This window comes from Talpa occidentalis, unplaced genomic scaffold (assembly GCF_014898055.3).
Source record: "Talpa occidentalis isolate TD23 unplaced genomic scaffold, MPIMG_talOcc4v2.1 talOcc4.8, whole genome shotgun sequence".
In the NCBI taxonomy this organism is placed as follows: domain Eukaryota; kingdom Metazoa; phylum Chordata; class Mammalia; order Eulipotyphla; family Talpidae; genus Talpa; species Talpa occidentalis.
This window is the reverse complement of record NW_023605194.1, coordinates 77,720,079-77,864,257: the sequence shown is the minus strand read 5'-3', so window position 1 is coordinate 77,864,257 and position 144,179 is coordinate 77,720,079. Positions and strand designations below refer to the sequence as shown.

The window sequence follows — 144,179 nt, the reverse complement described above, 5'->3', positions numbered from 1 at the left end:
ACATCTCTGAAGTGTAGTCATAACCTTTCCTTGGTCTGGTTTTGAATTAGTAGGCCCCAGAAATCTGGATTTTTACCGCTCGCTCCCAGTTAGTTCTTCTGTTGCATACTAAAGTATAAGAATTAGTTCCAACTCCACAGCTTACTCACTATGAGCTTGGGCTAACTACTCAATCTCACTGTGCTCCAGTTTCCTTATTTTAAATAGAGATTATAATAGTACCCACCTCACAGATTCTTTGGGAGGATCAAATAAGCTAAATTTTAGCACAACACCTGGCTCAAACTAAATATTCTCTCAGTATGTTAAGGGAAATAAACACATCAGTAAGGAAAAGAATCAGTAACTTTAGGGAAGTTGGGGTTTGCCTTGACAGAAGAGGAAATAAATTCAATCTTGAATCAATTTTCAGGTGTTGTAACCAAAAGACAGCATGGCGTAAATGAATTAGGAAGAATCATAGGACAAAAATGTAAAGAGTTTTGGCAATGAAAGTTTTCTTATATGGCTCTTTTGAAGTTAAGATGACTGACCAGCTATGCCGTGAGGCATACCACATGTAGGGATTTCTATTTTACAGGTCTGTGCTACAGGGTTTCAAAACATGTAAAGTATTATACAAATCGTAAGCCTTTTGGTTGCAAATGACATAAACCCAACCCAAGCCAGATGAAACAAATAAAAGGGAGGGAGGTAGATTTTATTGAAAGGATACTGGGGCAGCTATCAGAATTGAATAAATAGTTGGCAAATTAAATCTCAGAATGGCAAGAAGAGGAATGAACAAAGAATTCTTTGCTTCTCAGCTGTTCTCCCAGATCATTTTTCACTGGTGGGACAGTAGTGCCCAGCAGGTTCTGGCTTTCCTTACAGTTCCTATATATAATGGAAAATATAGGGCCTCCCTGGTGGCCCAAGGGGTTAAGCACAGCACTATGAAGCATTCCACAGCCTCTGCAGCACGAGTTCAATCCCTGACTGGCCGGGGAGCTATCCACATGGTGCAAAAGACCTCTCCCATCTCTCTCGCTGCTCCCCTCACCAGTGTATTTCAGTCAGTCTGCCTCTTCTGTTCCCCACTCTGTCTCTGGTGAATCCTCTCACCCTCCCAACTGTGGCCCGTACCCCAGCTCTTGTATGCATAAATAAATCAATCTTTAAAAAAAAAAAACTTTCTGTCAACTCTTGAGATAGGATCTGGCCCCATTAGGGTCACATGCCCCCAGTGGACCAATCACTGTAATCTAGGAGTGGCCTATTGTGATTGGTCCAGTCTGGTTTACAAGCTTACTCCTTAACCAATCCTGCAATCAGAAAAACAGTACCATCAAAAAAGTGACCGTTCCATTCAGATCATTAACTAGAGCCAGAGGATGGTGGGAGATGGACAGAAAGAGTCATAGATGAATGACAGCCAACCCAGTTAGTGTTCATTTACCACAGGCATGGTCACTATCCTCAGGACTCACAATTTATCGAGTGGGAGAGCAAAACAAATGAATTTTTATATAAGAAATGAGAAAACGTACATGTGTGGGCTATGGTATTAAGAAAATGTAAATTTAAAAATTAAAAGTTGGGGCCTCCCTGGTGGCTCAAGGGCTTAGGACGCAACCTATGAAGCTGTCCGCAGCCTCTGCAGCACGAGTTCAATCCCCCGGCCAGCCAGGGAACAATCCAGATGGCGCAGCAGACTTTTCCTGACTCATCCGCTGTTCCCCTCAACAGTGTACTTCGGTCAACCTGCCTGTTCTGTTCCCCACTCTGTCTCTGGTGAATCATCTCACCCCCCACACCTATGACCTGTACCCCAGCTCTTGTATACATATATATTAAAAAAAAAAACAAATATTAAAAGTTCCTGGGAAAACTGGGATTCTGAGTTTTAAAAAAGAGAGAACGGCCTCTCTGGTCGCGCAAGGGGTTAAGCACAGCAGTGTGAAGCTGTCCACAGTCTCTGCAGCACAAGATCTATCGCTGGCCAGGGAGCTGACCCACATGGCGCGGCAAACCTCTCCTTTCTCACCCGCTGCTCCCCTCATCAGTGTGTTTCAGTCAGTCTGCCTGTTCTGTTCCCCACTCTGTCTCTGGTGAATCCTCTCACCCTCGCACCTGTGGCCTGTACTGGGGTTCTTGTATGCATAAATAAATAAATCTTTTTTTTTTTTAAAGGAAAAAATCACAGTGACCAAAGAGAGGGCTCAGGTCTGAAAGACAAAGGTGATGTGAAAAGAGAGAGTATGTGAAATAAAACCTGCTTGAATGGAACATTCTGACTTTTTTTTTGACTTTTTTTTTTTAAAAAAGATTGATTTATTTATGCATACAAGAACTGGGGTACAGGCCAGAGGTGTTGAGGGTGAGAAGATTCACCAGAGACAGAGTGGGGAACAGAACAGGTAGATTGACCAAAGTACGCTGCTGAGGGGAGCAGCGGGCGAGTCAAGAGAGGTCTGCTGTGCCATGTGGGTAGCTCCCTGGCTGGCTGGGGGATTGAACTGTGCTGCAGTGGCTGCAGTCAGCTTCATAGGTTGCATCTTAACCCCTTGTGCTGCCAGGGAGGTCCTGAATGGAACATTCTGATAAAGGTCTTTGTAATTTTCTGTTAAGACCAAATTAGTTATTTTCTCTGGAAAACGACAAACATACTAAAGGAATCCTAGGAATCCAATCATCCTAGAAGTTAATAATGTAAAGATGGAAGAGAATAACTAGAAGTTGGTGTGGGAAAGAAAAAGCAGAGGACCACATGGGGAAGACACTGAAGGACCCCAAGAGAGAGTTATCAGAATCGGGGTAGGAGATTGTCCACAGAACACGGCAAATGAAAAATCTGAGCATGTTATTCAGAAAAAAAAAATTGTAGAGCTTGATTGATTGAAGAAAAATAAATTCCAAAGAAATATGAATATTTCAAATGTGGAGGCGAAACAGCAAAGAAGATATGCAATAATAACAGGGAAGAGGGAGCGCTCGATAGAGATTCTGGAAGGGGTGCATTTTTCAGAAGAACACCAGTAGATGTAGGGAAAGGATGAAATAGAGAGAGCTGACTTTCCAACAATACATACAATTGAGAAAGACAACTCTGATGGAACAAATTTTGCAAAATAGCCAACACTATAATTACAAAAGTAAGAATATGACAGTGCATGCTCAGTTTTCTGTATAATAGAATCACCATCCCCAGCAACGGTTATTTTACCAATACTTTAGTCAGTTCAGTCCTGTTAAAATTTTAACATTTGGAGATAGTTGGATTTTGACAGAAATAGTGGAATTTTATAGAAGGCACTGTTTAGTGTGTGGATTAACTTAAAAGTCACAGATGTCAGATGGGTCTAACTCATTTGCATCCCTTCCATCTCTCTCTTACAGCTTTCCTGCCATGTACTCAAATGGCAGCTTATAGCTTCTCTCCCATTTCCTCCCTCCGAGGACCTGTGATCCTTGAGGACACAAACTTCTTATTTGCCTTTGTAATCTTAGTGGCACATAAATGACAGAAATAAAGCTTGTAAGAGTGATTAGATGACTTGCCGGGTTTGCGCTGCTGGTTAAAGGCAAAACGAACACTGGAATCTGACCTTCTGACTCTTAGGCTTCTGCATAACCCACAGCACCATCCCCTCATCACCCTTTTATAAAGATTTCTCTTAGGTTTCAACACCAGGTAACTATAATTTTGAGCTGAACTTGGTTTTCTTTATAAGGAAACTGAATCTTACTAGTTTGCTTTGACTCTTGGAACTTCACAATCAAATTTGTGGCCTGTCTTTAGCACCTTTTTTTAATTTTGCCCTTACTTCTGAGCGTCAATAAACCATCTCAAATCCTCTTTTTTAAAAAAAAAATATTGATTTATTTATACATACAAGAACTAGGGTGTAGGCCAGAGGTGCAGGGGTGGAAGCGAGAGGATTCACCAGAGACAGAGTGGGGAACAGAACAGGCGGATCTACTGAAATACACTGCTGAGGGGAGCAGAGGGAGAGACAGGAGAGGTCTGCTGTGCCATGTGGGTCAGCTCCCTGGCCAACCTGGGATCAAAGGATGAAACTCTTGCTGCAGTGGCTGCCAATAGCTTGATAGTGCTGAGACGTTAACCCCTGCACCACCATGGAGGCCCCTCAAATCCTCTTTGAAATACACATGTAGCATAAGTTTAGAGGCTGGCCCAGTACCTGCATCATGGGTACCTACATCTCGATTTCTTATCTATAATGACTCATTCTTTTCTTTCATAGCTTATTGTTATGAATTTCTCAAACTATTCTATTATTTCTTGAAGATACTATAACATTCGAAATTCTGGACCATTAAAGGAAACAAACCTTTAAGAGAACTGAGTAGAGGAATTTAAGTAAATTATGGAATGTTGATGTGATATAACACTATACAGACATTGAAAAATAATTTTTTGGAAAATGTTTAATCATGTGGGAAAGCAGTTAAGTACATGAGTGCAGAAAAACATGATACAAGGACCTCCCTGGTGGCGCAAAGGGTTAAGATGCAGCACTATGAAGCTATCCACAGCCACTGCAGCAGGAGTTCAATCCCTGGCAGGAGAGCTGACCCACATGGCGCAGCAGACCTCTCCTGTCTCACCTGCTATTCCCCTCAGCAGTGTATTTCAGTAGACCTGCCTGTTGGGTTCCTCACTCTCTCTCTGGTGAATCCTCTCACCCCAGGATACAAAAAAGTATCTCAGATATATAAAAGAAATGCATGTAAGTAAGAAGAAAGGAAATATGCCAATAATTTCTTATTTTCCTTATATTACCTTTATTTTTCAAATTTTCTACTTCTTCCATTATTAGAAAATATTTACTAAAAATAGACTTTAAAATATTTTTAATAGGGCCTCCCCGGTGGCGCAGCGGTTGAGCGCTGGGTTGCGAAGCTGCCCGCAGCCTCTGCGGCACTGGTTCGATCCCCGGCTGCTCCCCGGCCACTGGAGGAGGGTCCCACATGGTGTGCAGACCTCTCCTGCCACCCACTGCTCCCCTCAGTAGTGTTCTTCGGTCCTTCTGCCTGCTCTGCTCCCCGCTCTGGCTCTGGTGAATTCTCTCACCCTCCCGCGCTTCTGACTGTACCCAGTGCTTGTATAAATAAATAAAAAATAAATCTTTAAAAAAATATATATTTTTAATAGCACAGCTAACATTCTAAGCTGTTAAATGACAAAAAGTCACATACAAATTTGTATCACAATATTTTTATAAAATATACATAAAAGCTGACTAAAAATATACTTAAATGTTTTAGTGTTGCTACTATGTGGTAGAATTTAAGGAATATCTTTTCCCTGTCTTTTTTTTTTTTTCTGTCATTTTTCCAATGAGTTTGCATATCTTTTATACTCAGGACTGCCCCTTCAAATTATATAAAAAGGGGTCCATAAACAAAAATCTAATAAATCTGAAAAATCAAGAGTAGCTGTTCTGCTAATTACTTAAAAACTGTGTCTGTTGGGCTTCCCCGGTGGCTCAGTGGTTGAGCGCTGGGTTGCGAAGCTGCCCGCAGCCTCTGCAGCGCCGGTTCGTTCCCCGGCCACAGGGTGAGGGTCCCACATGGCACGACAGACATCTCCTGCCGCGCCCACTGCTCCCCTCAGCAGTGTACTTCGGTCCTTCTGCCTGTTCTACTCCCCTCTCTGGCTCTGGTGAATTCTCTCACCCTCCCACGCTTCTGACTGTACCCAGTGCATGTATAAACCAAACAAACAAAAAACAAATAATAAATAAATAAATAAATAAGACATGCCTCTAGAAAATTAAAAAAAAAAATAAATAAATAAATAAAAAGATGTTACCACTCTTTTCCCGGAAAGAGTTTTGAAAAGGTATTTAAACCTGTTAGCAGAAACTAACAGCTTGTTGAATTTTCTAGAACTTCCTAGAAGATGAAAGTTAGCAACAACGTCTATACTTCCTGTTGTGTCTAGAAGAAAAATACATAGAGTCTACCATCTGGGGGAAAAAGGTGTGTTATACTACCTTGCCATCTGGTGACAGAACACAGAAGAGGAAAGTTGTGGATACAAATCAAAAGGCTGCAGCAGCCTCTTCTGTGGAATTTGGGTAAACTGTTCTAGGCAAACAAAGTCACTGAGTAATTGCCATGGTCTGTTGAAAAGTTCTAAAAAAAAAAAATGCATAAAAATGTTGGCACGTTCATCAGAGTTTTAACTTTTGCCAAAGTCACGGTAAGACAAGCAATCTTGGCTTCAAAGTGTGGTTCACTAGAATTTTTACCTCGAGGTGCTAAGTTCACCTGACTTCCCCTTCAGGTTGAACCTCATCAGGACCCCCATTTGTTTAAGACATATTGTTGAAGGCTTGAGTTGCCTGGACATCTGACTTTAAAAATTCTAGCCTCCAGACATTGCTTCATTATATACACTAATTAGTGTGAAATTTAGTATGTTATACATACCCCCCCAAATTTTTTAAATAAAGACTAAGTATGAAATTTTAAAAATCAACAATGAGATGGCATAAAACCACAAGGTTTGGAAGCCTCCCCCACCCCACCCCACCTCCATAAGTCTAATCCTCATCACAATATCTATAAGAGCCAGACCCCCTAAGGCAAGTCCCATCCAAGTTCCCTTTCCAGTTCTGACATTTAATTTATTTATTTGTAAACACAAGGTACTTTATACTTTGCAAGTTGCCTTTGTGAAGCATGATCTCATTTGGTCTCACAACATCCCTATTTATTTTTTTTTTTAAGATTTATTTATTTATACAGGAACTGGGGTACAGGCCAGATGCACGGGAGGGTGAGAGGATTAACCAGAGACAGAACGGGGAACAGAACAGGCAGACTGACGAAATACACTGCTGAGGGGAGCAGCGGGCGAGACAGGAGAGGTCTGCCGAGCCATGTGGGATTCTCGCCGGCTAGCAGGGAGGCCCACAACATCCCTTTTTAAAAATTAGGAAAATAGGGCCTCCCTGGTGGCCTAGGGGTTAAACCTCAGCACTATCATTACCATGGCCTGAGGTCGATCCTGGCCAGGGAGCTGACCCACATGGCACAGCAGACCTCTCCTGTCTCCCCCCCTGCTCCCCTCAGCAGTGTATTTCAGTAGATCTGCCTGTTCTGCTCCCTGCTCTGTCTCTGGTGAATCCTCTCATCCCACCCATCCCAGGCCTGCACCCCAGTTCTTCTATGCAAAAATAAATAGATCTTTAGAAAAAAATAAATATGAGAAAAATAAATTACTTGCCCAATAGTACAATATAAAGGAACGGCATGAACGTAGAATGTAGGTTTTGTGCCCTGTAGTTTAGCACTTGTTCTACTACAAATAAAACAATGCATTCATGTTTGTTTCTTTTTCTGTTATACCACTAGGTATCATCTTACTCATTTCACATCGTAGGCCAAAAGTTAATTGGAGAAGTTCTTTCCCAATTACAGGAGATGGTATGTAAATGTATAGTTTCTTAGATGGATTTTAAATTTTATCCAATCCTTCTCTCAAAGGTGAAACTGCCTTAATCCATTACTACAAATATCTTGAATATTTTATGCAACAAATTTACAGATCCAACCTAAAATCTTATGAGAAGATTAAACAGCTTTCAAAAGCAGTGGGTTCACATTCCTGTAACCTACATCTTGTTCTATCTTATACAGTAGTTGAATCTCTGTGACATAAACAGACTTTCTGTTCTTGACTTCATGAACAGTAACTTAATTTTGTCCCTAAATTTTGTCCTATTTTGTCATTTTTTCTCAAAACTTGTGGTATAATATTACTGCTCAAATCAATGGCAAGAACATTCAACTCTTTCAACCCTAAAGAGTACAAGGCTTTGTAGTATGCCCCTTATTATTTAAATCTGCAGGTAGGTTAAATAACAGTGATTCTTTGTTTTGTTTTTTTTATTTAACTTTTATTTTTATATTCCCCATACAATTACAACCCCCTTATTTTGACCCCAATTCCTTTCCCTGCCCCCATCCCCCATAGAGTGTCTCTGTTTCATAGTTGTTTGTTGATTTTGATATTTTCTTTCTTATTGTTATTCTTTTTCCTGGTCCCTTATTTAAGTTTTCTAGATTCCTGCTATGAGTGAGACCATAACAGTTATTCTTTGACCTGAATAATTACTTGCCTCTCAACTGATAGGCTGAGTGTTCTCTCTCTCTCTCTGACTTAAAGTAAGAAGCAGCAATTGGGCATCAAGAGTCACTGTAAATGTAGTATTCAGGGGGTCTCCTTTAACATTAAAATAGCTGTGAATTGATTCAGGGAGGATACACCTCAGTTCTTGTATGCATAAATAAATAAATCTTTTTAAAAAATTAAAAAAACAGTAAAACACACAGCAGTGTGTTTTGGTCAGTCCGCCTGTTCTGTTCCCTACTCTTCCTGGTGAATCCTCCAACCTTCACTGCACCTCTGGCCTGTACCTCAGTTCTTGTATGCATAAATATATAAATCTTAAAAAAAATAAAAAACAGCAACGTAGGATATACTGTAGTTTACTTCACTTTCTCTAATTTGCATATCCCACTCACATTTATTTACATATCCCACTCTCACATTTATCTGATTTTTTTTTTTAGGTGAGAGGAAACTTTTAGAAGGCAGGCTCTAGCCAGTTGATGCGAAGGCTCTGATGTGAAGTGAAAAGAAGTTGGTGATATTTTTCAAGAGATTGAATGTATTTATTCTCTTATCCAACAAATATATGGTTTAGGGTCTGGGATTTTGAGTCAGACTCAGGTTTGGCTCTGTGTTCATCACTTGCAGTTACTTAGGCTTGAGGCTTACTCAATGCCTGACTGTAAGGGGAGAGGATCCGTGTGTAAAAGACAAGGATCCACCCTGCGGTGCTCTGGAGGAAGGACCCACACGTCAGAAATGATCAAGCTGCAATCAGCTGTTCCAATAAAGAAGAGATCCTATGGAGAGCTTAAAATGGAAGCAGAAACAATGCCCAGATTTAAGAGAATGACAATAACTGTTCTTTCAAGTAGAGATTTACTGTCAGGCTCTCTCCTATCGCAATTCAACAAGTGAGAGAATCGTGTTCTCTACATTGCTCGTGTTCTCTACATTGCTCGGGGAGAGGTATCAGCTACAAAGATAGGAGGCTTATATTGGGTGCCCTGCAGTGATTCTTTGACCTGAATAATCACTGGCCTCTCAGCTGATGGGCTAAGTGTTCTCTCTCTCTCTCTCTCTGACTTAAAGTAGGAAGAGTCACTGTAAGTGTCGTATTCTGGGGGTCTCCTTTAACATTAAAATAGCTGTGAATTGATTCGGATACACCCCAGTGGGGTGTATCCCTGCAGCCCAGTTTCCAATAGGGTGTGTATAGTCTCCCCCACACTAACATGCAATTCTCAACACCAGTAGAGTACCCAAGAATTCAACTCAATTCTAACATTGCCTACCCAGAGACAGTCAGATTCCAAAAGTTATGAACTCAGTCTCCCAAAACTGCCCTCCACTTCAGATGCAGCCCAAAGCCCAGGCGGTCACCTGTGCTCCCATCTGACCGGCTCTAAATCAGGACTCCCTCCTCAAGTTTGATTAATTTGCTAGAATGGTGCACAGACCTCAGGAAACCAGCTTACTCACTAGATCACCAATTTATTACAAAGGCTTTAACTCAGGAAAAGCCAGAGGCATAGGCAAGGTATGGGGGACACACAGAGCCCCCATGCCCTCTCCAGCACACCATCCTCCCCCAAATCCTCAGTTGTTCACCAACAGGAAAGCTCACCAAATATTCCTCCTCTTGGGTTTCAATGGCGGTTTCATTACATTGGGCTGGCTGATGGACTCATTGGCCCTTGGCCATTGAATTCAACCTCTAGTCCCTCTCCCTTTCCAGGAAATCAAGGGTGGAACCACCCATCATTAAGTTTGGTTTCCCTGGCAACCAGCCATCTCTGGAGTTCTCCGAAAGTCCCCTTCATTAACACAACAAGAGACAGGCTTAGCACTCACAGTACTTCAGAAATTGCAAGGGTTTGGGGAGCTGTGAACCAGGCAGGATGAAAACCAAATACAGAATGTAGCAGGGAGGTCCCCAGGAAGGGGAAGGTTCTAAGTTCCCTGCCCCACCTGAGGGAAGGTGGAGGTGGGTAAGGAGAAGTTAGAAAAGACTAGGAGAAGGAAAGAGGAGACGAAGTAGGAGACCTGGAGGAGGCACATGGAGCAGAGACATGTGAAGACGCACTTGCTTCTCAACCTTGGACTTGTACCAGGGACTTGGGGGACATGGAAGGAGACACCTGAAAGACACAGAGAACTGGGTGAGAGACCCGTGGGTAGGCTGACAATGGCAGCCTTTATCTCGACTTGTATTGTTACAGGGCAGGGAGAGGGGCACCCCAGACCCCACAAACCTGCCTACTCTAAATGGGTTCTGCCATCCCCCGCAGCAACACAAAACATATGAGACTTTAATGGGAAGGAACTTTAATACAATTAGTAAACAACACAGGAAAGGCAAAGAATCTAGTTTCTAAATCAAGCACCCAAAGTTACCCGCCCTCTCGTGGGTAAAAGTCCACCCAAGCAGGATTGGCCCAGAGCAAGGCCCCAAAGCCTGCCACAAGTCTAAAGCATCCTCCACTGGGGACCCACAGAAAAGAATCAGAAACAACCAGACAAGTCTGGAAGGAAAAGAACAAAATCAAGACAAAAACCGCTGTTGTCACCTCCCCACGGGTCTCTCACCCACATCTGTGTCACCCAGTCCATGACCAAAAGGCAAGCGCAGTTTCTTCATGTGTCTCTTGGTCCCATGTGCCTCCTCCAGGTCTCCTTCTGGCTCCCCATCCTGCTTCCTTCCTTCCTCAGTCTCCTCTGCAGCTTCTTCTCTCCCTGCTCAGCTCCACCCTCCCTTGGGTGGGGCAGGGAACCTGGAACCTCCCCTTTTCCTGGGGACCACCCAGTTACAATCCCCCCTTTTAAAGGAGAGAGTGCTGGAAACCTCTGATTTAGAGCCAGTCAGATGGGAACACAGGTGACTGCCTGGGCTTTAGGCTGCATCTGAAGTGGAGGGCGGTTTTGGGAGACTGAGTACATAACTATTGGAATCTGACTGTGTCTCTGGGTAGACAATGTTAGAATTGAGTTGAATTCTAACTTCAAGGGGGGCAGATGGCAGAACCCATTTAGAGTAGGCAGGTTTGCGGGGTCTGGGGTGCCCCTCTCCCTGCCCTGTAATAGTATTTTGATTTTGCTCTTTTCCTTCCAGACTTGCCTGGAAGTCCTCTGGGTCCCCACCAGAAGGTGCCTACGATTTGTGACAAGCTTTTGGGCCTCAGTAATACTGCTTTGGGCCAACCCTGTTTGGCTGGGCTTTTACCCACAAGGGGATGGGTGTTTCATGTGGAAACTATTTCATCCTTTCTCTTCTCTTTATTGCACACTGTATTAAAGTTGTTTTCTATTGAAGGTCTTAATCACTAGAGTATGTTTTGTCTTGATGTAGCAGATGGCAGAAACTACTTAGAGTAGGCAATTTGGGAGGGGGGGGGGTCCAAGTTACCTCTCCTTCTGTCTGATAACAATAAGAATAAATATTTTAGGCATCTGAAAAACCAGAATATCTATTTCTTGTAAATCACAATATTTCGGGGCCCCAAACCAGAAGTAGATCACTGTGCAGCAGCGGACCCCTGAGCTTCAGTGCAGTTCAGTTCTGAAGATGGTCGCTGTGCACTGTGAGCCAGGCCCCTTGCCAGGAGCTGGGACTCAGTAACGCTAAAATCCAGGCCTTCCATTGGAAGAGGTAACCCTCTGGAAGAGGAGACAGAAAGATAAACAACAAAATCAAAGTACAAAAGTCTCAAGGCAAGTCAGAGAAGTTTACTAGATGAGCTCCCAGCCGCTATCCTATGTATTTAAGTGAGTTGCAAAGATGAATGGGGGCCTCCCTGGTGGCACAAGGGGTTAAGCAATGCACTATGAAGCACTATGAAGCAATCCGCAGTTCAATTCCCTGCCGGCCACTGAGCAATCCACATGGCACAGCAGACCTCTCCTGTCTCGCCCACCGCTCCCCTCAGCAGTGTATTTCAGTCAATCTGCCTGTTCTGTTCTCCACTATCTCTGGTGAGCCCTCTCACCCCCTGCATCTCTGGCCTGTACCCCAGCTCTTGTATGCATAAATAAATAAATCTTTAATAAAAAAAAAAAGATGATTAGGAGTTTCCCAGAAACCTCTAGTCTTAATACGATTGGCCTTTAGGAAAAGGTCTCATTAGTCCAGATCATCTCAGCTGGACCATTACTGCTGCCAAATCTGAGCTTTTCACTTTGAGGCATTAAAAAAGCAATAGAACCCAGTCTGGGGTGTGGGCATCTTAAGGGTAAAATTAATTAAATAATCATTGTCAATTTAAGGTAGCACAGGAAATCTTTTTAAAATTCTGCTCTATCAAGACAAATCCTATAAGTGAAAAGACATGAGGTTGTTCAACAAGATGCTTTCCCCAGTTTCTTTGGCACCGGCCTATACAAGGAAATATTCCCTAATAATCATCTGCCCTTGGTCCCACAGGCTCCTCTAAGGATTATTATAACTTAATATTATAATTAAAAGGACTAATCAAGTGCAAATGTAGTCAGGGGGACACGATTGGGGCAAATGAGGATACGTGCAAACCACTGACTCAAAATTAGAAGGGATTTTGTCTGTCACCTGGAACAATTTCTCAACACCGTAACTTCCTCGTGCAGTGATCACCTTTGAACACTCAGAGCGGCAGGAAATCGACTACACTTACTGCTTTGTGGGCAGCCAGGTCTGTTGGGGCGCAGTTCTGGTTTATTCTGTGATATTGAGCTAAACTCTGCCCCTCTATAAGCCCTTTCCCCAATTTTTGGGAACAAAACAAAAGGACTTTATGCCGTTTCCCATGGACAGCTCACAAAAGATTTATATCGGACATGCACCTTCCTGGTTCTTCCCTTTCCCAGGATCACTGCTGAATTTCCCCAGTGTTAACCTGTTGACCGTTTCTGATATCCTCTGGCTGAACACACCCTCAGTTGTAAGGTTTCTTATTAAAATGAAAAATTGGAACTGAATCCATATGTAGTTTGAACAAGTTCACGGTCCAATGGCATGTTATAATTCTGTGAATGTAGCCTGAAGTTGTATTCAGATTTTAGCAACAATGTCAAACCATGTGACTCGATTAATTAACCCATAGATCTTGTTCCTACAGCTCTCAAGATCCCCCTCCCCTACATTTTGTGTTTTATTTAAAGGGTATGAAATCAGAACTTTACATTTATCCCTCTTTTGTTTCATGTTGTTTGTTTTGGTATAGACTAGGCTTTTAAGATTAGAAGAGCAGTTTATGGCTTTTTAAATTATATTTGTTCATTGCAAAAAAAGTCCAGTGGTAAAAGTACAAGTAAAAATCAGCCAAAATACTACTACCTAGAAATGATGTTTGTAATAGTCAACATACAAATTTATGTTAATGGTATCAAAGAAAAAATATCATTTATAATACTATTTATGTTGTATCTGACAATTACATTTTGTCATTTTTAAGAAAAGAAAGATGTCTATGACATCATGTATAAAAAATGCAACTTGCCAAACTTGCATTAAGTATATTCCTGTATTTTTGCTAATTAAACATGATTCCATGCATGTGCACAATTATATGATTGTGTAATTTTTTCAGAGGGGACCCAATACTAAGAATATTTTGTTCTCAGGGCCTCCCTGGTGGCACAAGGGGTTAAGACACAACCTATGAAGCTATCCATAGCCACTGCAGCACAAGTTTGATCCCCCGCCAGGGAGCTACCCACATGGCACAGCGGACCTCTCACCCACTGCTCCCCTTAGTAGTGTATTTCAGTCAGTCTGCCTGTTCTGTTCCCCACTCTGTCTCTGGTGAATCCTCTCACCTCCCACACCTCCGGCCTGTACCCCAGTTCTTGTATGCATAAATAAATAAATCATTAAAAAAAAAAGAATATTCCGTTCTCTCTCAGCATATGCATCTTTTCAGGTAACAGATATAGAACTAAAACATTATTTTTAATTACTATGTACTATTCTATTGCATTTGTGAAGCACACCTTATTGGAAGTGTGGTTTGTTTCCACGCTACACTCTATAAACAGAATTAGGATAAAGTCTGTTTGCAGCTGGGCAGGTCTCTCCTTTGTGTAAATTCCTAGAAGTATCGCTATCACAATACATGTTTTTTTTTTAATTCTTGAATTTGTCATCTGGTCTGACTCTCCAAGTTTTGTATAATTTATAAAAGTGATAAGCACACCTTCTCTCCTAATCCTAGTAGCTGATAAAAATGCCAGACTCAGGTCAAGGGTCACCTCCTCCATGAGTCTTTCCCTGTGTCTCACCTCCTCCCACCCAGGATTAACCGCTCTTTGTGTTCCAAGTTCCATGCAGATTTCTATAGGAAAGCATTATCATGCTCTGTCCTGTTTTATTTACTTACTTGGCTTCCTGTGGAATCTGTTAAACAACCAAGACCAATGTTTCTGAGCTTTATTAATTTGCCCCAACCCCAAAGCAAGAATACAGTAGGGCTTACTTCATGAATAAGAGAAAAAATGAATGACGGGATGGATAATTTTTTTCTTAATAATGCTATCTTTTCTTTAGCTTAATTTATTGTAAGGATGCAGTACGTAATGCATATAACACACAGCACAGAAAAAAAAAATAACATCCTCTAACAGAACACTAAATACTAATTTTTTTTTTTAAAGAGGCATGTATTATTTATTTGTTTGTTTGTTTGTTTATACATGCACTGGGTACAGTCAGAAGCACAGGAGGGTGAGAGAATTCACCAGAGCCAGAGCAGGGAGCAGAATAGGCAGAAGGAGGGAAGTACACTGCTGAGGGAAGCAGTGGGCGGCAGGAGAGGTCTGCGCGCCCTGTGGGACCCTCGCCCGGTGGCCGGGGATCAAACCAGCACTGCAGAGGCTGCAGGCAGCTTCGCAACCCAGCGCTCAACAGCTGCGCCACCGGGGAGGCCCGAGTACATAATATATTTTTTAAAGATTTATTTATTTATGCATACAAGAGCTGGGGTATAGGCCAGAGATGCGGGGGGTGAGAGGATTCACCAGAGACAGAGTGGGGAGCAAAACAGGCAGATTGACTGAAATACACTGCTGAGGGGAGCAGCAGGCGAGACAGGAGAGGTCTGCTGTGCCATATGGGTTTTCGCTGGCCAGCCGGGGTTGAACTCGCGCTGCAGAGGCTGCGGATTGCTTCATAGTGTGGTGCTCAACCCTCTGGGCCACCAGAGAGGCCCTGAGTACATAATATATTTCAAAGTTATGGAGTTAAGCACTATGGGGAAATACTAAAAAAGACTTGGCCTTAATAAACATACTGTTAAAGGGAAACTCAGCTGTAGTGCTATCATATTGAACAAAGGCCACAAGAGAAGTTAAAGTGCTATTTAGAGTCACAGAAGTGAAAAATAGGAGAGATGGCAGTGGTGGGAATTACTGGAAGAAGTTGAATGGGGGGCAAAATATTTCTTTCCTGGGGGCCTCCCCTGGTGGCACAGCGGTTGAGTACTGGGCTGTGAAGCTGCCAGCAGCCTCTGCAGCGCTGGTTTGAACCCCAGCCTCCAGCAAGGGTCTCACATGGTGCGCAGACCTCACCTGCCGTGCCTACTGCTCCCCTCAGCAGTGTATTTCATCAGTCTGCCTGTTCTGTTCCACGCTCTGGCTCTGGTGAATTCTCTCACCCTCCTGTGCTTCTGACCTACCCAGTGCTTGTATAAATAAATAAATAAATCTTTAAAAAAATTTTCTTTCCTAATTTTAATTGATAAATTAATACATTTTGGGGGCTTTGATGCACAAGAAGCTGGATTTGCAAAGATGGGGGAAGGAAACCCCATTTCCATGTGCAAAAGTGATAAAGGTGAAAGCATAGAGCAATACATTAAAACCAGGTTAAAAAAAAACCATTAGCAATTAACAAGTTAAACAACACAGTAAATGAAAAACTCCACTATACAATAGTAACAAGAGAAAATTCTAAAGAAGTTATAAGAAAGATTTAAATACATATAACAATATATATCAAGTAAAGATATGGGTCATTTATTTGGGCAGGAAGACTAAACAATGTAAAAATGTTGTTTCTCCCTAGATTAATTTTAAGATGTGGTGCAATCCCAATCAAAATAACAATGGGAATTTGGAGGTGGGTGAGACTTGACAAAATCATATTAAAATTCATCTAGAAAAATACATGACAGACAGCAACTCCCAAGCTTTGCTGCTTTGGAATCACTTAGAGGGCTTTTAAAATCCCAATGCTGGGCCTCCTTGGTGGCTCAAAGGGTTAAGGCGCAGCCTATGAAGCTATCTGCAACCACTGAAGCACGAGTTCGATCCCTGGTCAGGGAGGAGACCCACATGGCGCAGCAGACCTCTCCTGACTTGCCCGCTGCTTCCCTTAGCAGTGGATTTCAGTCAGTCTGCCTGTTCAGCTCCCTGCTCTGTCTCTGGTGAATCCTCTCACCCCCCGCACCTCTGGCCTGTACCCCAGTTCTTATATGCATAAATAAATAAATCTTTAAAAAAATAAAAAATTAAATCCCCATGTCCTGCTCACACTGTGAAACAGCCCAGGTGAGGGGCCTCCTTGGTGGCGCAAAGGGTTAAGACGCAGCATTATGAAGTTATCCATAGCCACTGCAGCACAAGTTCGATCCCTGGCTAGGAAGGGAGCTTAAAATCTCAAAAAAAAAAAAAAAAAGAGCCCAGGTGAATCTGACATTACTCAAAGCTTGAAAACTACAGGTATGAGTGAGTGTACTCAAGACATTTCTTTAAAAGGAAGTAATAGGGGGCCTCCCTGGTGGTGTCCGCCGCCGCCTCTGCAGCACAAGTTCGATCCCCAGCCGGCCAGGGAGCAACCCACATGGCTCAGCAGACTTCTCCTGACTTGCCCGCTGCTCCCCTCAGCAGTATATTTTCGTCATTCCGCCTGTTCTGTTCCCCACTCTGTCTCTGGTGAATCCTCTCACCCCCCACACCTCTTGCCTGTACCCTAGCTCTTGTATGCATAATAAATAAATATTTAAAAAAAAAGGGAAGTAATAGGGACATTAATCAGCACTGCCACATTCCAAAACATATTATAAAATCTTAGCAATTCAAACAGTTTGCCACTGGCCTGGATATAGAACCAATGGATGAAACAGAACCTAGAAATAGATCAATATACAGTCGACCATGAACAGCATGAATTGAAACTGTCCAGTTACAGGAGACTTTTTAGCCTCTTCTTGTCCTCAACCAACTCAATATGAAGACAGCAAAAATGAAGACTGTTGTAATGATTCACTTGTGATTTTTTTTTAATAACGTTTTCTTCTCTCTAGCTTACTTTATCCTAAGACTGCAATATATAATGCACATCACATACAAAATGTATTCATTTACAGTTTATGTTATCAGTAAGGTTTCAGTCAACAGCAGTCTCTTAGTTAAGTTCTGGGGAAGTCAAAAATTATGCTAGTCCTACTGAGCTAGGGTAGGGGATTATGGGGGACTTGGTGGTGGGTGTGACGTGAGGGCACACATTTGCAGAGGTGTGAACTTACACCTCTAAAAGTGTTGTAAACCAACATAATCTCAATAGACATCATTTTAAAAAAGTTATACAAGGATTTTTGATTCTTGGAGGGAGGGTGCGCCCAACCCTCAAGTTCAAGGATACACAGCAGATACAGAATACAAATTAAAATGGCTCAAAGATAAGTTAATAATGTGGTACAACTGGCTAGCTCATCTCTCATAATACCCTGTGCTTAAATGGGTATTTCCTACATGGTATTGATTCTGATTTCATCTTATTTTACTACCTTTATGTTCCTTTGATTTCCTCTTTGGTTTTATTTTCATTCTGTTGTATTACATGTATCTCTGGAGCCACCCCAAGTTATTTTTTGAAACCAAATGAGGAAACTTCCAAAAAACTTTGGTATTTCTTGAATTTTGTCTCATACTGTGGTTCTCTGTTAACATGACCAAAATCCATACTAGAGGGCCTCCCTGGTGGTGCAAGGGGTTAAGCACAGCACTGTGAAGCTCTCAGCAGCCTCTGCAGCATGAGTTTGATCCCCAGCCAGGGAGATACCCACATGGCACAGCAGACCTCTCCTGTCTTCCCACTGCTCCTCTCATCAGTGTATTTCAGTCAGTCTGTCTATTCTGTTCCCCACTCTGTCTCTGGTGAATCCTCTCACCCCCGTACTTCTGGCCTGTAGCCCAGTTCTTGCATGCATAGATAAGTGAATCTTAAAAAAATATTTGGAGAATAAATTTGGTCTGATTGGAGGCAAATAAGAGCCTCCTCCTTGCTGCTATTTTAGGAGTCACAGAAAAAGGCCCAGTCAATACAACACAAGAATTCAGCTATCCACTAAGTAGTATTCATCATCCCTCCCATCTCAGCTCTTCCCATTACAGCTGTGAGTTTTCTGTCACCTGCATTAGAACCACTGGAGGTGCTAATTAATAATGCAGATTTCTCAGCCGCACCCTGGCACCCTGGGAGGTGGCTATAGGAACTGTACCTTAATAAGGACAGCACCCAAAAGTTTAGAAATGTTGCCTCGAGGTGTTAACATTCGGGAGAGGAAACTTGTAAGTGGCTTTTTGTGCTTTGTCACCTGGTGTGATTGTTACACGAAGGGGAGAGGAGCACCCCAGAGGATTTGCACAGAGAAAAATGAAGGGCATGTATGGACCGGAAACATAAAAGCAAGAATATCTAAAAGCACATTCTGTCTACTTCAAAAATTTGCCTAGGGTTTGTTTTCTGGGGAAATGAACACAATCTAGTTAAAATTATATAAGCTTAAAGATTCAGGTGAGATAACTTATATTTATTATAAATTCCATGAATTTTGTTGGCTTACAATCAGAGATAGTTACACTATAAGAAATATGAAACAAACCCAATACTTTTCAAAACCAAAGATTAATTTTAGCCCATTCTTCTATATATAGACTTAAGATGGTTGACTTGCTTTGAAAAATGGGTGAAAGGGTTATTTTGGCAGCTTTGTTCTTTGGTACCGATCCTGAACGGTATCTGCCTAGAGGCCATTCCAAAGTGTGAAATTGAAGAGAAATACCAGGCTAGTGGCCAAAGTTTTAGAGATTGGACAGAAAGTAATTCTTTTTCTTTTGACTTGGGACAGTGAAACCTAATTATCTCTTCTGCATTTGAGGACATATTTTTGGCATACTTTTACAGTACTAGTAAATAACACTTTTGAACTGGAAAACCCCCAAAACAATCATATAGAAACCAAACCTTGTAATCTTTATTCTTTCCTTATGTCAGCATGGGTCATTCATGTTTTGAAAGCAGCTTCAGCAAAATCCCCTGGTTTCGATTTTATTAAGATAGCTGTTTCATTCATTCTTTCTGATAATATGTCTAAGCCAAACTCATTACCCAATCCCTGTTGTGTATCCAAAGAAACCCATTCCCCTGGGCACCAGCTAGATAGACATGCATCTCAGAATGTAAAATACTGAAAAATACCTGAAATACTTAACTTTCAGAACCTTTGTAGTGAAACTTGCTTGAACTTTCTAAGAGACCTAAAAAGATTTGTTAACTTAGCAAAGCAGAACTCTAAATAATAAAAGCTCTATCTTTTAAGTATGTTGAATAGGGAAAAAATGGAACTCAAATGTCCAATGATAAAAACACCATTAAATACATTGCTTCATCCAAACAGTGAAATATTATGAGTCGTTAATTTTTCAAAGAATTTTTAGCAACTTGAAAATTTGCTTATGATTCATCCAGTGTTAGGACAAGAGTATAAAGAGTCTGACCCTAATTACAGAAACACACTGAAATTTGACTACCGAAAAAGACTGAAAGGAAACAGACAAACTAGTAACGGGGAATTTCTCCTAGTTGCAGAATTTTCCGTGACTTTCTCCATCTTCTTTTCCTAATATCCTAATTTTTTTCCAAAAGTAATCTCACTACACAGGTTTTTTGTTAATTAATTTTAGTATCTGTGCTAGCAAACCTGGTACTGAAAGGCACCAAGGTTGCTTTTCTCTGTATCCTTGCAAACACTAGTTGCTTTTATTTCTGATAATGGCCACTCTCACAGGTGTGGGGTAATACCTCGCTGTGGTTTCGGTTGCCTTCAGGAACCTGCATTTTCAACAAGCTACCCGGTGCTCTGACACAGGTGATAAGTGACTTTCTTGCCATGAGCCACCCTAAAATCGAATCCCAGTCCCATCTGGTTTCTCTCTACTTACTGTGCTCGTCTTAAATTTTTCCAGGAGCGGGTGTGAGTCGGCAGCGTCCTCTCACCTCCGACGAGCTGCAGCGCTGGGAGCTTCCCCCGGACTCTGGGTGACAGCGACCACTTGAGGAAGTTGTGTGTCAAGGAATCTCCTTCCTTATCTATTGTTTTTGTTCAACTTTTGTTTTTACCCATTCTCACTACTCTTCACCCACTTATGAAATAGGTTATCTTTGGAAATTGCACATAAGGTTCCTTTTTTATAACTGAGTCACTAGGTAAATGATTAGAAGCAAGTAATCTACTTACTAACCCTCAATTTCCTCATCTGAACCAGGAGAACAATATTTTGCAGGGACAAAGTAAGATTAGGAATAAGTAAAATACTGTCCTAGAATGAGCACTCAGTCAAAGACAATTATTATTATTCACAGAAATATTACTGGTTGGGATGCAAAACTAATAAACTTAAATTACAACTTAATGTTACTTGCTGGAAGACACTTGAAAAAAAAGACAGTGTGTGAATGTGCAAATGAGAAAGACTCTGAGTACTGAACTACCTATGTCACAACATGGGTCATAATCGTCTTGTTATTTTTCAAAAATAAATGAATCTCATTAAGCTAAATCAAAATATATTTGAGAAATAAATATATGGTAGTGGAGTATAAAACATAATAAAGGGCTTTTGAGAGTGATTTAACATCCAGGTGAAATTGAGATGTGGAATAACCACAGATGTAATGATTGTCAGCACCTACCAATGCCAAAAGTATTAATAATAGAAAATAATAATACATGACAAGGAAGAGTCAACAAACCATAAAAGGGGAAAATTAGAACACACATGATACGAAACAATGAAAAGTTTACCCTAAACAACTTTTTTAGTTGTTTTATATTATGTGTATGCTATTGTGTAATTTTTCGTCATTTATGGATCTGTTACGGAATTAGCTTTAGGACATCCTTTCCCCCCTAACAGATCTACCTTGATGATCATGAAATAAAATAAGTTTCTATGAACTAAGCATAAACATTTTGTAAAAAGTGCCAATATGTCAACCTGGGATTTGCTTAGAGCGCTAGTCTTGCAACAGGGTGGTCCCCAGGAAAGGGGGAGGTTCCCTGCCCCACCCAAGGGAGGGTGGAGCTGAGCAGGAAGGGGAGAAGCTGAAAAAGAGACTAAGGAAGGAAGCAGGATGGAGCCAGGAGACCTGGAGGAGGCGCATGGAGCCTAGAGACACGTAAAGAAACTGCGCTTGTCTTTTGGTCGTGGACTGGGTGACACAGATGTGGGTGAGACCCGTGGGGAGGTGACAATGGCAGCTTTTATCTTGATGTTGATTTTGCTCTTTTCCTTCCGGCCTTGTCCGGTTGTTTGTGACCCTTTTCTGTCGGTCCCCACTGGAAGATGCTTTAGACTTGTGGCAGGCTTTGGGGCCTTGCTCTGGGCCGATCCCATATGGATGGAGTTTTACCCACGAGGGGACGGGTAACTTTGGGTGCTTCATTTAGAAACTAGACTCTTTGCCTTACCTGTATTGTTTCCTAGTTTTATTAAAGATCCTTCCCATTAGTCTCATGTGTTTTGTGTTGATGCGGCGGATGGCCGAACCCATTTAGAATAGGCAGGCTTGCGGGGTTTGGGCTGCCCCTCTCCCTGTCCTATAACAGTCTGAGCATTACATCAGGCAAATAGACAAGTAAAATTAAATCCCACATTCATGCAAGACATACTTTCTTAAATGCAACTAAAATAAAAGAAAAAATTAAAATAAAAATGCATGAATAATGTAGTTTACAAGGATGGAAAGACTTCGTTATATCAACATTTATACATTTAAAATGTATTTCCGGGCCTCCCTGGTGGCAAAGCGGCTGAGCGCTGGGTTATGAAGCTGCCCGCAGCCTCTGCAGCACCGGTTCGATCCCCGGCTGCTCCCCGGCCACTGGAGGAGGGTCCCACATGGCGCACAGACCTCTCCTGCCGCCCGCTGCTCCCCTCAGCAGTGTACTTCGGTCCTTCTGCCTGCTCTGCTCCCTGCTCTGGCTCTGGTGAATTCTCTCACCCTCCCGCACTTCTGACTGTACCCAGTGCTTGTATGAATAAATAAATAAAGTAAAATAAGTCTTAAAAAAAAAAATAAAAAATAAAATGTATTCCCTGACCGGGCTAAGAAAGTTCTGTATGTTGTATCATAAGCAATAGTGCATAGGATTTAGGTTTTAATACTCATTTCCTAGAGATTTAAGAAATAGTAGAATTTTTACCAATTCAGTTCCTCACACATTTATTGTTTGGTTTGAAGTAAATATTATGTAGCCATAACCTTTCACCTCCATGAATTGGCAATCTAAAATTTTGTGAAGTTTTAAAACTATTTCACTTCACTCCTTTTTTGAGATTCCAAGACCCAGTCCTTCTTTCAAGAGCCTCTGCCCATTTCCTGCCCCTGGACCCCCTCCCCTCCTACTACTTAAGGCAGGCACCCCAGGAGATTTAGGCCCCATTCTCACCTTCTTTCGCTGGAATGTTTCTTCCAGTACCCAGTTTTTATCCCTTTTCTTTCTAGGAATATTCACCTCACTCTCTCAACTGAATCCTTACCAGAGAAGTTTAAAGTGCTCCAGATTCTCTCCTCTCAGTCAAAAACAAAAACAAACCCTTTCTTAGACTTTCTTTTTCCAGGCTTGTCCCTCTTTCTCTTAACAGTCAAATTTCTAAACTCATCTGTGACTTTATATATCTCTATATTTTTTCACTTCTCACTTGCTCCAAAACTCATTTTATTTTTTTTTAAGTTGGTGTTCTTTTTTTTGAGATTTATTTACTTATACAAGCACGGAGGTGGGGGGGGGGGGTGCGTACAGGCCAGAGGCATGGGAGGGGAAAGAATTTACCAGAAACAGAGCAGGGAGCAGAACAGGCAGACCAACCAAAGACACTGCTGAGGGGAACAGCGGCCAAGAAAGGAGAGGTCTGCCGTGGTTGAGCGCAGCATTATCTTTGTAACTTGAGTCTCTCTCCAGATGAGATGACTGTTTCTGCTTGAAGCTGTCCACAGCCTCTACAGCGCAGGTTCATTTCCTGGCCGGCCAGAGAGAAATCACATGGCAAGGCAGACCTCTCCTGTCTCACTCACTGCTCCCCTCAGCAGTGTATTTCATCAGTCTGCCTGTTATGTTCCCCGCTCTGTCTCTGATGAATCCTCTCACCCTCCCTCACATCTGTCCTGTACCCCGGTTCTTGTATGCATGAATAAATAAATCTTAAAAAAATAAAAATAAAACAACTTCCACCCATTTACCTCCATACAACACCCACTAAAATGATCTCAACATGGTGGACATATTTGAGGTCATATCTCACTTGACCTCCCCCTTGAAATGTCTTCCTTGACTTTGGTGAAACCAAGGTTTCATCTCCTTCCCACTTGGTGATTTCAATGCAGGAGCAAATCAACAACAGTGATTTGGGGAGTTTTTGCTCTATATACTCTGAGGAGGCAAAAGGTAGTCTCCATTCCTTGCATGCTTCATCCTCAGATGCTCTTTCATCCTAAATGCTCAGAATCCTGGCTATCTTTGCAGCTTGAGTCTCTCTCCAGATGAGATGACTGTTTCTACTTGAAGAATTATCCTGGGGTGGGCCTCCCTGGTGGCCTATGGGTTGAGTCTCAGCACTACCACCTTGAAGGCCCACTGTGAAGGCCCACGGTTCTGGCCTGAATTCCATCCCCGGCCAGGGAGCTGACCCACATGGAGCAGAAGACCTCTTCTGTCTCGCCCACTATCCCCTCTGCAGTGTGATTCAGTAGATCCACCTATTCTGCTGCCCACTCTGTCTCTGAGAATCCTCCCCCCAACCCCTCACACCTTTGGCCTACACCGCAGTTCTTGTATCCATAAATAAATAAAAATAATAAATCTTCAAAAAAAAGAGAATTATCTTGAGGAAATCATGGTCAGGTCCCAGAAGATGGGAGCAGAAGGGAAAGAGTTGTGAGGCTGGGAATTGGACCTGGAAACTTTCTTTCTCTCCTTTCTGTCATCCCAACCTCTCTCTATTTTAGGGAAACTCACATATGTGTGTGTGTGTGTATATATATATATATATATATATATATATATATATGAATATATGCATGAAAGAGAAAAGATGATGGACCTCACTATAATTCAGGGAAAGGGAATTTGCACTATTATAACCCTTGGAAGGATTCTGATCAGAAGAGTAGTCTATACTTTGTAAATCAACACATCTTCACTCAGTTAAAGAGTTTAGAGCAGTGCATAATAAACATCTAGATTTGTCTCAAGATATGAATGACTCAGAGTTTGTAGAACATGAGATAATGGGAGCTCAGAAAGCCAGAGCTGCCTCAGGAACTCTCCCTTTCTGTCTCCTCCTCACCCTCATTCTCCTAAACTCAAAAGGCTACAATTTCTCAACAATAGTCCCAAGCACTGTATTTTATCCATATTCCACCTCTCTTGAGGCAGTTTAGTGAGGGCCACAGCTCAATGACACTCAGGTTTTTATCTCTAGCCCTGACGGTTTACTTGACTTCCAAGCACAAACAACCACCTGCTCACTCAGCCTCTCCACTGGCTTGTTTCAAAGACACATGTGGTTCAGTTTCAGGATTTCCTGTTGGAAATGAGACCACCACCTACCCAGTTAGATGAACCCAGAAACTTTCTTCCAGTTCTTTTTTTTTTTTTTTAAGATTTATTTATTTATACAAGAACCAGGGTATAGGCCAGATGTGCGGGAGGGTGAGAGGATTCACCAGAGACAGAGTGGGGGACAGAACAGGCAGACTGACTGAAACCCACTGCTGAGGGCAGCAGAGGGTGAGCCAGGAGAGGTCTGCTGCACCATGTAGGTATCTCTCCGGCTGGCTGGGATCAAACCCATGCTGCACAGGTTGCAGCCAGTTCTGATAACTTTACCTCCTAAATGTATGTCCAGTCTATCTTTCTCTCCACTTTCACTACCACTGCTGCCCCAGCTCATATGTCCATGATCATCACTATGGAAACAGTCAGGTTGCCATCCCAACTGGACTTCCTCAATCCACTCAAACCCTTTCCAGTTTGTTCTTCCCAAGCAACAGTATTAATATTTAAAAAACTCAAAGCAGGACCTCCCTGGTGGTGCAAGGGGTTAAGCACCACACTATGAAGCTATCCTCAGCCTCTGCAGCACGAGTTCGATCCCCGGCCAGGGAGATACACACATGGCTCAACAGACCTCTCCTGACTCGCCTGCTGCTCCCCTCAGCAGTGTATTTCAGTCAGTCTGGCTGTTCTGTTCCTCACTCTGTCTCCGGTGAATCCTCTCATCCCCCACACCTCTGTCCTGTACCCCAGCTCTTGTATGCATAAATAAATCAATCTTTAAAAAAAAAACCAAACCTCAAAGCAGATCATGCATCCATTATTTAAAGCTCTTTAACAGATCCCCATTACCCTTTGGGCAAAAACTGAAATCCTCCTCAGATCTGCTGACCCCTGTCCAGCTTGAACCTCTGTTACCTCCAGTCTAGTCTACTCAGCACAAGTCATACAGAATGTCATTTCATTTCTCCAGTGCATCCTGCTCTTTGTAGCCGCGGGGCATCTACACATGGCACCTCCTCTCCCTGGAACATTCCATCCACACTAGTGAACCCTGTTTCTTCACCTTTCACCCTGATATCACTTCCCTAATGCCCCAGGACCTGGATCAAGTGGTGTTCTGTTGTATTGTCTCATAGGCCTGCATATACCCTTCCTTATCACATGTAAACCAGTTGGATCTAATTTTAATGATACATTTCTTCCTGTGATTTATTTTATTTTGTGATTTGCTACACTCCATGAAACTGGAATGAGGTCTGGTTTTGTTCACCTTTCCGTTCTTAGCACCTGTGACATTATCTGGCACATTTAAGGCACTCGGTCGAATATTAACCACAAAAGGACATAGTACATTCATTTGAATAACCACAAATTGTCCCACAATAACTTGAAACACTGTTAGATATTTTCCTTTTGTCTTTTTGGTTCTTTTCCAAAAGTTCCTTAAAAGCCTCTGTAAACTTTTAAAAATATTCTCACCCTTCTTCCTGTCCTCTGTTATCAGAGACTTTATTGGATGACATATAAAGTAAGCCTAATATCACTTTTATACTCTTCCCTACTCTTCCTGAGTCTGTGGAAAAATCCAAGAGGTGATTTTCACCATGTATTTTTCATATTGAGTGAATGTGCCTCTTATTCTCCCATTATTTCCCCTAGGGTCCCCCACAATCAATTAGTTCACCCATCAATTTGGGATGACAAAGTGCCTATAGCACCCTGAAGGGAACAGCTACTGTTTCCTACTTCTAGGTGTTGTTATCACCTTTAGGAGAAATTGGATAGGTGGATGATGAGATGATGGCATCGCAGATGATGTCCAAAAATGCCCTCTGGGACATCTGACACGTACCTTACTTCTCTGAAGCACTTTCCACAATTGTATTTCAGAAATTATTTTGCAATTCACTGCTTCATGCTGGTGTTCCAGAATTTAGCCCCACCACTGGTTGCTGGCTGTTTTCACAGTACTTGACACAAATATGGAATGAATGAATAAAATTGGTCTCGGTGAAGATCTCGTGGATTCTTTTTTAAAGATTTATTTATTTATGCTTACAAGAGCTGGGGTATAGGCCAGAGGTGTCAGGGGTGAGAGGACTCACCAGAGACAGAGTGGGGAACAGAACAGGCAGACTAACTGAAATACACTGCTGAGGGGAGCAGCGGTCGAGTCAGGAAAGGTCTGCTGCACCATGTGGGTAGCTCCCTGGCCAACTGGGGATCAAACTCATGCTGCAGTGGCTGTAGATAACTTTATAGGCTGCGTCTTAACCCCTTGCACCACCAGGGAGGCCCTATCTGGTGGATTTTTTCAGTCATGCTACACTCGAGGCAGCTACAAAATCTCATTAAATGCTATCATTGTTATACATGAAATACTATCATTAAATATCAGTGACACTAACACTATATTTAAGTAATTATCTTAAGTAATTATACTTAAATAGGAACTATATAATTTAGAATAACATTTAGAGAAATGCAAAAATGTAGGCATAATTTTTGCATGCATTCTTATTCATTAGGATAACTACTTGTCTTTGCTACCATTTCCCTCAGGGTTGAGTAGAAGGCACCACACATAGGATCTTCTGCATGTGCAGAACCTCAAGTGGTCTCAAAAGTCATTGTAAGTGTCTTCCCTGAAATTCAAATGCAAAAAATAGTTGAATGTTTTCTACAAATACAATGTCCAAATGTCCCCCCCTACTCTATTCTATTTACTCCATATTATTCCATTGCAGAATAAGTATTATCATTCTAAACCCAACCAATTTTTCTTCAGCTGAATTTTTGCAATGTGTTAAATTACCCTCCTAAAATTTCCAAGCAGTTCTTTTAACCTACAAATTCCTCTATTTTGTTCGCATCCCAAAAAGTGGAGTTTAAAAGTAGTTTTAAGAGCACTTGAAGTAAAGAATTAAATATTAGTCAAATCAAGAAAAACCCATGTGTTCTTACCACTTCTATAGAAAAATAGTTTCCTAAGATTTAGGAAAAAAGTTTCTTTGTGGGGGCAGACCTCCCTGGTGGTGCAAGGGGTTAAGCGTCAGAACTATGAAGCAGTCTGCAGCTACTGCAGCACAAGTTCGATCCCCAGCCAGGGAGCTAACCCACATGGTGCAACAGACCTCTCCTGTCTCACCCACTGCTCCCCTCAGCAATGTATTTCAGTCAATCTGCCTATTCAGTTCCCTACTCTGTCTCTGATAAATCCCTTCACCCCCTGCACCTCTGGCCTGCACCCCAGCTCTTATATGCATAAATATATAAATCTTTTAAAATAATAAAACACATAAAAACAACTAAAATGAAAGGAAATTGGGAGAGTAACTGCAAATATTATATGAGAGATCGATTTACTATTAAAGAAATTCTTCCTAGATGCTATGCATTTGACATTGGCTTGTTAGCACCCACCACCAGAGCAGACTTCATGTCTTATTTCTCTTTCTCTCCACAACATCCTTGAAAACATGTGAACACATATCTGTACAAGCTCTGGTATGCATAAACATATAAATCTTAAAAAAAATAAAAAATAATAAAACACATAAAAACAACTAAAATGCAAGTATACATGCACATACGATGAGCAAAGAACCTGGCACAAAATAGACTTTTAAGAATTTTATTAAGATGAGCTAAATGATCTTAGTCTCTAAAGGTATATTTAGATATTTCACGTGAAATAATTATGAAAAATTAATTTTAACTGATATAGATGTAAAAATTGATATTCAGGTGGGTAAAGCGTTATTCCTTGGTGTTAGAGCTGATATAACTCACATCATTCCCAAAAGTCTTTTTCCCCCACTAAATCATCATTCTTTGTTATCACTAACAGAAAGATTTGAGATTTTTTTCTTCATCTTATTGCAGTAGGAAATGTAAATAGAAAACAGTTGAAAATGACCTCAAATAGAAAGACTTTGGGCATATTTGGTCAACCTTATTTTGCTCTAGTTCTGTCCACTCCTATCCCTGAGATAAAATGTTCAATATTCTAGAATATAGATAATGTACTTCTGTCACCGTGAGCCTGGAAAGGGGAGATATGCTAATCATCCCCTTCATTTTCCTTCTTTGATGTTCCATCAACATCCAGTCATCTGGTACCCACACCTTGCAGTGATCTGTACAATGTTTTGTTGTGATAGGGGACTGGCAGGGGTCCCCCAGATTTGTTATAATTCTAAGGCAACTAATGCTCAGGGACAGTATTTCATCTTCTACTTCCCTTGAATCTCCTTTTGTACCCATCACAGTGCTGAAAACAAAGAAGGCCCATTCAGGCCAGAACTGTTGATGTTTTTTACTAAAGAGTATGTATAAGAAGTACATAATGAAGAACTAAAATTAGTTGCAAAGGAGGGCAACAGAATAAGGTTAAATATTTAAAATATTAAATAGGGTGATATTTTTAAATCAATGCCATAAAGAAAAAATAAAACCAATGCACCATGGTTTTATAGTGCCTAAAATAGTTTTAGCTCTTATATTAAAATGAACAATATTAAAACATCCTAATGTTGTATATACACCTAGTTCAGAAAATGGTTTTAAAAGGGAGGTAATTAAATTCAATCACCGTTTGATTCACTTGTGCAAGATATGATAGCAGAAGCCAAAAGGAGCTTAAAGATACCGATCACTGCCTTTATTCTGAAAGACTTAAAGTGTAATAATTAATAACATGGAAATAATTGGGATATAGGCAGAATTTTAGAATTATAAGTAAAAAAATTGTGATGGAATACAAGAAATAGATGGAGAGATTGCATGGAGGAGGTAACCTTTCAACTGGACCTTGAAGAATTAGCAAGAGGTTGACAGACAAAGGGGAGGATATTTCAGGCACCAGGAACTAAATAACAGCCATGAAAAAAATCAATAAAGTCCAAGCTTGTGTTGACATTTCTGTTCTCAACTGAATGGTCCCTTCAGTTACCTGAAGACTGTTTCTCTTACTTTGAGTTGTTAATCTAAGGTTGTACTTTTGAGCAGGGCTATATTTATTTCCAGAAGTCACCTTCCAAACTAGAGATCAGTCACTGTCACTGAATTATAGCCTAATGACTTCACATGGAACTAGTCCTGACTGAGTTGAAGGTCTATGGAGAATTGAGAGTAAATTTCCAGAAATTAAGAAAATTAGAAAATCCAATCATATGCAAAGGCATACAGTGGCCTGTGCAGAGATTCTGGAAGAGGTGATTGGAAATTCATGATATACTAACATTTCATCTGGTTGAAATTCATTATCATTTCTGAAACTTTCACCAGCTATTCTAAATGCACTATATATTTTTTTAAAGATTTATTTATTTATTTATTTATTTATTTATACAATCACTGGGTACAGTCAGAAGCGCAGGAGGGTGAAAGAATTCACCAAAGTCAGAGCAGGGAGCAGAACAGGCAGAAGGACCGAAGTGCACTGCTGAGGGGAGCACCGGGCGGCAGGAGAGGTCTGCACGCCATGTGGGACCCTCCACCGGTGGCCGGGGAGCAGCCGGGGATTGAACCGGTGCCGCAGAGGCCGCGGGCAGCTTCGCAACCCAGCGCTCAACTGCTGCGCCCCTGGGGAGGCCTTAAATGCAATATATTCTTTTAGTGTCTGACATGTAGTCGGTAATCAGTAACTGTTAACTAAAAGACTTTTTCCACATGAGTTTTGTGCCTACTTTTTAATAAAGACTTTTCAAATATCATATAAAAAGTAACTGCTCTGGGCCTCCCTGGTGGTGCAGGGGTTAAAGTCTCAGCACTATCAAGCTATCATCAGCCACTTCGGTATAAGTTGGATCCCCAGACAGGGAGCTAAGCCACATGGTGCAGCAGACCTCTCCTGGCTCACCTGCTGCTCCCCTCAGCAGTGTATTTCAGTAGATCCTCCTGTTCTGCTCCCCACTCTGTCTCTGGTAAATCCTCTCACACACACCCACCCCCCGCACCTCTGTTCTATACCCCAGTTCTTATATGCATAAATAAATAAAAATAAATCTTTTTTAAAAAAGTAACTGCTCTGAATATTACACTTATTTAATATATTTTTATGACTAAAGCACCAAGTTTGTGTGCCTCTTCAGTTTCCATAATGTTTTTTCACATAATACCTTATTTAATCTTTACAATCCAGGGGAATTAGAAGGGCAACTACAATTACTCCAACTTTATAGATGGAACTACTGAGATTCACCAAAGTGAGGAACTCATCCAAGGTCAGAGAACTAAAGCTTGGTTTAGGCTTAAGATATGTCCGCAGTCTACTTTGCAAGATGCCACACAGCTTCCAGGCATTATTACCTGTATATTGCTAGTCTTGATACAACGGATACCCCTTGTATCAGACTAATGTGGCTTGATTGATTTAACAGCTAGTTATCTTTTCATCTACCTGTCAACAGAGATATATATCACTAGAAAGTATAAAAATAGCTTCATTTAGTTTTCAAATGTAAAATATAAAACATTTATAGAAAATTCTAGTGAGAAAGCATTGACTGAAGCTTAATATTATGCTAATCTTCAGGAACATATTACTGAACAGTTAGAAAAAAATCTCTAGCTACATACCTTAAGATTTTTTAGAAATCACTTCTAGTCATTGTTAGAATTGGATCAATGACTTATTTCTGTGTGTAAACAACATGCGTGCTAATTATGTTCATGACATAAAATGTTCTCAAGTTTTCTTTGGCCAATGGACTGAGAACGAGCAGCCTGACTTCTATTTCACTGATCTAAATAATAATTTGATGGTTTGCTCATTACAGGACTGTGGTAGTGTAAAACTGCCATAGTACATCTATTCTGGAATTTTAGGTTCCTATAGAATCTTTCCATGATTTGTTTATGATGTAGAGATGATTGACTCTGTCAGTTACTAATAAATGGTAAATAAAAAAAGTAACCTATGATATTAAAGTACTACATTAGCAACATTGTGATTAAATTACAGTAACACCACCAGCTATAAACCTTTATAGAATCTTCTCAACCATGCAGTAATTCTCCTAACTATACTATTATGTAGAGCACAAATATTTCTTTGTAAGTCCAAAGCAATACATCAGGGAAGCGTTTACGGCTGAAGCTAGATTGAGAGTAAATGCATCTTGGGTTGCTATGAATAAAAGCTCTAGCTTCTCATTACTTTATGACAAGACACAGAAATTCACTTTACTTTTCATTTAAGCTTTTCGGCTTCCGTTTATAGATGTATGCCTTCACGCTTTTATTCCCTTCTTGCTTCAGCCGTACGTAATAAATGATTATAAATTTTCACATTTGACCACCTCTCTGCTAGTCTCATGCTTAATGCACAAAGTTAGGAAGCTGCAGGTAAAATTTCACAAACACTTTTATTTATGATGTTGTCCTTGGTAACGGAAATTTCAATGTACTGAAATGAAAAGTATGATTAAAGGCATACGACGTCCTGACAAGGATAGTAGAGGGCAGCCTTCTATTTCCTACTGAAAATATATAATACTTTTTTGACATCAATTTCATAGAGAATAGACATGGGTTAGTCATGGAAAAAAGACACAAACATGCTTCTAACTTCAATGTTCTTGAATTTTCACTTTTATATCTTACACTAGGAATATCTGAATGGATGAGTTTATACACTGAAAATGTTTTGTCTCAATTAAAATGAATAGCAAAGACTGCAAAAATGAGGAAAATAAAATGTGAAATACAAAATTCTTTTTCTGGACAATTTAAATGGAAAAGTACTGATTTTTCCTAATTGTTTTAATTATTTCTATGACTGATTTTATTGTTTTAAATCTCTGGCGCCAACAGATTGTCAAGGAAAATTGGAAAAGTTCGAAATAGAGTTTTTTAGCTTCTTGAGATTTCTCCAACATTATCATTAAACAAATACAGTGCAATGCAAGTGTGTGTAGTATTGTAACACTAAGTGTATTTGAGTGCTTGAGGTGGTAAGTTACCCTTTTCCTAAAGCTTAAGGGGAAAAAGAAATTAAATGATGAGTAGAACTCCTCGTCAAGTCACTCCTCAAATAAAAGTCTACCACCGAAAAATACAGTTTCTATGCTTGTTTTGAAACACATTCGTTTCACCCACAGTCTTATTCTAGTCTCCAACCAATTAAAATGCATTGTCAGTAGATTTGAATTCAAGGGTCTTTGTAACTCCTCCAGCCCTGAACTGCCACAGGAGGGCATGAAAGGTATTTTCTAGTCTGTGAAGAAAGAGATAACACCTTGATTTCAAACCTCTGGAAATAAGATATTGTGGAAATTTAAAAATATATATCGTCTTGACTTCATATCTATGGAAATAAGAAACTGGAAACCTACTTTGATTTCCCTAGCTGCAGATTTTAGGGATGTGGACAATCTCTGGCATTTGTAGTTGGGTTATCTCTAGGATATTCCATGTCTCTAGCTCAAAAGTCAGTAATTCAGAGTCTATCTAACCCATTCCCACATTTCCCCGGGCACCACTCTAAGCGCCGAGAAAGGAAAGACACACAAAAGGCACCAGACATAGCTCTTCACGTCCAGAAGCTTACAGTCTGGCGAGGAAGATAAGACTTGCACACAAATAACTGAAATTACTAGTCAGCAAATAATCAGAGCCATATGAGTAAAGAGGTAAATTCCACGAAACTCCGTCACTTGCAAGGACCAAAGTAACCGCCATCTGGAAGTTGCGGGAGTTTGGGTGGTCTGTTCGTCGGCCTCAGTTCATGGCTCGGGCAGAGGTCAGTAAATTCAGTAGATTTGAGTGCTGCCAGTTAAGGACCATGAGCTAAAGACCCTGCAGTGTCCTTGATGGCATGGGAGAGAGGAAGAGGGCCGTGTCCCTGGAGCTTCAAATGCTCAGGACATTCATGTTGTGATCCTGGGTGTGCCGCAAAGATCCTTGAAAGATACTGCATGGGTTTTGCAATTATGAAAATAAGAGGTTTTAAAACGCATAAGCAGGGGCCTCCCTGGTGGTAAGTCTCAGCACTATGAAGCTATCGCCAGCTACTATAGCATGAGTTCGATCCCCAGTTGGCCAGGGAGCAACCCACATGGCGCAGCAGACCTCTCCTGTATTGCCCGCTGCTCCCCTCAGCAGTGTGTTTCAGTCAGTCTGCCTGTTCTGCTCCCCACTCTTTCTCTGGTGAATCCTCTCCCCGCCCAACCGCTGGCCTACACCCCAGCTCTTGTATGCATAAATAAATACATCTTCAAAAAAAAAATAAAAAATAAAAAGCCTAGGCAGAAAGCACAGTGCAGGACACATGTCCACATCCTTACATCTGTAGGGAAGAAATGTAGCCTGTGTAGCGTTTCACCAACCTCACAGCTTTCTTCAATAACTGTTCCTACAAATACTTTCTGACAACTTCCATTTGTTGCTCAGCTATTGTAGAGCCCTGAAAAATATATTATGTCTCATGTCAGTTATAAAAATAGCACCACAAATTATAACCAAAACAAAATTACCCAGTAATTATCATTTAGATGTCCATTTGAATACTTTTCAGAATTACTGTTACTTTCGTCTGCCATTATGAGTCAGACAATTTAATACAAGGCATGCTAGAAGGGTTTATTTAAATCTTTCTCCTTTACCATGTGCTACAATAATATCTGGAATCTACCTTGCTGAGCACTCTGTGAGTGCCTTAATCTCAAGAGCACTTCTAAATACATTGAATACTTACAGTTTTAAATTTGACAAAAATAGGCATGGTAAACATGTGGTGTCAATTATGGGAAAAAACTGAACAAAGGTTAGAGGAATAAGAACAGAGCTCACACTTTCTTTTAACTTGTTAATGTCTCTGACCCTTTTGTACAAAAAAATCACTTTAATCAACATTATATACATTTCATTGTGGCCTTACCGTTTAACAGCCTGTAAAAAATGTTTGGCTATCAATTATACACATCAAGTTGATATGCTGCAGGACTGGGGGTCATTGACGCTTGCAATTAAATTTGAGAGGGCTTGAGGAGACCCACATGGTTAGCAAGCTTTTCCCTCTCCACTCAGCTTTTTGGAGGCTGTGAGAGATGTGTACGCTTAATTAAACTTATCTGAGATCTCTTTTCTCATCCTAGTCATTGAAAAACCATGATTGTAGTAGAGTGAGGGTCAAATCTAGGTGCTTCTTTTCTTCCTCCTGTACTGTCCTCTTCCACTGTACTCATATGACCAGAGTCATTCAGTCTCGCTCTCTCTCTCGCTCCCTCTCCCTTTCTCTTTCTCACACACACACATACACAGAAACAGAGTGAGAGAGGGAGGGCGAGATATGTTTGTCAAACAAATTAGTTGAAAATTGATTCTTGACTTGCTTTGGGTCTCAGGTGACACCAAGACCAAGTCTCAGGGTGACCATGGACGACTACGGTGCTGGCGTAAGTTCTGGGTCAGTGCACTTAACTGCCCCATCCATAATCATGAACTGGAGGGTAATAGACATCACTGCTGACATCCTCTTAATCTTACATGAAAGTTGATGTGATGTGCAACACAAAACGATAGGAAGAGATTCTCAGTTAAGTGGTTGGTCTTGAACTGCTGTGGCTTCAGACCCAAAACAACAACCCAAAGTCTGAAAATTCCAACAGAGAAGGAGAACTATTTTATATCTAGCAGTGTGCTCGTAGCTATTTTTTTTTAAAGATTTATTTATTTATGCATACAAGAGTTGGGGTACAGGCCAGAGATGCAGGGAGTGAGAGGATTCACCAGAGACAGAGTGGGAAACACAACTGGCAGACTGAGCGAAATACACTGCTGAGGGGAGCAGCGGGCGAGACAGGAGAGGTCTGTTGCTCCGTGTGTGCTCTGTGTGTCTGCTGCTCCGGGGATCGAACCCATGCTGCAGAGGCTGCAGACAGCCTCATAGGCTACGTCCCAAACCCTTGTGCCACCAGGGAGGCCAAAGTAGATTTTAAAAGTCCATTCCCTCAATATTTATTGACTCAGGCAACAACTGTTTATTGAGTGTCTACCATGGGTAAAGCATTATGCTAGTTGCTAGCTTCAACTAATTATTAATCTTTATATGATATTCTAGTGAATCTCATAAGAATTCCTTTTGGACTGTGTAGTCCTAGAAATCAGGAAAAAAGAGCTCCAAATACTAGTTAAGGGGCATCCAATCTCCAACTTTACAGCCTGGGAGCAATCTTTGATCTTCACAACCACATTAAGGTACAATTTTCAAATGCCAGGGCTTGACTGATGCAGAGAACATTAAGAATATGTTGAGACTGTCGACTGTGTGCAGGGAGCATCTATTTTAATTGATGCATCTTGACTGTAACAATATAGTGTATGGTCTCTTTCCTGTGTGTTAACTTGATATAATAAATAGTGGTGTTTATCACAAGACAAGGCAGAAACCATACAGGGATAGCTTTCTTAATATACTATTATATGATTTTTGTATCTTTGATTTGCTCCTAAAAGTATATTTTTTTTCTCACGCTTATTTTTAAGGCAGCTATTAACACACTAAATTGATGAATAAACCAATTTTATTAGAAAACTTCGAATAGATGAGTTGGAAATACTAATTTCTTTCTATAAGCCTGTGTATCCTGTGATGGTAAATGCCCACATAGATCAATTTTCTGTCAAATAAATGAGTGTTCTGTTATTTTAGGGCACTTAAAAATCTTTTTTTTTTGTTATAGAGCCAATTGTTTTTAGAGTTCTTTTTTTTTTTTTTTTTAAGAGGCATGTATTTTTATTTATTTATTTATTTGTTTGTTTTGTTTGTTGTACATGCACTGGGTACAGTCAGAAGCGCGGGAGGGTGAGAGAATTCACCAGAGCCAGGGCAGGGAGCAGAGCAGGCAGAGGGACCGAGGTACACTGCTGAGGGGAGCAGCGGGCGGCAGGAGAGGCCCGCGCGCCATGTGGGACCCTCCTCCGGCGGCCGGGGAGCAGCCGGGGATCGAACTGGCGTCGCAGAGGCTGCGGGCAGCTTCGCAACCCAGCACTCAACCGCTGCGCCACCGGGGAGGCCCTAGAGTTCTTTTTTAATGTCCACATAGAGGAATTCACCAGTCTCATCATATCATCGTGGGCTTAATGATATCTATGTGTCCCTAAAAAGCACTGAAGTAAATGGGACAAAGTAGCTGGCAAATAAATTGTTTTCCAGGATAATACAAATTATTTTTTGATGTTTGGTCTAGTTGAGGTTCTATAAAAATCTGATTTCCAAACAAAATGCATATTCACTCATCAGATTTTGTTCCAAACAATACTCCATTGTTTTAGACAAAAAAAAAAAAAAATTTCACAAATTGTCTACAGGTGAACTGTGCTTCAAAAAGAGCTAAGAGGAATAAAGTCCAGGTTAGCTTTAAAATCCTGAAAATGCATGGGCATAGAGACAAGGAGGGAAAAGAAGCTTCTCCCTTCTTCTCTCCACTCCAGGAGAAATGCAGCATATGCCTGAGTTATTACAATGCATTGATCTGACTCCAACCTGAAGTTACCAAGGTTTTATAAGGCTGCAATAAAGCTTTCTTTGCATTAACCAGCCAAGCACATAAACATTTTAATGAACTGTTTTTACATGGTTCATTGGGCAGCTACCAGGCTCCTATAATACAAATCACCCCTCTGCCACATCCAGCTTCCTGGAGATGGCTGCACTTTTTCAGTTTACCAAATGCAAATTGAATATCACAGCTATGGAGCTCAATCAAATACTTGACTATTCGAGCATGGGAAATTCTTAGCCTGGCAAGTACTGGATTTCGGGATAGTCTATTCAAAGGACTAACTCTCGGAGAATTTCAGCTCTTGAGCTTCCAAATCAAAAATGAAGTTTATCATGACTGTGATCAAGACCATTAAAAACTAAGCCCCTCTAAGTCACTACTTTGAAAGGGTTTTAGACAATGTTACCATGAAGAGCAAGTAACTGAATCACCATTAATCATGAAAAGATGGTGTCCCCAAACTGATATTTCTCTTAGTGACCTGAAGGCTTGATTGCATTATTGAACTCAATACTAAGCACATCAAATTTCCTTGGAATAATTAATTATCATTGACAAGTACTTGCGTGCATTCTAGTCAACACTTCAAATAACACTAAGTTATAAAATGTTATATTCTGAGAGCTTTATGACACGGTGTATGTTTAAAATTAAAGATTAGTACAATGCATAACTTAATCACGAATGCAAATTAAAAATGAATAGTTGGTAATCCTTGCATTTTGTGTCTTCTGCGACTGATATGACTGAATGAGAAATGATTACATGATGTATTGTCCTACCGCCCAATGTCCCCATGAAAACAAGGTGTTTTCACCTTGATGTGGCCTTTAAAAGAAATTAATTTGTTAACATTTAAAAATGCAGTGTAACACACGACATAAAACATTTATAAGACAGTTTATGACCCAACCAACCATGTGCTAAGCCAATAATATTTATCAAAACATTTTATTTGCCTAATCATTTCATGGTCAAGATTTAGAAATGTTTGTTTTTCAAGTTGAGTCAAGGATTTAAATGGTACTAGTGGTACCATAGAGATGTTATATGGTGTTAATATAACCTGAGAATTAAAAATATAATGAATTTACTATTTATGAACCATTAAGTTTTACCTCACCCCCAGAATAAATTTTATGTCATTACAGACCTATTAATACATCCTCTCTGTTTTTGCATCCTCCTAATTTCATCTACCTTCCCTAAGATATATTTGCAAGCCAAATTTATAGATGTAGGAAGATAAATCTGAAGTTTTTTATTCTGAAATTTTTGTGTTTATTGAGCACAAGGCATGAAATAGTGCTTTTCTCAATTTATGTTCTCTTTATGGTTATCACCTTAGTGTTTCTGAATAAGCCAGAAACTATTCCATATATTTATGAGACATGGGTCAGTCTAGCGTATTCACTATAGTAGAAGTTTTAGCTCCTTTTCTAAACTAAAAATTATAAGAATTTTCTTTCTGTTATTGAAAAATTAAAGAACCTCAGACTTCTCCAACTAAGCACAATATCTAACTCAGTGAATCTTGAGACTGCAGAAGAGGGAAATCCTAGTTATTAAGATGTTTTTACATACAAACACATTTGCCTATAAAACATTGGAAACAACCTCAAATATGAACAATTGGTAATTTTAGACCATCTACTGTATGGAATAGGATACAGCCATTAAAAATCTTATTTTTTATAGATTTATTTTATTTATTTATGCATACAAGAGTTGGGGTGTAGGCCAGAGGTGCAGTGGGGGGAGAGGATTCACCAGGGACAGAGTGGGGAACAGAACAGTTGGACTGACTGAAATACACTGCTGAGGGGAACAGCAGGCAAGTCAGGAAAGGTCTGCTGCACCATATAGGTCACCTCCCTGGCCTGCCAGGGATCAAACTCATGCTACAGTGGCTGGGATAGCTTGATAATGCTGAGATTTAACCCTTGCACCACCAGGGAGGCCCTAAAAATCTTATCTTTGACAATATAGATGGAATTGGAGGGGAGTATGCTAAGCAAAGTAAGTCAGAAGGAAAAAGACAAATATTGGATAGTGTCACTTGTATGTGGAATATAGAGAAACAAAACAAAGGGTCAGATAAAATCAAACCAATAACAAACTCTAAAAATCTGACTGTAGAATCGAGACTGTAGGGAGGGGGCTCAATGGACTGTGGTGAAAGACTTGTGCTTTAGTGGTGAGTGTGGTATGGTAACATAAACCTGGGCCTGTACCTCTAAATCACACACAGTGCTGTAAACCAATGCCACCTCAATTAAAAATAAATCCACAAATTAAGAAGAGAAAAAAAAATCTTGTCTTTGAATTATATTTAAGAGCATAGCAAATGCTATACTTAAATTATAAAGCTAAGTGGTACCGAATACAAAATTGAATCTGGGGCCTGAATAGAACTACATTAAAGTCAAACAAAATCTTAAAATAAGAAAATGACAATTAAAACAGAAACTACAAGTAATTATTATTATTTAATGCCAATGAGATGATATATGTAGTGCATGAAATCATTTAATAAAGACAAAAATATTTAAATGAAATAAAGAATTTGAATTAATACTTCTAGCTCATGATATGCAAGCCCCTGACACCCCTCCCACCACATGCTTTTCCCCATAGTCTTGGAAAGAGTTTGGATTTAGTCATGGTATTTATATGGTGCTGTTCTTAGGGGCATTCTTTTCTTTATTATTATATATAATTGCATCTGTCCCAAAATAACAGTGAGAAGTCACTCTAATATAGAGAATGATAGATTACAGGGACATTAGAATAAGGATAATCTTAATTTGAAATTGTTTGTTTCCAGACTACACTTATTACCCGTTTGATTCTTCATTTTCACTAGCATTCTGGGCTGCCTTTTTTCTTGCCTCCAGATTTTTTCATTTCTTCTGCAAAGCTCAGGACTGAAACTGCAATTTCAACTGATTTTCAATTTACATCATCGTTCTTCAAGGTTTTTCTCATGTTCACCCTGCACTTCCGTACAATAAAAGTTTCTCTAAGCTTATAAGGGAATAGATGGTGGGGAGTGGAAGGAAGGGGAAAGCCATATTTTTCTTACACAGGAGTGGACGTCTGCTGTGCCAATGAACTTTTTGAACAACTGCACTGCTTTGTTCGGTGAATATAAAGGCAGCAGAGCCTTCATAGGATTCTCATGAGTATTCAAGGAAGCCACAGTCAGGCGCCCAGGCCTAGACAGCGTTTGGGGTTAGCCAGCATCTTCTGCATAATCACCAATAGCAGTAGCTGCTGCTTTTTTTCCCTTGACAGCAAGTCAAAAAGGAAACCACAAGTTCACTCAAAAATGCTAGAATTTCTAATGTCATCAATTTATGTTCTCTTAAAGTTCAGGCCACTTTAACAATGGAATTTTATGATTTAAAAAACAAGCTAATGAACACATTTTCAAAATGACAAGGTTGCAAGGTTGGGTCTTTGACAGATGTGCTTATGAAATGGGTAAGCAAAGGAGACAGATAAAGTCAGGACAAAAGTTCTGTTATTATCATAGAGATAATATGAGTAAGACCTACCTAGGTTTACTATTGCTTTGACACTCAGAAATTTGGAGAACATCCTTCCCCTCTCCCATTCCCTCAAAAAGAAGAACACCACATATATGTGAGTAGCACTGCAACCTGATCTTATTTCCTATGCTTTGATGACCATACCTGACCACTCTGGGGTAACTCCCTATGAAATGCCTGCCTTAGCGAGAGGAATATATGTCAAGTTTACAGATTCCAGAGCTTCCCAGCTGTGGAAGTCACAATGGAGTGATGTCAACCCACAGACAAAAAGGCAGTATTGAACCCAGCTTTGCTGTATCAAATGCCACCTAGAAAGAAGAAATAGGAAGCACATCCAACATGTTCTTCTTTCTAGTTAGCGAACTTTCTAAGAGCTTTTCATCTACACTTGAATTTGGATATTCCCTTTCATATAGTCAACCTGGACACTTATAAAATGGGAGCCACTGAATTGTATAAAGGCCTTTATGAGCATCTTTACAGCTGCCCATCTCCTTCCAACCCCACCCCAGCCCACCCCCTGGGACGAGGGCTACAGCTTGCTACTCTATAAACATCAATTATTTTCCCCTTGTAACTTTATGCCAAATCATGACCACACTTCATTATATGAAAAGACTGTTTCCTTCTAAAAGTCATCATTAAAATATATGCAATGATGTTTCCTTTTCCATTTTTTTTTTTTTTTTTGGAGCAGAGGAAGGACAAGAGAAGAGCAGGGTCACATGTAATACTTAAGAGTTCCTGCAGGAAGGACACTGGAGTTTCCTCTTGGAGACTTTTTCTTTGAGTCCCTGACAGTGGGTACGCAAACAAAGCCTCTCACAGTCGCACCGTGGGAGCAACAATGAGCTCTGTCTTTCCACTTGTGCCTCCAGGAACGAGGGGAAACAAAACCAATTCCCCCCCAGTGGTACAGACAAAGAAGAGCACCCTCCCAGAGGAGCTGATGATAAGTGGCCGCCGAGAGCATCGCTGTGATCAGTCAGAGAGGCAGGCGAGTTATTAGCTTAGCCCTGAACCTCCTACTTAATGTAGGACCAGTGGTGATGGTTAACAGACCCTGGCTGCAGTGACAAGCCTGGGACCTGCTCGAGGAAATCCAATTGAAAAGCAGCCAAGAGGAACAACAAGCTAGAAACAGATGTCCCAGCCACCAGAGTGTGCACACATTTAACCTGAATATGTAGTTGGGGTGGGATGGGAGCATTTGTTTCTAAATATAGTGATTGCACCTCTTCCCCACATAGATAGCATGGACTTCAATTATAACCATCCGCATTCATTTTGTCAAATTTCCAGCAATTTCTTTAAAACAAGAAGATGTCAAAATCATAACAGTTATTAAGGGAATTCAGGGCATTTGATTTATCTGCTGATCTTTAGGAAAACAGTTGAGCTAAATCACATAGTCTTAGACTCCAGTGTCATCAGCATGGAACATTATCTTTTAAAGACAGCTGCCCAAATGAAATTCAAACAGACGGAGTAATAGATCATTAAGAGAGCTATATTTTCACGAGTCATTTTTAGCCACTTCCAGTTACCAAGTAGGGGAATTTCTGTGGTCAGAGCTGTGATAACCATGCAAACAGGGACCGGGGCACCCAGTTTGACAGAGTCAGTTCATTAGATTGGGAGGAAAGTGGAGTCTTCTGAGCCATGGTGATATGTCATGTACATTAGCAACCCTTCTCCTGGACGTCAACACAATCCTGCTTTTCTCTAATGGGCTCTATAAGAGGAGAGAGAGCTTCCCACTGTGTTGATTTTTCGGAAGAGAAAAAAAATCAATACTCTCAATAGATTTTAAGTAGATCTAATGTAGTGCCGCAATATGCGCATGAGAAGATAAACACATGTGAATGATTTTCAAACGTGAATGCAGGCATGCCTGTCCTGAGCCAGCCCAGACCACAGATTCATGTTGCTGTTGTGTGTATCTCAAGCACAGAACAGCTGCAGAGTATTTTCCCTGGTAACACTTCATTTTTTATTGGTAGGTTTTAATCCGATACATTTTTGGGGTCATCGAATTCTTATTTGCTTTAGAATGCCCGATTATATCATCCTGTAAAGGAGAAAAGAGCTGGAGCTGTCGTTCTGGGCTACAATTTATGGAAGGTATTTATGAAGAGGGTGATCTTGAGGAGTGCAAGCTTTTAAAATCCAAGAACAGCAGCAAAAATAAATTAATCAGGAACCCATCACTAATTTATACATGAATCACTTACAAGGAAGGTAAAACGGGTCAGTAAATTATGGATTTACAAATAAACTTGATTCTAGGACCTTGGAAAATACTTTGATTGGAACATAGTCCATTTTTCCTGAAAAACTGATTCAACTTCAGAGAGAAAGGACATAAAATCCAATCCTTTCTATGAAAATCAAGGGGGACTTTTTTTCTGGTAACATAAGGAATCAGTGACAATGGCTCATAGGATTCATCTGCTTTCCACAAACTCAGAGGTGGGAACTGTGTATCGTTTTTCTAACTGATTCCCATGAATTCTAAATTGTCAACACCTAAGGTTAATGATACCTGTCTCTTCGCTGTCATAAACAGTTAGGGAGGTTTAGCAAGAGATAAATCATACTCACACATAGGGTTTCCTATTGTTCTCATCAAACAAAGGACAAAGCTTATTTCTATATACATTTTAAACATCATTCAGGGCATACACTTATTTTTTCTTTTATGCTCAGGTGAAATCATTAGGCCACAACACATCTTTTTTTGATTTGGAACATAAGCTTTTTTAAAAGTTTGTAGAATAATAGTGAAGTTTCTATGCATGATGAATTGCTCTAATCTCAAAATGCCCACTGATTTTTAAAGACTGCACAGTGGAAAAAGTCAACCATCTTTTGATTATTAGATAACCAGGCCCTTAATCTGAAACACAATCCACTCAACTGAGGAGGATAGTTTTAGCTAGTAAATAAATACAGTGATAAATCAGGGAGGGAGGTGTGGAAGAACATTACCAAGAATCACCAACAAGTTCATCTTCCAATAACCACATATGAACAAGAATTTCTTCTCATGAAAACTATTTTATTAAAAAAAAAAACTTATTTTTTTTTCGCCCAACCAAAACTAAAATAATCTGCTTCTTTCCTTTTTTAAAAAAAGATTTATTTATTTATGCATACAAGGACTGGGGGACAGACCAGAGGTGTGGGGGGGGGGTGAGAGGATTCACCAGAGACAGAGTGGGGAACAGAACAGGCAGATTGACCAAAGTACACTGCTGAGGGGAGCAGTGGGCGAGTCAGCAGTCTACTGCACCATGTGGTAGTTCCCTGGCCGGCCGGGGATTGAACTTGTGCTGTAGAGGCTGCAGACAGCTTCATAGGTTTTGTCTTAACCCCTTGAGCCCTCAGGGAGGTCCCCACACTAGTAATTTTAGATTGGAGGGTCATGGATACTAAATGGTAAAGGTAGAAATAATTGATATTATAGGCTTTTAATACATACTAGGTGCCAATAAATACAATTATCAGCATAATATTAGGTACTTTGTTAGATTTGCTTAAAATGAAATAAGACTAAGAGTTTAGCAACAAAATAACATCATGTGCTTGGATATCACAATTTTATTTTTTAAGATTTATTTTTATTTATGCATGCAGGAATTAGGGTATAGGCCAGAGGTGTGGGAGTGAGAGGATTCACCAGAGACACAGTGGGGAAGCAGAACAGGTGGATTGATTGAAATACACTGCTGAGGGGAGCAGCGGGCCAGACAGGAGAGGTCTGCTGCATCATGTGGGTCAGCTCCCTGGCCAGGGATGGAACTCCTGCTGAAGTGGCTGGTGATAGCTGAGACTTTAACCCCTGCACCACCAGGGAGGCCAGGATACCATGATGTTAATAATGGTCTTGAACTAAGAACAACTGTGAAGTTGTAGGAGATGGAGGCAGTGGTCGACATGTTACAGATAAGGTGCAATGAAAAATACCTTGGCTTTAAGAAAATTACCAAAACGGCAAGTGAAAATTTACACTTGCATAAATGACTTTCTCCAGCCAACACTCCATTCTACTCACCTGCTCCCCCCCCCCCAACACACCCCTCCTGTGATTCTGTTTATTGTTGGGATGGCACTTGTGCTTAACCAGGTGCTGACATAGAGCTGGGCTCCTCCACTGGGTCTGGCCCTCTGTGCACACCCTCACCACAAGCCAGGCATGCGCAAGGCATAAATTCTGCCATTTCACCACCTTTGTTTAAATGTGTTATCCTTGCCTAACATTGTATCAAAAAGGTTATTTGCCACCTAATCTTAGCCCTCTGCTTGGGTGACTGCTAGAGATGGTATTGCTGTTTCTGTGAGTTTCTGGTCAACATAAACCAAGGGTTAGAGGCAATCCCAGAGTCCCTTTACAGAGCAGCAAGCAGGGCTGCAAGGCTGAGCTGGACCCAGCGGGCCAGCTTGCAGTCTAGGGCTTTGTGTGCCGCCAGGCTTCTTTTGGTTAGATCTCTGGCCTCAAGGAGCGAGGCGCTGGGAAGTAGCAGTTATGAAGTTTTGCTCCATGGCCACAAAATTGGTGCCAGGGAACCTGGCATGGCTGCGCTGCAGGGAAAGCGGCCAGTCCAAGCTGCCAATGTGCCTCCAGCAAGGAGAATCCCCTGAAGGTCTCTTCTGCTCTTTCTCTCTCAATTTCTGGTTTCCTTACACAAAGCAAAATGGTAACCATTGCACTATATTCTGCAGGGACTCAATTGCAATACACTCATTTCACCAGCAAAGAGAAACTGAGCCCCCAGCCAGGCCAGAAGTGTCCTGGGTGCTGGGAGAGGATTTGGGGACCAGCTGGACCAACGCCCCTGCAGAGTCTTAAACCCCAGTATCATCATCATTATGTGTTTATCGCCTCATTTTCATTTTATCCTCATACTAGTAATTCTCCTGAGAAGCAGGTCAAAGAGGCATTGATTGCCTTAAACAAACAAAGCAACAGAACCCAGCACAAACAGAACAATGGGCTTAATGTTGTCCAGTATCAGAGCAGGGTTAGAACCTTGATGTCTGATGAGCTGCCTGTAGAGTTTTCTTTCTAAGGCCGGAAGCTCGCCTAAGCATCTTAGAGCTGGAGTCACTGTCCCCAAAAATTCATATTTCCACATATCTCCTTTATATTTCCAGTGATCTAGAATTAACATATGTAGCTGTTAGATTCGTACACTGAGGAGAGTCATAAACAATTTTTTGCATCATGAGGATTAACGCCCAGCTGTAAACAGAACGAATGCCAAAGGGTGAAAGCATTTCAAAAAACCCCATTAAACATAAAGACAGAAAAAAAATGGATTGAAATGGCATCCTAACCGTCTCCACCTTCTTTGGAGGTTTGTCACCCATGGACTCCAGCCACGATGGGCCACGTCTTCATTAAGCCCACACTTTTGCCTGCATTATTCACCCAGCCCAAAACCTACTAGGACTGATAGGGTAAAAAATATATGGGGAGCCTCCCTGGTGGTGCAAGGGGTTAAGATGCAATCTATGATGCTGTCCACAGCCTCTGCGGCACGAGTTCTATCCCTGACCAGGGACCTGCCCACATGGTGCAGCAGACCTCTCCTGCCTCGCCCGCTGCTCCCCTCAGCAGTGTATTTCAGAAGATCTGCCTGTTCTGTTCCCCGTTCTGTTTCTGGTGAATCCTCTCTCCCCCCACACTACTGGCCTGTACCCCAGTTCTTGTATGCATAAATAAATAAATCTTTAAAAATATATGTATAGGGAACAAAGACTGTGTTATGTCAAAATGTATCTATGTATACCCCCACCCGTCTATTTCAAGCTGTGTAGACCTGCCACTAAGCATTTTCTATAGTTGGAGGGAGGGAAGGGAGGAGAAAGCGAGAGGGAGAGAGAGGGGGCGGGGAGAGAGAGAGAGAGAGGGAGAGAGAGAGAAAACATGGTGGTCAAATGATGGCACCATTATTTTTACCCAAAGGACACAGAAACATCAATTCCAAAGAGCACCTGCACCCCTATGTTTATAGCAGCACTGTTTACAATAGCTAAGCTTTGGAAACAGCCCAAATGCCCAGGAATAGATGACTGGATCAAGAAGATGTGGTACATATATACCATGGAATATTACTCAGCAATCAAAAAAGATAAGCACATGCAATTTGCAGCAACATGGATGGCGCTGGAAGGGATCATGCTCAGCGAAATAAGCCAGAAAGAAAAAGAAAAATACCGGATGGTCTCACTCATAGCAGGAATCTAGAAAACTTAAATAAGGGACCAGGAAAATGAATAACTATCAGAAAGTGAAAATCGAAATCAACAAAAAACTATGAACCAGAGACACTTTTTGGGGGGTGGGGGGCGTGAGGGGAGGGATTGGGGTCAGAATGGGGGGGGGTTGCAATTGTATGGGGAATACAAAAATAAAATTTATTATTTAAAAAAAAAATTACACCAGTCCAAAAAAAAATAATAATAATGGCACCATTAACATACAGAGATTGGAGCTGCCAGGATACGATTACTATTTTCATATGATATTCACTTTTCATCTTCTTGCTAAATACTGGGAATTTACTGCTGAGCCTGTGTGCTGCTACTCTCCTAAAGAGAAAATTACTTCTTTTAGAGGATCTGCTTGCACAAGCGTAAAATCTTTGTAGCTCTCTGAGCAGCCAGAGACCCACGTCAGATTTTGAGATGCTGATTTGGCGCTTTTGAGTTGCTGTCCCAAGGACTTAGGGCAGGAAAAAGCAGGTCGCTGTCCTTCTGTCCTGTCCAGTCACAGGTCTGCTGTCTTGTTGAGGACCACCTGGACACACTGACTAGATGGTGTGAGGGATGTGCAGATGCCGGCATGGGCCCTGGTTTAGTGACGCTTGTCTCTCACAAAGGATGTGGCAGCGATCCCTGGGGGTCGGGTGGGAGAACGTGGGAAGAAGAGGGAATGACAGGGGCAGAGACCCTGGGGAAATGAGAGAGAAGGCCCATAGGGCTGGAGAGAGGAGAGGCGAGAGAATGGGCAGACGGCTATTGGTGGGCTTTTGTGAGGCTTGAGGGACTTGAATTTCATTCTGGAAGCCTTTCGGAAAGTTTGGGGAGGGGACTCATGGCATATGGCCTTTATTCTTTAAATGATCCCTTTAACTGTGAGAAGTGGTAAGTGCCTAAGAGTGGAAGCCAGGAGACCAGCCACGGGGCAACTGCAGAGGCCTAGGGACCCGCATGGTAGTGGCAGTGGGGACTGAGGTTCGTGGAGACCGAAGTCACAGGACCCAGAGGCCCTGGGCCCTAAATACACAAAACCCCAGATTATTCCAGGTGTTTAGAAGAGGATCGTGTTGAATGAATACCCAGCAGAGTGAAGACAATCATCCCCAAACTTGAGAACAAGAACTTGTTTTAGGCGCAGAGTTTCCTGAGAGGTCATACTGATTTTAGGGGTACCTGGTTCAGCTCCACCTGATAGCCTCCCTCCATCTACAGATTTTCATTGGTCCCAACAGATGTGCTCCATGATACCAGAACAGAATGACTTCTGGCCAAGGGAGAACTAAGAAGGCAAATCAGCACTCAGTCAAAACCCCTTAATCACTAGCACTGCCTAGAAGCAGCAACAATTGGGGCTCTGAAGCCTCTAGAACAGGTCTCTGATTCAGAGACCATCACAGTAGTACTTTTGTCTTAAGACTGTCTTAAGAATGTAAAAACCATATGCTTAACTCAGGGGTTCTCACCCTTGGCGGCATATACAGAGTACACTATAACAACTTTTAAAATATACCAGCAGGCCTCCCTGGTGGTACAAGGGGTTAGGATGCAACCTATGAAGCTATCTGCAGCCACTGCAGCACAAGTTCAATCCCTGGCCAGGGAGAAACCCACATGGCGAGGCAGACCTCTCCTGACTCGCCTGCTGCTCCCCTCAGCAGTGTATTTCAGTCTGCCTGTTCTGTTCTCCACTCTGTCTATGGTGAATCCTCTCACCCACCTACCCTGCACCTCTGGCCTGTACCCCAGTTCTTGTATGCATAAATAAATAAATCTTTATATATATATATATATATATATATATATATATATATATATATATACCAGCACTCAGGCCCCACCACGGTGTCCCAATTCCATCACAATCTCTGGCCTGAGGCCCTAGCGCTGGCAATTTGTCAAGGCTTCCAGGTGACTCTCCTGTGTGTCAGGGTGGAAAACTCCACTATACATGAGGTGAGTCACTTTCCTCTCTGCCCTCACCACAGGACATGAGTAATCCCATACAGCAGGTGATACACTGTGCCTCCATCTGCAGAGTCAGACACACCCCCAAGAAGCACTTGAATTACTCAGAAAACATAACACAGATGTATTAATAAATATTAGGCTTAGGAGTGGGCAGCCTCTACCAGGCAGCTCAGCCGTCCTGACACCTGCCTTTGTCACCTCTCCCTCCTTCCCTCACGGATCCCTCCCTCGATCTTTCTTCCTCCTGTCTTTCTCAGTTCCTTTCCCTCTTTGTGCCCTTCACTCCTCCCATCAGGCCTCCAGGACACCTGCCTGGGGCACCCTTTGGCAGGCCAACTGCCCCAGAGGCTTCGTGCTGCAGAGAACAGCTTCAAAGAGAAGTTCTGGATGAAAATGGAACTTATTAGGCCTCCCTGGTGGCCTCGGGCTAAGAGTTCCATCCTGGCCAGGGAGCTACCCACATGGCACAACAGACCTCTCCTGTCTTGTCCGCTGCTCCCAGTGTATTGTCTGCTCACCAGTGTATTTCAGTCAATCTGCCTGGTCTGCTCCCCACTCTGTCTCTGGTGAATTCTCTCACCCCCCACACCTCTGGCCTACACCCCTATTTCTTTTTTTTTTTTTTTATTAAATAATAAATTTTATTTTTATATTCCCCCATACAATTGTAAATGCCCCATTCTGACCCCAATCCTTCCCCTCCCGGCCCCCACCCCCCAAAAAGTGTCTCTGGTTCATAGTTTTTTGTTGATTTTGATTTTCACTTTCTTATAGTTATTCATTTTCCTGGTCCCTTATTTAAGTTTTCTAGATTCCTGCTATGAGTGAGACCATCCGGTATTTTTCTTTTTCTTTTTGGCTTATTTCGCTGAGCATGATCCCTTCCAGCGCCATCCATGTTGCTGCAAATTGCATGTGTTTATCTTTTTTGAATGCTGAGTAATATTCCATGGTATATATGTACCACATCTTCTTGATCCAGTCATCTATTTTTGGGCATTTGGGTTGTTTCCAAAGCTTAGCTATTGTAAACAGTGCTGCTATCAACATAGGGGTGCAGGTGCTCTTTGGAATTGATGTTTCTGTGTCCTTTGGGTAAATACCTAGGAGTGGAATTGCTGGATCATATGGAAGCTCTATGTTTAGTAGGTCCAGAAATCTCCACACAGCTCTCCACCCCTATTTCTAATCAAAAATAAATTAAAAAACTGTATAGTTAGTGTTTTAAAAATCACTTAAGGAAAAAAACAGAACTTGTTGAAAGGCCACAGCATTTATAAAATATCTTGCTTTGCTGTAAATGTATGTGTTTCACTGCTTTGAAAAACAAGCCAGCAAACTTCAAAAAGTTTAACACGGAGTCACCATAGGGCCCAGCAATTCCACTCCTAGATAGATTATACCTAAGAGAATTAAAATGTAAATCTGTGCCCAACCTGGCACACCCACGAGCACAGCAGCAATATTTGGTGTAACTAGACAGTGGAAACCACCACAGGGCCACGGACAGATGGAGACTCTGCTCCGTGAGAGCGCCAGACACAACCATGTATGGTGGGATGCCTTTTATATGAAATGTCCAGAATAAGCTAATATATGATCACCAGAGGTTTGGGGGGTGGGGATTGTGGGGAATTGGGACTAATGGGAATAGTTCTTTCCAGGTGATAAAAATGTTCTAAAATTATGGTGATGATTGAGCCTCCCCTAGTGGCTCAGGCAATTGAGCACAGCGCTGTGAAGCTGTCCACAGCCTTTGCAGCGCCGGTCCGGCCAGCCGGCGAGGGTCCCACATGGTGCAGCAGACCTCTCCTGTCTTGCCCGCTGCTCCCCTCAGCAGTGTATTTCGTCAGTCTGCCTGTTCTGGTCCCCACTCTGTCTCTGGTGAATCCTCTCACCCTCCCACACATCTGGCCTGTACCTGGGTTCTTGTATAAATAAATAAATTAAAAATAAATAAATAAAATTATGGTGATGGTCACACAATTCTACAAATACACTAACACCGCCAAATTGTACAGTTTAAATGGTTGAATTGTTTGGTATGTGAGTCATATCTCAATGTAGCTGTTAACTTAAAATGTGTACTTCAATGACAGAAAATTCTGAATGTTGGGATGATCAGGAAGGCCCTAAGAATTGTTGACCGGAATATCAGAGCACAGAGACAGGGCCCACACCTCCAAAAATATTCTCCTAATTATAGAAACTCCAGGGAGCTTTGCATGCAGTGAAGCCATCTCATAAACATGTTCCCATTCCCCCTCCCAGTTAAGGTTCAACAATAAATTGTTTCTACACTTGTCTCACTTATCCTCACAGCCTCCACTATTAAGTGTTTGTGGAAATTTTAGCCTTCTTATGGAAAAGAAGGCTTTTGTGTGTTTTAAAAACCCTGCTCTGAGGCACATCAACTCCAGTACCAAATGATATCCCCACCCAATAACTACCTGCCTGTATCCTCAGCCCCACACCAGGGTGTCCTGGGACTTTGTGGGTTCCGCCTCAGTTCCAATCTCAATGTCCCCACACTCAGCCCACCCAGCCCATTCCCCAGGGGCCTCCTTTCCAGAGTCAAATTTGCCCAAATTGTTCCAGAAGCTTCATGATCTGTAATATATCAGTCACTCTGCTTCCAAACTTCCAAGCACACCTTGAACAGAGAGCTTTTTTTTAGTCCTCAGTTTCTTCACAGATTTCTTTTTTGCTGGACCACTCATCCTCACTCCCCTATGTCCTCCTGAGGTTTAGGGTGACCAGCTCCTCTTCTAGGCATCTCCATGAAACTTCCCGACCTCCCATGAGGCAGTTTACAGGATCGTCTCCATTTTATGGAGTGGATACTGAGGGCACCTGGAGATGCAGTCATTTTCCACCATCTGTCAGGTAGGTGAGAGGAAGTAAGGGCTGAACCAGAGCAATCTGGCTGGGGTTTTTCTGACCTGCCCTGTGGTGGTGACTGACCCCGCAGTTGAGAGCTCACCTAGGGCCTGGGCTATTCCACCCACCTCATGCAAGTTCACAACACTCTCCACAGATGCTTCCATCAGAAAGCACCAAGTTTAAGTGGAGGGCTTTCTAAATAAAGCCAGCTCTGTTATGCATGGTCTTGGGATCTGAAAATGCTCATGTTAGCCAAAAAACGATTAAATAGACATTTGCTGTATTCCAGGCATTGCTCTAGGAACTGGGAATGCATACAAGAGAGCAAGCAGAAGTCCCTGCCCTCACAGATCTTCTCCCCTCACGAGGTGAGACAGACAACAAATACAGTAAATAAGAGATATAGTCTGTTAGAAGGTCTTAAGCGCTATTTAAAAAGTGGGGCTGGGGGCGTGCCTGCACGTGGAAGGGGTGGGGCTGTAGTTTTTGGAAGCTCACAGTGGGTTTCATGGAGGTGACATTTGACAAAGGCAGATACCTGGGAACATACCTGGAGAGGAGATTGCCAGGGAGAGAGGATACCCAGGCAGAGGCTGAGGTGGGTATGGAGGTGGGGGCTTGGGACTGGAGCAGCCTCAGAAATGGGGTGAGTAGGAAGTGAAAGGGTAAGGGAGGGCCCAGGGAAGATCAGGTAATAGCATCCTGCTTTCACTTCAGGAGCTGGGAAACCTCTGGAAGGTTTTGGATTGAGGGCTGATCAACTTCAAGGGTGCCTCTGGCTCCTGCACTGAACACAAAATGAAGTCAACAGAGCATCTGAGACCTCACGTTTATCAGTCACCCCAGCTCTTGCAGGGAAGGAAGTTGCCAAGGAGTTGCAAATCCACCTCCATCCCCTTGAACTTTTTTTCTGTCCCTGAACACCCCCTGGTGGAGGTGAGTGGCCACTCACGGAACACCCAGACAAAAGCCAAGCTGGTGGTGTGCAGACCAGCAGCTAATTTTTCAGCTTTTCTCTGCTTTCCTTCCCTGGACTTTGTTTTCAGCATCCTACTCATTTGTTTAAATGTCCACAGTGCTGGACACACCGATTCCATAAATTCGTGTTGACTGAACGTCTGATTACATGCAGGGGGTTGAATATATGCTGGGGCACAAGCTCAGGAGAAAGGGGCATCCTTTAAGCTGTCAGTGAAGATCAGAATGTGTATTGCTCCTTGACTAGCCTATTAAAATTTAGGAGACCTTCTTGGGATGTCTGGGCTGCCGATTTCCTGACCCGGGTGAGATCTGATCAAATTCAGAAAGTTCTAACTTTGGCAGTACGGTAGAGCAAAGGAGTCCAGTCCTACCAGTGGTTGTTAAAAATGAATGTGCATGTATGTGTACTTTGATTGCAGAAATTCAGGAGGGGTGTGATTTAGTTTAAAACTATCTACTTAGTGCATAAATTGGACATGCACTAAACTCAATCTGTTGACATCATTCTCTGGAGTAGTCGGGCACTTTAAAGTTATTAAATACAAATAAGGGGGATATTATATATTCATAAAATTACGGAAATGTGTTTCCAGCAGAATGTATACAGCTACCTACATATGTACTCCTCTTTAAGCACAAATGTGCCTATAGAAAATAGAAATGCATTTTTCTAGCAAATTACTGGTATGTTTAAAGTTCAAAGTTGATTGACACATGCTTTCACTTAATAAAGGTAATTACAAAGAATAACAACTCCAAACAGATCTGTTTAGTGTAACAATCTTGTCTGCCAACTAGATTACATTGAGAGCTGTCAGATAGGCAGTTTTGCCACCAATCATGGGTAAGCACATTTGCAAGACAAGAAACAGATTAATAAGCATCAACACTTTCCTCTAAACACTTGTTGAAAAGAATAAAAGCTGCTGGCCCCAAAGGAAATGATAGCTTTCTCTATGCAGCCTCCAAAAAATATCCCTGCAGACTCAAAGGAAAGACAAAAGTGCATGGAGGTCTCTTGTGATGGCTGCTCTCTGCAATGAGGACAGAAAGCAGCCAGATCTGCTTTTCCTAATTTTCTTTTGCATAATACATTGGGCGTGCAGTCCCCCTTCCTAACAGTCTTTACTGAAAATGAGTAACACTCCTAACAAGGTTTATTTCTGCCTCAGAAAACTCAACTTATTGGGTACCTGCTATCTGGTAAGGACTAGCCCGCTAAAATGTTAGGTGACACTGCAGATGACTGGTCATATATTTAGATGTAGGTCATTGCCAGGCCTCATTTGGGGTAAGTATGGACACATATGGAAAAAGTCCATGATTATAATTATCCTGTAAGAAGAGTTTAGTTCTAACTTCAAACACCAGGATAATAATAGAGGGCTCCACTCTCCTTAGTTTTATCCTGTCAAACATGTTGGATAAATGAATATTGTGCCTAAAATACCAAAGAGTACATTTTCCACTTGCTACCACCAAGTATAAATAGCAGGTAAAATGAAAATGGATGGACAAAGAGCACTGAAACAATCAAATTGTATATAACTTTGTTACTATATCATAATTGTGGGGCTTTGTATTCCAAACCTAGTTAGGATTTAGGGTCACGTTTTCTATAGAGAGGGGGCATTGAATTAGAGCCAGTCAGTTATATGATCCCAGCGCAGTCATTAATGTAATGTGACTGTGTTTGCTTTTGTGTGACATGAGGAATTAGGAGACACTGCTGACAAACCAGATAATGGCAAAATAAATAAATAAACGTTTAAAACAAAAATTCTTTGGTCATGTTGCTTTCAGACATCTGCATTTTACATTTCAAAAGAAAGGGCAACCTTTTTACTCTGTATTTGTGAGTCAAAAAAATGTGTATTTGAAAATTAACTTCCCCCCCTTGGAAAAATACATTTCTGCAATCCTGTTTCAATGAGGGGGTGAATTTATGGTTCTTCTAGCAACTCAGAGAAGCATTACCTCCTGGTTTTATGCAGAGGTGTTCAGGAGTGGCTAGAGGTTCAAGACCCCTTTACTAAGGTCCTACTTTAATAGCCTGAAACTCAACTGACAAAAGTTTCCTCAAAAATGTTTTTGATTTCTGAGTTTTGCTTATATCTCTGAAATGACTTTAAAAAGGATCAAGTCACAGGGCCTCCCTGGTGGTGCAAGGGGTTAAGCACCGCACTATGAAGCAATCCACAGCCCCTGCAGCTGGAGTTCGATCCCCGGCCAGGGAGAAACCCACATGGCGAGGCAGACCTCTCCTCTCTCACCCGCTGCTCCCCTCAGCAGTGTATTTCAGTCAGTCTGCCTGTTCTGTTCCCCACTCTGTCTCTGGAAGATCCTCTCACCACCCCCCCAACATCTCTGGCCTGTACCACCCCCTCCCTCACATCTCTGGCCTGTTCTTATATGCATAAATAAATAAATCTTTTTTAAAAAAAAAAAGGATCAATCACCGATATAAAACATCTTGAAGAACTTGCTGTAATCCCATTATCGACTCAGGGACTGCTTGCTAAGGCATATTTAGATGCTAATAAAACATCTAGTTACTTAAAAATAATACGCTAAATCACCTCATTCTGTTTCTGACTTCAGAGGTACAAGGAACAGGTTGGGTACCATCTGAAAAGCCAGCCTTCATACTTCAGAATCACGGGCTCACAGCTCACAAGGGTCAGAGGAGACCTTATAGGTTGTCAAGTACAGTCACCTCATCTTTTAAAAGAAAAATATATTCATGTGATGTGATAGAAAGAAAATAGCACAAGGGTTGAAAAGATCTACACCAGGGTCTTCTTTCTAGTTCTGCCACTCAGAACCTCTGGAAGCCTCAGTTTTCCTTATCTATAAAATGGGAACAGCATAATTCTTGAGCCGACACAGGCAATGAGCCGTGCAGCTATTGTCCTTGAAACCCTGCCAGCACATCGCACATTTGGTGAATGCAAAGCCCACTCACATGGCTTGCCTTTGGCTTCCCCTCAGCCAACCTAAACCATTGTTCAGGAGGTAATGAGACTGTCGACAAAGAGAGGCTGCCTCTGAATCCCTGCGCTCGCCTGTGTGGAGGGTGATTTTAGTGCCTATTGCTATGTAACATGTCACCCAAATGCAAGTGGAAAAGATGACTCATTGCTACTGTGGACAAGTGAACCCAGGGACCAAGTCACACCTGGAAATTCACTCTGCATGTGAGATCTCAGGGTGTATGTGTGTGGCTTACCTGTGAGGCACCTATATAAAACATTCCAGAAAGAGAAATGACAAACAATAATCCCCTACTTATGAGGCATTTGGCCTTTGCAAGTTGGCTGGTTTGCTCTCTCTTCCCAAAGTTAGGGGAATTGCTAAGGCAATATTCTGAGTCATCATAAATATGTGCATCCAACCACATTCTTATAGCCAGCTGCTTCTAGGGCACAGAAAGGTGGTGCTTTGCCCATACATCTGGTAAGGGACTAATATGAAAGTTCTACAAAATCAAAGCAAACAATCCACACAACTCAACAAAATCAAAGCAAACAACCCAGTCAAAAAATGGGCAGAAAATCTAAAAAGACACTTCTCCAAAGAAGTAATGCAAATGGCTAACAGGTAAATGGAAAAGTGTTCAACATCACTTATAACCAGGGAAATGCAAATCAAAACCACAATGAGATACTACCTTACAGCAGTGAGAATGGTCCATATTAAAAAAAAAAAAAAAAAAACTGGCAATAACAAGTGCTGACAAAAATGTGGAGAAAAAGGAACTCTCCTGCACTGCTGGTGGGAGTGCAAACTGGTCTAGCCTCTACAGAGAGCTGTGTGGAGATTCCTCAAAACACTAAAAACAGAGCTACCATATGACCCAGCAATTCCACCCCTAGGAATTCCACCCAAAGGACACAAAAATATTAATTCAAAGGGAAGCCTGCACTCCCATGTTTATTGCGGCACTATTTACAATAGCCAAGATATGGAAACAACCTAAATACCCCCAAACAGACAAACGGATCAGGAAGTTGTGGTATATACACAATGGAATACTAAATAGCCCTCAAAAAATACAAGCATGGGCCTCCCGGGGGCGCAGTGGTTGAGCACTGGGTTGCGAGGCTGCCCACAGCCTCTGCAGTGCCGGTTCGATCCCCGGCTGCTCCCCGGCCACAGGAGGAGGGTCCCACATGGCACGCAGACCTCTCCTGCCGCCTGCTGCTCCCCTCAGCAGTGTACTTCGGTCCTTCTGCCTGCTCTGCTCCCGGCTCTGGTTCTGGTGAATTCTCTCACCGTCCCGCGCTTCTGACTGTACCCAGTGCTTGTATAAATAAATAAATAAATCTTTAAAAAAAAAAAGAAAAAAAAATACAAGCATATGCCATTTGTGGCAACATGGATGGACCTGGAAAGGATTATGCTATGCAAAATAAGTTAGAAGGAAAATGATAAATATAAGATGGTCTCACTTACAGGGGGAATACAGGGAAACCAAACAAAGGATCAGGAAAAATACAAGACTTGCTGGCAGACCATAGATCTGAGGCTTACAGCAATGGATAGTGAAGGAGGGCATAATAGGGAAGGGAAGAGCACAAGGGACAGTGGTGATGGTCACAGGTGTTATGGCGGTGGGAGATTTATGGGGACTACACCTGAGGGGAGGAATCAAATTTTGTACAAAAATGAAGAATGAGGGACCTCTCTGGTGGTGCAAAGGGTTAAGTCTCAGCACTATGAAACTATCAGCCGTCACTGAAACATGAGTTTGATCCCCGGCCAGGGAGGTGACCCACATGGCACAGCCAACCTCTCCTGTCTGGCTCGCTGCTCCCCTCAGCAGTGTATTTCAGTAGATTCACCAGTTCTGCTCCCCACTCTCTCTCTGGTGAATCCTCTCACCCCACACCCCTACACTTCTGGTCTACACCCCAGCTCTTATATGCATAAATAAATAAAATAAATCTTTAAAAAAATGAAGAATGATAAATAACATAAGAAATAAAAATAAGAAAATCAATAGTTTAAAAAAAAGAAAAAAAGAAAAGCGGTGCTTTAAGTCTTCCTGGGAGCACAATGGGGCTACAAGAGTGAAGAGGCACAGCTGGGATGGCTGGGAGCAGGAACTGTCACTGACTTGTTTCCCCCCCCACCCCACCCCCCGGGTGCACCACTAACCTGTGCCGACCCCAGCAAGGCCCAAGCAACCTCACTCCACCTCTCAGTTTGGAATCATCTTGAATCTGTCCCACAAAGGCATCTCATAGGTGTATTACAGAATTTGCTTTGTTAAAAAATATTTAAATCAAGCATAGGGAAATTTAAAGAAAGGAGAACATGAAATAAGCAGGCCTCCCTAAATGTCCACCACACAGGTCCTTTAGGAGACATTTGAATCAGGCCTTTGCCCTGGAACCACACCATTACTGCTGGTAGACTCTTTGGGGGTTACCCTTAACCATAGGGCAAAAGGCAAACACTTTTCATGTCAAAAAAAATATTCACCAGAAGTAGACTATAACATTCCTAGCTGTTACTGAAGATCACTGTGCATCAGCCCACACTTGGCCTCTGCTCACCAGGGAGCAGAGCAGCTGTCTCTCCGCTGTCTCTGGCACCGCAGAGATAATTGCTTCTGAAAGCCCCAGAAATCTGCGAGGTAGCAAGAGTGATAATAGTCACCATTTACTAGTGTGTACTGTCTCCTAGACACTTAAAAACTCAGTTATGTTGAGCCGCACACCCCTCTGTGAAGTACATTCTTCCTGTTATAGGTCTGAGTAGTTCTACGCACAAATGGCATTTTGCAGTGCATTTTAAAATGTGAATTACAGTCCCATTTACCTGTCCCCAGAACTTCACAATTTGGCTAAAGGGTTGAGCTCACAATTAAAAAACTCAAAACTGCTAGGCATTGGAGCATAAGTAATTTTATCTGAAAAAAGGAGGTTATTTAGGGCCTCCCCGGTGGTGCAGCAGTGAGTGCTGGGTTGCGAAGCTACCCGCAGCCTCTGCAGCGCCAGTTCAATCCCTGGCACCGGGCGAGGGTCCCACATGGCACGACAGACCTCTCCTGCCGCCCGCTGCTCCCCTCAGCAGTGTACTTCGGTCCTTCTGCCTGCTCTGCTCCCTGCTCTGGCTCTGGTGAATTCTCTCACCCTCCCGCGCTTCTGACTGTACCCAGTGCTTGTATAAAATAAATAAATAAATCTTAAAAAAAAAACAGAGGTTATTTGACATTTATGTGTTGCATATTATGTGGTGTCTGCAGGGCAGTGAGTAAAAATTAAATAATCACACAAACTCGTGTTGCTTTGCTCAGCTACAGGAGGAAAATTTCATCCCAGAAAACACCTCAGTGCTGAGCCACTGATGATGGAACCAGGAGGCTTGCCCTTTCGCTAAGAATGGGATCAAAACACCCAGAACGGCCTCAAAAAGCCTCCTGAGCTCATCTGGTAGCTCGGGGCAGCTTTTACTATCATGTCCATTAATGATTTGTCATTAAAACCTTACAAATACTGTATTTCAACAAATCCAAGATGCCGTGGTTGTAGGACACATCTTAATCTTTTTTATTTTTTTTTTTTTATTGCAGTAACATTGGTTTACAACATTGTTTGTGTTTTAGAGGAACAGGCTCTCCCCCTTCACACCCACCACCCAGGCACCCCTAGTCCTCCACCACCGTCCATGGTGTTCCTCCCTGCATTGTCTTACCTGGCACCCTCCCACCCTCTGGTAACCCCAGTTCTATTGTCAGCTTTCTAAGACACCTCATCATTTTATGTATCACTAAGAAGGAACAAAACCTGACAATCAAACTGGTTGTACCCTCTGCTCGTCCATACATTCTGACTCCAGAGAGGTTGAGTCGCTAAGACCTTTGCAGGTCAAGGGCCTCCCTGGTGGCGCAAGGTTTTAAGCACAGCACTGTGAAACTATCTGCAGCCTCTGCAGCATGAGTTTGATCCACGGCCAGAGACCTACCCACATGGCACAGCAGACCTCTCCTGTCTCACCTGCTGCTCCCTTCAGCAGTGTATTTCAGTCTGTCTGCCTGTTCTCTTCCCCACTCTGTCTCTGGTGAATCCTCTCACTTCCCCCACCTCGGGTCTGTACCTCAGTTCTTGTATGCATAAATAAATAAATCTTAAAAAAAAAAAAGACCTTTGCAGCTCAGAACCAATAAGACCTATATCTCTACAGCCTCTGTCTTGACTGAAGTTTGAAATAACTCTATGTGCTTGTGCCTGTGTCAAACCTTGGCATTCTTCAATGTGTTTGTCTTCCGCTTTTCTAGTCCTTCAAGTACAGATCCTCATGCCTTTTCACCTGCCGCCGCTGTGTCAAAGCTGGCTCATTGGCCTCCAGGCTCCTGAGTTTTTAGTCCCCCGGCATTTAACCCCGCCACCAAGCACACTACACTGACCTCTGTGAGGGGCAGCCCTTGCCAGCCCCAGCCCTTCTCAGAATCCTCCCTGCCTACAACTATCCTTCTAGATGAAGACCAGTGGACCTCTGGGAGTGTGTGGCCAGGTCCTCAAAACCACCGATGAACAGCACGTTTTCCTAATGCATTGATTTGGTGCAATGATAACAATGTATGAGATTTGCTGTTTTCACCAAAACAAACATTACAGAGTAGAATGATAAGTTGCATTAATTTTTATAAGACCATTCGTAGACATAGAATCATTTCTGGTTTTCCACTCCCCTCTGCTGCCAGAGTGCAATAATTCTAGCCTCAGACGGGTGGCTTAGCCCATTGTCCAAGGATCCCACCACCTGTTCAATCTTATCTCAATCCTTTTATTGCTAAATGCAGGTTGTTTTCCTGTCAAGGTATGTTCTCAACGTTGGCCCTAGGTATCCAGCTGGCATTGATGCTGGCTAGTAAGGGTCGCCTGACTTCCCTGGGTGTGTTTCCTCCTTTCTGCTTTCCAAACCTAACCACACCTCCCACCTCCGGGCTGCCTTCCTCACCTCAGGAGCCCCGCTTTCTTCTCCCTATAGCTTAAGAACTTACTGAAATACCACGGACAGGGGCTGGCAAGCTACAGCTCCAGAAAACACTGCCCACTGCCTGCTGGTGGTGATAGAGTCGTTGGTCATCACAGAGTCAATATGACCTGCGAAACCTGACATGTTTCCTGTCTGGTCTTTCACTGAAAATTTACCAATGCCTAGTCAAGATCCTTGTTTTATCTTCTCGCACTAAAATGCCTACATTTTATTATGTGTCTGCTATCTCGATATGCATTATTCTACATATAAAAAAGATAACTAAAGCTAGTTAACTGTTTATATATCTCAATTTCCAAATAAGGCTGCATATTCCTTGCAGATGTCACCTTATTCATGCATCTAGGATGGTTCTAGCCTTAATAAATGTGCTTCATTTGGCACCTTGCCAAAGGATAGGTTGTCAAGACACAGCTTTCATGAAACATAAAATAAACATGTTTTCCTATTGATAATGTGATGGCCCAGCCTTCCATGGATCGAGCATCAAATGCTTAGTTAGCATTTGTGCTACACAGTATCCTGGCAATAAAAAAAATTCTCATAAGAATAACACATGGTCTCCCTGCCCTCCCAGATTTGACCATGTCCTTGAGACAAGATTAACACTTGTGGGAAAGGAGCTGATTGGCATGAGCCAATTGTCTGATGTTTAATGTTATAAAGAAAGAAGTTGGCTGAAGCCTGGCAGGGGACACTGGCCCCTGTTCAATAAACTTACCCTGTGGATCCACGAAAGGGAGATTACGGAACGAAGTAGGCTAGTTGGTGTGCGGGGATTAGATAAAGCATTTCTACCTCGCCAGCAACCTGTCTACAGGAAAGCAAGTGATTGCAGTGTTGGTACAATGAGCTAAATTTTAGGGTGTGGACTCTTTGAGGCCAATAGGAAGAAATGGTCCCTGGCTCAGAATGATGTTTGGTGTTTGAATTGATTTAAATATCTATAACTTACTTTTCTTGCAGAACCCAAAAGAATTTAACCAATCTAAATTCAGTACTTCATTAGATGTTTAATAGACACTTACTGGGCGGCGGCTATGAGCTGTTCTTCATCTAGATGCTGGAATGCGCAGTGACTAGATGGCAGGCCCTGAGCCCTTGTTTTTTCCAGGAGAGATGGTGTGCCCGTCAACAAGATTAACAGAGGCCACGAAATGCTCCTAAATGCTCCAAGAGGAATGAGCATGTGACCGGGGGCAGGTGACTGGCGCGGGTGGGGAAGAAGAGGAGTCTCTGCAAGGCCTGAGGCCTGCGCCATGGCAGCAAACCAGTCAGGACAGATTGCACTGGAAGAGAAGGGCGGAAGCAGAGTTGGCGTGTTTGTGGAAATTGTGTCTCGTTGGCGTGAATGATGGGACACAGGGGATACTGGTCAGAAGCAAGGCCTACAGGTCATGGTTAGGGCTTTGGCCTTGATGCTCTGGGCAAAAAACATGCACTATAATAGAAGCAAAATGAGACAATCTTGGAAGAGAATACCCAGAGTCGACAGATGTACTCCCTCCGAGGGCTAACATGCTCTAATTAAGCTGCAGGCTTGCTTTCTGACAACCAGACCCGAAAAGGATAACACGAAAGGTGCCAGTTATCAGAATGTCATCTAAAAGGGGAAAGCACGGCAGTTTCTCGTGGCAACCAATCAAGTCCTAGCAACCAAGTCCACAAATGTTTCTGGAGAAACTTCTCCTCAGCAACTTTGAAGAATATTTATAACCCTTTTTTTTTAAGATTAAAAAAAAATTTATGTAGACAAGAGCTGGGGCATAGACCAGATGTGCAGGGGTGAGAGGATTTACCAGAGACAGAGTGAGGAGCAGAACAGGTAGATCTACGGAAATACACTGCTGAGGGGAGCAGCAGGCGAGACAGGAGAGGTCTGCTGTGCCATGTGGGTAGCTCCCTGGCTGGGGATCAAACTTGCGCAATGTCTGTGGATAGCTTCATAGTGCTGAGACTTAATCCCTTGCGCTACCAGGGAAGCCTGATAGCCCATTTTCTAGGAATCAAAAGCATAGAGAACTGGTTTTCACAGAGCTGCCTCTGGTTTGTGCTGCTCAGTGGCTGGAACGCAACTTGGTAAGGTCTGAACATACTGTTGGTGCCTGTGTCTGACCTTGTAGTATACAAATAGGAGTCAAAATTTTCTAGAGCAATATCTTACTTTTTAATTGTACGTACATTGACACTAGGCAAAATGAGAGAAAGGTAATGTTTATCCCTTTCGGCCTTGCCTCCAATATTGCTCTGGGTGGCTGGGGTGCCTTTATGTGACTCAGGTTCCTTTCTTCCTGGTGGGCTGTGTCTTGGGGACCCTGAACTCCTCTGTGACCCCTTATCATCAGCAGGAGGGTCCTGGTCTTTGAAATCAGACCAATATTGCAACATGCAGTTGTATGATTTTTGGCAATTAGTTAACTTCTAGAAGCTTCCATTTCCCCATTTGGCAAGATTTACTGAAATAACATATGCTGAGTGCCTGAGTATGAAATTTTTTTAATTTTTAACACTTATCTAAGTAATAGCTGATCCTTGAAAACATTTCTATCAGTGCTGAAATTTATAAAATAAAAGATGAAAATCTTCACTGTCTACCTCTCTGCAGCAGTTGAAGAAAGCTTATAATGAAACATCCTTTGCTGTTGTTAACACAATAGATGTGTGTGATTTGATTAGCAGTTTTGCAGACCTTTTCATAACACAGTATGTGTGCTTATATTTATATGCTTCATATATTAATATTGTTCTCTAATGGATTTCTCACTAATATAATGATCCTTTCCTATTCATGCATACATATATACCTCATTTATAATTGTCTTATACTATTCCATTCATCCATGCATTCATTTATTCATTAAAAAATGTTTATCAAGTGTCCATGATAAGTATTAGGTTGTCCATAACTTTTCCTATTATAATAAATATTGCATGCATATATTCTTGTATACTTATGTGTGATTACTTCCAGAGAACAGATTCCTAAAAAATGGGGTTTCTGAATTTAAATATGAATGAATTCTAAATTTTGATAAGTACTGACAAATACTGCGCTCCAAAAAAGGCACTACCAGTTTTATCCCCACCTGTAGTTTATGACAACGTCAATTTCCTAATCTGACAGGCAAAAAATGTTATCTTCATCTAATTTGTCCTTCCCTAGTTACTAGTGGGGAAGCTTTTCCATGTGTTTATTAGCTAATTCTAGGAATTGTCTTTTCATGTCCTTGAAGGACATATTCTGGGAGTTTTTTTAATATTTTATTTTATATAATTCTTACATCATTTTTCATTTTTGCACAATGTATGCATTTTCATTTTGTTTATATTCTATTCCCCATAAAATTGCACCCCCCCTTATTTTGACCCTAATCCTTCCTCTCCCCACTCCCTTCCACCCATAGTGTGTGTCTGGTTTATAGTTGCTTGTTGATTTTGATTTTTTCTTTATTATAGTTAGTCTTTTTCCTGATCCCTTATTTAGGTTTTCTAAATTCCTGCTATGAGTGAGACCATCCAGTATTTTTCTTTTTCTTTCTGCCTTATTTTGCTGAGCATGATCCCTTCCAGCTCCATCTATGTTGCTGCAAATTGCATGAGTTTATCTTTTAAGGAGTCCGATCTTATCAACCATAAATTGGTTCAGCAGCAACTGCCTGTGTTTAAGGTTGACCTAAGACATGTCATTGAATTTCTGAAAAGGAGGAGACATTTTTACCCATCTCTGATTTTCTTATTAGGATGTGAGTCATCTGCAGATATTTCCAAGTTCCTCCCTGCCCGAGTGAGTGATTCAACCACTTAGACGTTAAAGGCAGAAGCAGACAATGGCCTGGGTGTGTTGGTCGCTGCCTTCGCACACCTTTCCAAGTCACGGCAGGCAATGATAACTGCAATAGTAAGTAGCAGCCATAGGCTGTCCCCATAGAGTCTTTTCTGACCACCCTATTTCAAACAACACCCTCACCTCAACTTTCCCTCAAAGCCCCTATCCTCTCTCTTCTGCTTAATTTCTCTCTGTGGGCATCAGTTCATAATTTTTAAAAAAGATTTATTATATTTATTTATGCATACAAGAGCTGAGATGTAGGCCAGAGGTGCAAGGGGGTGGGAGGATTCACCAGAGACAGAGTGGAGAGCAGAACAGGCAGATCTACTGAAATACACTGCTGAGGGGAGCAGCGGGCCAGACAGGAGAGGTCTGCTGTGCCATGTGGGTTAGCTCCCTGGCCAGGGATCGAACTGGTACTGCAGTGGATGCGGATAGCTTCATAGTGCTGAGACTTTAACCCTTGTGCCACCAGGGAGGCCCATCAGTTCATAATTTACTTGCTGCCTTTTTTTTTCTGTCTCTCCCTCAATAGCACATGCTGATTGAATCAGTGACAATGTGTTGAATCAGCGAGTAGAACTGTACAGTCACAAAGAGTTTCTCTGTCTAGTTTCTCATCTAATATTCCCAGCAATGTGTCGGCACTATTATTACCTCCACTTTACAGAAGAGGGAAACAAATCTGAAGTAAATTAAGGGACATGCTTGAAGTTATTTCACTGGTAAGTGGAAGGATCTGAGAACTCTGTATTGTGATGCTACTGTCTTTATTGATAAATAAATGGAAGGTTCGATCCCCCTAAATTTTAGCTAAGTTAAATAAGGCCATTTCTAAATGGTCATGAGATGGCTTGAAAACCAGTACTTTAATTATTAATATTTTTTAGTTTCCATATAGCTACATACACAATTCTGCACATTTAACTAGTTTTCAGCCATAAGGACTTAGATACTAGTTTATATTTGAAAAGGGAGTGAATGGCCCGTTTTGCTAAGTCACAGAGAGCAGAGGGCACTTTCATTCCATTTGGAGACATGGTTTCCAGAGCAATTAGCATTCTATGAGAATCCAACAAATACTTGTGCTATTCAGTCTTGACCAGACTTGCAATCAGCTGGAAAACTTTAAGAAATACCGATGACTGGGCCCTATACGCAGAGTCTAATTTAATGGGTCTGGGATGCAACCTGCCCATTGGAATTTTTTTTTAACTCCTGAGGTGATTCTAAAATACAGTTAGGGAGGAGAGCCATTGAGTACAGTTTCCTAAAAAAAAAGAGTTTGTGTCCCTGTGAAAAGGTAACATTTAGGAAAATATATTCACTGAGCAGGATTCTTCAAGGGGACAACCATGCAAACTAAAGAACTTTCTGGAGTAAAACTGGACAGGCCTCGTTCAGGAAGAAGCCTGTGACAGGACACCCCAGACAGGAAAGGGGTGCAGTGTTTTAGCAACTCTTTCTGAGAAACCATTTGCAAACAAAGAGGCATCTGCAAACTTTTTCTACAAAGGACCAGAGAGCAAATATTCAGACCTAGCAGGCCACGTGTTTTCTGCTGTCAAATCACCAAGTCGTCATAGCTATAGTGGGGCTGAGTCCAAATAAGACTCTATGGACATCAAACTTTGAATTTCACATAATTTTTGCATCACAGAATATTTAATTTTTTCTAGCCACTTAAAATATGAACTCCATTCTTAGTTGGGAATCACCCAAAAACAAGCAGACGACTGATTAGACCCAGGACCATTTTTTGCTGTTTTAGAAAAATATATTAGGAGACAAATAGAGGAACAAATAAGAACTGTTAATAAGGGGTCTCCGAGTGGTGTAGGGGTTAAAGACAGCACTATCAAGCTGTCACCAGCCACTGCACCAGGTGTTTGATCCCTGGCGGGCCAGGGATTTACCCACATGGCATGGCAGACCTCTCCTGTGTCACCCGCTGCTCCCCTCAGCAGTGTATTTCAGTAGATCTCCCTGTTCTGCTCCCTGCTCTGCCTCTTGTGAATCTTCTCACCTCCCCCCTACCTCTGGCCTGTACCCCAGCTCTTGTACACATAAATCTTTTTTTTAAAGATTTATTTTTATTTATGTGTACAAGAACTGGGGTACAGGCCAGAAGCACAGGGGGTGAGAGGATTCAGCAGAGACAGAGTAGAGAACAGAACAGGCAGATCTACTGAAACACACTGCTGAGGGGAACAGCGGGCCAGTCAGGAGAGATTTGCTGCACCATGTGGGTAGGTCCCTGGCCGGGGATCAAACTCGTGCTGCAGAGGCTGCAGATAGCTTCATAGTGCTGAGACTTAACCCCTTGCGCCACCAGGGAGGCCCTATGCATAAATCTTAAAAAAGAAAAAAAGAACTGTTAATAAATATATGGATGTTATCAAAGACATATATGGGTAACACTGAGCTAATTCACTCCATACCTATTGTGCTCCTCACAGGAAATCCAAACTGGAATCATTTCTCAAACTGCAAATGTGCCTAAGAGCCCCGGGTATTTCAGGGTGGCGGTTGTTTGTCTTCTAGTTCCTTTCTTACTAGAGAAATTGCATGCTGCACGAGATGGACAGTGCGTCAGGACAGGCATGGAACTCGCAAGAGCTTAATAACTCAATCACCAAGTGCGTGGCTAGTCTACGCGGAGGCTGCTTTTATTGCCCTTTGTGTCATAAAAAACCCAGCTCCAGGTCCCCATGTGAACGGTTTATAGGCATTGATTTACACAAACACGGGTCTATCCAATTTAAGCCCCACAGATTCGGGGCATCCAGAGACAGGAAACTGGAGGCTGGAGGTGCAGTGAGTCTCCCACCAGCAGACAGGAGGGCAGTTGCTTCCCAGGTGACGCCGGGCGGGAGCTGACCATGAAGGGCGACAACGCGGGAGCGGGCAGGGCTGCCAGCAAGCCAGCCCCTCCGGCGTCAGGAGCAAATCTAAGTTATTTAACTTATCAGTGCGCGTGGCTATGCTGTTTCTTCACCTATAACGCTCAATTAAAATGCAAAAGAAATTTCCTTTGGTGAACTTTCCAAAATACTTTGGGGGGTCATGGGGAAGAAAGAGTTGGCTTTGGTGGACAAAAAGAATTTGGAGACGGTTTCTTCTCATTCTTTGGTGAAGAAAAGATAAAGGACACCGAGCAAAGAGAGAAGCCTCTTAAGGTGATGTGGAGGGAGGAAAACCCAGGGCGCTGGCATCTGCCTGCACGCAGAGCCTTCCAGCCAGGTCGATGGTCCCGTGGGGACTCGCTGCGTGCGCTCAGGGTCTATCTAGCACAAAACGGCTCTTGTCCGGGCCCAGCAGGCCCGCGCTCCGCCCAGCAGGTGTCGTAAATGTGTTTTCTGTACCGAGTTGCGGCCTCCATCATCCCCAGGCCGCTGTGTACAGAACAAAATCCAACGTCCTACCCGGGGCAGAAGAAATCACCCAAACAGACCCTCGCCTTGCTGAAGGCCTCACTTTCAAAAGTCCAATCCTATAGGCGCGGGACCAGGAACCCATTTTTGGGTTCCTCACAGTTCTGCTGTCAGATTTCAGGAGGGTGTCTTTGGTTTGCTCCTTTGCTTTGGTTTTTAATATTCCACATAGGAGTGAACTCGCTGGTATCTGTCGTTCTCCTGCTGGCTTATCTCCTGCTGCAGAACAGGTGCTTGGTCTTGTTGCCCAGACCGGCTGGACCCGCGCTCTGTGTGTGTGGCCCTGCCGGGATTCCCAGCCTGGCCACAGCCCTTCAGGCAGCAACCCTGTCATCCATACAGATCTGATCTCAGTCATTTTTTTGTGCAGTTTTATAACTTCATTTGACAATCAGTGGTTAGTTCTCATCCATGTTGACTGCAGATTTTTTGAAAATTGTGCCAGGTACACAGGTAACCAATGTGCACAGCTTCATCCTCGCTACATTTCCTGGACAAACGTACAAGGACGTGGTTTGGGATGTTCCTTTTTCCTTTTATTCCGAAAGTATGATTTCTGTAAAGTTCTCCATGTCAGAGATCATTCTGGAGCAGAACAAATCAGAAACCATCCGTGTTGTTCTGATGGAGTCAGGGAGACAATGGAATAACAGAGTGAATGTGTCGCCTTGGGCTGGACAGCGGCAGTGGGGAGACGGCTCCCCGAAGGTGAAGGTCGATGGCACGAGGGGCGGGGTGTTGGGGGGTGAGGGACAAAAGTGACTGGCAGAGGGGAAGCTGGGGGTAAAGGGGGCACCCATCACCGGGACACTCTTTTCACTGCCCTTGTTAGGTCTCAGGTATCTGAGGAGCAACAGGAAGGCAGGGGAAGGCATCCCGCATTTGGCCCTGACATGGAAGGGGGGTTGATCCCACCTCTGGGCCAGGAATTCCCAGAAGTAGCATGTGTTCTGCCACCCACAGTGAAAAGATGTCTATTTTATTATGTTTCTTCCTTCAGGCGGTGAATCAAGATTTTAAAATATTCATGCGATTCTTTGGTGACTGTAGAAATTAAGTTTGATTGGGGGTGGGTGCTAGTGAGTTAACCTGGCAGTAATGAGAGGCATCCTTAGAATAAATACCTGGGGAGGGAAACGCACACACAAAGCCCAGAATTCTTCCTTTAAAAAGAGGAATGAAATTTGAGACATAAGAAAAACAAGGGCCCAATTTCTTTTAAACTGGCATTGGGTCAGGTAAACCTACATTCAAATTCTGATTCTACCATTTACTGTGACCTTGGACAAGTTACATAACTTTTCTTTGCCTCAGTTTTCTCATCTGTAAATTAACAATATATTCTGCATCTGGTTCAAATAAGGATTTAATGGCATAATACATGTAAAATCCTTAGAACAATGCCAGATACAAAGTAATATCTCAATAAGTGACAGGTTCTGTGACTATTAGTGACGTTTTCTCATAACCATTCATATCTTTAATTATCACTCAACGTTTAGTCTCTGGGACACCAGGGAGATTTCAGTTAAAACTAAACATAGGGCCTCCCCTGGTGGTGCAGCGGTTGAGCGCTGGGTTGCGAAGCTGCCCTCAGCCTCTGCAGCGCCGGTTCGATCCCCGGCTGCTCCCCGGCCACCGGAGGAGGGTCCCACATGGCGCGCAGACCTCTCCTGCCGCCCGCTGCTCCCCTCAGCAGTGTACATCGGTCCTCCTGCCTGCTCTGCTCCCCGCTCTGGCTCTGGTGAATTCTCTCACCCTCCCGCGCTTCTGACTGTACCCAGTGCTTGTATAAATAAATAAATAAATGTTTAAAAATAAATAAATTAATTAATTAAATAAATAAATAAATAAATAAACTTATAAAACTAAACATAAAGCAAAATATTACCTGACTTCCATGCTACCTTGGACTGTATTATGATCACCTCAAAGATAAAAACTGCCAGAAATTTCAATGTCTCTGAATGAAGGTCTTATTCTATTTTTTTTTTCACCAGGAAAAAATGACAATTTCTATCACAGCTTCAATCGAGACCAGCTCCCAAATGTGCATAGAAGGCCAAGAATAGAAGTCAGCTCAGAGGACACTCAGAAAATGACTCAGAAAACCCCAGAGTTATGTGTATAATACATATTTCCCTGTTCATAAGATAGCTACATTATTTCTAGTGGTTTCTAGGTATCAAAAAAAGTAGCTATAAGATACCACAAGGGAACTTTTGGAGAGTGGTTAGAGATATTTCTTTTCACAGTATTAAAAAACAAACAAAATGACACCTCTTACTACTCCTTTCATATCTCTAGTTCACTTTGAAGTCAGGACTTGGTCTCAGAGTCAAGTAGTTGCGGGGGGGGGGGGGGGGGTGAGGGGGGGTGGGGGGGGGGAGAAGCGGTTTGCCGCCATATTCCTGTGACACACTGCCATCTAGTGCCTGATATGAGCACTGCAGGGGATGGCTAGTCTCTCTTTGTCCCTTAAATTCTAGTTCTATTTCGCAAGCCTATGAACTTCCTTTCACAAAAACTCCCACTAATTATACTGACTATAGCTTGTAGGCTCTTACATGAATGCTTTTTTCTTCTATAGGAAGAATACAAATGGACTATAATAAAAACCATAAACTATTTAGATTGAAAGAATATATATTTGGAGAAATGTTTGGATAGAAAGAAAATCCATTGTAAACATTGTACCTAGAAGTACAAATTCATTCTTTTCAGCTTTGAAAGGAAAGCATATTGTGTGAATTCTGTGCTTTAGCAACAATCAATATCAAGCACATGTGCTCAACATATAATAGGCCATTTATTACATGTGATGAAAAGCATGATGGGGCTTTACACATGTTAGCTTATACAGTCTTTGCAATAGCACAAGTTCTACTGAACCCCACCTCATTGCCCAAGCAGCTGGAACCCTAACATCCAGTAAGTGAACCAGCATTGCATCCCTGCCATCCTGCAGGTGGCTGTCTTCTCCGCTACAGAGTCGGGCATCTAGTAGCTATTCAATAACCACCCATGGGGCCCTCCCTGGTGGCGCAAGGGGTTAAGACGCAGCACTATGAAGCTATCCACAGCCACTGCAGCATGAGTTCAATCCCCAACTGGGAAGCTACCCACATGGCATAGCAGACCTCTCCTGTCTCACCCATTGTTTCCTTCAGCAGTGTATTTCAGTAGATCTGCCTGTTCTGCTCTCCACTCTGTCTCTGGTGAATCCTCTCACACCCCTGCACCTCTTACCTATACCCAGTTCTTGTATGCATAAATAAATAAATCTTTAAAAAAAGAAACAATAAACACTCATGGGGAGTGAACAGAGGGCAGAGGCTGCTAGTTCTCCTGCCTGTGCAACCTCTTCTCCCAGTTACTGCACTGCACTGTGCAGAGAGGGTGGGACTGAATTCAGCCATTGGAAGCAAGATGTCTAAGCCTAGACTATTAAACTACTAGAACTTCCTATCTGGGGTCCTCCTTTCCTTTTCCATGTGCCAGCTGAAAGGAAAGGACTCCAAGAACCCATAGGAGAGCGGAGCACCCACACGGTGGGGGAGTAGGGTCCTGGCCTGCAGCCCAGCCTCTCTGCCCCATCAGCCCTTTAGACTAAAGCCAGTGAGACAAAGCACTGCTGTGTTAAGTCACTGGACCAGCAGTGATCAGTCCCCAGCTGCTACCACACCAAGGCAGTCCTTTCACAAGCACAAACTTTGCCTTTTCTGTGTAAGAAAAACATCTTACATCCCTACCTCAACTGGAAAAAAGTTCAGCTTTACTTTTAGTAGAATCAACATCAGTTGATAGCCTCATGGGAGAGTCTTTATAAAATCACAGAGAACTTAAGGGAGTTCATCTTCTCTCCCTTTTTCTAGGGTTTTTCACTGGAGCTAAGTTAGCTCAGAGGAGTAAGAACTTTCTCCCAGTGGCTGAAATGCTGGTCTCCATGCTGTTTAGTTTTGCTTGTAAGAGAGCATGTTCCACGAAATCAAGCTTATCTGCCCCCAGCATGTCTATTTTTAAGATCCGCAGCGTCTGACCCTGACTCAGCCAAGTGAATCACACCCGGCTCCTTGGGGGGCTTGCCAACCCACAGAACGGGTGGGGCGGGGCAGGGAGTCTTCAGTGCCATGGCTGCTGGCGGCCCTGTCAGCACACAGCGAGTGAACCCCTAAATGAAGGAAAGTCAGGCCCACACAGGAGGCGGCTGTTCTCTGAAGTGTGTGCAACAGATTTACAGCAAAAGCCACTCTGACGTAGTGTGCACATGTGATTCTTCTGAAATTGCCCCCTTAACTCCTCAGTAGATTTTAAGGCATCTACTTATTTTCCCCCTTTCTAATTGTTCTGACAAAGAAATACCTAACGTTCTGTGCTCATCACCAAAGAGAGCTGTTGCCTGCTTCTAATTTTCCTTCCTGGCAACTTACTGGGCCTTTAAGGGCCTTCTCCTGTTGGATTGTAAACACCAGAGGGGAGAGGCAGAGAAATGTATGGAGGAATACTTGTTTCAACTTACAAACAGGTGTGAGAAATTCAAGCACAATATCCTTTTTAAATTTTGAAAAAACTATTTCAACATTTATTTGAAATAATAGTTGAGCCTCGTTAGGAACTTCTGACAGAAGAATACTGAAGGAAGCTATCTGGTAATATATCTTACAAGATATCAAGCGGTAGGGTAAAGAAAATGTCAGGCTTTTCTGCCCTCCCGCCATCAGGATAGATGATGGATCCTTGTCCTGAATGCATGCCTGATGGCGGGCACCTGGAGTAGGGTGTGGGCAGATGTAGATAGGATTCACCTGGGCTAAGACTGTGCTTTTTTTTTAAGGGTGGCGTCACAGGGACGCCAGTAGAAGCTGAGCAGAAGCCGAAAGAGAAGCCAAGAAAGAAGTAGCAGAAGCCGAGAGAGAAGCAGAGAACACTGGAGAGCCCAGACAGAGTGAAGACTTGCTGGGGGCTGGGAGGCTGGCAGGGCTGGGGGGCCTCCCAGCCCCCCAGAACCCCTGCCTGCCATACGCCTGGTGAACCCCAATAAAAGACCTGCAAAAAACCACTGAGGACTCTGACTCCTCCTTTACCCGGTCTGCTGGATCTTAGAAAACCTGCCCTGTGTCCGTTCCTGACCTTACACAAGCCAATTAAAAGATACCATTAAAACAATGTATAATGACTTGAGAACAACTAAATACATCCACAGAATAGAAAAGAGGGTTATAAAATGGGTCCTAGAATTTTTAAGTTATTAGGGTACTGTAATTATTTAAAAATCAAAAATCATTGAAGGAGTGGGGTGCGTGACATACCTGTTTTGTTTTGTTTTTAAATGGTTAGCTGTTTGGAGGAAAAGTTACTTCTTATTATATGACAAAATAAATCCCAAATGAATTTAAGGAATTTAAAGTGAAAGCATTAGCAAGAGCTAGAAGAATATAACGATGACTATTTCTGCACTCTGAGGATGGGAAAAGATTCTCCAGACATAATAAGGTTTATTGGTGACATTTGCTTTCTTCTGTTATTTCATTTCTCTATTTTTATACTTTCATCAATGATATTTTTGTCTTAGACAAAGTAAGATTTTTTTTTTAAAGATTTATTTATTTATTTATACATGCACTGGGTACAGTCAGAAGCATGGGAGGGTGAGAGAATTCCCCAGAGCCAGAGGGGAGAGCAGAGCAGGCAGACTGAAGTACACTGCTGAGGGGAGCAGCGGGCGGCAGGAGAGGTCTGCGCGCCATGTGGGACCCTTCTCTGGTGGCCGGGGAGCAGCTGGGGATCGAACCAGCGCCACAGAGGCCGCGGGCAGCCTCGCAACCCAGCGCTCAACCGCTGCGCCACCAGGGAGGCCCCAAAGTAAGATTTTTAAAAGTGTTTTTGTGTTCAGCAAACTCTACTAACAAAGGCAAGAAGGAAGAGCAGGAAAGTTTGCAAGATTTTTAGCTACTCCAAAGGGTTAAAATGAAAAATATTCTATTTGCTAGACCATTGCTGTCCCCACCTCCCTAAGAATTGAGGGTCCCTGTGCTTTGGACCTTATGTGAAGAACAGAGTTCACGGTGCGGATTCACAAGCACCTAAGGTCAGTTGCTCACCTGAATACAACCTGGCAGGGAAGAGTGGGTGCATGGTGGGCTTTCCCCAAGAAGGCAAGGGTGTGGCATTCCTGCAGGCTGACTGCTCTCGATGGACTCAGCTTGGTAAGAGAACGAAGATGATAGATAATAAAGCATGTGTACGCAGGGTCTGCTATCCCCCCAAAGTTAAAGTGCTTTAGAAACAAATAGACAAATTACATAGTGGAACACATTTGCCACCGCTGAAATGTGCCCCAGTCCCACCCCAGGGGTTCACAGTGACAGTTGTTAAATGGTGCACAATTCAAATGGATGGGAACCCCAGCGCTTCCCCTGAGTTAATTTTGTAGGAGAAATGCAGACAGAAAGCGAGCAGCTGAGGAGAAAGGCTACGTTATCAGGCAAGTGGAAGGGATGGAAATAATGAACCCATTTCTTCCAAAAAGAACAAGAATCTCACTCCACCATTTTCTACCTCCCAAAACGCAGCTTTTTGCACATTTGAAGGGCAATCTCTGAATGTCACCTCACTGCCTGAGCTTTGGTTTCCTCATCGGTAAAATGAGGGCACTCAGAATAAAAGCACCTGCTGTGAGGGTTACATAACACAGGAACAGCACCCGATGGGCCTGCACAGGGGGGCGGCTGAGGGGCCCTGCTTCTGTCCTCCTTGCCCAGTATGGGATGGTCACGTGGCTCTCAAACTCAGTGTAAATATGAAAATTTCCTTTTGAAGAACTCAGTAATGGTGAAAGAGAATATTGCCTGGAGATGTCTTTAAGCCTCAGGGGCCCCCGAATTCTGCATGTATTTTTAATTCTAAGTTGGAGCTGATTGAAGCCACAATTTTCAGAGCAGTGTTGAATGATCTGTGGAAGTGAGGATCTTAAAGAAAATTCACATTTTCTACTGTCTCAATGGGTTTTCCCGATTTCTAACTGGTAAAAGTGGCGAAGGCTCATGCCTCCTCTGAATGTGATCAGGGACTATTCCAGACTCTCAGACCTTACAGAAAATTAGGTTGGATGCATCTTAACCTATCCAAAGAGCAGGGATAATGAAGATGGATAAAGAAAATTCCTTCTGGAAATATAATCATGAAAATCCTCACTCTCAAGGAGCTGCACACGGAGAATTCTGTAGGAAGAAGAGCTCAAGCTAGAGGAGTTTCTCCGGGCTGCACGTGATGGTACCATCGTCTAGATCAGTGGTGGGAGTGAGGTTAATCTGGAATAATTCCCTAGACCAAAATAAGGGCCAAGCCATTTTGACTGTTACTTTGTATAATAGTCAGCACCTCTGCACTTACCGTGGCCCACCCGTGATGCACCACGTGTGCTCCCCCCCAACCCCGCCCACCATGTGGCCCGCACACCAGCCACCCCCGGAGCCTGTGAGGAGGCAACTCCCCCGGGCCCGCACTTGCTGATCCAGAATCCCATTTTAACAAAACCTGTGTGATTGGCAGGCCTGAGACACCTGTGGGAGCATCTCCTATGGCAGCCTCCCCACGCGTGACCCCTCTCCTCAGGTTGTCCTTGTGGAGTTTCATACAACCCAGAGGGCAAAATGATCTGCCCCACAAAAGCACAGGTTCCCGGAGTGGAACAAAATGGGACAAAAACTTAGATTTTTCTTTAGATGTTGACATCTACTTATTTATCATTGAATTCTCTACAAAACTGGACAATTTAGAAAGCTCCTGGATTCTATGCATAAGATAAAATGAGGAAAAGCCCATCTAAAATGCATGAGTTTTCATTTCAGCCTCCACCTGGCAGCAAATTCCACTGTGGAACTAAAAGTTGAGCCCCAGGGCTGACTATCTCAGTACTAGCAAAGGAGTTGGGGGGCATTTGGGGAGCAGGGAAGCCCTTCCAGCCCCCCATGATCACAATACATGACAACACTGACTCTCCTTAGGAGCCAGCATCTAGTTGCGTTGTCACAGGCACCAGCCAAGAACCCACGCTTTTTGAACTTGGGGTGCTAGAAGAGAAGTGGGGGTGACTCCAGGAGAGGCAGAGGAGCTTGGATAGGGATGAGACTGCTTGCGCACCCCAGGCCTTCCCCAAGATCAGCATCAGTCACCTAGAAACCGTGCCTCCTAACTACAGCCCTGCCTTTTCTCTGCATAAATCTATTCTGAAGTTAGCTTTGCAGACAAAAAAAGAAAAGGAAACCTTTGGAGTTCTTGGTCCCCATTGTGTGCTCATTTAAGTAAAAGACTTGTCTGCAGTGCCAAAAAACCCTGCAAAGATCGCTTCCCCAGATTTCTTCCCCAAATGCTTTTTTAATGCTGTGTGCTTATTGTTCGAGGGAATGCAGGAGCCAAGTCTCTTTACATAAATCACTGAGAACTTTAAAGGAGACCATTCCTGCTCCGAGGATTTAGAAAATACCTAGTAAGTAAAAAAAGCAATTACGTCATAACGTGTGCATTTTCCAACAATTATTACCAGGATTACATTTGGGGCTGGCAGATTAAAAAGTGTCACCCTCAATACTTCAACTTCTAAAAAATGAAGGAAGAAAACCAGTCATCCAGGCAATCTCCTATCTACCGCGTCTTCGGCATTCATTTTGCTGTGCTTACTCTAAATCCTCCTGTGATGCAATGCAAAGCAAAAAAAAAAAGAAACAAAAAAAAAAACCCCACAGAAACATGAACCATTACTGTTCTAGAAACCAGTGAACTTTCTGATAATTGCATGCATACTTCAGAGGCAAAAAGGATAAACTGGAAAATGCTAAGCATATGTAAAACAGGGCATGAACCTGGGAAGTGCACATGCCGACTGATCCCATGACCAGCAAGGTCCAAATTTTTGTAGGTGTCACTGGAGGCAGGTAGCTTCATCTACTGATAGTGTCTCTTGGAAATATCATATGAACTTTAATTAAACTAGACATTTGTATGTATTGCTCTGCAGTGTTTTCTGAGTATCGGCCATCAATATATGAAATTTCAACAACTCTTCAGTTCCAAGGTAGCTAGGCATTTGCACAGGTCATCTGACCAAGGTTTTAGACCTGCATGGAAGCAACCCCTATGAGTACCAGCACATAGCAAGTAAGAGCAAAGCATTCCCCTTGACGGGGCTGCGCAAGGAGGACAGGAATGAAGGCCAAGGGACACTCCGGAGGACAGGAATGAAGGCCAAGGGACACTTTGTGCCTGCAGCAAATGCCTAGATAAGAGACCAAGGTGAATTTGGCAACAGCAGGGGCAATGAAACCTTCTTCTGTGTACCGGACCTGAGAGGTTTGCCTGTGCTCATTGCTGCTGGCACACAACCGCCACCTGCTGGATGTTAGTGGAACTGCTGCAAGTGTGATTGCCCGGGCCTCTAGGGAGGCCATGCCCTCCACAGCTCTGAACACCTGCACCGCCACCCCATTCCGGAGTCAGGGCCCAGAGAAATCGAGGCCGGCGTGACTCCTGGGTTCTGTAAGGGGCTGAAGAAGGCATAGAGGTCAGAAGGTCCTCGCTGTCCCCCACAGAGCTCTCCTGGACCTGCTGCCTCGCCTTAGAGGCCAGGAGATGTGTGCCCCTTCCTACCCCTCCCTGGCCACTATTCTTTGTTCCTGGGCCAGTAAAGACACTTTCTCTAGTTCACAGCCCTGTTCTTCCTGGGGAACTGGCTTGGGTATAGGTGACAGAGTTCAGAAGAGAAGACAATCCTCTCCAACCCTCCCAGGCCCCCATGCTAGGTAGAGGTTCTGGAGTCTGGCTGTGGGCTGCAGTGCCATACCACCCAGGGCTGGGTGGGCCCTGTTCTGTGACAGACTGTGCATCTCTTTTCCCAGTCTAACACGTGTCAACAGGCTGAGCCCCTCAGCAACACCCCCCCTCCCCTCTGGCTGCCATTCCTACTACATTGTAGAGCTCTCTTGGTTATTAGTAATGGAAGCTTAATTGCCTCATGCAAATGAAAACTTCAGAAGAACAAGACCCGGTCTTCAGACATAGCTGGATCCAGGAACTCAATTGAAATTATTCTCCCCCCAACCCCCAACCCCTGCTTTGGTCAGGCCTATATCACCTAACCTTTCTTGTGGCCAAGGATGGAAAACTGTAAGAGGCCACCACACCGAATCACACCATTCAAGCCATAAGAAATGGTTCGCTAAATGCACCAGGGATCTTGGAAAGACAGAAGGAACTGTTCCCTACCAGACACTGGGGGTTTCTCAGACTGAGGATTCCACTCTCAGCTACCCTGACCCTCCACCATTGATCTATAAAGGAAATGAGCCCACAGAATGCCAGCTCGTGGGACACCCCAACCGCTCATCAGGCACCAAAGCTCCTTGGAGCTGCCAGCCATGTTCATGAAGCCTGCCCCCACCCCCACCCTTCTGCCGCCCACTGCCCGCTCATTCCTCAGTCCCTTCGTCGACAAACACATAACGTCAACCATGAAAGTCCTACTATGCCAGGCTCAACCACCCAGTGCCTTGTACTTGGCCCTGTGAGCCACAGAGGTGAAGCCCAGGCCAGCAACTTCCTTCCAAGCTCTGCCACTCATTAGTCCTGGGTGCCTGGAACCAGTTCCACAGATTTAAGGGGTGGCAGGACGGAGACCAGAGGCTGTGGCTAGTCACTGTTCAGACTGCATTTGTGCTTTAAAGAGTTGGAGTGTTAACCCGCCACTACTTCCATTGTGTGGGACCAGTTCTTCACCTATTTTTTGGTTGTCTCCACAAGAGCTGGAGCTCAAGGAGGCTCCCAGGTGTCTGCACCTAACCTGGGTCTGCTCAAAGGCAGATCCCAGCCACCCCAGCCCAGATGGGCTGGAGCGGGAACCTCAGAATAGCCCAAGGCAGCCCCTGTTCTTTCCCTGTGCTGGGAGCTGGGGGAGCATCACTCTATGGTGAACCCCGATTCCAGAGCAGGCACTGGATGCCTCACAGTCTGGAACCTGCTTTGAGGTAGCAAGGAAAAAAGTGTAGATCCCCTTTAAGAAACAGTAAGAGTCTCCAGAAAACCAGACTAAAAACAATAATTTTATAACCTGATGCAGAAAAAGGGAGTCCGTGGGAAACCCCCCATTAACACCTGAGCTCAGAGAGGAGGAGAGACGGGGCCACTTAGAAGGGGAGCAACCGAGGTGAAGCCGGCGAATTTACGGGCATTTCTGTGTGTTTGTTCTGAAAGATGAGAAAGGTGAGGTGGCCTGACTTCTTGTGCAATTACATAGCTGGGAGGAGATGTGATAAAACTTGTTCAAAGCTGCCTGTATGGTTTTATGTTGAAAAAAAGTTTTAAGGATGAAAATCATTCTTTTTTAGTCTCATCTGCAGTGGATCACAGTCTGAAGCTGCTAACCCCCCAAGTGCAGGGGGTGGCGTCTCCCCACTAGAGGAGCCTGGGCCTGGGCAGGCAGAGAGCCCTGCACCTGCCCCGGTCCAGACAGGAGGCTGCACCCCACAGGGAGACTGACAGACAGGAACAGACCAGCAGCACCTGTCTGAGGGGGCTCTGGAGCTTAGGGAACAGAAAGAAGATACAGACTCTGCTGCTGCCCCTGCCAAGCCGGCCGTCAGCCCTGCTGACTCGGTTCTGGAGGGCGCGGGCAGCAAAGGGGAGAGGGAGAGGGAGAAACAGATAAAAAGGTGGGGAGGAAGAGGTGAGGCAGAAGAAAAATTCCTCAAAAGTCTGTCCCCCAAGACTCTCTGAGAATAAAACTCCCCCCCTCCGCTGGAAACGTGGCGCCCTACTCCATGCCGGCCCCTCAAATCTCTGGAAGTGGTTCCAGGCAGGGATTCCGCAGACTGATGTGGAATCAGCAACAGTAGAAACCCTTCCCCAGTCTTTGCCTGATTTGTGAACCCATTGCTCTGTGTGCCGGGGTTTAGGGGGCAGATGTCAGGATCACAGATGGGTGAGAAGGGAGGTCTGTGGCCAGAGCCCCAGGGGGCTTAGCAAGGACCCGCCTAGAGGCAGCACAGTCTGCCAAGGAAACCCCCAGGCAGACCTCCTGATCCAGAGCTCTCTGTGAGTTTGCTCAGGCCTGGACGAGCATCCTTGCCAAGGTTCCATTTTCCTTCACTCTGTGAGTTTGGTTCTATCTGACGGGGTTGGAACGCCTCCAAGTTTGTAATCGGACAACACTTGATGGTTTCATCATTTCTCCCCCGCCATTTCAGTGGCCTCCTAGGTGGTCATCTTACTTCTGCCCTTACTCCCTCCCCACCAGTCTAGTCTTTGTACAGCAGAAGAGTGAACTTTTCAAAATTTAAGTCAGATCCTATAATCCCTCTGCTGACACGTCTGCAGGGTTCTTTGCTCAGAGTAAATTCGGTCATTACAGCTGGCCCTACCCGCTCTGCCTCTTTCCCTTACATTCTCGACTCCCAGGCTCACCGCAGGGCTCCAGGCTGCCCCAGGACTCTGTTCCTGCAGTTTCCTCAGGTTCCCATGTTCCCCCGCAACATCTGCCTGGCTGGCTCAGCATTTCCTGGGAATCTGCTCCCCCATCACCATGGTGGCGAGAACTTCCCTAGCACCGGACACCAAAAAGCACCCTCCCTGGCCCCTACCCTGAGACTCTACCTTGACTTCTTCCACAGCACTCACCCTTATCTGATGGGTCTGTGATACATAACACAGGTGTCATGAAACGAAGATGCCATGGACATTTTAGATTTATTCAATTACATGTTTAAAAGCTTATCAGTTTCAGTTTCCAAAATTATGCGTGTGAAGTTTATAGTCCCATTGAAATGTGAATGGGGTCCGAAGCTTTGGGCTTAAATCACATGTTACTCTGCAAAGCCGGCCCTCTGCATTAGCACTGAAAGGCTCAATGGCCATTTGCAGGTGATTTCACAAGCTTATGCTACATTAGAAATACTAATAGATTGTTCAAAAGAATGTGCAGTAGTAGGATGCTCATTTTTATCTGCCTTGTGCCCTCATTAAACAGAAAACCCTCGGGGGAATGACCGTTTGCTGAGTTTTCACTGCGAGTGCCAACCCAACACGCAAGGAGCTGGTCCTGTGCCATTTTCCAGTCGGCCTGCCGGGCAGATGGCGGCCTCGGCTGGGAGAACTAGAACAGAAGCAGCATTAAGATTCCTTGCGCAGGGGCGGGCCGGCGCCCAGAGAAGGAGCCTCACACCAACGGTACCCCATTCTGCCTCAGCTGCCTGAGATGACAGAACACAGCTCTGTTTGTCTAGACCAGTCTGAACTATGAAAGGCATCTCAGATGAAACAAAATACTCATTGCCTTTGAGATAAGGAGTCATTTTTAAATCTTTCTGGAAATTGGTGTTAGGTTTAAAACAAAATCCTTTCTACTTTAAAAAGAGACCCTGGAGTTATATGAGGCTCTATGTGGCAGTTGGCACCCTGATGCCTGAGACAATCTATTAAGCTCCCTACAAGCACCTCTGCACTTCTCTTCTTGGCCTGCAGGTGCCGTCACTGAGCCAAGGAGCAGCCCACTGCCAGGGGCAGCTCTTGAGCCCAGGACTCTGTAAATGCCTGTATTGCTCATTAAAAAATGACTTCTGCCCTATATGTGTATTTGAAAAAGTAAGTCTTCATTTAAGTTATCAAAAGATTCTTGGAAACTGTCACTTGATTTGAAGTAAACGGATATATAACAAAATCAAGTTGACAACAGGTTAATTGATATAACAGGAGTTAAGTTCCCGCAACCTATTTCTGATCACAAACATGCAGCCAAACTTCTACATAAAGACCCAAAGCATTTCTAATCTAAAATAATCATTTGTATTTGTTCATTCATTTGCCAACCTACTTATTCCAGTTCAGGGTCACTGTCACCGGTCTATCCCAGCAGTTCCGGAACCACTCTGGGCAGGACGCCGTCCCATTGCAGGGCACACTCACCCCCACTCACACTCACTCCAACTGGAACAATGGTGACACACCAGTGCACATCTTTGGGATGTGGGAGGAAATGAGAGTATCTGGAGAAAAACCACACAGACTTAGGGGGAGCATGTGAACTCCACAGTGTGAACTGGAAGGGAAACCATTGTTTTCTTTCATCACCATTATAATGGAATGACATTGAACAAAACAGTGTTATTCAGAGACCCGTGATGCCGTACTGAAAATAAGTACCATTTATTGAAAGGCACCACTTTAACGGTTCTTATCACAAAACAGCTTCTCTCCTGAGCATCAGAGTTAGCCACGTGTCACCAAAGTTGTGTTCTGATATGTTTGAATCACCTATAGGGGTCTGATCATTGAACTTTATATGCCCCTATTTGTCTGCCTACATGCTACAGTTCTTCTGATCTCCAAAACCTTGTAGAAATGGTTAAGAATTTATGCATTGCAACTGCCGCTTTGTTATCTAAACATTAGGTCAAGAGCGAGACCCTCTGAGAATGCAGCTCTAACCAACTGAAACAGATGGCAATTGAGCCTTCCAGAGGCCACACTCACCTCATATTTATTTACCTGGCAGGCCACAGAATGAGCCTATTTTGCTTTATGTGCAAAACTTTCCTCCCAGGCCAATTTTCTGGTGCCCCTCGATGACATATGGCAAAATGAAATAAAAGTATCAAGAACAGTAATTTATTCCTAAAATACATCTCCCAAGAGCTACAGATATCTACCATGGCGACCTCTCTTAACCTGAACCTGAGCTGTCACCCACATTAAATTACTTTCTGAATCAGAGGTAAACTTTATATCATAAAATACCATTCATAGCCACATCAATCCAACCTGAAATCTGCATTACTCTCTTGACCTGAACTCCTAGATATCCACAATTCACAGATCGACCAGCTTTGCTCTATCAATACGCCTCACCCTGATGGTGTATTACACTAATAGATTACTGGAGCTCAGCTCCCTCTGTTGATATATAAGAGCAATACGTTAGGAAGGGCCCCGCTCACCTGGATGATGGATTGTTGAAATAGTCGTCCGAGGGAAGTGCGTAGGTGATGCATGACCCTAACAAGGGCACCAACTGGGAGAGAACAAGTTCAAAGTGGTTTTGGTTTAGCTTGTAGAGGCAGAGAGAAGCATAACTTGATTTCCACCAGGTCACATTCCCGGTGGCCACAGGAGGCCTCAGGTTGCAGGAGTATGAGCAGTTGCATGCACCACTATGGAGCTTTTGCCTTAGAATTGTTTCTTTGTTTGCAATTATTAATGTCTCTGGAGGCCTGGGTGAAAACAAAGGTGAGAGAGGTTACTTCTACTTTTAGGGTGTGTTATATATTGCTTTATAAAATTGTTAAAGGAAATTGCCTGAGGATCTTTCTTCCATTAATTCTCAAAACATTGAGCAATTTGGGAACTGTGGATGTGTGCACTTAAAGACATTTTCATAGTTTTGACTACAGTAACCAAAAAAAAAAAAAAAAAAATCCACAGATCCACCATGTGGGGTGCTGGCATGGAGTGTCAATGGCCACAGAATCCCCAGGCATAATAGCAACAGCATTTTAAACTCATACCTGTCTGGCCAGTTGAGAAGACTGTGACCTGGGAACATGGCAGGAAACACCACTTCACATGTCTCTCCTCCTCCTTTTAGGACCAGTCTGCACGCATTTGTCCCACAGCATTGCTGGAGACACAGCAATCAAGTGCAACCTTGTAATCATATTTTCAAGACTGGCTGAGTCACTTGTGATAATCTCCTCTTAGCCAAAGCAAGTCATATAGCCAAAGTAATGGCAAGGAATTACACCCAATCCACAGAGGCAAGGCACTCAAAAATTACATGATGAAGGTTAAGAATACAGGGAGGATGGTTAATATTCATTTTTGCAGGTGGAAAAATCAATTGCATATACATATAGCCATATGTAGTATAACAGGGTAAGTTCTAAGAAATGCTTCATTAGGCAATCGCATTGTTATGTGACTGTCATTGAGTGTGCTGCATGGTGCAGTCCATTGGGGCCTCCACTGCATATTCAGTCTGTTGGCCAAAATGTTATTAAAGTGATGCATATTATAGTTATATTGCAGAATACTATGCAGGCATGAAAAATGAACTACTGCTATAGACCACACCATAAATCTCACACACTAACATTGAACAAATAAAGTTAGACACAAAGGAATTCATGGGTATGTTTCCATTTATATAAAGGTCAAAAGCAGGCACAACGAACAGTAAGCAGTGGTAAAAGTCAGAGCAGGGTGTGTTTTGAGAACAATGACTGGACACCAGCATGAGGAGTAGGGCTTCTGATGTCTGTAATGTTGTTTCTTTATCTAGGTGATGGTTGCTGAGAATCTTTGCAGGTCACATATGATATGGGCATTTTCTGTATTTGCTATGCTTCCATCAAAAAGTCTTTTTAAAGAAAACTAAGCATGCCAGGTTCATGCCTTAAACAGATATTTCAAAAGACATTTAAGACTAAGAATACATTTAAAATGAATGAATAAAATTCATGATATTCAGAATGATAAAAAGTTAGCTGTTCAGCAGAAAAAGGAAGGGACTTTCTCATAGGGGCTGGTGGACTCTTCCACCTACAATTTTACTTTGTTGGGGTTTTTTTGTTTGATTGTTTGTTTGTTTGTTTTTTTTGTTTTATTTTTTGTAGACAGGTGATTTTTGCCACCAACCCCTTTCTTTTTGTTTCTGCTACCCCCATTCCTTATACCCCTTTAACTCTTTCTGCCTCCCATCCAACCTCAGAAATGTCACTTTGTTCATTAGTGTCTGTTAGTTTTTAAAAGTATCTTACTTTGCTGAGTCATCCATTATGTAAATGTCCAATATTTGCTGTATCACCTAAAATTCCCTCAAACTCCTTCCATTTTGCTGTAAATGGCAACATTTCATCTTTCTTTATGGCTAAGTAGTATTTCATTGTGTGAAAAACTCCCTCTGTCTAATCCCTCCATTTTTCTGTCTTCCCTTCACTAAGTCTTATCCATTTTGTCTCCTAAATATGTCTAGAAGAGATATATACCTGTCTCCATTTACAGTCACCTTGACATTCTAGAGATCACTTTCCTGTGACCCCAATCATTCTCTGTACTACAGAAAGATCATTATAGAATCTGAATTCAAAATTGCTTCCTGGCTTAAAACATTCACGGACCAAACTCCTTGATATGACCTACAAGTCTCTTCCTGATGGGACTTCCGAAAATATCTCCAGCCTTAGCCTCCCCACTCTCTCCATCAGCCTCTGCACCATTTTGGCTATGCACAAGCTCTGCCTCTCCTCTGGCCCTTTGCATGTGCTGTTTTACCTACCTGAGATGTTATGCTTCCCAGTGCCTTGCCTTGCTAACTTCCCCTTATTTCCAGGTCCCTAAGGATCAGCACTTCCTGACCTTTCATGTCCCCTGACAGAGCCCTGGTCACACCCTATGGTCATTGCTGGGACTTGTCCATCTTTCCCCCAGGATGTGAGTTCCATGGGTTGGGAGTCTAGCTTTGCCATTGTATTCTCAATGTCTCAATAAATATGTGACTAAGAAGTTTTCATAAAGGAGGTAGAACTTGAGGGACCAGCAGCGTTAGATGAAGTGACGAAGAGGAGAAATGGTATCTCTCATGTCAGTCAACACTCAGAGGCTGGGATGTACAAGGCACATATGGGGGACTTTGTGTAGGTCATGGTTGGAAGAGTGTGGTTGCCCAGCTCTGTATTTTGGGTATTGTTCTGTAAACAGAGGCAAACATTGAAAGTTCTTGAGTAAGAGACGAGGAACTAAATTCAGAGATTGAAATAGATGCTTCTCGAACTGGGAGGCAGGGTAGAACAGAACAGGAGGGTCTGGGGGGTAAGCTCACTCACTAGCAAGCTTGAGCACAAAGGAACAGAGTCCTAGAATTTAACAGAGGGATGGAAAGAAAGGGGCACGTGTGAGAAGCTCCTGGAGGAAGAATCAAAGGCTTGGTGTCCAGCGGATGGTAGGAGACTTCAGCCAGACAGAGAGAATTCCAAGACTCTGAAATTGAGGTGGCGATAAACAGAGGCCAGGAGGGAAAAATGTTTGTGGAGGAAAACGATGTGTTTGAGAAGGCAGGTGGAGATGAGGTGAAGGCTCCCTAGAAATGGGAGCCTGGGAGACAAAGAAGGGAGCCCCACACAGGGAAGAGCTTGGGAAGCTGAGGGAGAGTGTAGAGAAAGGAGTGAGGACAGGTTCTGAGACTTGGGGACTATAAGGCAAAGAGTGATAGAGAGAGGACAGGGCAGGAGTGGGAAGGTGCTATAAGGCTACAGGGTGGGGCGGCTATAGCAAGTCAAAAGGACAGTGCCCAATAGGGCGCAGGTCACTGTCACTGGGTTCTCACCTGCACACAACCTAAGACCACTCAGGCTCAGGGAACCAACAATGGGGCTTATGTAACAAACAGGGGAAACAAGGAATCTCTAAGGCCACAAGTGACCAGAGATCTCACCCCAGAGAGTGTGCACTGTGCCCAGAAGTCCTAAACCAAAGGCCGCTCTCAAAAGTTATTGCTGCCCTTTTAACAAGGGCCTGGAGTGCAAGGTGGACGGCGAGCAGCAGGCCAGGATCCAACTCACCGCAGCTGGATGCACTCACTGGTGGGGCCGCTGAGATGAGGCCGCAGCAGCCCCAGCCACAGCCTGGAAGTTGGGATGGACAGCACCTGCTGGGCCAGACGGCAGCGGAGGCAGCAGCTCTGGGAGGTGCTCTCAGAAGGTGACTCAGACACAGTGCTGGCCGCCTGTCAACAGTGCTGGGCAGCACTAGCCAGTTGCTCTCAAACAGCTCTTTGAGACACCAGGCCCGAGGCCTGGTGCTCCTTTCAGGCGGTGTTAGGGGCAGGCCGGATGGAGGAAGCAGGCCCTGACCTCGAAAAGCTCTTTGGTTTCTCTGCAAAATTTTTCAGCTTCTCTTCCTTCAGAGGCCGGCTGTTGGACGCCTCGCCCTCCTCCCCTGGGAGGTCAGGAACAGCGCCCCTCTCAAGCACACAGGGAGTCTGGGCCAGTCCAAGAGTGTGAGTCTGAGCGCTTCTGGGAGAGCCCAGGAGCCAGTGGTGCAGGAGGCCCAAGCTGGCCGTGCTCCTGCCCTGCGTTCCCTTCCAGAGCCCTCACCTACCAGTTTGATGGCACCATTTACCAACTGGCTCATAGCTCACACCTGATAGGTCCATTCATCTATCCAGCACCAAGTCCACGGGCCTCTCTACTGCCTGCAGCTAGAGGAGCCACAGAGCTGGGGTGCCATTACCTCTCTATTGCCTACCCTGGGGTGACATGCTAGGGGAACCACTGCAGTCCACCATCACTGCTGGCTCTGCCAGCGGTCTGAGCCCCAAAGGGGCTACTGGTGGCAGGCAGTAAAATGCCCACCACCCACTGCTGCTTGCACTGCCCACAAGCAGTGCTCTGGGGCCAAGAGCTGGAGTCCTGAGGGGGAAGGGGTCTCCAGTTTCAAAGGGACCAGGAAAGTGTTCAGGGAATGGAAACCAGGGAGGAGTTGGGGGACAGTTAAGCATTTAATTAAATTAATTAAATAACGAAGGAATTCAATGCTACAGAGATCAAGAGGAATCTGAAGTTCCTGGAGATTATTTACTGCCCACTGGACATTCCAGGCAGATAGGTCTCCAAGAGTTGTAAGCAGCCTCGATGGATTTTTCTGTTAAAAGACTATAAATTGTGAGAGAATTGAGATGGGGACTTAGCCTGTCAGAAAAGAAAGCAAGATGAACAGAATTTTGGGAATGAAATCCAGAAGCTCCTCTTCAAGGGAAAGTTGAGGCTCCCACCACTGTTGGGGGGTGAGGCTGGCTGCTTTGGAAGTTCAGGGGGGTCAAGCTGGATGCCAGCAGAGAGGGAACATCCACCTGGGGTGGGGTGTGTATATGGGAAGGTAGGGGTAATTGGGTAGTGAATATGAATGCATTCATGATATTGTTGTAATAACTGCTTTTTTATTGAAAACTCTGGGCCATTGCAGGCCTAACAATTCCAGGACCCTCCTATCAACACTGTGAGGATATGTGCCACCTCTGGGTATGGTGAGGAGACTAAGGCACAGGGAGATTGTGACTTGCCCAAAGTCTGGCAGCGGAGCTGAGGGCAAGAACTCAAACTCAGACTCCGGTCTGGCTGGCCCGGAGCCATAACCTAGAGCAAGGGAATTCAGAGTTCTTCCTGTTAGAGACAGTTTATAGGAAAAAGAACAGTTAGAGAACCACTAGATTGAAACATAAAAAAGAAAGAAATCTTGGTATCTCTAATATTACCTCAACTAAAAATAGTTTGTCCGAAAAAATAAAAATGAAAAAGTCTGGTTAGAGTCCTGGCTTAGTCAGTCCACTGAATGAATAACCCTGGCTTCCCAGAAGCTCATAATCTCCTTTTGTTCCAGTAGAACATTGCTCAAGCATTTTATCAGAAATGCTAATTCCTTTCCAGAAGGTCATGAATTACATCATGGAAGAGTTCTGTCCTAGACTAGGATTGAGACTGTTTTCTTTTTCCATGCTTAAATTAATTCATTGTTCACTCGGACCAACTTGTATCTCCTGGACTATGTGGTGGGGAGGGGTCTTGGCTTCAGAGGAAAGCAGGGAAGGAACGTGAACTTAAGTCCAGGAGTCTGAAGGCTTTCTTCCTTTTCTGTTCCTCGGTAGTAACAGGCGAGGGGTGTGTCAGACCCCTAAGTGTCTGGGAAGGCCCCCTGCAAGGGAGAGAAGGATGTTCTCAGAAGCAGTGAGTTCAAAGCAGCAAGCCGGTGGGACCAGGGAGGACATGGGAAGCTTCTTGGAGCCCAGCCGCCCCAGGAGGTTTGCAGGGAGGGAGCGCTGTGTGGGAGTTCAGCTGCTGCTCACCTGGAAGGCCTAAAGGAGACCTGGAACAGAGATGACTTAAAATCTGGAAGAAAATAACGCAAGAGCCACTCCCAATTCCTGAAAGTTGAGATCAAATTAAGTACCAAATTAAAATACAGTGAAAAAAGGAGACCTGCATGGGCAAATAGCCAACCTGGAAAGAATCCACATGTCCATCAGCAGGTGAGGGGATGAGGAATTGTGGCAAAGCAAAAACAATCGAAGAGTGAGCAGAAGCCCCACATAGCAACCTTCTTTAACTGAGCCAGACTATTGTGCATTCTTACCTTCAATGTTAGGTACAACACCAACTTTACTTATGTTATGGGCACAAAGGCTCTGCAACTTGAAGGGGGTTAGTTAACTACACAATATTTTGCTAAAAAATTGCAGGTGGGCCTCCTGAAGGCCACACCCACCCACGGCACCCTGTATCTATACTGCTCACGGGTAGTAAGATATTGTTTAGTTCTATTATCATGGAACCTAAGAATGGCAGATCTATTTCTAACATGCTGTTTAAAGCATGTGGCACACTGGCAGCATATTACAGATGGCACATGCCGGCACCAAGTGTCATCTATATACATAATGCAAGGGTCATGTGACAAGGTACTAACATTTACTGGACACTAACATTTACTGGGGCCTACTACCTGCCAGGAGTAGACCTGAACACTTAATGTTCAGCTAGCCCATGAGGTGGGTATTACTTTTCTCTCTGCAGGTGAGGAAGTGGGGGTGACAACAGCAGCAAACTTGTCTAAGGTCATATAGTTACTTAGTTGAGGTGGGATTCATACTCCAAATAGTGTCAAAGTCCAAAACTCATGTTTTTTCCACTATCATACTTGGGGTCAAATCTATTTCAACATGACCAATTAAAGAGAGGCACCACATTGTTTGAAAAATAAACTCCTAAGCAGCTGTAAGCTATTAATATTTATTTGATTTGCACTACTAGATAGCAGTTATCAAGGCAGAGCTATTACAGAAATTTTGAATCTGAAATCAAGTAAATAAAGATAATCAGTAAAATTTTAAGACCTTAGACCAAGAGATAATTCTGAGGCTAAAAAGATTTATTAGAGGCATTCCCTTTATAACATTTTATTAATGCACATGATTCTAATAGCAAATATTTTTCACCATTCATTCAAATACTGTGTAACAATTTACTTGAGTATAAATACAAATATACAAAATCTCACAAAAACATTAAAATGTTTCTGACTAATACAGTCACGAGAAAGGAGACAGTAAAGACAAATGAATATCGAGATGAAAACTACTACACTGCCTCTTTAGGGCATTCTTCAGAGAAGCACAACCTTCAGGAGAAGGCCTTCTGTGGACATCTATCTATACCTCATGAAACTTGATAGCCAAAGTGCTGTGTGGCTGAGTACTACTGATAAATATATATATATACATGTAGAACTTGTATTCAGAAAGAAAACAAGCTCAAATGCCAAAGATTTAAAAAGAAATGACAGCAAATTTGCTACATTGCACCATTTTAAATACCTGAAAATACAGCACATGGTTCATGAAAATATTGTTCTCACTACAATGACCAGTATTTATTTACACCTTCTCCCTAACAAGGATATCATCAAATTGTTTCCTGGTACTAACAGCCAATTTTCACTAGTTATACCAAATGTGCTATTGGCACCTGCAAGTGAAAGGGGTAGAAGAAAGGATCAGGTCAGCTAAGGGTGAAATGTTCTTCAGAAATTGCTAGATATTACCCACCCAAGCAGAATGACTCAGAGTCTTTTCAAATTATACATAAGCTTGCGGTCAGAGATGTTAAACTACTTCTTAATGTAAGATCCCCAAAATAGAATCTTATCATCAGTATTTGATGGTAGACAAATGTTTTCTTTTTAACTATGAAACATAAGAAGGATCTTCCATCTTTATCAAATCATGAACAAACTCTTTCATTACACCTTTAACAAAACAAGCGTTATCAAGAAAAAGTCCAGCCTCTGCTCTGGCAATACTGAACTAGTTTTAAATTATAGTCATATGTGTCCACTATGGGCTAGATTAACTATTACATCAGTAAGTCATAGTATTAGTAAGTATGTAATTATACTATACTAGGTAGCTACTTATAATTTAAAAAAAAAAAAAAAAGGAAACTGTGCCCTTGAACACTTCTCAAAATGGCAACCAGATAATTCAACAGAGCTGTGCATTTAACGATGCACGCTGAGCTCCCTTAAACTTATGCTAGTAATTTCACCCTAAGTCTCAGAGAAAAGGCACAGGCACAAACATAACTGATTGTTTAGATTTTTACACATGAGAAAAACAACTATTTCTAACCAGGCCAACAAACCAACAGTATATTGATGTTAAAGATAAATATTTAAAAATTCAAGGGAACGAGAAACTAGAGAAAGGAGGTGGGTTTGAAACTCCAAATTTCATTCTCTTGAGACAATGTTCCAATGTGGTGAAACTGTGTGCGGAGACACTTCTGAGGGCACGTCCAGGCATCTTGACATCAGCATCCCATAATGCTTACGTTGTTCGTACTCCACAGTTGACCACCACAGACGTGGACTTCCTGGCAATGTGTATACTTTTCTTGCTTTATATATGCTCCTGAGAAGGGAAAGGGCCTAGTCACTGTTCCAGTGCCTACGCATCGGCGGTCACACCCACTGAATGCTCCGTGGCGTGCATTCCTCCAAGCCCGCTTGGGATGAGCCATGCAGCTCATAGACACGCTTCGGCACACCTCTGTTCCTGCTGGAGTCGGTCCTGCTTGAGCTAGGTGGGGGGTATCCTCCTCCGCTGCTATTTTGATCACTGGTTTCCCAAGGTGTCAACGAATTGGGTCTTTCTTCAGATTCAAAACATAAGAGGAGAGACTTGGCTAGAGATTCTAGTTCCCTGTGGTCACAGCTGTCAAGAGAAGGAGAGCGCACACCAGAGTCATGTCCAACATCCCTGGCCAGGGTGCAGATACTTTCCACACAATTCTTGAGAAGACTGACGTCACTGTGGCACCCTGTGCAAGGAGAAGAAACAGTTAAATAACCTTTTCATGTTTCCTCGGGTGTTTATTACTGTTATATGACTCTAGATAGCTTTTAGGTCAAATTGACCCTATCAAGACAATTCTAAACTGCTTAAGTCTCAACTTATCTGCTAGCACCTAATTTCTTAGGATCTAATTATTTAAGAAGTATTTATATATATTAAGTGGGAATTCAATGACACAAGTTTCTATATTGTCAATAATGACAATGAAACAACTTTAATTAGGCTTTACATCATGACATGACTCAAAAAGATGTGAAAGTCCTTAAATTATGAAATTCTCATTAATTACAAATTTCACTTGAAGTGTATACCTCTCAGTGCAGAAATAATAACTTGAATAGTTTGCTCTAAGCAATGTTTTAACTTCAAGAATTCTGGAGCAAGATTGGCTATTTTCTTCAAATCATGGTATCCAGGATTTTCTTCTTCAGTTTTGAAACTTTTCTGTGTAAATAAAGTTAATATTTAAAAAAAAAATAGGATATTTGGCGGTAAGTCTTAGTCAATATGATTTTAATTTAAAAAAATGATTTTAATTACCAGAATTTTATATTCAAGAAGAGAATGAGTTTAATTCCCTCACCAGGATATAACTGTTTTTTACAAACAAACCCAAGCTATAATATTAACAATTTACTGGTCAAAGAATGAGAGACTTTTCACCAGTTTTAAACCAAAGTTCAACCAACCTACTACATGAGAATTAAATGAACCAACCGTACCAGTTATTATCCAATATCAAAGATCAATTTATTTAATTTTAAGAGTTCAGCTTTATATTCTCCACTTATTTTTATTTAAATAAAACTTTTCAAGCCATAGAAATCTGCTCCTTTTTAACACAGTGATTATATATTAGTTTATATTTTACTATTTACCTGTCATGAGAATAATTTGTCTAATTCATCTGTATTTTAAAATCTGAGCAGATTAATTATTAAACACAATTTTTTAGCCTATAATGACTATTCCAGCAAAAGCAAGAAGAAACACATAAAATATTTTAATTAATCAACTTCTATATAACATCTTAACCATGCCTAAAACTAGCAAGTCATAACATTTAAGAGGAAGTAGCTGGAGAACTTCGCACATGCTTCAACTAAATGTGCACTAAGGAGTTATCTGGCTAAGGACAAAAACTGAAAAAAAATTATGTACTCAAACCAAATGAGATGGTAAAACACACAAACAAAATCAGACTCTCTTACTGTCTTCCATTCAGCAAAGAGGTTTTCAAGAGATCGAACCAATCCCCCGGCATGAGCTTTCATCTGCTTGGTAACCTACAGAGGATGTTAAAATATTTTATTATATAAATAATTATTTAGCAGTATAAAACTCTTAGAAGTTTATGGAATCAGATAGGTTAAAAGGTTGTAGTCTAGAATTCAGAAGACTGGAACTCTATTTCCAGGATAGCAATTTACTAGCAACTATAGCTAAATAAGTAGAATTTAGTTACCTTATATAAGTGAAATTTCTTTCAAAATAAATTGCACCTTGATTTCTACATGAAATGCAGATACCCTTTGAAGCTCGTTATGCTAGCTTTTATCCTATATTTACATATTTGTAGGAATAAGATTTCCAAAACTTCCCTTGGAAGGTGGTGAGATAATTAGTATACCAAGCAAAATTATGCTCTAAGAACTTTACACATGCATCTTTTCCAGCTTCATTGAGGTATAATTGTCATATCACATTGTATTAGCTTAAGGTAGGCAACATGATTTGCCATATGACATGATCACAGTAAGTTAACATCCATCATCTCACATACTTAACAATATTTTTTTCCCTTGTGATGAGAAGATCTAGTGTCTTAGCAGCTTTCAGGTGTATAATACTGCACTGTAAACTATAGTCATCATCTTGGACATGACATCCCAGGACTTATTCATCTCATAACTGGAAGTTTGCACTTTTGAGCACTTTACCCATTCCTTCCCCTTCCCCTTTGCAACCATCAAGCTATTCTCTGTTTCGATGAGTTCAGGGGTTTTTTAGACTCCACATATGAACGAGATCAGAAAGTATTTGTCTTTCTCTGTCTGACTTGTGTCATTTACGTATACTTTATTATTTGATTCTCAATTACAGCCCTATTCATTTTTCAGATAAGGAAACAGACCTGGGGTCCTAGCTCCTAAGACTTCCCAAGCTAAACTCTAATTACTTTCACACTGCTCAATGCTGCCCCCTACAGTGCTTTCTCTCTTCATTTCTGCCAGGGGGTTCTGTTTAAGTATTTAATTGGCTTCACCCAGGCAGTTCTTCCCCAGGTCTAATTCAAATCGCCTCTATGGGGTAAAACAACTATGGCAAAAACAAAAGAACATTCAAATTCCTTACCCTACCCCAACCCCTGCTTCCCCCAACCATAGCTTTAAAATTGTAACCCTAGTGCCTTATTTTGAGCCTATTTTCTATGTCTTCTGATATTTTGTGTCTTCTGTAGGTTCTTTTTTTTTTTTAAAAAGATTTATTTATTTATTTATTTATTTATTTATGCAAGCACTGGGTACAGTCAGAAGCGCTGGGGGTGAGAGAATTCACCAGAGCCAGAGCGGGGAGCAGAGCAGGCAGAAGGACCGAAGTACACTGCTGAGGGGAGCAGCGGGCAGCAGGAGAGGTCTGCGCGCCATGTGGGACCCTCCTCCGGTGGCCGGGGAGCAGCCGGGGATAGAACCGACGCTGCAGAGGCTGCGGGCAGCTTTGCAACCCAGCGCTCAACTGCTGCGCCACCGGGGAGGCCCTGTGTAGGTTCTTATCAGTATTTTTATGTACATGATTTTATTACATTTTAAAAAAATGTAACATTCTAAAAAACCCAAACTTTTCTATCACTACTAATTTCTACAAAGTTTGCTGTTCATTGCATGAACAATGATTTGTGATCTTATTTACAGAATACACTGAGTTCTGGAGTCAGGCAGGTAGAATATAAAATCCTGGTTCTGGGCGTCAGAGCTGGGGCTGCAGCTCGTGAAACTCCCGGCATGAGAGCAATTGCTTCTTTGCAGGAGGCTTACTATTGCCTTGTGGAAAGCACCGAGTAAGTCTTACCAGGAGATTACTTATTTAAGAAACAAGTAGCTGACAACCTGTAACACAGGTATTAGTACATGTGACAGATGAAGAAACAGGCTCAGCGCTCTCAGTAACTCGTTCCGTGATTGCTGGAAAGTGACAGATGTCAATGCTCATCTTCCAATGTCAAAACCCAGCCTGTCCTCCTGCACCACCTCTAAGACTGCATTGATTTTGGCCTTTAGTGTTAATTAGCTGGAAGAGATGGAGAGGAGGCTCTGACTTAGGCCTAATCACTCAAATTGTCACTGGTTCTATATCTTCACTGGTTGTATACACTAAGAAAAATAACTTATGTGAATGTCCCTGGCAAAATACTAATTTCAAGATATTAGATCAATAAATGGTCATTTCCCTTCTGAAGTGGATCAGTACAGACCTAAACAAAGATAAGGTAGAAAAAGACAAACAGTGAACACTAGATGTCACTGCCACTCTCCACTCTGCCTAGCAGTTTATCCAGACTGAATTCTCACTGATGATGGCTGGGACAGGGTCTAGCAAAGTATTAACTATGACAGACATTTTAACAAGTCAAGAGTAAAATCACCATAACACAGTATCAGTCTTTTCAATAAGAAAAATTCAACATAAATTAAAATATAAATGTTATAAATATCTAATTCTTTCAAGTTAAACTACTGTTCAAAATCAGCTTTGTAGTTTGCATGGTGCTATGTAGAACACCCTTTTATTTCTCTTACCTCATTTTGGGTAGACTGCTTTAAAAGTTCATGCTGAAGTTCTTTGGCTTTTCTTATTCCAGAATCTAATAGAATCTTCATTCCTAAGCCTACACCATCATAAATAGCATCCACAAAATCCTCCTAGAAAATGTTTTTAAGCATTAAGTTGTAGAATTAGATTTTATATTAAAAAAGATCAAATAATTAAGTTATGTCTTCTGCTTATTTTAGGACTATAATACATCTCAAGCTTATTAAATTCAACAAAAGCTGGAATAAGAACTAAGTCTACAAGGAAAGAAAATTGGCAAATCTGTTATTTAGCATTACACATGTAACATGTGGTAGAGAATGTCTGTGAGCTTAAGCAGAAACTGTGTTGCGAAAACAGAATAACATTCTGATACCATGTTTTCAATGGCGTGAATTACAGCCGTGAATTGATTTTCTATGATTACACAGTTCTTCCCGTGTTCATTGGCCGAGCAAAGGCTTCCTTAGTAGGCAGCTGTGGTCGAACCAAAATTCCAAAATGAAGATTCCAAAATTATCCAGCACATTTTACATATTTAGAGCAAACAGTTTTAAATCTTATTTATAAACTATGAAAAGACTGAGCTTTTTAAAAATAGTGATACTCTTAGCAGAATCTTTCAAAACTCATGTTGTTAAATTACCTGGACACCAGCGCCACTGTCACTGCTCCCCGGAACACACAGCCTGCTCCCTGTAAGGGCTGCCAGCTGCCCCACGCATCTCACAGCTTGTCGTACAATCTGGATAACTTTCATTTGAGCCTCCTTTACCATTGATGGTATCTCAGAACAGCATCCCTATAACATAAAAATGGACCAGTACATGAGGTTGTGAAGGAAGGTGAAGAAAGGACAAGAAAAGTTATTGAAAGAAAACCCATTTCACATTCATTGTCATAGTGACTAAGCCTCGTAAGTCTCCGTCGGAACAAGAGAATGTGCAATTTTATAGCTACAAATGGCGAGGACATAACTGAGGGAGAGTCTCTACCCTCCAAGACCTTATACGCCAACAGGCAAGTAGGCAGAATGGACACGGGAATGCCAAGAGAGGGACAACTTGGTGACTCTTTTACCTTTCAACTTTTCCTGTTCAACAGACACCTGACAAAGGGTTAATAAAGGTATGTTTTACTTTCTCGTCTAGAGGAAAAGGATTATTTTATTAAGTATTTAAAAACAATTACTTAACATTGACTTATAAAAACATCACAACTTCACACCTTCAGGAAGGCTCCAGAATATAAACATGCTGCCTCACCCTTCAGTCCCTTCCCTTCATAAACAGAAATACACTTTCCTCACATTGTAGCTCAAGAAATGATATAAACATCGGAAATGTTTTCCTTTTTAATATTTTATATGGTAGAAATTTATAACAGTTTTATAAATGAAGGCAATGACTTTATACCAAAACAAAAATAGGAAAACATGACTGGTGATCGAGCACAGTGCATTTTTAGAAGCTGGCGCAGGGCTGCCTGGGTTAAGTCCAAAAGCAAGTACCCTGGACCAGAAAGAGGACTGCTCTGAAGGAGGCAGCATCCTTTTCAGCAACAGGACACCCCACCTGTGTTTGGGCGAGGGGAATGAGATCTTGCTTAGCCCAGAGAGGCTTAGGCCTTGATGAAGCTGAACTTTGGTTAAAAAGGAGTTATGGGATAGAAGCTAAAACTGAGTTGAGCTCTGCTTGTTGAAGGCTGCAATGTGTCACTCAGCTTTCTGCACTCTTAAAGACATAGTCTTTTATCACAGGAGAAAGAAAAGGAGAGAGGAAGGAAGGGGAGAGGGGAGAGAAGTGGCAAATCCCTTTAAACAAAGGTTGCACCAGAGGACGCATGCCTAAGAGGAGGTATCCTGAGCTTTTCTCCACTACCTGCCCACTATAGTGACTCCAGAATACCTCTCTTGGCCTGCTTTCTGCAATATGCTAACTGTATTGCCACCAAGTAAGGATTCTTAAAACATACTTAAGCAGAAAATGTAGGCACTAAATCCAGTTTTGCCAGCTTCATGCAAGCTCGGTCTGACTTGCCCTCCAAGTCACCTGTTCTCTCCATCCTTGATATCTTCTATAAAACATGTCCCATCCAGCAAAGGCAGTAACCTCTCAGTTCAAAGTGTCCTTCCTAAAGAATGAAATGCAGTAAAGAAACTACATGGTAGTTACTCTAACACGTGCTTTCTTAGAATATCAGGTCATCTGATCTTCACAGCAACCCTGTCGGCCACGCCTGGCTATTTAAATTTCCCAGGTAAGAAAACAAGAGACTCCAATGGTTAAGCGATTTGTCTAAGGGCATATAACTAATTTAGCAGAGGTCAGATACTCGATTTTCAAAAGCCAATAGTGTGGGTTTTGGGCTTTCAATTGTTCCCATACTAAAATCTGACAGCCACTCAAGTGTATCTCACTCTCGTTTCTACCACAGACCACCCTTCATAGGAGCTTCCTTTTCTAGGCTGGAGCCAAAGTCAGATTGCCAGATTTTGGTTCCCTACCTGCGCTCTCTGGCCATTTCCTTTCCATTTCCCTCCCTTCAATCCCATGGCTCTTTGTTATCAGTGTCTCCTTCATCTATTACTTCATCCACACATGTGTACAGTCCACCTCTGTCATATAGTCATTCAATACCCTCACTATCAGTATCTGAAGAGAAGCATCATCCAAAGTGAACTCAATTTATTCAATAACAAGTAGCTAACTGAGCAGCTATCATACCATGAGTCCCTGTAAGATACCTACATTCCCTCCACTTGGGCCAGTACTTACTGTCCATAGAGGTGGAGAGGTCTGTAGGTAACATGGTGTATTAAGAGGCATAATGGGTCAGGTGCAGGGTTATCAGAGAAGAAACAGGAGACACGCCTGCACAAGTCTTAGGGAAACCAGAAAGACCTCCCAGAGGGGAGTAATAGACATGTAAAAATAAACATCTGATTTCAATTTGACTAGATTAGTCAAAAAGAGCTAAATATCCAAATCCCAGAAAGAAAATAGCTCGCTCAGGAAGCATCGGATACAACTAAACTTCTACTCAATAAAATAATATGGGATTTCTCTTAGTGGACACTATAAACACAGATTTGGCCAAATATTCTAGAACATTTGTTCAGCAGTCTAAGTATCCATTTGTAAAAGTAAAACCTATCCCTCTTGGCATTTTCATAACTGTTCCCTCATAGATTCAAGGAAGTCTTAACAGAGGAGTCAGCCAACATGGCAAACAACTTGATATTTTCCAACAACAATTCCCCATTTCTTCTATAGTAACAGAATTCTTGATTTTCGCTTGGCACATGGCTGCGCAGAATAAAAAATACATTTCCTAGTCATACTTGTGGCTAGATGTGGTTATATGATGAAGTACTGGCCAAAGACACATAAATGAAAATGTCATAAAGCAGTTTGCAGAAACTTCCCTTAAAAGAAGGCACATTTGGGTCTCCCTGGTGGCGCAAGGGGTTAAGCATCACATTATGAAGCAATCTGCAGCCTCTGCAGCATGAGTTCGATCCCTGGCCGGCTGGGGAGTAACCCATATGGCACAGCAGACCTCTCCTGTCTTGCCCACTGTTCCCCTCAGCAGTGTACTTTGGTCAGCCTGCCTGTTCTGTTCCCCACTCTGTCTCTGGTGAATCCTCTCACCCCCGTACCTCTGGCCTGTACCCCAGCCTGTACCCCATATTTATATATGCATAAATAAAGAAATCTTTAAAAAAAAAAAAAAAGAAGGCCATTTACTTCGTTGTCATATCCTCCATCCTGCACTGAGCTCAGACAAGCTCCCCACCGTGGAGGACTGTGAAGCTCCCCACCGTGGAGGACTGTGAAGCTCCCCACAGTGGAGGCCTGTGGAGGACTGTGAAGGCTCATGCTTCAGGCAGAGCAGACGGATGCCCTGGGAGGAGCACGAATCCCAAGGACTTTGTGGAGCAGACACCAGATCTTATGTGACAGAAAATATGCTTTTATCTTGCTTCTTCCTCATAGCCAAGCCTAATCTTACCTGACATAGGCTAACAGGAAAAAAGAAAACAAACTTTGCTTGTCTCTAAGTAAGTCAGCACAAGTTGAAACCCAGTCCATAACCATAAACACTGCCTGTCTTCCCAGCAACCCTCCCCCCGGTCAGCATGGCATGAACTCTGGGCCCAAGACCACCTGGGTTCAATCCCAACTCTACCACTTACGCAACACTGGATATCCTCCCTGTGCCTCCAATTCCTCGCCCGTCAACTGGTGATGCTAACAGTACCCACTTCTGGGGTTGTGATGAAATTTAAATGAGATAATATTTGTTTTTTTTTAAAAAAAGATTTATTTATTTATTCATACAAGAACTAGGGTACAGGCCAGAGGTGTGAGGGGTGAGAGGATTCACCAGAGACAGACTGGGGAACAGAACAGGCAGATTGATTGGAAATACACTGCTGAGGGGAGCAGTGGGCGAGTCAGAAGAAGTCTGCTGCACCATGTGGTGGCTCCCTGGCAGGGGATCAAACTCATGCTGCAGTGACTGCAGGACAGCCTCATAGGTTATGTCTCAATCACTTGCACCACTAGGGAGGCCGAATGAGATAATATTTGTAATAGCTGGCACATAGAAAGCTATAGAAGGTCTTGGTTCAGTTAATCAATTATCTCAAGCCTTAGTCTCTGAATTTCAAAACAGAAATCAATTATGAAAATCCTACATATCTGATTTTGGGGAAGATGCAGGCAGTAGAAAATCAATAAATGTTTTGTGAACAGACGAATTCTGCAAATGAGAACCAGCAAACCAACTCACCTGCAAAAATAACTGTAAGTAGCTTCCTAGTTTTGTCACTTCCTGTCTTAATTCATCTTCGAGTCTCGCTGTGCTGCTTGCAGGTGGGATGTCACTCAGCCAGTGCTTGAGTAGCACCGTAAGGTGCCCAAAAGCACATGTGACCTGGAGAATAAGCGACTGGGTTGCTCGATCAGATGAGAGCACTTTGAAAGAAGAAGGAAAATTATTGGAAGAAATAATCTCCAAAACAAAGAACTCATGCTTGATTACCATTAAAACATGTTAACCTGGTCAGAAAATGCATGTCACATGGGACAAGTAGTCATTCAAAACAAAAAGCAATGTGCAAAAAATCATCATCCACATGAGTTAATAAAAGCAGTGAGGTTGCTTACAGTTCTCTTGACTTTCCTCATCTTGCTCTTCATAAGCTTTGTTAATGCAAAATAGCCCATTATAAATTTTAAGAAAATTACTAATCAGGCTGTCTGCTGTGGTTCTTTCTTCATCATAACTCTGTCCAAGAAAGTCTAATGATGAACAAATCAATTCTTTGCAAATTCCAGGAAGAAATGATTCTGCTGAATTTGAGGAAATGGTGCTTGATTTCTCCGTTAAACCTACATGGATAGAAAATAGCCATTTAAGTCTTAATTTTCAGGCATAATACTTTCAAACAAATATATAAATGTAAGCATATTATGCAATCGTTGTTCTATAAATTAGAAGTAATCTACCCTTAGTTTAAGACATCCTGATGCCTATATGCCAAAGGCAAATCTATTCCATAAAGGAATCAATTAACCTCTCAGCGGCATCAATCATGGGTCAGTAGCTGCTCAACTGCAATACAGATGACAGAGAATCCAAATACTCCATGTGAAAAAAAATGACAAAACTGCAGGCAAAGTATGAATGGGAGACACTCAGCGAGGAAGAGAGAGAGAGCTCAAAACAGGAGGGAAGAGCACAAGAGTATGTGGTGATGGTTCACAGGTGTCTTGGTGGTGGGAATTTCATGGGGACAAACCTGAGAGGAGAAATCGAACATTGTACAAAAATGAACAAAGATGTAAAAACACATAAATAAAATTAAAAACAAAATAAAACAAAAAAATCCTATGTAATCACTGCCTTAATCTTAAACTCCTTATTTACTTACTTTTTGGTAACACCTAAGGAAATGTGAATTGGTAAAAATAATGGCAGATACAGAAATTAATATATAGTAAATATCAATATCATCATATAAATAAGTTTAATACATTCACAAACTGGAAAAGCAAGCAATGATAGAAGAAATGTCTCAGTATCTCTAGAGCAGTTCCTTCTCTGGATAGACCATGATCAAAATAGGATAAAATCAATGACTGTTTATAGTTAATATATCATCTCTGGAAGACAGACTCAGCATAATTTTCTAAGCACTATCCAAACCAGAAGTAAGTGGGAAAGCTTCAAAGAACTTGTTTAGAACCTCTGGAAATAACTTTATCCTAGAATGCTGACATAGGAGTATGACGACTCTCAATATACAAGATTAGTTTTCTGGCTCTTTCTTTCCGTACCAACACTCTCACAAATGGGAATGTTCCTACAACTGATGGGCTAGTTTCTTCAGAAATATTCTTTTATAAACATCCATGTCTGTATCTTCTTTTCTTCTCTCCTTTACAGAAATGAGAGGATATTAATCAACTTTTCTTTCTTCCCGGGGCACCCTGCTTCCTCCCCATTCGCCTGACTCCTCCTGTTCTCCAGGATATATATAAACTTTTCCACTTTGCTTTTTTTACTTAATAAGAAAATAATATTCTAAAATCCATTTTTGGACACATTCTCATGTCTTCCATATTTGTATTAGCCTCTCTATTAAAAGTGTTTGAAATAAATGGCAGTCAAAATTTTAGAACTGGAAGTGGCTACCCAGTCCATTCCCCTCATTTAACAAAGAAAATGGAAGCTTGTAGAAATAAAATGGTTTGCACAAGAACATGAAACCAGGTGGTGGTAGGGACAGCACTTGATGCTTTTCTCAGTAACAAGAAATTTGATGAAAAATTACCTGATGAATGAGAAGAATGCAAATTTTGAATTGGGTGGACTTGTATGTCATGTAAACAACCAGAAACTCTTCTATTTTTCATCAAACTCCTGCTCCTAAAAAAGGTAAATCCATAAGATGAGTAGTTATATGCTATATTAAGCAATATCACTGAGAACATTTTCAATTTACTAGGGAAAATAGATATGGCATGCATGTTTCAAGGAAACATTTTTATCAAGAGTTGATTAAGTTCATGTGGCTCATTGAGCAAGAAATTTACAATTTACAGGTATTGTTCTAAGCACAGAGTGAGTAAGTACTCATGAGGGTGACTATCTGTAGGCTCTGGATGCTGCAGCAAACGTGGTTCCTGAACTCACCGAACTTAAGGTCCAAAAGTAAGGCAAGAAATTAAGCAAATAATTACGATAAAGTGATAAGTGTTAAGAGCACATGGAGCACTGTGGTGACTCAGGTGAAGAACTTGGCCTGGCCCAAGGCGGCAGAGGGCTTCCAGGGGAAGTGGCCCTGCAGAACAGGAGGAGTCAGGTGAATGGGGAGGAAGCGGGGTGCCCCAGGAAGAAAAAAAGCACTGCAAGCAAAGACCCTAAGCAGGCTCAAAAGGAGCCCAGGCCAGGACAGGAACGAGAGGTAAGGTCTGAGGCAGAGGTGCCAGGACCAGCTGGAGGCTGAAAGTGGTTGCCAATAAAGGAAGCTTGGATTTCACCCTGGAAGGGATTTTGAACAGGGAAAGGATCTAGGTAAATAAGCATCTAAGTAAATATTTCTATAGTGTGAAAAGCATAATCCCTGTAAAGTGTAGCAGAGCACATGTGTAGGAAATTCTCTCTTCAATCACTCTTTTGCTTTTTCTTCAGCCCACTGACATAGTCAAACCTCTGCCTTGAGTGTGATTGGCTGTATGGCTGTTATTTTCTCCATAACTGCTTCTGTGGAAACCAGCAGCCAGTTCCCAACTGTCATTCATCTATCAATTTTCTATAACTCCAACTCAAGACCCTGTAAACTTCTTGAGCTGTGACCTAGAGCAAAATCCAAGGGATTCTTTTCCTAACAGAACAGTCTATTCCTGCTGGCTATTTACAGAAAACCATTTGCTGAAAGGATGGTTAAAAGAAAGCATTCTATCTGTAATAGTCCAAATTTCTCCAGGAATTCCTACAAGAAAAACACAGAAATATGACTGATAATAGGGAGAGAAAATATCAGTTCTCGTAGGTGACAAGTTTTTTATAATTGTAGTAAAAGGACAGGGTACATTGTCACAATAAGTCTAAACTAGGAAAACTTAGTCTTTCCACCCTATTCTAGATAAACAATGTTTAAACTCAAATAAAGGAGAAACTTGCCACATTCCTTTCAAAGAATTTTTACTTAACTTTGGGAGAAATTTTACTTTTAACTGTCAACAGTACATATTGAAATTTACAGGCAGCCATACTAGTCTATTTTATTGCAGAACAACGGTGGCAGATCATTGCCCACTAGCAGTTCCATAATTAAGGATCTGTCAGTGTTTCCGTTACCTGCAGCCATTCATAGAGTTTGCAATTCTGTCATAAACATTCTCACAAGGCTGAAACTTCATATACAAGGTCTCTGACCAAGAGCAATTCATTTTCCGAAAAAAATTATACTTTCAATTATAGAAGTTCTCAAAAACATCTCTGCCAAATGAAAACACCTAATTTCAAAATTTAGAAAATATTGAGAAGACTTGATTGAATTTCTGTTGATTCATCATTCCCCTAAAAGTTAATGAGAAATAAGATGTAGATACTCAACTTTTATGAGGCTAAATTTTGAATGTTCAATTTATTACAAATGCTCATATTGTATTCCATAATTCTAAGTACATAAAGTTTATATTTGTTTATAATAAAAAAGAAGAAGCAACCATTCATTCTCAAATCCAAAGAGATTTATAAATCACTCTCTGATGAATCCGTAGTTCCGGTTTGAATTTTGGGAGGCTTGTATTGCTCTAGGTTGGTTTAAGCATCCAAGCACTCCATCTAGTTCCACACTTGGGCCATATGTAGCGCTACATTGTAGTGCCAGAGTCCAACTCTATTTTGCAGTTCTCAAGACAAACATCTGAAGATATCATTATCTGTTTATTGGTGTTAGTTCAGAAATTATATATATCCTCTTAATTTTAGTCAGTATATATTATTGTCAATATATATTAATATATTAAACTTCTAATAAAAACAAGAGTTGTCATTTACTGAACATCCAGTCGCTATAGTAGGGACTTGATATAGTTTATTTCTAATCCATATCACAAACATGCAACATCATTTTCATCAGGCTCATAGTGGTCATCGAAGTAGCAGCAGAAGCAGCTGCCTTTTCTGTGATCTCACTCACATTAATGATAAGTTTGGTAGAGTGGTCTATACTACTGCGTCCATTTTACAGATGAGAAATCTTAAGTCTAAAGATGTAATGTTCCTGCCCATGGTCACAAGGAGCACAGATGAGAACCCAGGACTCTGATGTGAGCTAGTGACTGTTTTTTATTATACTACATTATAGGGGCTGTGAAGATGCTCCCTATATGCAAGGAACTCAGAATCTGTTTAAAGAACATGCTCTGTATTTCTCTCAGCTTGAAGTACACAGCTACTATGTGCACACACTTAACATAAATGTCCAGATCGTTATGCGTTGGCTATTTCCTTCTGCAGCATAACAGTTAGCATACAGCAATTAATGCAGAAGTAATAGGAAAGTGTCACCATAAAATTGTCTCATTTCTCAGAGATTTTATAAATGAGTTTAAAATAAGAATAGTCAAAAATAAGAGAGGCCCAAAAAGGTTTGGAAACCCAAAAGGATTCTGAGCTGCAGTCAAAGGCGACGGTGTTTAAAATAAACTATTTCACCAGAAAAAGTTACCATCCTTTCACATGCCACAGAGAGGCCTATGGTTTAGCAATCAAAAATATCAGGGACTATGCAGTCACTCAAACCTAGATTTGAATGCCACTCTTCCCTTATCAGTTTTGTGACTTTGTACAAGTTACTTAACCTCTTTAAATCCTCAGTTTCTTCATCTGTAAAATGGGGGTACCTACAGCACCAGCTTCACATTTTGTGGTAAGTACTAAATGAGATAATGCCTAGCAAGCACTCATAAATGTTCTGGATAATGATAACACTTCTGTTGCATGAATGGCATGGACCATCATGTCCTGAAGTTTCCCAAAATCCTCCATCAAAGTACTATATCTGGATGTCCCCTGAGAACCTCAAACCCATCATGTTCAAATTAAATTCATCTTACCCTCCACTTTCCTCCAGTCAGTTGTCCAAATGAAAACCAGGATTCATCCTTCATCTTTCATCACCCACAACCCTACCACTAGCAGCCTAGTCCTGCTGATTCTGCCTCTTGATTACATATAAAGCCCGACTCTGCTCCCCCGTCCTTCGACCTGACCTTAATTCAGGTCTTTATCAGCTGCCTCTAGTTTCCTCAGTTCCTGGTCCTTGAGGACAGGGAGTTATTTTTATTCATCTTTGTATTCTCAGGACATGGCAGACAGTAGTCTTGTTTAAGAACCCAACTAATAAATATTTATTTAAAAAGAAGTATTTGTTTAAAAACCAAACTGAGAAGCTAAATTGTTTCCAAGACTAAGGCCTTTCTGTTATGCCATTTTGCCTTTCTATAATCGAAGCATCAGAGGTCTAAGCAGGACTAGTATTTCCTTGAAAAGCATCTATTCACTGTGAAAGCCTTTTATGTTTGTAGTTAATAAGCAACATTTGTCATATATAGAAGTTCTCTGTCATCATGATTTATCCTTCTGTGGTGCTCATACTAACTTGACTGCATTTAAAATTCTATAACTTACAATAAAATATCATAGACTATGCCAAGTTCTTGAGAAAGGGTAATTTAAAAGTTATAAACACTGTTCGTGTTTATAGGAAATTAGATTTATGCTCCTCTAAGTTTCTCTTAAGACTTAAATGGTGAAACACTAAACAGTATTTGTTCCTATTCTAACTGACTGACAAACAATTTAATGCTCTAAGTGCTGTAATTTGATCACTAACATACTATTTCTCTTATATTACTGGGTTCCCTTCATAGACATATCCATCATGACAATGGACAGTTCTTTTAAAATAAGGAAATGATATATATGTATACCCAGAACAAGAAAACCAATAACTAATATGTCTTTACCTCCTTCTAGAAAATGAAGAAATTGGAGTATTTGTAATGTCAGGTTCCCATTCATCTTCAGGATCACAAAAGACATCTTCACTCTTACTACTATTATTACTCTAAGAAAAACAAAATATACAATTGCTATTAACTATGGATTAAAAATGCTTAGCAACCAGCAAAATAAGCCAGAAAGAAAAAGAAAAATACCGGATGGTCTCACTCATAGCAGGAATCTAGAAAACTTAAATAAGGGACCAGGAAAATGAATAACTATAAGAAAGTGAAAATCAAAATCAACAAAAAACTATGAACCAGAGACACTCTATGGGGGGTGGGGGGTGGGGAGGGGAGGGGTTGGGGTCAAATAAGGGGTTTGCAATTGTATGGGGAATATAAAAATAAAATTTATTTAAAAAAATGCTTAGCAACTAAGAAATATGCTTACTATGCTACATTTGAAACATAAAATGAACTCTAGGTTATATGAAATAATCACATCCCTAATAAAATAAGAAATCAATCACATGATGCTAGGAGTTATATTAAAAGAGATCTACCAATAAAAGCAACAGAAATCATTAAATAATTCAGAAGTAATAAAGTGGGTATTTAGGAAACATAGTAAAGAAAAAAGAATAAAACCTTCTGGAGAGACATAAAAAATAATGACAATATTAAGAATCAATCACTTCCTGGTTGAATATATTGATCATGATAATCACCTATATTTTAATTTAAATATTTAAAGCAAAGCCAATTAAATTTCTACAAAATACTATGTAGAGAAATAGAATACTTATATGGAAAAATAATCAAAGAACAGTGCAATGAAGAGTTGAAAGTAGGAAGGTGATAATAAGGGTAACTCACCAATATTTTTGCAGTTCTAATTATATAACTAATTCACATTCATTGTAGAAGTTTGGGAATGATAAATACAAATAAACACAAAGAATAAAATATAAGACACTACACACTCATCGTTTAGAGATAAGCACTGTCAGTGTTTTGGTCTGATTCCTTTCAATCTTTTTGGATTTTCTGTTATGAACACACCCTACATTCTTGGAATTAACCTTTAAAGTAGTCTTCATATTTTGGGTTTGATTTACTAATATTTCATTCATGGTTTTTATAGTTCTGTTCATATTAAGATTGGTTTACAATTCTCTTGAGTAATCTTTTCAGTCTTTGTGAGTTTGTTTTGTGTTACATCAGTTATTTCAGCACCAAAAGAGAACTGACATGGGCCTCCCCAGTGGCATGGCGGGTTGAGCACAGCACTGTGAAACTGTCAGCAGCTTCGGGTTCAATTCCCAGATGGGTAGGGAGATACCCACATGGCAAGACCTCTCCTGTCTCGCCCACTGCTCCCCTCAGCAAAGTTTTTGGTCCATTTGCCTGTTCTGCTCCCCACTCTCTCTCTGGTGGATTTTCTCACCCTCCCGCGCTCTGGCCTGTACCCCAGTTCTTGTATAAATAAATCTTTAAAAAAAAAAATCAGTCCTTTATTATTCGTATTGTGTGCAAAAATTTTCTCCCAATCAGTGGGGTGTCTCTTTGTTTTGATTGCTGTCTCTTTTGCTGTACAGAAGCTCTTTAATTTGATGTAGTCCCAGCTGTTTATCTTTGCCTTCACTATCACTGCTTTGGGTGATGTGTCTGTAAAGATGTCTTTGATGTGCATGTCATGTAGTGTTTTGCCTCTATTTCCTTCTACATATTTTATGGTTTCAGGTCTTATGTACAGTTCTTTAATCCATTTTGAGTTGTTTTTTGTGCATGGTGTGAGGTAGTAGTCAAGCTTCATTCTTTTGCATGTAGTAACCCAGTTTTCCCAGCACCATTTATTGCACAAACTTTCTTTGCTCCATTGCATAGTCTTCGCTCTTTTGTTAATGATTAGTTGACCATAAATCTGTGGGTTTATTTCTGGATTTTCTATTCGGTTCCATTGGTTTGTGTGTTTGTGCACACAACACTAATGATAAAGGACTGATCACAAAAATTAACAAAGAGTTGATGAGGCTCAACAAAAACAAAGTAAATAATCCAGTCAAAAAAATGGGCAGAAGTGGGCCTCCCTGGTGGCGCAAGGGGTTAAGCACCACACTATGAAGCAATCCGAAGCCTCTGAAGCACAAGTTCGATTCCCCAGCTGGCCAGGGAGCAACCCACACAGCACAGCAGACCTCTCCTGTCTCACCTGCTGCTCCTCTCAGCAATGTATTTCACTCAGTCTTCCTGTTCTGTTGCCTACCCTGTCTCAGGTGAATCCTCTCATCCCCTGCATCTCTGGCCTGTACCCCAGCTCTTGTATGCATAAATGGATAAATCTTAAAAAAAAGAAAAATGGGCAGAAGAGCTAAAAAGAAACTTCTCTGAAGAGGAAATGCAAATGGCCAACAGGCATATGAAAAAATGTTCAACACCACTTGTAATCAGGGAAATGCAAATCAAAACTACAATGAGATACTATTTGACACCAGTGAGAATGGCACATATTAAAAAAAACTAGCAACAACAAATGTTGTGAGGATGTGGAGAAAAAGGAACTCTCCTGCACTGCTGGTGGGAGTGCAAACTGGTCCAACCACTATGGAAAGCTGTGTGGAAATTCCTCAACCTGCTAAAGATGGAGTTTCCATATGATCCAGCAATTCCACTCCTAGGTATTTACCCAAAGGACACAGAAACATTAATTCAAAAGGGCACCAGCACCCCTATGTTTATAGCAGCACTATTTACAATAGCTAAGCTATGGAAACAATCCAAATGCCCAAATAGATGACTGGATCAAGAAGACGTGGTACATATACACAATGGAATATTATTCAGCAATCAAAAAACATATACTCATGCAATTTGCAGCAACATGGATGGAGCTGGACGGGATCAGGCTCAGAGAAATAAGCCAGAAAGAAAAAGAAAAATAACAGATGGTCTCACTCATAGCAGGAATTTAGAAAACCTAAATAAGGGACCAGGAAAAAGACTAACTATAATAAAGTAAAAATCAAAATCAACAAGCAACTACAAACCAGAGATACACTATGGGGGGGAAGGGGGAAAGGGAGTACAATCAAAAGAAGGGGGGGGTGGGAATTGTATGGGGACTATAACCAAGATGAAAATGCATACATTGTCCAAAAATGAAAAATGATATAAAAATATATAAAATTAAAATAATAATAATAAAAAGAACTGACAATATTTTTTGCTATGCTCCAGAAATAGATTTTTTTAAAAAAAAAAAGATTTATTTATTTATGCATACAAACTGGAGTACAGGCCAGAGGTGTAGGGGGTGAAAGTATTCACCAGAGACAGAGTGGGAAAGAGAACAGGCAGATTGACCGAAACACACCGCTGAGGGGAGCATTGGGCGAGCCAGGAGAGGTCTGCTGTGCCATATGGATAGCTCCCTGGCCAGGGATCAAACTCATGCTGCAGTACCTGTGGATAGTTTCATAGTGCTGCAACTTAACCCCTTGTGCCACCAGGAAGGTCCTGTTCTAGAATAGTTTAAATGGGGAAAGAATTATCTACTCTTCGGAGGTTTAAAAGAGTTTACCCATAAAAAAACGACTGGGAACAGCACCTTATTTTTTCTAATTTTTTTTTGAGACTATTTCATTGATAAACTTTTCAATTTTTGAATGGTTATTCATCTTTTAAGTCAAATTTCATAATTTATCTCTTTCTACAGAAAGTTTACTTCCTAGAAAATTTTCAAATTTAGTAGCATAAAATTTTATATCTAACATAAGATTAAAAAGCTTTTGTGTTATCTCTATTTAATGCCATTTCTCAATCCTAAAATCACATATTCATCATTTCAAAGAATCAGAGGTTGGGTTTATTAATCTCTAATTCATTATTATTTTTATTTTTAATTATTATTATTGCTTTCCTTTGTTTATTTTCCTAAGCTAACTATTTATTTTCATTTTTCCACTTAAGAATTCAAGCATTTATACTAATGTGGCAGCATCCTGTAAGTTTTTACATATCTACATATTATCTAATTAGTACAGGATATGATTTCATATAGAGTAACAATATTTAAAGGTGGTATTTTGACAAACAGTAGCAATAATTAATACAAGCTGCAACTATTTACTAATTTAGGGACAATAATATGGAGAAAAATTTACTTTACATTCACCTCTCTCACAAAACACCATAATAAATCCTGTTTGACTAAAGATGTAAATACTTAAAATTTTCTTTTTTAATGCAGAGAATTGGGCAATGTTCCAGTAAGATCTCCAGAGTAATAGATTCAAATACGCAAAATTTAAAATGTTTGTGCAACAAAATAAAGCCCTCAAAAAAGTTAACAATCACTTGCCAGACTCTTCAAAGGATAGAAAACAAGTACTTTAAAAAAGAATCAAGTTTTCAGATTCACTAGTTTTAAAATAAAATTAAAACAAACTGATAACATTAATAAACAGCATTATTTTTGGCAAATAATTTGTCAGCAGGCAAAGCACAATAAAACTTCATTATTTTTGGTTCCATTAGAAAATAAGATTAAAATTTATTATGTGCACAGATATTGTTAGTTGACATTATTAAAAACAGCAAATAATTGAAAACACCCAAAAACATAGCAATAAAAAAAAAAACACATAAAAACGCATCTTTTTAAGGTATAGAAAAAATTTCACATGATGCAAACTGCTTTATGTCTATCAAATGTCGTCTTCCTTGAAGCTTGAATGGAAACTTTTAAAAACACAATTATAACTGAATAAATTCAGTACTAAACTTCCAGGTTACAGTTTTAACTATATTAAAATAAGCCAATAAAATTGCTTTATCTGCAGAAGTAAATATACACAGTTATTAATGTAGGTTAGTTTGGGTAATATAGTCTTTCATTTGCCAAATTTTCTTAACTTCTCAGTTAAGAGAAGTTAATGTAACTTACTCAGTTAAGTAACTTTTAAAAAGTGTGTAGAGATTTTAATAATATTCCAAACCTCGTAAAGTTCTTTCATTGCTGCTAGCTTAGATTCAAACTTTTCGAAACTCCAGAAAGTTGAGATTCCTAGTTGTAGGTTACGAACCCGAATAGATAGGCCAGAACTTCCTTTCTCTGATAAATCATGTCTGACAGAAAAATGAAAGAGAAACAGTTATTCTGAAACATACATACCTATTCATACAAAGTTTTCTGAATTAGATTTCAGAATTAGATTTCATAATTAAATCTTTCCATGGTTAAGTGTTTTTATAATAGTAATATTCATGTCCAGTATATACTATACAAAACTAACTTACATAAAAGTGTTAAGGGTGTCACTGGGGAGTCTGATACCTGCTCTTTCGTAGATAGGCAAGAAAGTAGAATACCATGTCTTTAGAGAAACTAAATTTAAAAAATTAATCTATGTGAAGGTTAACTAGTTTAAAACAAAATTACTCTACAATCTGTATTATTAACACTCACCTGCTGAAAACATAATATTTTTTAAATTTGTTGCTGATGGCATTGGCTTCCTGAATCATCATTGAGAGTTTCATGGAACTCCAGTTTGGCTGAACTAAAAGAAAGCACAAAGATTCAGAATATATATATATATATATATATATATAAAAACACTAACATATATCACTAGACAGAACAACTTCTGGGGAAAGAAAGGATTAATTTTATTTTATTTTTTTAAAGATTTATTTTATTTATACAAGAACCGGGATACAGGCCAGATGTGCGGGAGGGTGAGAGGATTCACTAGAGACAGAGCAGGGAACAGAACAGGGAGACTGACGAAATAACTGCTGAGGGGAGCAATGGTCGAGGCAGGAGAGGTCTGCCTTGCCATGTGGGTTGCTCCGAGGCCAGCAGGGATCAAACCAGCACTGCAGAGGCTGCAGACAGCTTCACAGCTCTGTGCTCAACCACCTGCGCCATTAGGGAGGCCCAGGATTAATTTTAAATGAATAGTTTTAACTAGCTATTGCAAAAGGTAAGGGTCATATTTGAGTGAACTTCCTAACTATGCTTTGACCCCCTTTGGTGAAATAAAATATTCTTCATATAAAATGAGGTCATTCTCCTACAGGGGAATGGGAGCAAACTGAGACTGATCTCAAGAGAATAAAGTTTTTACAGGAGAGCAAATGCCAAAAACAATGCTTTTCTATCAAATATCTTTAACAATTATCTTTTTTCCTACTCTTTTCCTAATTTTTAAAATTGATCAATGTAATCCATTAACAGACTGAAGGAGAAAAAAAATAGCATATCACTAATGCAGAAGGCATTTGAAAAAATTCAGCATTAATTCAGGATTTAAGAATTTTAGAAAAATGAGCAAACATCCTCAATGTGAGGAACTGCTGCCAAAAATCATTTTATGGGAAAATCTGAATGCTTTCCTCCCGAGACTGGGAAGATGGCAAGGATGTTTGTTCCCACCATTCCTGTTAAATTACTACTGGAAGTTCTAACTTGCATGATAAGAAAAGAAAAGGAAATAAATTTTCTTCAAAATAATTCAGGCAATTTTAATATGAACTAGATATTAAATGAATATAAGAAATTATTAATGATTTAGGTATGGTGATATGGTCAGGATTAAAAGCATAACAGAGAAAGGAGTTCTTGTCTAGTTTAAAGAAGTATTTACAGATCAAATATAAAATACCTGGAATATTTTGCAAATATGATATCTGAGACTATGAGCTTCAAAATAGTCCAGGTGGGATCCAGCATAACTGAAATAAGACTGAACATATACTGATTGATGACTGACGTTAGATGATAAGTACATCAGGATTTATTTGTAGTAATTTGGCTACATTTATAGTTTGTTTGAAATTTTCCATAACGAAAAAATGTTGACATTAAAAACATGCTGTGGGGCCTCCCCTGGTGGTGCAGGCGGTTGAGAGCAGAGCTGTGAAGCTGTCCGCAGCCTCTGCAGCGCTGGTTCGATCTCAGCCAGCCGGCGAGGGTCCCACATGGTGTGGCAGACCTCTCCTGTCGCACCCGATGCTCCCCTCAGCAGTGTATTTCGTCAGTCTGCCTGTTCTGTTCCCATCTCTGTCTCCGGTGAATTCTCTCACCCTTCTATGCATCTGGCCTGTACTCCGGTTCTTGTATAAATAAATAAATAAATCTTTTTAAAAAACAAACAAAAACATGCTCTGTTCTACATAGACATGCAGAAATACAAAAAACCATGTCCAAGTGAGTAGGAAAATGTAGTACCCAATGATTAAGCACAACCTAGTTATCACATAAGAATTTAGGATCAGAATAAGATATTTTTAAAAGCTGTTACACAGTAAAATAGTATTTAGAGATTTTTATTATTTGTTTATATAACTAAATATTCTACAAACTTAATATTCTAAAAACAATCATTCATACAAATTTCTGTAGCTCCAAAAAAGTCAAAATGAAATAGAATGAAATATGGTATTTCATCTAGAATGAAATATGGTAAACACTAAGGCAACAAACTTTAACAGTTTGGTAATTAGATGAAATAACATACATAACTTTAGAAAATTCCTGCTAAATCATCATATACTCACTTGCAAAAGTTTTATCCCTATTATTCTGATTTTGCTGTAGAATTTGTACTTCCTTGGCAATTTTTTGTTTCTCAGTCTCTAAAGCTTCCAGAATTCTTGCATGGCGAATGCTGTGGTCTTCTAAAGCCTAATTGATATTCATTCATATAGACCCAAACATGAAGTATGTAAAGAGAGAAGTTATAAAACAAAACTGATAATGATAACACACTACAATTGTCTCATTTTGCAGTACATGTATTTTTAACTGTACATGTTTAACATGTTTTATTATGCATTAAGGGCTTTTAAGAAATGATTATAAAATATCTTTATGGCTTCCCCAACAACAAAGTCATTAAGAGTTTATGATGGCAGATTAATCCTTTTCTTTCCACTGAGAGGAAGCATGAAAATCTTTACAAAAGAAAAAGGGAAAAACTGCTCAAAAAAAAAAAAAAAAAAAAAAAGCCCACATTCAGGAACATTTGTTGACTAAATAATTTAATTTAAAGGCCACCAAAATACCTCATTTGACACAAATAAGCCTCGTAATAACCCACTAATAATAATTGTTTCAGGTCTATGTTTTTCTCCTAAAACTCTCAGGTGGCCCACTAGCCATTGTGCCCTAGAGCAGGCTTCTATATGTATTATCACCATGTTACAGTATCAATACCTTGCAATTATTTGCATTTTTCCACCCCCATGCACAGCATGGAGAAAAAAGAAATAAAAAAAGAAAAGAAAATTGGAGAAAAAGAAATAAAATTGCCTTTTGAGAGTAAAATTTTAAGATATAAGCGACCAAAGCAGAGATTAAAACAGTGGTTCTCAAACTAGTGCTCAGCAGAATCCCCTGCAGGACTGATTAAAACAAGATTCTGGGCCCTACACCTGGCCAGAAGAATGTTTTCTGTTTCAGTATTTCAGGAATCTACATACCTAAGAATCTGTTTTTCTATCAGGTAATTTTGATGGTGCTAGGTAGCACATTTTAAGAAACACCAACATAGAAAGATTGGTCAGAAAGGTTGGCAGAAAGGCATATACAAATATTAATATACCAACATGCCAGTTTTATACTTCAGTCTTGTGAACTTGCTTAATGAGTCAGGCCACAAAAGATGCTTCTGTTCTCAATGCCTGAGCTCATAAGACAAAGGTAACGGGTGTCCCACTGTTGAGTTCTCCTAGCAGTTACTTAGCTAAGCAGTCTGTTTGCTGCACTTTCTGTGGGCAGATAATGCTTTCTTCTGTCATCAAGAGGTGGCCCAGTATAAAAGGTATGTCTTTCTTGTATGTGCCTTTTTCACTTCCTTACATTATTTGACATGACTTATCACAAAATAGTACTTGATAAATAAAAAGAAGACTGGAACAGATCTAGCTGGAAAGAATAGCTGTCAGTTTCAAATTATCTGTGGGACATACAAGCAGATGCGAGCAGTACCAGGACATAAGCTTCCAGGCAAGAAGAGCCCTTCTCATCTGGAGACCTAGACCTGGCCATTTCCCGTCAAGGCATCATAAATTCTTTTTGAAAAATCCAGCTTTTCCTCAGAACAGAGTAAATTGGCCAAACACAATTACCTGTTTGGTTGCCAAAGCCTCCATTTCTAATCGCTTTTTGTTGACATATATTTCCTGTTCAAGCCGTTGTTTTGTCATTTCTAACTCCTCGATTTTGTGATTAGCCTTTTGGTTATTTATCTCTTGCACTTTCTTCCTCTGAGACTCTTCTTTCTTTAAAAAACAATAAAAAATAATTAGAGCAAAAGTATAAAGTAGTTTTTCAAAAATAATACCAAAAATGTACCAAATCCCTTTCTTTAATCAAGGCACAGAAAATTGACTAGTAGAAAAGATTCACTATAGCTTTTCCACCTCATCAACTTCAGTAATCCACCTAAAAATAAGCATCACTGGTCAAGCCTCTCAGAGCACTCTCCTCTAAAATGGGTTCTGGGAAGGTAAGATGGCCAGAAACCCATGGACAGAGTCCTGGCTCAAGTGGCAGAAGACAGAAGTTCACCTACTTTTCTTCTTGCAGCAGCCTTTTGTCTACTCCCAGTCTGCCTCCTAAAGTAAACTTAAAGAAAGCTACAGCTCACTGAGGCTCTGACTCTTTAATCTTGGATACTCCTTCAGATCCCTTCCAGAGATAAAATCAGTTTGCAGTCAACATATCACTTGGGGTGCACTAGCAGAGAAAGAAAAAAACAATTCTGTCTTTTACCAATTCTGCTTCAAGGGCTTTTATTTTGCTTTCATATGCAGCTTTTTGAGAAGAAAGCTCTTGCTGAGCCATTTCTTTTGCAATTTGGATTCCTTGCATCATTTCTTCTTTTGCTTTCAACTGGGCCTCTTTTATTTCTGCTTCAAGTCTAAGAAGTAGAAAAAACATTTACAGGATACACTGTTATGAATTCTCTCCATACCATAATACTTAATCATATTAAAATGTTTTCCATTAAACAAAACTTTAAACCTCAAAACTTGTCAATAGTTTTCTTTCTTAAGTTTTATTAGCTTTAGAATATAAAAGAATGAAAATCTGTTAATTTCTAACTTGTTACTATTACAGATATTTAAGTAAACATATTTTTCTAATGCTTAAGAAAAATAAGTTAAATAAAAATGTTACTGTGGGTCCTCCCCTGGTGGCGCAGCGGTTGAGCACTGGGCTGCGAAGTTGCCAGCAGCCTCTGCAGTGCCGGTTCGATCCCCAGCCGCCGGCAAGGGTCCCACATGGCGCGACAAACCTCTCCTGCCACACCCACTGCTCCCCTCAGCAGTGTATTTTGTCAGTCTGCCTGTTCTGTTCCCCACTCTGGCTCTGGTGAATTCTCTCACCCTCCCGCTCTTCTGACTCTACCCAGTGCTTGCATAAATAAATAAATAAATGTTAAAAAAAATTAAAAAAAAATGTTTTTGTGACTACTGCAGTAAATACTACACAAAATAAGTTATAATTATTTTATATGTGGATGCCTTTCAATTCATGTTCAGGTCATAGATTATGAAAATACTGTAGTGGCTCAAAAAGCACATGATATGAAAGTTGATAAAGCAGAGACTGTACCATGTATTTTCAACCATCTACAAATAATTTGATGTTTTGTGAAGTCAAAACATTTCAATATGCAATAATTATAGGAAGCTAAAAATTTCTTTTTTCTCAAGAAAATCAATGCTTTAGCAATTGCACTGTACAGAAATTTCCATTCCCAGTTTTACTAAAAATAGAATTGAAATGACAAAAGAGGGCTGGTGGGTACCAGGGCTGGGGACAGACAAGACCAGGAAGTTACAAATTAGTGGGTATAGTTTCAGTTTGGGACAAAAAACTCTGGAGGTGGGTGGTGGTGAAGGTTGCCCAGCAATGTGTATGTAATTACTGCCCCTGAACTACATGCTTAAAAATGGTAAATTTTATATATGTACACACACACACACACACACACACACAGAGTTCTACTTCAAGGGCTTTTTTATATATTAAAAAAATAAATAAGTTAAACAAGCTTCAAGGGCTTTATTGATATATATAGATATATATAACCATTTATATATACAAATAAAACCACAATTTAAAAAAAGCAAGACATTTTAAGATAACAAGGCAGGGTTAGTTCAGCCCACGTGCATCATTTCTAATTCCCCTCCCTTTATTCTCTTTGATCATCAGGCCTTGCTGATTCTTTTTCCTTATGTCTTTCCTACTCAACTAACTACACTACACTTTTTACTGAAAAAGTCTCTTAACTGAGTTTGCAGCCTCTCACTTGCTCTGCCACTAACCTGTTTTCCACACTTGGGTCATGTATTATCTAAAATGTAATTCTGCTCATGTCTGATTCATGTCTGCTTAAAATTCTTAAATGATTCTATATCCTTTAAGATAAAGTCCAAACTTATTAGCATTTTATATCTACCATTTAGTTTACAAGGACGCTGTTTATAGCCTACAATATTGCATGAGCTAAAACTGGGTCAAAAGAGGAAAAGAAAAACAAGGATACATTCTCCTGGTTAACTTCTAATATTGTCTCTTGGGACTCTGTTCCAGGGGATATTGTCTCACTCTTTAGAAACCTTCACTGATTCCTGGTTGGGGCCAGGAGCTCCCCCACCCCTATTAAATTTCACAGAATGCAGGGCTCTGCCATGCACTCTGTCACTACTGTCGATCTGTCAGTCCTTTGAGATGAAAAATTCCTCCTGTTATTCTTTGTATTTCTAGTACCTACTACAGAGACAGATACATAATATCTGCTCAATAAATATTTACTGAATGAATGATACCAAGAATAAAGGTTACATCACTAGAAACCAGCATCCTAAGAGTTAACTACTAAAAACTAGCACATGACGAACTTTCTCTGTAGATTTTTCCCAAATATTTTCACTTTTCCATATCAGCAATAATACTTACTGCGATCTCTGTGCCATGAGCAATTCATTTTTTGCAAAGTCAAAGTCTTTTGGACCCTCACTCGTAAGAGTGTCTCTACCAAATGTTGGTTTGCCTTTCTGGACTTCTACTGGATGATTGAATCTAAAATAATTATCTCCACCAAGAATCACCCGATCACCCTAAAGCACACAAAAAGTTTACTACTTGAGTTGAGTCTAAACCAAAAGATTACACAGGGGTAATTATAATAGCCAACAATTCAACATAGTCTAGTATTACTAATGATAAACATAAAAATCACAGCAACTGACATTCGTTAAATATTTTCTATACATTATACTGTGTAAACTGGTTTTACATATACATTATCTCATTTACACTTCACAATCCAATAAAATCCATATTACCACACTAATTTTAGGAATGAGAAACTAAGAGCACAGAGCTTAATAATAAGCATTCATTGAGCTTACTGCTTGCAGACATTTTGTTATGAATTATATACAAATCATTACATTTAATCCTCCCCTGACCCCTGGAAGGCTGGGTACATATGAAGTGATCATATATTTTGGTTTGCCAGCAACAAATTGGCTTGTGCCTATTCTTCTAATGTGATTATTAAATATGTTCTCAAAAGTGTCCTGACTTGGGTGACATTCAATCACCCTAGTTAAATAAATTTTCAAAGGTCACAGAACAAATGGCTAATTCAAGGCTTTACCCTGCCTGGTCTGATTCCAAAAACCCAGACATGTAACACTGATGTCAGTGGCCAGCATTTCAGGTACTGATTCATAGTGATACGACTTTTGACTTCACATAAGGAAAGGCAATTAATGACTTAGAGAATTTATAAACTGGAAAGTCCTTATCTAGTTCACTAATATTCTTACAGATGAGGAAACATATTCCAATACATTAAACTACTTACAAAAGTCAAAAACTTTCTTACTTTTTTAGCACCAGCCAACTTACATGGTGTAATACTGTGGGTTCCAAAATATGTTTTCCATTTACGTAAGTCTTTGCTTCCCCAACTGGGATGATACTCACTATCCCATCAAAATTTCTGATGGTACTGTTAAGATAAGAAGCACATTGTCACAATTCCAGGACAGACTTAAAAACTAAGGAAAAGGCAATACAGGATAATCCTACTTGGGTTATTCCTTAGGTATTAAGATTCATATCAGTTTATGACAATGACTTAAAATTATTTTGTTCTCCTCCAACTAGATTTTGAATTAACCTGGATTAACTGGATAGAACAAAAGGAGAAAAAACTGCAACAAAAGTTAAGTCCTTACCAAACAGCTCTAGCTTTTGATCAGGCTCCAAGATTTATAGTTAAATAATAATAGTTCAATTATTGCATCAAGAGAAAAATATCTCAGGAAAATATCTCACCACCTGGGCAATTCGCCCCTCCCACTAGTCTCTTGTCTTAACTACGCAAAGGTTAAAATAATGTCTACTTGTTCTGATCTCTTCCCTCTCCTATTTCTATCTACTCTGCTGTCAAAATTCCTTGGCCTAATGTTCTGGACACCCCACAATCTAGCTTCAACCACAAACCTCCTTTACTCACCACTACTTTCCCACAAGAACCCCTCCTCACACTCACTCAGCCTTGTTATCAGTACACAGAATTTGCCTCAGATCAGCTTCCTTCCTTTGAGTCATCCCTTCATCAAAGGGTGTCCTCTCCCTGTCTTCATCATCTTTAAGGTGCAACTTCAAGGCTAGAGTCCTCTAAAAAGCTTTTCTTCAGTGCTTAAGCTAAAAGTGAGCTTTTCTTTCACTTTTAAATACAAAGTAAGACTCATGCAATATTAATATGCATTGAGGAGTACTGATGTTCTTTTATTCATTAAGCCCCCATGCTCCAGATAAGTCTCAGCAGTAAAGATAGGTAGGAAGCAAGCTCTCATGATGCTCACAGCCTACCTGACTTTTAACTATTTGGGGATATCTCTGCCTCTTTCACCCTAATGTAAGCAATACTGTAATCATTAGTTGTGGAAAACAATTAACAGAAGAACAAAAGGACCTGAAGGGCAGTGGATATGCATTCCTGATAGAAAGACATTCTACAGCTCAAGTAATTAAGGCCAAGGGGAGTTACTGGGAAGAAACAAACTCCCATATTTTGGGAAATTTTTTGTATGAACAAAAGAAGTAATATATTATTCAATGTGGTTCTGGTAGAACTGGTTATACATATGGGAAACAAGTAAAGTAAGCCTCCCTTCACACCAAACAAAACTATTCTAGACTAGCTAAGAACTTAAATGTGAGGCAAAAATTTAAAACATCTAAAAAAAATTTAGAACATCTCTATGCCCTCAATGTAGAAAGGATTTCTTCAAGAAGACACAAAAATTGACAATCCTAAAGGAAAAGATTGATGCAAGTGCCACCATGAAATTAAGCTGTTACTCCATCAAGAGTCACTATAAAACAGAGAAAAATGAGCCACACACTGAAAAACAGATATTTATAACACAAAACTCAAAGATTTGGCAACCAGAATATATAAAAAACTACAAATCGCCAAGAAAAAAAGTCTTACTAAAAAAAAAAAAAGATCAACGAAAGACATGAGCATTCCAGTTATAAAAGAGCAAGCAAAATGGCCAAAGAATACATGAAAAGATAATCAGTGATATGAAATGCATCCACAAGGAGATACCATTTCACCTCTCATTACTGGTATAAATGAAAGTCTAAGAGTCCCAAGTGTTAGCAAGTACATGAAGTAATAGGTACCCTCATGCCAACAGAATTGGAAATTGATAAACATTTTGGAAAACAATTTGAAATCACATAGGAAAGTTGAATAACCACATATTCTACAATCTAGTATTTCTACTCTTAGACATATGAGTGCTTTCGAAGCTTTAAAAATTATTTTTTTTAAAGATTTATTTATTTATGCATACAAGAACTGGGGTACAGGCCAGAGGTGTGGGGAATGAGAGGATTCACCACAGACAAAGTGGGGAACAGAACAGGCAGATTAACCGAAACACACTGCTGAGGGGAACAGCAGGCGAGCGAGGAGAAGTCTGCTGCACCATATGGGTAGCTCCCTGGCTGGGGATCGAACTCATGCTGCAGAGGCTGCAGACAGCTTCACAGGTTGCATCTTAACCCCTTGCGCCACCAGGGAGGCCCCTAAGCTTTAAAAATTATTATATCATAATTAGAAAGTCATACTATTTATACAGCTAGGCATGCTCATGACGGCTGTGCTCACCTCTGCTTATCATCTGGGAAACCTGCTCCAGATAATCCTCACATTTGCACTGAGAGATAATGTACAAGAATACTCATAGTGATAAAGGAACTCTCGTACCCTGCTGGTGGGAATGTAAACTGGGCCAGCAACTATGGAGAGCTGTGTGGGGGTTCCTCAGAACACTAAAGATAGATCTACCATACGATCCAGCAATTCCACTCCTGGGAATCTACCCAAAGGACACAAAAACATTAATTTAAAACACTGGACTACTCCTGTGTTTATTGCAGCACTATTTACAATAGCCAAGATATAGAAACAACCCAAAACAGATGAATGGATCAAAAAGCTGTGGTATATTTATACAATGGAATATTATTCAGTGATCAAAAAAGACAAAGTCATGCCACTTGTGACAACATGGATGGAGCTGGAAGGAATTATGCTAGCCAAAATTAGTCAGAAGGAAAAAGATAAATACCAATAGTCTCACTTACATATGGAATATAGAGAAACCAAACAAAAGGTCAAGAAAAGTCAAAACTAGCAGCTGACCTCAGAACTGAAGCATACAGCAGAGGAGGGGCTGGGAGGGGGCACTACCACAGGGTAGGGATGAACATAAGGGTAGATGATGATGGTGCATGGGTGATGCAGTGGTGGGGGAACTACGGGAACTACAATGATGTGAGGGGAAAAAAATAAAATTAAAAAAAAAAAGAATACCCATAGCAATACACCAATTGTGATGCAAAAAATTCAAAACAACCCCAGTGTCTATCAATAAAATAGATTCTAAAAAATAGAAAACAAAGTCACACAATAGAACACAGCATGCAAACAGAGCATTAACATGGATAAATCTTAAAACATGAGGCAAAATAATTTACACGTGCTAAACCATGCCACTCCTGTACTATATATGTACTATATGCTATACATATAACTATTCAGTTCAAAGAATAAAATTCACATAAGAAAAAATTTTAAATTTGTCAATTCAACCACATAGAAAAGCATTACTATTTAGTGCTTCATATTGACAATAACTGACCTATCATCCTTACAATGCACTCAAAACATTTTCCTGGCTAAAAGACACATTTGAAGATTTATACCAAATAACCAGGGTAAATGAATGCCTCATGTGAAGGTAATCACATGTTACCAAAATCCGAAGCCAACTGAAAAAGAACAAGTGGCTTTTTTTAAGATGAACATACCAATGATCATCAGCAATCAGCACCCCAGACAACTGAATATCATGACTTGAGTTTGGCTTATACTTTCCAACTGTAGTTGCTCCTTCTTTTATCATATATAAAAGCATCTCCGACAGCTGAGGATCTTCATTGAGATTGACAAAGTTTGGCAAATGGTTGTCCATTTGAAATGTAATCCCTGCTTTCTGGTAGAAGTCGGAAAAAAACATTAACCTCAGCTGAAAACACGAAGTTGTTAAAAATCACTGAAAATGAATGGTCTGTTAAACATTAAAATCACTTTATTTGAAGTCTCAACAAATGAAAGGTTCTTAGAATCTCTCCATTATTTTCCAATAACTGTTACTATGCTTCTTTTTATAATTTTAGAGTTATGTTGACTGATTTTTGTCCTCAGTCTAATCATGCATCAATCCATCATTAAATTCTGCCTATTCTTACTGTTTTGTTGTTCAATTCTTTTTGTTGCACCTTCATTGCCATCACCTTAGGTCAGCCCTTATCAACTCGTACCTGAACTACTGCAGCACCCCTGACTGCCTGTCAACAATGTCTCTTATGCTCAAGTTCATCATCTTGCCTCTTAGACCAGATTCATTCCCTGAAAGGTTATATTCTTAAAATGTCAATCTTGGAATGCTGGGTAGTGTTCCAATACTATCAATGACTTCCCACCTCTTACAGCTCAAAACTCAAATTCCTTGGCCTAGAAATCAAGCCCTTAACAAATTAGCCAATATATCCTTCCGTTTTTATCTCCTTATGACCTTATATAAACTGCTCACTTAAAGAGACTCGCAGGCCTTCTTCTGAGCTCACCTTTTACTCCCCAACTTTGGTCCCTTACAATTTTGCCTTTCTAGAACACAGTCATCCTTTTCTCTATCAAAATATTACCTAACCTTCAAAATTCAACTTAAATCTCACTTTTTCCATCAAGTTGGACTGACCACTCCCAAAGAATTTTCTTCCATTCCTCTAAATTCTTATAAGACCTGCCTACCAATCATTTGAAATACTTCCTTTAATGCCAATACCTTTGCCCTTGACACATCGTCTCTAATCTCCTTTGGAACCCCACTCCATTAAGGAGTTTTGATTTCTATAAAACTGTTTCAGTCTCTTCATCCTATAGAGAAAGCAACAAACAAAAATCTTTCCTCTCAATCTCACAGACCCCATCTCTGACTCCTACAATTTTCTTCTGAGTAAAGATTTTCAGAGTCTAACCGTGTGGTTCTACTCCCTTATCTCTTCATCACTCCTCAACCCACTGTGATCTGGCTTCTTTCACCACCACAGTAACTCATTATTTCACAATGCAAAGCACACAGTTCAAAACCTGGCATCATTCTTGAGTTTTCCATTTCTCTCAACACACACATCCAAAAGACAAATGCCTCTGGATCCCATCAACCTCACTTCCTATCTCGCTCTCTTGAATCCAGCTCCTCCCCTCATCATTCCCACTGCCACTGCCTCACCCCAAGCTCTCATCTCTGCTCCAAACCACAGCGGCAGCCTCCTAAATGAGTAACATCCCTTGCCGTCATCAGTATTTCCTCCCTCAAAACCACTTTTCACATAAAACCAGAGGACTCTGGTAAACAAACACAAGTTTGCTCATGTCATTCCCCTCCCTTTAAAACACTGGTGGTTTCCAATCACCTACAGTCAAGTACCTCACTAGGCCAAGATCTCTTATTTTGCATCTCTCTCCAGTCTAAAGTCTGTCACCAGCATTAATTTATAAACTCTTAATTCTCTGGACATCCAAGTTGTGTTATGTCTCCATGAGTGTGAAAATAGTATTTCTTTGCTTAAAAATTTTGACTTTGTTAGCTAAGCAAGTTCCTCTTTATTGTACAAAACCTTATTTAGCTGTTCTTTTCTCTTTTAAGTCCTCCTTACTAACTACCCTCATTAAAGTTAATTATTCTCTCCTATTTCTCCACCTTTTATGTACTTCTCATTCCATTAGGTTGAACCATAAAAAGTCAATCCTTTTTTATTTTTTATTTTTTGCCCAAAAAAGGTAGTTTCATAAGGTTCTGCCTCAGTTATCTATTTATATTCTGTAAGTTTTCCTTTGGATCACAAGCTCTCTGAGGGCCATATTATTCAATATGGCTTTCCCAGAGCCTAGCATGACATAACAGTTAACAAATATTTATTGAACCAAAATGAACAGAAATAGACTATTTGTTTATATTTCAACCTTCTAACTAGCTTATGGGCTCTAAGCAATTGCAATACTGCTCTTAAGGTTTCTCTATCATATTGCTTTGTATAGTCAGGATACATATTATTTGAGAAATTGAATTCATACATTTGAGGCATAGTTCTGTAACTTTCAGATCAATTTAGAAAGTTGAAATACCTGTAACTCTTTTGTTTCTTGAAGCTTTCTCTTTTCAGCTTGTTCAAGTTTATCTTTCCACATTCTTTGCAGAAACAAACAAAATAATAGAGTTAAAAATACCTGGACAGGTAAGACTGAGTATCAAGGGACTTTAATAAAGATTAGGAAACCACTTAGGAGTATTTAAAATATGACAGTCCTGGGGTGGTCTGTTCTATTTAAATGGAAGGTGGGAAGAAAAACACTCTAAGTCCCCTTAAGCCCCTCCCGTCTGATCCCTCCCCACACCAGTCTTAAGATTGCAGGCAGTTGCTCTGCTCCCAGCTCTGGCTCTGGTGAATTCTCTCACCCTCCCGCGCTTCTGACTGTACCCAGTGATTGTATAAATAAATAAATAAATCTTTAAAAAAAAAAAAAGATTGCAGGCAGTATCGAAGGTAGGGACCATATTCCACCTTTGCATTTCTGCCATGTCTCTCTCTTGTTGATGCAATTTCATTCTTAAGGATGTTATTTCTTGCCGACAGAGCCTATATCGTTCAGGGTCAATATTCCGATTGCTTCTTTGAGCAGCTTTTAGCTTTTCAATTTCTGCTTTCAATTCTAAATGTTTGTAAAAAGATTCATGATTATTAACATTTGACATGTAATAATTCCCACAGTAGGAACAATCTGCTCTTTTATTTGAAGTTTTAAATATTACTGAATGAAATAGAATATTTGCAGAACTCAATTTCACTTCACTTACATTACCTATAAATCTCTACCTAGCCTTCATCTGAAAAAGTGTCCACATATAAATGAATTCTCCCCCAAGCTGGTTGGTCACATAATGTACTGTCTTTTTGAAAAGGAAAAGGAGCATATTAGTGACAATGGACAAAATAGTAATAGAGAAAGCCTGTAATTTTTCTAGGCAAGTCTTACAAAGACATATTGATAAAGAGCAAAGACTTTTCAAGGTGGAATTCAAAATACCTATTTTAATGAAAATGGTTCCATTATAAAACAAAGGGGATCCAAAAGTGGGAAGGAGGATTATGATATAGCAAATTCACTCTTCTCTGGCTTGCACCTACAAAGTATCTAGTTACCTTCTGCCACTAAACAGGGCTAGTTACCTTCTGCCACTAAACAGGGCCAGGACAAAGGGGTCTGAAAAGATGGTAGTTCCAGATAAACAAAGAAAATTGTACGAATCAAGATTCCTCCCATGAATTCAAGTCTATCATAAGTGGGCAATTACCAAGAGATGAAGAGAAAGTGGTATTTAGCATATATGAAGTTAGACCTACCTACATTAGAAAAACAAAAATCCAACGGCCTTTGGATCAGAGAACTGGGCAAGAGTTGCTAAGTTGCTAAGCAGTTTGAACAGAATGACAATATCAGAAATGTCATAATAGCAAAAATAAGTTAACTTTATTGTTATTTTGCTGCATACACCTATGGCTCAGCTATAAAATGATTTACCTCTGCTTGCTAACTCCCTTTTACCCACACTTCATTCTCGGGCTCTTCTTCTGGTTGTTTTACCCTGTCACTCCTTGATCTCTTTCCCATTGTCTTTCTACTTGTCTTCCTCCTTCACTGAAGAATGATAACTAAAAGCTCTTACAAGGAAGTATGGAAAAAAGATCTTTGATTTTCTTAAATTGCACATTTTCTTGACTGAAATTAATATCTGAGCCTAAACAGTAGTGAAATAATTTTTAGATTTTTAGAAAAATATTCACCTCTAATTAACTTCGCATTCATATCTTCGTTTACTTTGGCGATGTTGACTATCATACGGGCTTGGTTAGCATATCTAAGTGTGCTTAGCGTTTCTTCAATGTTGCTGGCAGCAGGACTGATGGTGGCAATCATTGCAGTTTTTGAATTTCCACCCAGACTTTCTTTTAATAGCCTTCAAGGAAAAAAGTCATAATTAGATTTTGCTTCTACAACAAGTTAATAATGGTAATTTTCTTGAAAGTACAAATCAAACTAATGGGATATATATATTATACTCTTGACTCAATACCACTTAAATCTTTTTTGGTTACTTATAGGTCTTTTTAAAAAGAACTCATGAACACTTTCTCTTATACATTTTATATTGTTTCATGATGCAATAAAAATATAACTAACCATCAAATATTTAGTAAGATACCTCTCTCTCCTTATTGAATCATGAGCTATACATGTCTTGGTCATCTTTGAATTTCCAGTGCTACCACAACCTTTTGGAGCAAGTGCTCAATCACCAATGTTGAAAATGATGAAAGGGCATATAAACACAGATCTTACTTTTTAACTATCTGAAAAAGCCTTATTTTAGAGGGATAAAGCCTTATTTAGAGGGTGCAGCATAAACCGAATCTTAATTCATTTCACTATTCTTAGTCTATTAATGTTTACTTATCAGAATTAGATATTAAATGTGGTGCTGCCCGCCAGATCTATTAAGTTTATGCGGCTTGTTATCCTGTGATCATGTTCTTCCCCTTCCACAAATTCTGTCTGTAGCAAAATTTGAAGTAATTTGAGTGAAACATATTTGAAATGAAATGCATATTCATTCATAAAAATACTAATTAAACAATGTACACGTCATTGTGTGCTAAGCAAATAAAACTATTCAATGTCACTTCACACACATATATCTGATGATATAGGCTCAGACAATAGACACTAATAGTATTAAGTATAATAGCAGTTGCTTATGGTCATATAGCACATGCTATGTACTGAGTTTTACATTAATCATTTAATCCTCACTTTAACCCTAAAATATAGGTATTGATATTATCACCATAATACAGATGAGAAAACAGGCAAGAGCACTAAGTGATTTGAGCAAAGTCACAAAGTTTGTAAGATGCAGAACCCAGATACAAATCCAGGCAGTTCGGCTCTAAAAAATTCATGCTGTTACCTATTTCTTTTCTATCCCAAAGTTATATGAAGTTGGCTGATTATTATTTTCCCCACAGCACCACTGTATTTTATACAATTCTTAATACTAAAAAAAGATACTTGCCACGTCAGCACAGATTCACGGTAAGGAATAAAAACTCTCTTTCGGTTTGCTTGTTCGGAGAGTGCAGATATAACTTTTCCCAAAGTTAGCAAGGACTTGTTAATACTCACACCTTCCTGTATATAAAATTTAAAAAGCAAAAAGTTTTCTTTAATTTAAATAACTGCTCAGCCATAAATTTATTTCACAAAACATGTTTCTCCCCTTATACAATTCCTATATCATATAAAACTACCAACTTTCTTATGCCTCAGAATTGACTACTTTTCTTTATAAAGCCAACATAACTGAAAAGTATACATTTTTAAATCACAGCAATGCACGCTATAAACTGCAGGTAAAGATGGATGGGTTATCTTGGTTAAGTATAATTCATTTGTAATCTTCTAAAACAATGCCCTAGGGAGTAAGTTTCATCAACATGAGGAAAACATCTTATTTACCTTTAGTCGTTCTCCAGTTGTGTGAGCTGTGGAGCAGCGCTCGCTGCCCGCCAGATCTATTAAGTTTATGCGGCTTGTTATCCTGTGATCATGTTCTTCCCCTTCCACAAATTCTGTCTGTAGCAAAATGATATTAAAATAATAATAAAAAACAATTATTAACAACAATAAATAATGCCATCAATATAAGTTTTCAAAAGGGAAAGTTAAAGATTTTAAACCATTCATTTATTTTGAAACTATCTCTTGTTAAATCTGTGATAGTTTATAAGGCATGAATATTCAAGAATATACTAAGCAGTGCTTGTATAATGCTGACATAAGAGAAATGACTTTAAAGGGATAAAAACCCATAATTACTCAATTACATTAAGGAAACAACTGCAAATAGAGACAAACATTAATGGACAAAAGCACTGTTTATCCAGCATGAAAGTAGCACAGTTATTTAAAAACAACAGTAGAGAAAAAGTTGAGAATTCTAACAGTTAATGGAATACTACACAGCTATTAAAATGATATTTTGTGAAGAATTTTACAGCATTAAATTGTTGCAGAATTTGTATATTTTCTTAAGTGTGATTGTAAAACAACTGAAGGATTTTATACAAAAATGTTTACAGGGATTTTATGTGAATTATGGAACCTATAGCTCAATCTTTTAAAATCTCTTCATTTCTGATGTGTTCCCAAATACTACACAATTACCATGTTAGTAATAACAATATATACAAAGTCACATATACCAAGTTATTCAAAGTTATTGTGTATAGTTTCTAAAATCCAGTTACGTTTATATATTTATATGACTGCACTTCTAGCACTGTTTAAAGAATAAGAAAAACATAAAACTTGAGAATAGTTACTATCTTGCCTAATAAAATAATCAACAAAAAAAATACCTTGGTCTGGGTCATCACCAGGGTGAAAACTGAGTGGGATCGGGAGCTTTTATCATTCATTCCAGTGGCAGCCGTAGCTCTTTGTTTATTTCCCAATTCTAGCCAACTCTAAGAAAGAGAGGTAGGTCAGATCTGCAGACTGCAATTTATTGGAACAACAAATTAAAGAGCAACAAAGTTCAGTAAGCCCATTCAGTAACATACATACACTTATTAGTTTATAAAATGAAATTATAATCATTGTTTTAGAATTTGTATTCCCATTGTCTTTTTTTTTGTTACAGAAATCTAAATCAGGAAATAACTAAAATGCTATTGCTATAACTCTAAGAGGAAATAATTGTCAGTATTTATCTTTAATTCAGTAGATTATTTTTTGATTAAAGTTTAACAAAATCAGTTCATGATAAATTAAGATTAACCTTTTATTTATGCAAACAGCAATGAAAAATATTTTTGTGAATTTTTATGATTATGATCATGCTATCTAGTAGAAAGACAAAATACAGTCTTACCTGAATATCAGAGTAAGAAGTGACAACATTCCTGTTTTTAAAAAGTAAAAAGATAAAATCAATTTTACTGATGATTATACTCTTGTTCTTATAAAGTAACTTTTCAAATAAATCATTACTCCCCAGAGATCACAATCGAATTTTACTAATTCTCACAAAATCTTTCATTTTTTCCAATTCTTAAAGGTTGGAAATAATGTTTATTTTAACACAAAGTATTTTTTTTAATACAATGAAACGCTTTAGAATCTTAGCATTCTAATACTTAAGTCTAAATCATGAACCAAAAGATCTACTTTAACACATATATAGATGCATGGGGGTGTGTGTGTGTGTGTGTGTGTGTGTGTGTGTGTGTGTGTGTGTGTGTGTGTGTGTGTGTGTGTGTTGGGATGGGTATGTTGGTGTGTGTGGGTCTCAACACAATCCCAGATCTATTAAATGGAGTTAAAATTATATCTAATCACTTTTCCTTTCCCGTAAGAAAAGCATTTGGAGTGCTGTAACACCAAGTGAATGACTCTTAGCATTTTTCAAACTCAACACTGAATTGATCTTAGTACCTTCAGCTTAAAGTAAGAGGTATAAAAAGCAGCTTAAGAGTAGAGGCTTAACATAATGGGGAAAGAAGGGAATAAAAAGAGGGAAAATATTTATTTGATAATTATTATACTACTCTATGATAATTTATAGGTGCTGTGAAAGATATCAACAAATATAAAAACAAGGAACTAACATTCCATTTGGAAAGAGAAGAAAATTTTAACTGGATAATAGTAAGGATAAAAGGCTAAATAGTTATCCAGAGTTTCAAAGTTGGGGAGACAAATGAGAACAATAGTCACTCTATTCTTTTGCTTTCTTCTTGCTCTTGCTGAGCCAAACACTTACATTGACAGAGCTTCAACGTATGGGCCAGAAATAGGGTGCTCCCTTACTCTCAGCTAGTAGAGGCAAACACAAGCATCATTAGGAATATGACAAATATTTCATATAAAATATAATTTCACATGACCATTTCATCTGTAATTTGAATTCAAAATAAAAACTTTTTACCCAAAAGTGGATACAAAGGTTCTCACAAAAACTAATCTATAAGGCATCCAGATAAATGCTTCAATATAACAAACTGTTTGTATTTGTACAATATGCAACAGCATATCAAATATCTTACTAGTTTTCATTCTCACTTTAAATAATGCAGTAGGTATGATCTGCATGCCCCTTTTTTTTTTTTAAAGATTTATTTATTTATTTATACAAGCACTGGGTACAGTCAGAAGCGCAGGAGGGCGAGAGAATTCACCAGAGCCAGAGCAGGGAGCAGAGCAGGCAAAAGGACCGAAGTACACTGCTGAGGGGAGCAGCGGGCGGCAGGAGAGGTCTGCACGCCATGCAGCACCCTCCTCCAGTGGCCAGGAAGCAGCTGGGGATCGAACCGGCGCTGCAGAGGCTGCTGGCAGCTTCGCAACCCAGAGCTCAACCGCTGTGCCACCAGGGAGGCCCATGATCTGCATGCTTTTAAGGTCTCACTAAAACATATTCAACAAGATTCAGACATTAAAATTTTCTTCAGTTTTATAATTTATACATTCTAAATTTTGTGATTAGAAATTTTCAAAGAAGAATTTTTAACATTAGTCATAGAAGAAAAAGCAAAGTTTTCAGTTCTTGATGTTGTCAATAGTACATTGCATGACCTGGGCAGTCAGGTGATCTTTTTAGACTTTAGTTTCTTGTACTCCAAGTTCCTTTCCATGAAAAAATTTAAATTCTAAAAGCAGGTTTTTTTAAAAAGCTTACATATTTGTGAAACTTTTTATTTTACAAAAAATATCTACAAGATGTCAATTTGCTAAATAATCCAGAAAAATGCATATTCTATAACAATACAATTTTTAAAACTTTTACTGTTTGTTTTATAATTAGGAAATTAGGTGTTTAAGTGGTTTCAAAATATTGAAACCAATATTTTATCTTAACTTTAACATGATACCTGATCCAAACAAAAAAAAAAGGTTACATTTATTGACTAATTTAATTTCCATTAATGATAATGTTTGGCTTATTTACTAAATAACAATATAATTAGAATGTAGATCCCAAGCATTTGCTATCATATACCATTTTAGTAAAAATTTAAGCAATATACATTATCTTGAGAATAAAATCATATGCATTTATAAAAACAGATATTAAAAAATAATAAATTCTTTTAATCTTACTGGTTGCTTTCTCTGTCCATTTTCACCTTTACAAACCAGAAGATCATGAATTTTTTCATTATATACTTCAAAAAAGCTCATTTCAAGGTGATAGCTGACCTAGTGGAAAGAGAAACACAACAGGCACTTTATTTTAAGGTTCTTGTATTTTTTGCATACCATATATATTATAAGGACCTAGTACCCATAATATATAAAGAACTCTTACAACTCAACAACAAACACCACAACTGAAAAACAAGCCAAGGACTTGAAGAGATATTCTCCAAAGAAAACATACAAATTGTCAACCAGCCCATGAAAAAGTGCTCAACATCATTAGTGAATAAGGAAATACAAACCACAATGAAAAACACTTCACATCCACTAGGACGGCTTCAATAAAAAAAATGGAAAACAGAAAATGTTGATGAGGATGTAAATGTGGATGAAAATCCACATTGCTGGTGGGGATGTAAAATGTGGCAGCCATTATGGAAAACACTTAGTGGTTCCTCAAAAGGTTAAACACATAATCACCATGTGACCCAGCAAAATTTCTGTTCTATCTACCTAAAAGAATTGAGAATAGGTATTCAGGGAATTATTTGCACACTAATGTTCAGAGTAGTACCAGTCACAATAGACAAAAGATGGAAACAACCCAATGCCCATCAATTGATGACTGGATAAATAAGACTGGTATATCTATATAACAGAATATTATTCAGTCATTAAAAGGAATGAAGTATTGATATATTCTACAACACTGATCAACCTCCAACAGATTATACTAAGTGAAAGAAGTTTTTGTTTTTTTTAAAGATCCATTCATTTATGCATACCAGAGCTGGGGTACAGTCCAGAGATGCAGAGGGTGAGAGGATTCACCAGAGACAGTGGGGAACAGAACAGGCAGATTGACCAAAATACACTGCTGAGGGGAGCAGCGGGTGAGACAGGAGAGGTTTGCTGCGCCATGAGGGTTGCTCCCTGGCCACCCGGGGATCAAACTGGTGCTGCAGAGGCTGCAGATTGCTTCATAGTATGGTGCTTAACTCCTTGCACCACCAGAGAGGCCCCGAAAGAAGTTTTTTATCACATCATATCACATATTGCATGATATTCCAATTATACAAAATATCCAAAATAGGCAAATCCAGAAATTTGGGGAAGGGAAATAGGTTATAACTGCTTAGTGGGTAAGGATTTCCTGTAGGAGGTGGTAAGAAATTTTTGGAACCAGATAGGAGTAGTAATTACACATTATGAATGTAATAAATGTCAACTGAATTTTATACCTATAAATGGATAATTTTACGATATTTATTTTTTTATAAATTAAAATTTATTAAAAAATTTCATTGGGGGCCTCCCCGGTGGCGCAGCGGTTGAGCGCTGGGTTGTGAAGCTGCCGGCGGCCTCTGCAGCGCCTGTTCGATCCCCGGCTGCTCCCCGGCCACCGGAGGAGGGTCCCACATGGCGCCCGGACCTCTCCTGCCGCCCGCTGCTCCCCTCAGCAGTGTACTTCGGTCCCTCTGCCTGCTCTGCTCCACACTCTGGCTATGGTGAATTCTCTCTCCCTCCTGCGCTTCTGACTGTACCCGGTGCTTGTATAAATAAATAAATAAATCTGAAAAAAAAAGAAAAGAAAAGAAAAGCCAACTATTGCACTTGGCTGCTCTTTAAAAAAAAAAAAAAATTCATTGGAACGATAACAAAGTTATTGCATTTCTTATTAATTTTTAGGTAAGGTTCAATTCAATCTAATAAGTACCTACCTACTATATAAGGCTTTGGGCTATAGTTAGAAGGATATAAAGATAAGGTTCTTGCCCATGAGGACCCATCTCAGAGGAATGCAAAATACCTCTCAAGAGATAAGACAGATCAATAGAAAATTAAGAATTAAAAAAAGAGATCATAAGTATAAATGAGTAATGACAAAGGGGATATAATGGGGGGAGGCAGAAAAAACTGGGGATGGAGAAAAAGGACATGAGGCCTGAGAGATGGAGTGGACTATAGATACAGACATTTGATATGGTAAACTGGGATCGTAAATCAGTAATTCTTTCTGATTGAGGCAGAAAGCAATTAGATTAAGTAGGGCTAAGCTTCTACTTCATTTTGACTCAGAAAGACAGGGCATAAATGCCAAAGGAGGGAAACTTGAATTTGTTAGTTTTTATAGCTAGGGGATGGTTTCTTTATTAGAAGAGCAGATTTCTTTTTTTCCCTAAAAAATATTTAATTTTGAGGTAATTTTGGTTTACACAACACTACGTGATTCAAAATCATGGAACCCCACTTCCTTAGATGCATGTGACCACACTACACCCACGCCAAGGCATCCGCAGCCCTCTACCATAGTCCACTGTATTCCTTCCCCTTTTTGCTGCCCACCCCTCCACATCTTGCAGCAGTCAGACTTCCAGGGTTTGTTATTGGTTGGTTTTGCCAACTCTTTATTTTGTTTCTCTGTATTCCACATATAAGTAAAACCATCTGGTATTTGTCTTTCTCCTTTGGATTTTTTTCATGTAGTATTATCCCCTTCATGTTATTGCAAATGGCAAGAGTTCACAAAAGAAGCAAATCTGATCTACCTGCAACTAACAGAACTGGAAGCTTCAGGGAGTTTCAGGGATTTAGGTTCAATTCACCAAATATTTATTTGACTCCACTAGATACAAAGACTCTTCTTTTTGCTATGGGAAGATCTGAGACTAACTGAGATTAACTGAACATGGTTAATACAATTCATAATACAATCCACACGGTGAATAACACAAGAATATGTTTTGCATCAGGAGAGAAGAACAACGCACTTCCAGATAAAGAGATCAGATATAAGGAAACACTGTGAAATTACAAATGCTACTGATGACAGTGTGGAGGCTTAGAATTCAATAAACATCTATCTATTAATTCCTATTAAATAGTATATTGGGTATGGGACCCCAGGGGGGTCTAGGATGAAAATGTAGAGGCAGAGGAGTTGGGGAAAATAGTTATGTGCACATTGTAGAGGATCATACTTATTCTTCTCCTTTGAGGTTCCTGTCATGTGCTGACTATTCCACATTCCATTACCCCCATCAACAAACTATTACCCTTTACTGTTCTAATAATCCCCAAATAGAACCATAATCACTTAGTTGGGTTAGTTATGTGCCAAGCCTTATTCAAAACCTCTAACAAAGATGAAGCCATTTAAACTTCATCACAAAACTATGAGAATGGTTATTATCATCACCATCCCTCTTTCCTATGGTAAGGCAGAAGAAAGTTAAATAAATTGTTCAATTTCACAATCCTAGTAAAGTGATGGGGCTTGGATTCTAACTGTCTCCAAAGCCCATGCTCTTAATTGTTACACTTCTTTCCTCTCAGTGATAGTCCTTCTATGTAAAATCTGAGGCTCCCATTTCTGTGAAGTCATCCCAAAGTCTCTCTCTCTCCTCCACTTTACCTCTCCCTGGCTTGCTTTATCCTTCAAATCACCCTACTCTAAAATCCTAAACAGTCAATGGAGGACTGACAGTCAGTGGAAGCCCACAGGCTTCTCACTCCCTAGTCCCATTAAAGTTAGACTTGGAGCACATTTCTAGGCCACCATGTTTCTACTGCTCCCTTTCCTCCAACTTTGAACTTCAGGTGAAAAGTTGGGAGAAGTGGAAGAAGCTAGAAGACAGGCAGTGTACCTACAGTGGGAGAGAGCTCCACCTGCACTCAGTCTGCTCTACCTCTCATGGTCCTAATGGCTGCATAGAATCCTATGAATGGATCCAGCCAGAGCATAATTTCTCTGTCATCCTGTTTCCAATGGTCACTAAGTCTCAGTTCTACTTACTAAGTCTCTCAAATGTATGCCCCCTTGTTTACCCTTCCTGTCACTACCTTTGTTTAGCTCCTCATCAATCCTTAGACAGCTTACAAATTCTACAGCTGGTTTCTCTGGACTCAGTCTCATTTCCCTTCAACCCATTCTGTACAATGCAGCCAGAGCGATCTTTTTTATTTAAAAAGTAAATATGATCATAATACTTTCCTGCTTAAAATCCTTCTATTGCCTTCTAGATTCCTAAAAGCATGGTTCCTATAGCCCTTCACAAGCCAAGTTCTCTCTGCCTCTCCAGTTCAACTTTTGTTACCCTCTACTCTCAAATTCCAAGCTTAAAACAAAGTCAACAATTTCTAGATTCCCAGGCTCTCTACTTTCTTACTTTCAAACCTTTGCACATGCTGCTCCGTCTACCTGGAATGTCCTTCCTCATCTTCACCAAGCTAATACGTGTCATGGTTCCTTCCAAAATAAGCTGAGTTATTGCCTACTCTAAGAAAAACCTCTCTTTCTCTCCAAGCTTACATATTCTCACAAGCTTCCTTTTCTTATTCTATTACAGCATTTACTTTAGTTAGCATTAATTGAGTGTTCTTGGCTGTCTTCTGGCCCTTTTTTCCCCATACCAGTCTTAACCACAGAGATTGAGTCTCTTAACTCCAACACTCCCAAATCTGGCACAAGATTTTCCCAATTTCCTCTGTGGTAACACTTTAGAGGGAAAGTAAGAAAATTCTAAATTCCCAGATTCTGTGAATGACACACGCATGTAGGCGCACACATGCACAGTCCTGCCCCCGCCACACTCCTGTTGATTCTGATGAACAAGTGAACGTAGGGGAAAAACTGGCCTAACAGTTATTTACCTACATTAAATATTCAGTAAATACTTGCTGAATGTACAAATGAATGGGTGAAAAGGAAAGCCAGAAGAGACTTTTCAGATATAGGACCTGGAAATAGCCTGGCTTGTGAAGTGAAATGTTTCAGACTCCAGCTTCACTCCTCTCTTCCTGCTGCATATTCGTGTGGTTTGCCTGCTGTGCTCATTATCTGTACCTGCCTGACCACAGAGACACGAGTAATGGTATGCAACTTTCACACTGTGAGTTCCTACACACACACAAAAGAAATGAAGCTCCTAAACTAGTAAAACAGAAGAAGGGATCCCTCTCTCCCTGCCCACCAGAGGATTCTGAATTTAGAACCCCCACAGCACCACTCCCAAAGAGTGCTCTATAAATGAACCCATTTTCCCAGCTTCTTAGTGGCCATGACTGATCTGAACACGATCTGACAGTTTTCTAGTCTAATACAAAGACTTGCAGATAGCATGAGAACATACCTCTTGGGCTTGTTTTCTGGCTACTTGAGCAAAAAGATCTTCACAAAATCTTGGAATAATTCCTGGTTCTTCACTAAATCCCATCATCCTGAAAAATACATTAGGTATGAGAAAAAGCAAAACTAATTAGCTTATTTTTTTTTTTAATTCCTTTTTGGGGCAAATGGGTTGAGGAGAGTGTGGAGAGCAAGTTAGTTAAACCCTATCTGATCTGAAGAACCTGGGTTATGGAGTCAAATCTGCCTGAATTCAAATCTTGATTTCACCACATATTAGCTCTGTAATTTTGGACAAAATACTGGTGTAAATTTCCATTTCCTGTTCTGTAAAATGGGAATATGTCAAACTATCTAACTCAAAATATTGTTGTGAGAGTGTTAGGGAGAAGGGATGTCCTGTGCAAACTCTATACAGGCTTTGTGGATGCCACCCCTACTCCATCAAGACACTGGGAACTACAAATCCCATGTTCCCCAAAGGGAGGTTGCAAGGACATAAGGGCAGAGTTAAGCAGCCATTTTCTCTGTTTGGGTATTTAACTGACCATGTGAGTGGGGGCAGCTCTCTTGGCCCATGCTCTTAGATAGGCAGCATTTGGTCTCGGCAGGTCATTTGGGATTCCAGGTCGGCGGAACAGGTAGGATGCATTTAAGAATTTATCTTCCTCTTTTCTCCCTGAATTGTACATTTCCTCATTTCCCCTTCCCTTGTAAATAAACCTTTTGTTAACCTTTTGTGTGTGCCTGCAATTTATGTCCCCTTTAAGCGTGCGGGTGAAGACCCACAGTCAGGCAACCCATTTTATATCGGGGTTGGCCTGTAACAAGAGCACAAGCAGAGCCTTTAGCAAAATGCCTGAACTATAGCAAGAACTCAACAGTTAGCCACTATCCACATTCTGAGTATTTCCTTCTAGGACAGTTGTTATTACCATACCAGTCATTTGATGATTTATTAATTCTCACTACAATGCTTTCAGTTTACACAATATAATTTACAATAAAATGCAGCCGGTAATACCTACATTCTAAATGTCACACAAAAACAGAAGCCCAAAGGTTGTTACCTACCCAGTTTTCACAATAGAATGTAACATGGGTAAGATTTGCACTGAGATCTGTGTGGTATCCAAGTATATTCTTACTATCAAACCAGGCTGCTTCACACAAAAGCAGTTGGATACGAAACATTTCTGGATGATCGTTTTGCAACAAAACTTACGTATAGGATTTTCCAGAGCCAGTCTGACCATAAGCAAAGAGACAGGTGTTGTAGCCTTCAAAGGCTCGCTGTAGGAGGGGTGCTGCTAAGGTCTCGTACACGGTCGTCTGGCTAGCATAGTCAGGATGACACTCATCAAAAGACCAAAATGAAACATCATAAATAAAATGATAAGCTTGTTTCATGTCCGGGTGTTCCACAACTATTTCTCTTCCATTCGTGAAGACCACCTGAGATGCTTTTTCAATGTTCTCTCTTCAAAAAGAAGCACAAAAAAAAAGTCGAGTTACCATCATAATTGTGAGTACTATTTTTACAGAACGCAATAAGGACCACAAAACTAGTCAAATATCATATCGCTCAAGGCAAGATAATTTTTTAGTTCCAATCTGGAAAATGCAGACTGGCAAACATAATTATTGTGGGATTCCAAAGTTCCAAAATGTAAATTTTTCTAAATAGGCTGCTTTTTAAAAGTTGGAATGCCTTCAGTCTTTTTAGAGCAATCCGCTTCAAATCTGCAGTGTACTCCCACCAAGCTCTCTCCAAAGGGAGAGCACCTGCTTGCCTTTGTGCTTACAGGGGGTCACATACCTCTTACTGAAGGGCCTCACACGGACTGCCACTGTCACTTGACTGTTCTCCACTTTTAAGGGGTCTGTTACGGCAGAGTTCTGAACAGCAGCTTCCTCCTCAGGAGGGAGTGTATTTTCTTGTGACTGTCCCCTTTTATTTTCGAGAAGAGAATTTTTTGGTTTTTGTTTCACTTGAAGGCCAGACAGGCTATTTTTCAGTATCGATGGAGCTGGGCTCTTAGACAAAGGCGTGCTGCACTTTGGGGTGGAACTGTGCTCGGTAACGTATTTAGTAGGTGTTCTTTGCTCTAAGCTTCCAGATGTACTTGATTTTTTCCCAGCGTCCTTCCCAGTACTTCTGTGATAGTTCCCCAGTGCTGACACATTGCTATCCAACATGCTCTGAGTGGGTTTTGTGGCCAAGTATCCTGAGTTAATAGCTCCATTCTGATTCTGCGAACCAGTGGGTGCTCTAGGGTTTAAGTACTTAAGCGCAACATTCTCATTTGTCCCACGGAAGGCAGAAAACGTCTTTTTGTGTTTTTCATCAGCCGTCTTTCCAATCTCTTTTGGGTCTTTAGCAAAAGAAACAAAAGAGTTTTTATTTTTATTTACATTTTTTACATCAGTACTAGTTTCCTGGGAAGCATAATTATTCTCCGATTCATCTCCCACGTTCTGCCTTGTCCTCCACTTCCCCACAGAATCCACTTTAGCACGACATTGTAACGTGAGACGAGTTTCTGTTGTCTTTTCTGTGGAGTCCCCCAACTCATTATCAAGCACAGATGACTCCTTGTTCCTGGTAACTCTTCTCCGAAGTGTCAGTCTATCTATAGAGTTAGGGGTACAGGGCAGATCTGTTTTTTTGCTGGCAGAAATAACGTAAGTGCTATTTATGTCTCTGATTTTACTTGCAGATCTCAATAAAGGATCGTCATTTTCACATTCTAACAAATCCGACTTCAAGTGCAGCTTAAGGCTGCTACTGTGGGTGAGGACATTCCGTGATGAACTCTTTTGGGAAGAAGGAATGTCAAGAATATGGCTGTTACTTCTATTATGTGATGTGTAGAGTGACATTGTGTTAGCAGGGTTTTTTTTTTAAAGAATGTTGTTGAATAACCTATGCTCTTCTTTGGACTTGCATTTGATTTCCAGCCATTTCTTATGCATCAGCTTCGAAAAATACCTGCTAAACTACAAAAAAAAAAAAAAAAAAAAATTAGATGGTACAAACTACCAACTGGCTTAAAATTCTGAGAAACTTCCATTGTGAAAGTAACATCCCAGAGAGCAACATTAAAATAAATCACAATGTCCAGCTCAGATATTGTTTTCATGCACATTCAGACAAGTCTCTGCCCTCAGAGCTTATAATCAGTTAACAATATTTACTGAATTCCCATTGCATGCCAGGCAATGACTGGTACCTATCATTTCTTTAGTCTAAAGATTCCTATCATTTCTTTAGTTTAGACAGAATACACAGATAACGCTTACGTCAAATGTGCCAAGATGTAACAAGGGCATGTCAGCAAAGCTGGTTTTTCAAAATAAATAAAGATTTATTTATTTTTGCATACAAAAGCTGGGGTGCAGGCCAGAGGTGGGGGGGGGGTGAAAGAATTCACCAGAGACAGAGTGGGGAGCAGGACAGGCAGATCTACTGAAATACACTGCTGAGGGGAGCGGCGGGCGAGACAGGAGAGGTCTTTTGCCCCAGGTGGGTCAGCAACCTGGGCAGGGTTCAAACTCATGCTGCAGTGGCTGCAGATAGCTTCATAGTGCTGTGACTTAACCCCTTGTGCCCAAGCAGGTTTTTTTTCAGTACCCCCAGTTTGGCCAGTAGGGAAAGGAATCAAAGGAATCAAAGGAACCCTAGCACCTGAGTCAAAAACTGAAGGAAAACACTTTTATAATGTCTGTTAAGTTTGTTAAAATACAGAATTGACTCACGGATTAGTTTGAGAGGTGTCACAAGGCAGATTATTTTCAAATAAGTACCACAGAGAGCACTTACCAGAGACAGGAAGTATAAGTACAGTAGGGTAAATGCAAGTTATCAGGTTTTTTCCGCCCTCCTGCCATTAACATCAATGATCAACACCTATGGTCTTACATACCAGCCTGCTGGAGGCTCCTAAAGTGTGGCGTGGGTGTGTGTAAGTGGGCACACCTGAGTTGAGAGATGGCGCCTATGAGTGCGAGCAGAGAACAGGACGCCACAGCAGAGATTGTGGTGCAGAGGACCAAGAGGTGGGGTCCAGTAGAGACCAGGAGAGAACACCATAGAGCCCCAAAAAATTGAAGATTGGTGGGGGCGACCTGGCAGGGCTGCCAAGGCTGGCAGCCTCCTTCCCCCCCCTCCTCCCTGCCTGCCCTGTACCTGGTTGCCTCAATACAAATGGTGTAGAAAATTATTGAAAACCTGAAAAAGCCACTGAGGGCTGCAGGACTCCCCCTTTACCAGTCTTGTCCTGGATCCTGCAGGACACGTACTATAAAATAAGCACTACATATAAGTACTGTACATAAGTGCTCTTGTTCAGTACATGTATGCAAGCAGCAGAGAGCCTGCCCCCTGGCAGTTAGAAACAAATTCGACAGTTGTGTGCTCACAAATAGGTCAACAACATACATCCAGCAATAAAACTTGAAAGAAAGAGAATAGCAGTAACAGCTCAGACGCCTGGTTTCAAGCCAACTCTACTGAACTGGTGATACTGATGTAAATTTTTCTCTTTACATTTTTCACATCTTAAAATTTATTGTCGTTAAATGTGCATGCCTGTTTCTGACTTGTAAAGTGACACTTGCTCGAACTGTTCCATAGACTTTGCTACGGAAAACAATTTTTCAAATCTTTTAAAGTTCCAAATGAGTAAGTCATGACCGCCCCAAATAAAATTCGTTAGATGATAAAGCATCTCCCTCAATCCTTTTAATTAAAAGTATAGACTCTTCCTTTTATGGAAATTATTCTACAGCTGAAACTATTTGCTACTTACACAAATCGATGAGATACTTGGTTTGGGAATTTCGTCATCGGATTTTATGAAGGACTGGAACAAAAATAACCACAACCCAACCAAACCGTCCAGCTGATTCTGCTCTCTCCTCCCGGCACTACCAGGACTGTGAAAATTAACGCACCTCTCGACGCCAACACCTGGGCGAGACTTCCACGGGCGAAAGTTGGGAGCCCCAAAACCCGACTTCCGGGACCCACAGAGCGCCTGCCCCGCGCCCCTCCTTCGGGGACACCTTAGCAGCCCACTCAGATTCTGGGGCAAGTGGGGACCGGAGCTAAGACCATCCCCGCATCTCATGTCACCCAAACAGAAAGCGCCCCACGCCCTCCACTGCATGCATACTTCGTCTCCCCCCAGGGCTCCCCTTCTTTGAGCCGGCCAGGGCCCCCAAGTCACTCACCACATCCACCGCCGGTTCCCGCGGTGTCCGCAATTTGAATGGGCGCCCCGCCTGCTGATTGGCTGCTGCCGCCGCGTCGGGCGCCGCGCCCTCCCTTCCGCCCGCCCCCGCCCCGGAAGTACTGGTCGGGATCGCAACGAGCTTACAGGCTAGACCCGCCCCGCCCCATCGCCTAGGCAACGGATCCCGCCCCTCCGCAGGCCCAGCTGAAGTGCGGAGCTTGAGCCTCTTTAAATTCGACCCCGGGAAGGGGCGGGGCTCTGGGTCCAGTATCTAAAAATGGGTTTTAAATAAAAAGTGGGGGCCTCCCTGGTGGCGAAAGGGGTTAAGACTCAACCGATGAGGCTAACCGCAGTCACTACAGCATGAGTTCGATCCCTGGCCAGGGAGATACCCACATGGCGCAGCAGACCTCTCCTGACTCCCCCGCTGCTCCCCTCAGCAGTGTATTTCAGTCAATCTGCCAGTTGTGCTCCCCAATCTCTCACTGATGGATCATCACAATCCCCTCCCACCCCACCCCTGCCCTGTATCTCTGGCCTGTGCCTCAGCTCTTGTATGCATAAATAAATTTTTAAAAAAAGAAAAGAAACTAACATCAAATGAAATACACTATTTATCCTATCTGTGGGAACACAGTTGAGAACAGAAGAACATATAGCAAAGAAAACGACCAACAAATTCAAATACAAAAAAATTTTAAACTTATGTATAATTC

The 144,179-nt window shown here is 40.9% G+C and overlaps 1 protein-coding gene across 6 annotated transcripts; it reads right to left on the bottom strand.

Annotated features, from left to right (window-relative positions):
- Positions 1-90,186: 90,186 nt before the first annotated feature.
- On the bottom strand, positions 90,187-143,499 carry KIF14 (kinesin family member 14). Of its 6 annotated transcripts, none has more exons than XM_037495741.2 (30): positions 143,462-143,499; positions 140,046-141,226; positions 139,452-139,706; positions 138,231-138,318; positions 133,060-133,158; positions 131,726-131,778; positions 130,835-130,865; positions 130,320-130,427; positions 129,418-129,534; positions 128,975-129,090; positions 127,686-127,858; positions 126,405-126,552; positions 125,968-126,031; positions 123,588-123,772; positions 120,099-120,201; positions 119,139-119,299; positions 116,940-117,087; positions 116,294-116,446; positions 114,722-114,848; positions 112,626-112,719; positions 112,156-112,285; positions 107,180-107,280; positions 102,973-103,067; positions 101,303-101,527; positions 100,926-101,110; positions 96,775-96,930; positions 96,116-96,238; positions 93,530-93,604; positions 92,630-92,762; positions 90,187-92,283 (listed from the first exon to the last, which is right to left on the bottom strand). In XM_037495741.2, exons 2-30 carry the CDS (start codon positions 141,107-141,109, stop codon positions 91,925-91,927), a joined length of 4,869 nt encoding a protein of 1,622 aa, XP_037351638.1. In that variant the 5' UTR covers positions 141,110-141,226; positions 143,462-143,499; the 3' UTR covers positions 90,187-91,924. The 6 variants fall into 6 exon arrangements, 5 of the variants coding, with proteins under 5 accessions (XP_037351638.1, XP_037351642.1, XP_037351639.1 ...); XM_037495745.2 differs by having other exon boundaries at positions 140,046-140,601; XM_037495742.2 differs by lacking the exon at positions 143,462-143,499 and adding an exon at positions 143,183-143,455.
- Between the last annotated feature and the right edge of the window lie 680 nt (positions 143,500-144,179).

Coding starts and splice junctions, on each gene's coding strand:
- KIF14 (XM_037495741.2), bottom strand. CDS start 141,109: ATGTCACTCTACACATCACATAATAGAAGTAACAGCCATATTCTTGAC. Junction 123,773..125,967: donor AAGAAACAAAAGAGTTACAG/GTATTTCAACTT, acceptor GACTTCTACCAG/AAAGCAGGGATTACATTTCA. Junction 101,528..102,972: donor GCATTCTTCTCATTCATCAG/GTAATTTTTCAT, acceptor CTATCCATGTAG/GTTTAACGGAGAAATCAAGC.